This window comes from Phacochoerus africanus, chromosome 12, assembly GCF_016906955.1.
Source record: "Phacochoerus africanus isolate WHEZ1 chromosome 12, ROS_Pafr_v1, whole genome shotgun sequence".
NCBI classification, from domain to species: domain Eukaryota; kingdom Metazoa; phylum Chordata; class Mammalia; order Artiodactyla; family Suidae; genus Phacochoerus; species Phacochoerus africanus.
In genome coordinates, this window is record NC_062555.1 from 35073875 (window position 1) to 35218053 (window position 144179).

General features: G+C 42.4%; 2 non-coding genes across 2 annotated transcripts; both read left to right on the forward strand.

The window, feature by feature from the left end:
- The first annotated feature begins 137058 nt into the window (after window positions 1-137058).
- LOC125113092 (U2 spliceosomal RNA) lies at window positions 137059-137247 on the forward strand. Its single transcript, XR_007131327.1, has one exon. It is a non-coding gene; the product is annotated as a U2 spliceosomal RNA (small nuclear RNA).
- Window positions 137248-140572: 3325 nt separating this feature from the next.
- On the forward strand, window positions 140573-140680 carry LOC125113101 (U6 spliceosomal RNA). Its single transcript, XR_007131332.1, has one exon. It is a non-coding gene; the product is annotated as a U6 spliceosomal RNA (small nuclear RNA).
- The last annotated feature ends 3499 nt before the right edge of the window (window positions 140681-144179 follow it).

Genomic DNA, 144179 nt, shown 5'->3' on the forward strand with positions numbered 1-144179 from the left:
TGCTGAGAACTACTTTAAAAACGATCCTAATGACAGGACCTCAAGTGGTCATTTCAAGCAGTATATTGAGACAGTAGCTTTGGGGTCAATCTTTCCTGACGAGGGGTACATTTTTGCCAAATTTTAATTTTTCATGGGTGATTAATGTGACCTGATTTCCAATGATTCTGAGCTGTTGAGGTGGAGATGCAGAGGGTTTTCCCAGTACCTTTAGGGGCTTGATTATCCTAAGACGTGTCAGCTCCGGGGTACCACTTCCTTCTGGGTAGATGTGACTGCATTTGGGCTCACTTTTCAAGAGTCCTCTTTCTGGTAATGTATGTATTTGTTTATTTGGGGGGATTTTTATTTCTATTTTTCGTATGAAAGAATAGCTGATCTATAATGTTGTGCCAATTTCTGGTATACAGCAAAGTGACCCAGTCACACATATATCTACATTCCCTTTCTTATATTATTTTCCATCACGGTCTATCCCAAGAGACTGGATATAGTTCCCTGTGCTATACAGTAGGACCCCATTACTTATCCATTCTAAATATAATAGTTTGCTTCTACTAACCCTAAACTCCCAGTCCATCCCACTTCCTCCCCCTCCCCTTTGGCAACCAGAAATCTGTTCTCCATGTCTATGAGTCTGTTTCTGTTTTATAGATAGGCTCATTTGTGCCAAATTTTAGATTCCACATATAAGTGATATCGCATGGTATTTGTCTTTCTGACTTAGTTTGAGAATCTCTAGTTGCATCCATGTTGCTGCAAATGTTATTATTTTATTCTAAAAAAGAATAGCTGAGTAGTACTACATTATGAATATGTACCACATCTTCTTAACCCATTCATCTGTCCATAGACTGTCTTGGCTGTTGTGACTAGTGCTGCTATAAACATAGGAGTGCATATACTTTTCTGAATTATAGGTTTGTCTGGATATATACCCAGGAGTGGTATTGTTGGATCACGTGGTGGCTTTATATTTAGTTTTCTGAAGAACCTCCATACTGTTTTCCATGGTGGTTGTACCAACTTACATTCGCACCAACAGTGTAGGAGGGTTCTCTTTTCTCCACATCCTCTCCAGCATTTGGTACTCATAGACTTAACAGACATTCAGACTGGTGTGAGGTTGTTTTAAAATTGATGGTGGGAGAGAAAATAATCTAGTTTGATACTTTCCTGAGAGTCTGATGTTCTGCTGATCCAGAGGCGCGCTTTCCCTGGGCAAGGCCTAGAAGGGTTCACATGGCTGCCCACTGGAACTGTGGGCAGAGAGCCTATTTCTTCAAGAGGTGAAGGGTAGCTTGGGGCTCTGGAAACCAGGTGTGTTTCTGGCACCAGGTGGGGTCACTGTAAGTGAGAACTCAGTAACAACTGCTCTGCGGCTGTTTCCCAGAGAATTCTGATCTGTTGTGGAAATTGATCATTAGAGGCTGACCGTTGCCATGGATACTTATTGATTTAATCCATCCAACAATCTACCTGCTTGTTGGAACTGCCTTTCTCTGTCCTATCCCTGTGGTTCAGCTGGCCCTGCCCACCTGGACACACCTGCCTATTCCAGTATCAGCACCTGACTAAGGCATACCAATGAATTTCTTCCTGGTGTTTCCTGTGAACCAGCAGGAACATCTGGTCACCTTCTCTCTTAGGTTGCTGAAAATGCCCAATGGAAAGCTCAGATGCTTTTGGCGGCCCCATTATCCTCTCCATGGAAAAAACAGGCCATTGGCAAGAAGGATACACCTGCAAAGAGAAAGGGAGCCCACATGGCTTTGCAGGACTGTCTCCTGTCTATGACATAAACTATGATCTTTCCAGTTAGTCCCTGTTTTTGCTCTGACCAGATTGGCTTGAGTTTCTAGCTATTGTCAACCATGGGCTTTGAGGTTGTGGCATCATCTCATGAGTAATTAAGAGGAAAACCATAGAAGAAGTTGTGCTCCTGAGGCTCAGGGTGGGGCCTGAACTCCTCCTTCATGCCTATAATGTGGCTGAGCAGCCAGGAGCATGAGGTATGTTTGTTGGGTAACTTACCACAGATGCCTCCATTAGCTCAGGCCATCCAGAACCTTCCTGGCTTCTTGCAGATGAGCCTATAATTGAGGATGACTCCAAGATGTGTCATCTGGCAAAAAGTGATGTGGAAGCAGAGTCAAAGTATACAAGACATGGTAGGGAGTGCTGGTTTTCCCTAAAAAGCACCTTCCCTGCTTATAGAACCCTGGACTTTAAGCTGGAGATGTGGTGGCCCAGCCTAAAGGCTTGATTTTCCAGCCTCTCTTGTTGGTCATGTGAGCAGAATTATTACATGGAAGCTCCTAAGAAACTTTTTTAAAAGGTAGGCAACTTACACTCTTTGTCTCCCTATTCTTTTTTGTTTGTTTGTTTGTTTGTCTTTATAGGGCCACACCTGTGGCATATGGAAGTTCCCAAGCTAGGGGTCAAATAGGAGGTCTAGCTGGCAGTCTAAACCATAGCCAGAGCAATGCTAGATCTGAGCTCATCTGCAACCTACACCACAGCTCACGGCAATGCTGGCTCCTTAACCCACTGAGCAAGACCAGGGATGGAACCTTTGTCCTCACAGATACTTCAGATTCATTTCCACTGACTGAGCCATGATGGGGACTCGCTGTCTCCCTGTTCTTTGTCTCTTTTCCATCCAGCTCTGTGGAATGTGGTTGTGAGAGTCAGTGCTCTAGCAGCCCCAGTGGACCATGAGGACTGGACCAGGCCATGGAGATGGTAAAGTGGTGAGCTGGCTCCCGGAGGACAGCGTGAGCAAGGCTGCCATATCTGCCATGTGCTGTCTACCTCTGGCGCTTAACTTGAGGGCTAAGTACATTTTAATCTTACTTTAGCCATTTTGTTCATTTGGAATTCTATTACTTGGAATGTTACAAAATCCTGATGGTAGACACTGAGCAGTGCGTACGCTTCTCCTTCCAGAAGCGATGTGTGATCCAGGGGAGTTATATAGATATATTAGTAGGAGAGCAACATAAGAATGATATTTCTTCTCAAATATGTCTCCAGCTTTTAAAGACTATGAATTCATAGGCTGGCTATGGTCTTGAAGGGAATGGGCATTCTCTAGTCTTTTCACTAATTTCCTGCTTTTAGAGCGCAACTGGACGAACTCATTAGAGTTTGAATAGCTTTAGAAAACAGCTCCTGGGAGTTCCCATCGCAGCTCAGTGGTTAACGAATCCGACTAGGAGCCATAAGGTTGCGGGTTCGGTCCCTGGCCTTGCTCAGTAGGTTAGGGATCCGGCGTTGCTGTGAGCTGTGGTGTAGGTTGCAGACGCGGCTCGGATCCTGAGTTGCTGTGGCTCTGGCGTAGGCCGGTGGCTGCAGCTCCGATTGAACCCCTAGTCTGGGAACCTCCATGTGCTGCGGGAGCAGCCCTAGAAACGGCAAAAAGACAAAAAAAAAAAAAAAAAGCTCCTGGTGATTTTATTGACTCAGTGCCCTTAACATACACAGCCATACTTGAGGCTGCTAGGCTTTGGTTTTTATGACCAGTGACCCATTTTAAAACGGGAAAGCCTTTTAGAAAAGAAGCTTCCCAAACTTCCTGGGCCTCCTTATAAATGAATCAACATAGGCAGTGCTCTTTCCATCAAGGCAGCATACAGCTGCAATAAAACATGGTGAAAATACTTTTACACTACAAAATGCTATGCAAATGGAAGGTATTATTATTATTATTATAACAAGGAATCCTCTTAATATCTCTGATAGGTTGATTGAAAAAAATCATTCAACTGGAAGATAGGTGCTTTGATTTATTAAATGAAGGGTGATTTTTCTCCCAAAGCAAGTTTGGGGCCATTTTCCAGAGTCCAGCTGTGTGTGACAAACTTCACAGTTACGCCAAACAAGTTCCTTTCCTCTTCATTATTATTATTATTTTTTAAAAAACTTCCTGACAAGGTTTAATTGCCAAAGAACAGAGGCTCAGAAAGCTTAAACAATGTGCTCAAGTTCAAGTCCCAAGGTTAAGATGGTTGTGATTGCTCTTAGATGCGAAATCTGGGTGTGAGAGGTAGGTGGGAAAGGGAGGGCGGAGGTCCTGCAGGTTTTCCTGGAGTCGGGGGTGGAGGACAAGGGCGGCCCACCCTCAGATAGCAGGTACAGTCAAGCAAACTTGAATGGGCCACTTCAGCTTGAAGCCACATGCCCACCTGATCAGCTCTGACACCCCTCTCTCCTCTGCAGGCATGCTGGGTCCTGCCGGACCCCTGGCATGCTGGGCACATCTGCAGAGCTCTCAGGAAGAGCCTCACCAGGCAGCTGAAACGCAGCCGCCTCTTAGCAGATGGTGGTTAATAACAGGCTTTGTTCTCCAGGTTCTTCTATTTTCAGCCACTGAATACAATTTATAAAGAAAAAAAAAAAAAAAAGCCACACACACCACCATCCCCCTACCCCAGCCCTTATCAGATCTCTTATAATTATAGAACAAGGTGCCTGCGAACTCCCAGGGAGCTGGTTTCCATGGCGACGGCAAGCTATTATATTCTAAAGGCCAAGCTAGAACTCCGCCCCCTCGGTCCTCCAGCGCCGTGCGTCTTGTTATTGCAGTGTTCCAAAATAAACTTGCTGCCTAATCGTAAATCCCATATAATTAGAGATGAGCTAATCGTTGTTACCCCGCTACCTCTGTGCGGCCCACTCACCGTGCCAGCAGTTTCGGGAACAGCGATGCTGACGGACTGTTTGATGTCAGAACAGACCTTCTTCCCCCAGGAAATGGGTGCAGGCTAGATCCATGTATGGCTGGGGACCCTCCAACCGGAAAGGCCTTCTGAGCTTTCTAAGAAGGAGGGGCAGGGAATGCTCCTTGGCGGTGGTGGCAGGGAGCCTTGATCTCGTATACTTTTTGGCCACCTGCTGTGACCAGGGCAGAACATGTGACCGCGTGACCTTCGGCCAGAAGGGAGTTTTCCCCGTGCTCCCTCCAGTTTCTTGCCCTGCTCCCTAGCTCCTTGGCAGACCTGAGTTTGCTTTTAGCACCATTTTTTGGGTCTTGGGCTCCTGTTCTTGTTCCCAAGTGATGATTGTCTAGGTTTCAGCAGGTGGGGACCCCAGGCAGGCATTGCTCTCAGCGCTGGGAGAAGAGTGAGGAACAAGAGAGGTTCTAGGAGAAACCTGACTCTCCTGGGGGCAGATGATGATAAAAACAGGGCAAAGATAACAGGATAATTTCAGATGAGTGCTGCAAGGGAAACCAAACAGGGTTGATGTGTTGGACTGTGGGTTTTGCGGGGCCCATTTGATTTTTGAGCAGAGCCCTGGGGGACAAGAGGACAGATTGCAGTTCACCTGTTCAGGGAGCCCCACCCACTACATTTAGCCTGAATGTCCACCCTGTCCAACCTGAGTTGCTACAGGACTAGAGGCCGGCTTCCCCCGCCCTCTGCTCCTCAGCTGCCATTCTCCATCCAGGTGTCTGCTGCTCATCTTTAGAGCCACTGGCGAGACATGCATGGTCTTAGCCAGTGCTCAGCACAAGACTGAAGCATGGCATCAGGGGACAATGGGTCAGGCTTGGCTTTCCCTGCCTCCTTCCCCATGGGATCTCTTGGGGGGTGGGAGGGAGGAGTAACTTCTATAAAGACCACAGGTGCCGCCAGGTGGACCCATCCAAAGACCTGGGTCCAGGTACTCACTTTCTCCCCTTATCCCTCTAGGGTCAAAGTTTACAGCAGCTCCTCTCTCTTCCTGGTCCAAGAAGACCTTGCCACCCGTCTGGTTTCTTACGCCTGCCATCACCTCGGCAGCAGAGCAGTTATTAAACCTCACTCTCCACCCTTAAGCGGGCTGGCTTTTGCTTTCCTGGCCCCTGATTCTGCCTCCCTTCCATCCCCCGCTAATGCCAGCCTCCCTTCTATTTATCTTTTATTCTTCTTATTATGGCTGTACCCACAGCCTGTGAACATTCCCAGGCTAGGGGATGAATTGGAGCTGCAGCTGCCGGCCTACGCCACAGCCACAGCAACTCGGGATCCAAGCCGAGTTTGTGATCTACACTGCAGCTCACAGCAATGCTGGATCCTTTAACCCCCTGAGCGAGGCCAGGGGGTCAAACTCACATCCTCATGGATACTAGTTGGGTTCTTCACCCACTAAGCCACAGCAGGAACTCCATCTACTTTTTTTTTTTTCCCCTAATTGCTCACCCGCTTCCCCAAATGCTTTCTCCTTCCCTCCTGCCTCTTTTTAATCCTATTCATTCCAAGGACCAGCTCAAGTCCTACCTCCTCCGGAAGGCTCCTCTGGCCCACATTGGCTTTTCCAAACTCCTAGGTTTTCTAAGAATCAGCCCCCAGGAGCTTAGCAGCCACTTCCTGTTCTCTCAATGTTTCCTGTCTGTGGGTTTCCCTTTTCTAGTTAGATGTTCACCTTCTCCCGAGGACAGGACCATGTCAGGATGCTGTTCACCCTGATGGTCAGAGGGCCAGGTGCCTCTTCCTGCTTGGGGGGAATTGTCCTTGGGGACTGTAATATCCTGGGCCCCGTCTCTGTGTCGCAGGTCATCAGCTTGTGAATGTCAGGGCAGGGAAATGGATTCGGCTTCTTCCCCTGATGTCCTGATGAGTGAGATCTTGGCAAAATAGCACTACCTAGGGAGTTCCTGTCGTAGCTCAGTGGTGAACAAATCCGACTAGGAACCAGGAGGTTGTGGGTTCGATCCCTAGCCTTGCTCAGTGGGTTAAAGATCTGGTGTTGCCGTGAGCTGTGGTGTAGGTTGCAGATGTGGCTCGGATCTGGCGATGCTGTGGCTCTGGTGTAGGCTAATGGCTACAGCTCTGATTAGACCCCTAGCCTGGGAACCTCCATACGCCATAGGAGAGGCCCTAGAAAAGGCAAAAAGATGGGGAAAAAAAAATAGCACTACCTGGGGGGGGTCACACTTTTTTGTTTTTTTTTTTAATTTTCTAAAACATAGTAGGTAGTTCCAAAGACTCATCTGGTTTCCTTCTCAAAATAGTAATTGAAACAAAAGCATGAAAACTGTTTAGGAAAATATATTGCAAACTCTGTCTACACAGAAAAGAGCAATTAATAGGGTGAAGAACAGGGGGACTGGAAATCCCAGGGTAAAATTGTACATGGGAACTGGGTGGTAAGTGCAAGGAGGAAGTGAAAATGAAAGAAAATGCTTCCAAGAGATCATAATACTTGGCAGCAGGATCACAGGTAGGACTTGCATTCAACATTTTTAGACTCTTTAGAACCCCAGGAGACCTCAGTGAAATCAACAGATTTTGTTGCTTCTTTTGACTGAGAGAGAGAAAAAAAAGTGAGGCTGATTTTTTAAAAGTGTGGCTAGAGAATAATCTTTTGAAAAAGCAAGACTCAGAGGGTTGCCCAGGATTAAAACCAGGGGAGAAAAAAAACCAAAGGCAAAATCCCCAAATCCATTCAGATCAACAAGGAATATGGCTTCCCAGCATGCTAATACATGGATTAAAAAAAATTAATTGACACAATTGTCTGTTGATTAACTCTGGGGAACACCTGCGCTGCCTTATTATGGTAACGAGCTTTGCAGCCTTCTCTCCCATTCTGATAGCTGCCCTGTACGAGGGTTCCCTAAAGCAAGATGGGGTTAATTTTCTTTGGTTCTGGCAGTCAGGACAATCTCAAGTTTCCCGGCGTGAGTCCGGTCACTCCAGGCTGTGCTATAAACGCAGGCTGCAATATGACTTTGCTCTAGACAACGTATGGCAAAGAGCTTGGATGATTGGTGCAACAAGTTTAAAAATGGTGCTTTGGTATGTGAACTGGAGACGGGCACCTGCCATCTGCCTCTACATGGATTGAATCATGAGCCATTGTAGCTGCTGACCCCAACACCCCCTGAAAGAGCCAAGCATGGGGATGAGGAGGGAGGCGCTCTGTCCTCTGAGAAAACTGGCAGAAGAGGTCTTCAGAGAGTTAGATATTTTCAGGAGGAGATTTTTATGAGCCCAGTTCTTGCATCTCCTTGCATCTAGAAAAGCACTACAAGTCCTTCATGGTGACTCCTACTCCTTGTGACTAGCAACAACCTTCCGTAGACTGTGTGCTTGGATGCCCGGATCTCCCCCTTCATCAAAATTGCATATCTACTGAGCTTCGTCCTCACCTCTTTGGCGTGATTTCTTAGAGCTCTCTGAAATCCTGCCTCCTGGGCTATAGTCCTCATTTTGCCCCAAATAAAGCTTAACTCCCAACTTCTAAGTTGTGCATTTTTTTTTTTTTAAGTTGACAGGTGATACTTCCATCCATTGACAGCTGGCACTTTGTTTGGTCCTTCCAGATAGAAGGTCTTATTCAGCTAATAACCCTGCATTTAATTCTGGATTTCCTTTCATGGGGCGGGGGGGGGAAATAGGGCAAGATTGATTTGGGACTTTCCTAACAGGGTAGCCCACTTCAACATGGATCAGCACAGAACATTGGCCCTCTGGGTCCCCTGTGTGCCAATGTGGGTGGACAGCCACGTTCAGAGGAGCTGTAAGTATCCATCAAGGGCAGAGTGACCGCTGGCAAAGGAGCGATGCCGTGGGAGTGGTGATCGGTAACAAAATGGTACTTATGTGGCAAGGATGAGATATACTGATGAAAGGGGTTGGCGCAGCAGAAGAGAACAATGGCAGTTGCCAGTGACAGTCTCAGATGATCCAAGAACTGATAGGACATAATCTCTGGGATTGCCCAGAAGTACTTGGAGTTAGAGGACTTGATGGGGGCGGAGACCTATGTTAGCAGATGGGAGGGAACCAGAGAAGCATGGCTGACAAGCAGTTAGGAACATGAGGATGGGGAGACCTCTGGCCAGTGGAGCTGCTGAAGGTAGGATAATAATGGGTTGAGACTGTGCTTGTTGATTTTGAAGTGACTTGGACATTCAAGTGAAATATTCTGTTGTCTTCTTCAGCACAGAGGGCAGGATTGAATGTTTGGAGTTTTAAAATTACATATGTCCCTTCAGAAGGGAGACCCTTTAAATACAAGTCAGTCATTTACACATTAGTATAAATGAAGTTTTGCCAGTAGTTTTCGATAGGAAGGTAGAGACAAAGAGAAGTACACAAATACCAGTGGAAAAGGGGTAATCATTGAGCAGAGAAATTCAGTCACAGGGCGAATCTGAAGTAGGCAAATCTATCTTCATGATAAATCCCAGGAGTTCTCTCTCTAGCAGACATACCCTTAATTTTATTTCCAAGCTTAGAGGGAAACAAATCTATCCAAATATATCTCCCTTATATTATTATCATTTGACTTTTTTTTTTTGGTCTTTTGTCTTTTTAGGGCCGCACCCACAGTATATGGAGGTGCCCAGGCTAGGGGTCTAATCGGTGCTGTTGCTGCCAGCCTATGCCAGAGCCACAGCAACACCAGATCCAAGCTGCTTCTGCGACCTACACCACAGCCCACGGCAATGCCGGATCCCAGACCCACTGAGCGAGGCCAGGGATTGAACTCACCACCTCATGGTTCCTAGCTGGAATTGTTTCTGCTGCGCCAAGATGGGAACTCCTCATTTGACTTTTGATTGCAGTACATTATTCCTTTTTACATTATATATGTATTTGCTTTATTGAGATATAGTTCACGTGGCATAAACTTTACCTGTTTTGTGGACAAGTCAATGGTTTTTAGTAAGTTTACTGAGGAGTACAACCATCACCACCATCCAGTATTAGCACAGTTTATTACCCTGCTGAGATAATTCATGCCATTTAATGTTAATCCCCATCCCCCGCATTATTTTTACTGTGGAAAGTGGTATTTCAAGACATGTTCCAAGATCTTCAGAGATGTGAGTTATCAGAGATTATCCTTGAGTTCTGGCGTCTGTGACCTAAATCCTACCTCTTTCACGAAGCACTAGTGAGTTTATTTAACTATTTTGAACATCAGTTGCTCATCTGAAAAGTATGATTAGTATTATCGAACTCGTAGAAGTTTTCAGATGACTAGAGATAATGTATGTGAATGGCCCGACATAGAGCAGAGGTTCAGTCAAATGATGAAATTAATATGAATACGCAGATGCTTGCAAACAATGGAAATTTATTGGGCAGAGGGACTGAACTATGAGGTTCATTATTTTACTATTTGTAATTTAATCAGTGAGTTGGGCTAGGGAGGAGAAAACAGTTTATTTGTCATAGCTGTTGGCTGCTTTTAAAATCTGTTTCTTTTGATGTGTATTGCTCACAATATTTCCTTCTTAAAAGGACACAGATTCTCGAGTCCCCATGACCTCACTGCTGCTCAGCCCTGCATTCTCTGCTGCTTTTGTCTTGCTTTCTTCTGAAATGGATTTGAAAAAATCAAGACCCTGGCATTAGCTTTTCAGAGCCTGTTAGTGATTTTTCTCTCTGGTATGAAGTTGAAGACCCATAAAATGCAGTTGCCATTTCCTGTGGATATTCCTGTTTCTGTGTTCCGATTTCATCGTTATTGCCCTGTGAGTCAAGATCACAATAAGTTCCTCCATTGCTGTGTGTTACTGATATAGTGCCATCCGTTTAGGTTGGGGGTGTTAAGATACTGGCTGGGTGCTGGAAAACTAAACATAGCCACCAGGGGGCACTGTTCTCCCAGCATCTAGTCCAGCGTCTCAATTTTGGAAACGTGAGAGAGGGTCAGGGGAGAGGCTTCTTCAGCCTTCCTCCTGCCCCCCCCCCTCCACAGGTGAGGAACATCCTTCTACCCTCGAGTTCCCCCTTGAGCCATTCCTCGCACAGTTCCCTAAGTCTCTGCCAACTTTGAATTTTGAGGACATCTCAGCCAACTTTGAATTTTGAGGTCTCTCCATGGCTGTTTCTGGGGAAGGGTTTTCCTTTCTGCTTCCCCAGAATCATTAGAAGGTGCTCGCTAAAGTTGGAGGTTCTAGGCTTTCTTTCTCTTGACAAAGTGAATAAAAATCCCTGTGGGCGGGGTCAGATATCTTCATGCCCTGGATGATTTTAGGGGCTTTCTTAGAAAACCCTTTCTAAAAAAATGAGAATTTTTCTCCTCGAAAACCCAAGCCCAGACCTGAAGAGAAGGCTTCAGAGAATATGTTGCCACCCTAGGTCTCTTTTTTATCTAAATCCACTCTGTGGGTGAGAATAATGCTTTATTTCTCCTGTGTTCAAGGGACCCTCTGAACTACTTTGAATTTCTGACATGAGATTAAGAAAAACAGTGTCAATACATTACTGATATTGAATAGGAGATGTAGCTACTTTCTTTCAAAAAGAAATGGATGGAGTTCCCGTCATGGCACAGTGGTTAACGAATCCGACTAGGAACCGTGAGGTTGTGGGTTCGATCCCTGGCCTTGCTCAGTGGGTTAGGGATCTGGCGTTGCTTTGAGCTGTGGTGTAGGTTGAAGACGTGGCTCAGATCCTAAGTTGCTGTGGCTCTGGCGTAGGCCGGGGGCTACAGCTCTGATTACACCCTTAGCCTGGGAACATGCATATGCCATGCGAAGCTGCCCTAGAAAAGGCAAAGAGACAAAAAAAAAAAAAAGAAGAAGAAGAAGTGGACCTAGTGTTTGCATCCTGTGGCAACTGTAATAAATTACCATAAACTGGTGGTTTTAAACAAGAGAAATTTATTCCCTTAGAATTCTGGAGGCTGGAAGTTGAAATCTAAATGTCAGCTGGGTCCAGATTGACCCTACGGCCTTCCTCCCAGGCTCTAGGGGAGAATCTGTTCCATGCCTTTCTCTTAGATGCTGGCAATCTTTGGCTAAGGGTTGCTTTATATTTTTATTTTTACCTTTTTTTTTTTTTTTTTTTTGTCTTTTTAGGGCCACACCTGTGGCATATGGAGGTTCTCAGGCCAGGGGTCCAATCAGAGCCATAGCCATCGGCCTGTGCCAGAGCCACAGCAGCACAGGATCTGAGGCTTGTCTGCAACCTCCACCACAGTTCACAGCAACCCTGGATCCTTAACCCACTGAGCGAGGCCAGGGATCAAACCCACATCCTCATGGTTGCTAGTTGGGTTTGTTAACTGCTGAGCCATGAGGAGAACTCTTATATTTTTAAATATAAGAAACAACCTAAATGTCTATCAACAGAGGAATGGATACAGAGGATGTGGTACATATACACAATGGAATATTACTCAGCCATAAAAAAGAATGAAATAATACTATTTGCAGCAACATGGAGTGACCTAGAGATGATCACATTAAGTGAAGTCAGATAGAGAAAGACAAACTTCATATGAGATCACTTATATGTGGAATCTAAATAAAGGATACAAATAAATCTAATAAAGGATACAAATTGAATTTATTTGCAGAGTAGAAACAGACTCACAGACTTTGAAAGCAAACTTATTATCCTTACCAAAGGGAACAGGCTGGAGGAGGGATGGACTGGGGGTTTGGGATTGGCATATGCACACTGAGGTCTGTGGAATGATTGGGACCTGTATAGCACAAGGAACTCTACCCAATATTCTGTAATAATCTATGTGGGAAAAGAATCAGAAAGAGAATGGATATGTGTTGTACACTTTGTTGTACAGCAGTTATTATCACAACATTGTAAATCAATTATAAAACTAAAAAGTCAATAAAATATTAAAAAATATATTTTACTTTTTTTTTTTTTTGCCATTTCTTGGGCCGCTCCTGCGGCATATGGAGGTTCCCAGGCTAGGGGTCGAATCGGAGCTGTAGCCGCCGGCCTATGCCAGAGCCACAGCAACGTGGGATCCGAGCCGCGTCTGCAACCTACACCACAGCTCACGGTAATGCTGGATCCTTAACCCTCTGAGCAAGGCCAGGGACCAAACCCACAACCTCACGGTTCCTAGTTGGATTCGTTAACCACTGCGCCACAACGGGAACTCCATATTTTACTTTTAAAGTGGTTATAATACCTAAAAAGAATATGTAAGAGAGACAATAAGGTGAGATGTAACACCTAGAATATTTATAATCTGGCCCTTTATGGACAAAGTTTGTCGATTCTGGATTTAAACAATACGTACTTTTTATTGCTCACGAGTCTATGAATTCTTCAGCTCCTGGACAGACTCCTTCCTGCCTCTGAGGTCAGCTCCGGGCTGGTCTTTTTCACTTGGTTGGAAGTTGTCTGGCTGTAGGTTGATCTAGGCAGGCCTTGGTGGGGACAGATGGGCTCTTATCCACGAGATCTTTCATCCTCTAGCTGGCTAGCCTGGCCTTGTGTACGTGGCATCAGTAATGTTCAGAAAGAGACCAGAAATGAGCCAGGTCTCCCGGGGCCTAGACTTGGAATTGACTTGCCATCACTCCTGCCACATTTTATTGGCCAGAAGTCCTGGCCCAGCCCCAAGGTGGAGAAATAGACTCCATCCTGATGGAAGGAGCTGAAAAGTCACATGATCAAGGGTGTGGGTGCAGGAATTGCTGAATAATTGAAGCCATGCTCGTAGGCAACCTACTGCATATGGGAGGAATGTTTTCTAAAGATTCCTCCAGTGGTAAAAAATCACATGTATTTGTCTTTCCAATTATTCCTTGTCATCTTAAGACATAGCTATGCAGAAGCAGGTTAGATTCGATTTAGAACTTGGTAAGAACTTGTTCAGCTTCCTCTCAGAACGTTTATGTTCTAAAACCATAGGATTAGGATTTTTGAAATTTCTTGCTAAGGATATCCTCTTTTGCCTTCTGTGTTGTCTTCTTATTTCCAGATGCCCCCACATGAAGGAGAGGAGAGATTCGTTTAACTCTGTTGGTTTTATAATTAACAATAGTTACTCTAGTTTCCTGTCCCTTCAGTCCATTGCTTCTAAAATTTGAGCTATTTTGGGGAGTCTGAAAGAAATAATTGCCAGAAACCTATTACTTTCATTGTAGGTACCTGGTGATTGCAATGAGGCATCTCTTTCCAAGAGATTTTTAAGGAAACTTCTAAATGGATGCCGAGAAGAACCATCTAGAATTTCATCCTAGCCAACCATAAGACGCATTTACCACCACTCTTCCACAAACCCAATTTTGAAACTCTGTGACTCATCTTCCCCTGTGTTGGGAGCCCCACAATTTTCGCTTGTTGCTCCTTTAAGAAAGAAACGAAAGAAAACCACAAAGATTCAAAGCCTTGACTTTGGAAGCCAGATGCAAGGTCCACCCTTTCTTTGATACACGCACACTCTGCTGCCTTTAAGAAGTGGCTGGCCAGAAGTTCCTGTCATGACTCAGTGGTTAACGAATCCGACTAGGAACCATGAGGTTGTGGGTTCAATCCCTGGCCTTGCTCAGAGGGTTAACGATCTGGCATTGCCGTGAGCTGTGGTGTAGGTTGCAGATTCGGCTTGGATCCCACGCTGCTGTGGCTGTGGTGTAGGCCGGCAGCTGCAGCTCTGATTTGACCCCTAGCCTGGGAACCTCCATATGCCACGGGTGCGGCCCTAGAAAAGAAAAAGAAAAAAAAAAAAGAGAGAAGTGGCTGGCCCGCCTCTTGGCTGTTTCCTGTATCAGGAAGCTCCCTGCCTCCTAAGGCAGCTTTAATTAGGTTGGGGTTCATGTAGACTCTGCCTGACTCCCAGATACCTGAGGAAATATCTAGGTCATGATGGCCACTTTGATATTAAGGCATGACTTAGAGGCCAGCCTCTGGTTGGGAAAACAAAATTAAGCAAACCCAGGAACCTGCCTGAGGGAATGGTGGCCCCACTCAGCCAGAGAAATGCTGTGAACTTGACAACTGTTTCTAAATTCCAGTTGTAAAAATTAAGCCCTTACCGAAGCTCTAAAAATGAGGCCTGGGACATACATTCCTTGGTGGTTTCCCCAAAGGCTGACAGCTAGGGAAGAGAAGGAGGGGGGTGTGGAGGACAGAGGCCTCTGTTTCTTTAGCCCACTGCCCTGGAGGGCAGGAGGAAGAGGCTGGGGCTGGAGGAGGGGGATTTGCTGTCTGGGAAGAGGCCCTTGTGCCTAGAGCTGGCCACCTAAAATCACCTGGGGCCTGATGGGTTGGAAGGCTATTTTCAAGGTGACTGTGTGTGGGAGAAATGGCCAATCCCCTTACCAATTCTCCACTATCCAGTCTTCCCTTCTTCCTTCCTGACAGAATCCCTTTTTGTTTGGGGGGCAGCTCTGTGCCCAGCTACGAACATTCACCTGCTCTTGCTGCTAATGGTGGCGACGTGACAGAGGGAATGAGGGCCAGTGAGGTGTGAGAGGATGTCTGCTGGGAAGGCAGAGGAAAGCCTTTGCTTCCTGTTACAAGCTCCCCTTTTCCTTTCCCCTTCCTTCTTCTTTCTGCCTATCCTGTGGATTGGAGACCAGGAGGTGCAGCTTCTGCAGTTGCCAGCAACTGCAGGCAACAAGCATGGAAGGCAGTCAACACCCTCCGGATTCACTCCTCAGCAGCTGCACTGGCTTAGGATGGCATCCCTGGACCGTATCCCTGGACTGCATCCTTAGACCACATCCGTGAACTGCATCCCTGGACCACATCCATGGACCGCATCCATGAACTGCATCCCTGGACCACATCCATGGACTGCATCCCTGGACCACATCCCTGGACTGCATCCCTGGACTGCATCCCTGCTTTGTGAAACATTAACCCCCGTGTGTTTAAGCCAACATCAGCTGGGCTTCTCTGTTACATTCAGCCCAGTTCTCCCTGATGTAGAACTTACACAACATAACCCTTAGAATGTTCTTATCTTTTAGTATGACACGAGGGTCGAGCATTGGCATGGGGCTTGGGTGACCTCAGGGATAGTCTTCTTCACAATGGTGTTGGGTGGAAACTATAGAGACTAACAAGGATGCTGTGTCTCTGATCTGGGAGACCTCCTTTGGGCTGGGAACAGTGAGTCTGCATGCATATACTGAGCCTGCAGGATGACATGGTGTAAAAAGTCAGTGGGAAAGCAAGGTGCTCTGTGCTGCTGTGTCAAGAGGAGCCCTCACACTTGACTCCCATCCTTGGTGGCCATTCACGTCCCATGTGGGTGGGGAGGTGGAGGAAGCTGTGCCCTTGGGTGGCTGCTGGGCTTCCTGATGAGCTGAAAAGTCATACCTACTGTATTCCCAGTTCTGTTTCCTTCCAGAAAACTGAGTGAGCATGGGTGAAGTCTCTTTGTGTTTTGAGAGTCTGGTTGCCAGCTTGGACCCATAACCTCCTCTGTGCCAGACCGAGACCCAGCTGGTTCTGTTAGGACTAATTAACCATGTCTTTCCCTGCAAATAATAATAATTATTTTATTAACCTTTGAAATACTCTTTTGTATCACCTCCAATATATTTTTTGGATGGGTTGAGGTGTAAATGATTTTAGTAAGTACAACTAAAAAGCTTTCCTAATCCATGGCGATCACCTCCTGCTAGAAATGAAAATGTCAGAGTTCCCATGGTGGCTCAGGGGGTTAAGAACCTGACTAGCATCCATGAGGATGTGGGTTCCATCCCTGGCCTCTCTCAGTGGGTTAAGGATCTGGTGTTGCCTTGAGCTGTGGTGTAGGTTGAAGATGCAGCCTGGATCCTGCATTGCTGTGACTGTGACATGAGCTGGCAGCTGTAGCTCCGGGTCAACCCCTAGTCTGGGAACTTCCATAGGTCGTGGGTGCAGCCCTAAAAAGAAAAAGAAAGAAAGAAGGAAAGAAAGAAAGAAATGAAAATGTCAGCTCTTTAGGAAGAGTTGATATGATGGGAAGAGACGATTCCACCCTGTCTGGGCCAGAAGGAGGCACTGAGAGATGAAATGGACGTGGGCCTGGAGATCAGAGAGACCCTGAATGAAGTCCAGATGCTACCCTTACAGCCTGAGGTTTTGGAGGATTTATTTAGCCTTGCTGAGTCTCAGCTGCTCTATCCGTACACTAGGAAATGTCTCAGTGCAGATTAAATGAAAAAAAGAGATAAAATTGTCAAGCATATAGTCCTGATCCAGGCACAGACACAGACTTTCTACCAATGTTAGTTCCCTGCCTTCTTCTGAGTCTATAATAATAATACCACCACCACCACCACCGTCTCTGTCATACTTTCCTCTTACAGTGGAGTGGGGTTAAGTGCCTGCACTCTGAAGTCAGACTGCTGGGTTGCAATCCTTGGTTCGCTCTTTTTTTTTTTTTTTAGGGCTGCACCTGTAGCACATGGAAGTTTCCAGACTAGGGGTTGAATAGTTGAATAGGGGGTTGAATTGCTGCAGCTGCCTTCCCGCGCCACAGCCACAGCAATGACAGATCTGAGCTGAATCTAAGACCAACACCACAGCTTGGGGCAACATCAGATCCTTTACCCACTGAGTGAGGCCAGAGATCGAACCCGCATCCTCATGGATACTAGTCAGGTTCGTTACGGCTGAGACACAATGGCCACTACCTGGTCTGCTCTTTGTAGCTGAATAACTTTGGTTATTTAATTCTTGGTGGTTCATTTGCATACTTTGTAAAATGGGGATATGAATAATACCTACTGGGAGTTCCCGTCATGGCTCAGTGGTTCACGAATCCGACTAGGACCCATGAGGTTGTGGGTTCGATCCCTGGCCTTGCTCAGTGGATTAAGGATCCGGCATTGGCATGAGCTGTGGTGTAGGTTGTAGATGCGGCTCAGATCTGGCGTTGCTGTGGCTGTGGTGTATGCCGATGGCTACAGCTCTGATTAGACCCCTAGCCTGGGAACCTCCATATGCCGTGGGAGTGGCTCTAGAAAAGGCAAAATGATCAAAAAAAAAAAAAAAAAAGAGAGAGAATAATACCTGCTTTACTGGGTTGTTGAGAAGATTAGAGAAGTTAATAGTGAAGAGCCTGGCATGTATTAAGGGCTCAGTAAATGGTTACCAAAAAGCGAATGTTTACAAGAGCTCAGGTTTGGTCCCTTGGTTGGTTCCACCTGTGTGAAGCTGGCAGAGCTGGGGCTCAAAGCCAGGCCCCCTGACATCGAACTCACTCTGTAGCTGGCACTGGGCTCAACCTTGCAGTAGAATAAAACAATGTCAGCTTCTGTTTTCAAGGAGCTTGGGGTCTAGAGACAGTGATGCTCAGAAAACGAGACCATCACGGTTCCTAGTCCTTTACTGCCTTGAACTCTTCAGATGTCCTTCTCCCTGGGAACAGAGAAGGTGCCCCGGAATCTGAATAGATGGCTGCCTGGGACAAGACGGTGGTGGCTAGAGGCAAATTGATGTGATCTAGCCTGTTGTGTTCCCATCTCTGCTGCATCCGTGCACGCTGGTGAGGTTCTTTCCCTCGCAGATTTATGTAACTTATCATCACAGTCACGTCTGCGTGTTTTGTTGATGCCATTTAAATTCTGTTACTATTTAATACCGAGAACATCTAAAAAGAACATTTTTGAGGGAACTTGAAATATCCAATTGGTCTCTTAGTAATTTGATTTGTAGGAAATTGGAGAAGATAGTATTCTGAATAGAGTGCTTTTAAATGAATCATCATGGCTTTCCTGCACAGGCACTAGATGGGCTCAGATGGGGAGCTGCTGCTAAATCTCTCATTAGGTAGGAAGATGCAGTCTGCGCTGGTTAGGAAAGGCTCAGCTCCACATGGCAGAAAAATCCCAAACAGTAATGGCTTAAACAAGAGGGATGCTATTTGTTTCCTGTGAAAAAGGACGGTAGAGGAGGCAGTTCATGGATGACAGATGTCTTCATGGATCCCCAGGGAGTCAGACTCCTCCCACCTTCCTGACCTGCCAACCTTAGGATGCGCTTCCTCCTGATGACAAGGAAGCCATTTGGACCCCACCTTCACCATTGGTGCCTGCCTTCCAAGCTCAGGAAGGAGGGAAGAAGAAGAAAGAGAGTGCCCTCTTTTCTTTCTTTCTTTTTTTGCCTTTTAGGGCCACACCTGAAGCATATGGAAGTTCCTAGGCTAGGGGTTGAATTGGACCTGCAGCTGCTGGCCTACACCACAGCCATAGCAACACAAGATCAGAGTTGTGTCTGTGACCTACACCACAGCTCACAGCAATGCAGGGTCCTTAACATACTGAGCGAGGCCAGGCATCAAACCTGCATCCTCATGGATACTAATCAGGTTCTTAACCTGCTGACCCACAATGGGAACTCCCTGGATGTGCTATCTTCTTTGAAGTCATTTCCCAAGCATCACAGATTCCTCTTTTGCTCACACACTATGGGTCAGCACTTAGTCATACGACCACATCTACCTGCCAGGAAGGCTTATCTTAGTTCAGGCTGTTATACCAAAACATCAGAGATGGGGTGGCCCATAAACAAGTTTATTTCTCATCGTTCTGGAGGCTGAAAGTCTGAGATGGGGTACCAGCATGGTCTGGTGAGGACCCTCTTGTGAGCTGCCAGCTTCTCGTTGTGTCCTCACATGGAGGAGCAGACAGGGGAAGCAAACTCTCTCATGGATCTTACAAGGGCACTCATTCCATTCATGAAGGCATCACCCTCACGACCTCATTGAACCCTCATTTCTTCCCAAAGATGGCAGAAAGTCCCAAACAGTAATGGCTTAAAAATCCCAATACCATCACATTGATGGGTAGGATTTCAACATATAAACTCCGAGGAGACACAAATGTTCAGTCCATACCAGCTGGGAAATTTATTTTTTGTTCCAAGTACCCAGGTGCCAGGCTAAAATAGGTCCCATCACTAGGGAAGGAGGGGAGAATGGATGCTGGGGCTTGGCCAGCAGGCTTTGCAACATATATCTTTGGAGTCCTGACAACATCCCCTTCTCTGCCAGCCACGGTTGATTTGTTTGAGAGTAAGAGCAGGGACCAGCAGCAGAGAAATCCCTCGTGCAGATGGGACTGCAAATAGGACACACTGGGCTAGAAAAACAAAGAAGCAATTAGAAGTAGGATTCAAGACAGTGGACGAACCCCTGGGAATCATGGAGGGCTCTCGGTCAACTCCCTCATGTAACACGTGAAGGGTGAAGAGGGCCAGAGTAGCAAGGTGGCTGATGTGTCAGGGGTTGCTGTGTTCATTGCTCTGGCTCCACCGTTCATTAGAAGGAGTCACAGGGCTTGGAAAAACTGTTATGCTCACAGTTCCAGTTTATTACCATGAAAGTACACAGATAAAAGTCAGCAACAGAAGGAAAAGGACTCAGGGTGGAGTCCAGGAAAAGCCAGATGTGAGCTTTTATTTATTTATTTATGTATTTATTTATTTATTTATTTATTATTGTTTTAGGTCTGCACCTGCAGCATATGGAGGTTCCCAGGCTAGGGGTCGAACTGGAGCTACAGCTGCCGGGCCGACACCACAACCACAGCAAAGTGGGATCCAAGCCACATCTACAACCTACAGCACAGCTCATGGCAATGCCATATCCTTAACCCACTGACCGAGGCCAGGGATCAAATCCATGTTCTCATGGATACTATTCAGGTTCATTAACCGCTGAGCCACAACAGGAACTCTCCAGATATGAGCTTTTAGTTGTTAGGTCCCTGTGTGGTCCACGGACAAGGTGTGAGAACACAGACAAAGTTTTGCTAACCAGGGAAGCTCACCTGAGCCTTGGTGCTCATGGCTTCTCTTGGGGAGTTAGTCCCACAGGCAGGCAGTGCCCACATGATGCACTAGTTATTCAGTCTCCGGCCCACCCCTCAGGTCAGACTGATTAAGACTGACCCAGGACCCCCGCCAATAAATCACATGGTTAACATAAACTCCCTGGTGTGGTCCAAGACCCCAGGTATACAGAGACCCTCTGATCAGGTAGGATTTTCCCGTGATTCAGAGGGTCCCTCCCAGGAGCTGGTCAGGGCCAGCCCCAAAGACCTTTAGAATGTGTGGGGTTCGGGAAGCCCAGGCCTGCTGTGTTAACCCCCACTTGCACCCTGGCCCACAGTCACACATTAAGGGTGGGGCAGGCCTGGCAATTTCGTCTCTTTGGAAGTCTTCGAGGGCAAGCAGAGGGTGGAGACCCCTGGTGACAGTTCCAGAGTATGCATCTCCCACCCCCCGATGAGCACACCAACAGGGTTGAAAGTGTGATCTGGACAGACTCCATTCAAATTAGCTCTGACAGTTGGTGACGGTTTGACTTTGTCAGGTTGCTCATCTGCACATGTGAAGAGGACAAGGCTGGCATCTCCTCAGAGCTTCTGGGAGGGCTGTGTACCTTCATTAACCTGAGGCTCTCCCAGCAGCTGCCTGGTGTGGACACGCTAAGTGAAAGCCAGGGTTGCCACTGCCATCCACATCATCTTGCTCTTCCTCAGAGCCTCTTCTCAGTCTGCAGCAAGCCCTGTGCCTGGCTCGGAACCTGGCTATGGACACACACCTGTTTGGCTCTGGCAGTATCTCTTCCTGGAAGGTCGGCCACCCAGGAGCAAGCTGCGCAGGACATTCCAGGACCTCTGTGTCACTGAAGATTGACATTTGTACTTGGCACTGCCGTGTTGCAAGGATTCCCTTAACCTTCACTCTACTTGTGTTTTCTTTCTTTCTCTCTTTCTTTTTTTCTTTCTCTCCCTCCCTCCTTTCTTCTTTCTTTCTTCCTTCCTTCCTTCCTTTCCTCCCATCTCTCCTTCCTTCTCTCTTTCTTTCTTTCACTTTTTTAAAGCCAAACTTCCATGGCATATGGAAGTTCCCAGGCTAGGGGTCAAATTGGAACTGCAGCTGCCTGCCTACACCACAGCCAGCAGCAGTGCCAGATCTGAGCTGCATCTGGGACCTACACCACAACTTATGACAATGCCGGATACTTAACCCACTGAGGGAGGCCAGGGATCCAACCTGCATCCTCATGGATACTAGTCAGGTTCTTAACCCACTGAGCCACAACAGGAACTCTGACTAATCCTGTCTTCAGTAAGATAGAGCTGCCATGTATATGTTTTAAAAAATCTGTTTTCAAAGTGGGTGCTCTCTGATCTTTCCTCATCTCCAGAATCATCTCAAATTAAACCTTCTTTTCCCTTTGAGGTGCTGCTTGGCAATGCTTCTCTGTTCTCTGTTTCTCTAGAGAAAGCATTCCTGGTTCGATTTTGTTGTTGGGTCAAACTCAGCTGCCAAAGACAGGAGCAAAGGATTCTGGGATTCCCCTCCTTGCTTGTCACTCTCAGACTATGTCGTTTTGAAAAAGTCACTTCTCTGGGATGTAGTTTGCCCATAAGTTGAGAGGAAAGGGAGAGAGCGATGCTGAGATGCCTTCCTCTTCTGTGCTCAGATGCTATGTGGGAACTATGCTTAATCTGTGTCTTGGGCCGTTTAGTCGTCACAAGTATTCATACATCGTGTGCATGCATGTTTGTGCATGTGTGTGTGTGTGTCTGTGTGTGCTCCTGGAAGACAGGGACACAGCCAGCACTCAGCTAATGCTGTTTATTGCCACTGAGCAATCCTGAATCACGGGCCTGTCATAGGGAGGCTGCTGTGCTGGGGTAAGACAACCGCAGCTCTGCCCCACCTCCTTTATCCACGCTGTAAATGCTGATGCACTTGGGAGGGCTAAAGGAGAGAGTCTCTAATTTTTCAGAAGCTTTAGAATTGCCTTGGGACAAAGACCCTCAAGTTGGTGGGCAACCCCCCCCCCCAACCCCGTGAACCTGACAATGCAAATTTTAACCCACTCTGCTGGATTTCCAAAGAAGTGCGCTGGGCAGTGTTTACGAAGCTCCAGGAAGGAGAAGACAAGACTCCTGTGGGTCCCTTTCCTTTCCTTCCCTCCCTCCATGCCCCCCTCCCTCCCTCCCAGTGATGTTCTTTCCAGAACTCCATCCCCCTTCCTCTGCTAGCTTCCTAAATTCTAGAGGAAGTGCCACCCCCAGCAGGTATAGAGCCTGCCTTCCAGCCTTTGCATCCCTCCCGCCCAAGCAGCAGGCACCTTGCTCAGCATCTTTTTAAAGCATTTTAAAAAAGGAAACAGACGCTCCCCATGAAGCCTGAATAGCAGCATTTCTATCATCGGTTGTCATGACATGGGCTGACATGGGAGCAGCCCCGGCAATGGGACTGACAGTTTGATGGGTTTAATTTCGGTGCAGATTTCTGCAAAGAGGCAGCTGCTAGAAATGCACCCCTGGTGGCTGGGGAGGAGGAAGGGGAAACAGGCAGGTGGTGGAAGTCTAACATTGCAGCCCATTGTGAAGGAGCAGTCCCGGGGTGCTGGTGGTGGCGGCAGGGGTGCCGGAAGGACTTGTCCAGCACCAGCATCACTGATGGACTTAATATCCACCCCACATCCTCTCGGCTCACTACTCCCCCTCTGGAGGGGCCCATCTTTGGTCTCTGTCTGAGAAGTGGAGGGAGACAGCAAATAAACTGCCCTGTGATGAGGTTGGTTGAGGTGGCAGAGAACTCCCCATCTCTATTCTTGGTCCAGGGTGCCGATCACTGTAAAGCAGAGAGAGATGACAAAATAGCATCATTTCCTCTTCCACTCTAAACCCCATCCTGATGTTCTAAATGAGGTCTCAGTGCCTGTGACAGAGGATTTCATGACAAGGAAAACCAAACGAGGCGAGTCCTTCATCCAGCTCTGTGCTTCTGTTCCCTTTCATTTCTCTTTTCATAGCCCGTGAGATCTAACTTGGCAAGAGATGGGATCAACCTAACATCCACTGCCCTTCTGTCTTCCACACTCTGGCAGCCCATTTTGTTCCCTTCTGAGCCTTGAGCATCGGGAAACCCATGAACTATCATCAATGTACTAATTCCACCAACATTAGTTGGTCCTGTGTGCTAGACCCAGCCTGGGGCATGCTGGAGCCACCAAGCTGGATCATGTGCACTTCCTGCCTTTCGGGATCTGAACATCTGATAGGGAGGAACTGACATGCAAAGAGGTTATTTGAGGAGATGCAGATTAAAGACCAGCTTGTGATGCCATTTTGCAAGATTGACAACATCTAGAAAGTCTGAACATATTAAGTGTTGCTGAGGATGGAAAGAAAACTCTCTCATATGCTGCTAGTGAGAGAGTAAATTGATACAAGCACTTGGAAAAATCACTTCATATTATTTAATGAAGAAGAAGATGTATATGTATTGTGCCTGGGCAAGTCTATGATTAAGTATGCACTCAGGAGAAATCCTTGTGCACATACAACAGCGATGTTTGAAACAGGAGAATACCAGAAACAATACAGGAGTCTATTAAGAGTAGAATGAAAAGGGAGCTCCCATTGTGGCTCAGCAGGTTAAGGACCCAACCAATATCCATGAGGATGTAGGATGGATCCCTGGCCTTTCTCGGTGGGTTAAGGATCCTGCAGTGCTGCAAGCTGTGGTGTAGGTTGCAGATATGGCTTGGAAAAGCAATTTTTTTTTTTTTTTGTAAAATGAACAAAACCACTTTGGAATACTATACAGCAGTGAAAAGAATGTACTACTACATACATCAATACGCATGAATATTGCTAACAAACTAGAAAAGCAAGTCACAGAGAAATACATTGAAGGTGATTTTTTTTTATACGAAGGTCAAAAATTGACAGAGTTAAGCTATATATATAGTAAATGTATTTCTAAAAACAGCAGTGAGTGATAACCACAAAACACAGGACAGTGCTTACCTCTGGGATTGGTAGGATTCAGGGAGGCACAGTTATAAATGAACTCATGGCTGAACCTTTGTGCAGGCCTGTGTCTGGAATGTTCCTGATATTCATGTAGTGATTCCCTTCACTAAAAAAAACTGTAGGCATTCCCGTTGTGGTGCAATGGGATTGGTGGCATCTTGGAAGCACTGGGACACAGGTTCGATCCCTGGCCCGGAACAGTGTGTTAAAGGATCTGGCATTACCATAGCTGCAGCTTAGGTGGCAACTACGGCTTGGATTCAATCCCTAGCCCAGGAATGCCGTATGATGTGGGTATAGCCATAAAATTTAAAAAAAATTTTTTTGACACATAATTGAAATAACATAAGTTACACACATTTAAAAAGTACATTTGACATTTTTGAGATATTTTTCTTTCTTTTCTTTTCTTTTAGGGGGGCACACCTGTGGCATATTCAAGTTCCCAGGCTAGGGGTTGAATCAGAGCTGCAGCTGCCGGCCTACACCACAGCCACCGCAATGCCAGTTCTGAGCCACGTCTGCCACATACACACAGCTCACGGCAACTCCAGATCCTTAACCTACTGAGTGAGGCCAGGGATCAAACCTGCATCCTCATGGATCCTAGTCTGATTCTTAAGTTGCTGAGCCACAATGGGAACCCCTTGAGACATTTTTCAAACTTGGTTTTGGCTATTCCAAGTCTTTTGCACTTCTGGACCAATTTTAGTTTTAAATGCTTGAGGACTGAGCAAATGTTAAAATTCCTTTTACACGGGCCTTCCAATTACACTGATTTTGTAGCTGGTGAGAGAGGAGGTGGCGTGAAGGGCAGTGGTGGAAAGAGAGGATTCCAGTGCCAAGGAGGTGTTAAGACCTGCTGCAGCCCGGTGCCATCAATCAGAAGTGGGCCAATTCCTGCCCTCTCGAGCCAGCATGGCCAGTGGTGTCCATCGTCGAAAAAGTGGAAAATTCCCCATTGTTTCCCATAACCTAGGCACTGAATGGCGCCCTTGTCCTGAATAGTGTCCAAAACACTTCTTTCTGCTGGCCTCTTTGGGGATGTGATGGTGACAAGGCACTGAGAGTCAGAGAGAGCCGGAAAAGGGCTCCCCATCCGTATTTCCAGGGTCTTGAATGGCTTCCTCGTGGCCGTGTCTCTTGGGAGAATGTGATGAACAATGAAGTAAAAAGCAATCCATCCCTTTGTGTGAAAGATGCCTTGGGTTCAACTTCTCTCTGCCTAAGTCGGAGTCATTAGCCAACAGGATGAAGGTCATGGCTCCTCTCTTGCCCCCAGAGACATGCCTGCAACTCATACACTGGCACTGTGTGCCAGAGACACTGTGTGTTTGAGGACTCATGGAGGCAGCTGTGGAGGATGTGTGTCATTTCTTGGGTGTCTAACATCCAAATCCCCCTCTTCCTTTAATACCCTGGTTTCCTAGCAAATGCTGAGGAGGGTGTGGAGAAAAGGGAACCCTCCTACACTGTTGGTGAGAATGTGAACGGGTAGCAGCCACTATAGAGAACAGTATGAAGCTTCCTTGAAAACCTGAAAACAGAGTTGCCATATAATCCAGCAATCCCCACTCCTGGGCATCTATCCAGGAAAAACCCTAAATCGAAAAGATGCATGCACCCCAATGTACCTGGCAGCACTAATTACTATATCTAAGACATGGAAGCAGCCTAAGTGTCCATCAGCAGCTGAATGGATAAAAAGATATGGTATGTATATACAATGGAATATTATTCAACCATAAAAAGAATGAAATAATTCCACTTGCCGCAACCTGGATGGATCTAGAGATTATCATACTAAGTGAAATATGTCAGACAGTGAAAGGCAAACATCACATGATATCACTTCTAGGTGGAATCTAAAATATGACACAAATGATCTTATTTGTGAAAGAGAAACAGACTCCCAGACATTGAAAACAAACTTAGGGTTATCAAAGGGGAAAGAGTGGGAGGGATAAATTAAAAGTTTGGGATTAGCAGATATAAATTACTATATATAAAATGGTGCACAATAAGGTCCTGCTGGAGTTCCCATTGTGGCTCAGCTGGTTCAAAACCCTACATAGTGTCTGCGAGGATGTAGGTTCAATCCTTGGCCTCCCTCCGTGGGTTAAGGATCTGGCGTTGCTGTGAGCTCTGGTGTAGGTCACCGATGTGGCTCGGATCCAGCATTGCTATGGCTGTGGTATAGGCTGGAAGCTATAGCTCTGTTTCGACCCATAGCCTGGGAACCTCCATATGCCACAGGCGTGGCCCTCAAAAGCAAAATGAATCAATAAATAAAATAAAAGTAAGATCCGACTGTAATAGCACAGGGAACTATATTCAGTTGTCCTGTAATAAACCAAAAAGAAAAATATAAAAAAGAATATATATATATATATGGATAATTGAATCACTTTGCTGTACACTAGAAACTAACACAACAATGTCAATCAACTATACTTCAAAAAAAAAAAAAGAGGAGTTCCCATTGTGGCTCAGTGGTTAACGAATTTGACTAGGAACCATGAGGTTGCAGGTTCGATCCCTGGCCTTGCTCAGTGGGTTAAGGATCCGGCGTTGCCATGAGCTGTCGTGTGAGCTGTGGTGTAGGTCACAGACGCGGCTCGGATCCCACGTTGCTGTGGCTGTGGCGGAGGCCGGCGGCTACAGCTCCGATTGGATCCCTAGCCTGGGAACCTCCATATGCCTCAGGAGTAGCCCAAGAAATGGCAAAAAGACCGAAAAAAAAAAAAAGAGAGAGAGAGAGAGAGACAGACAGACAGAAATAAAGAAACAAAATACCCTAATTTCTTTTTTTAATTTTTTTAAATTTAACATTTAAGAAATTTTTTTTATTACTCAATGAATTTATTACCTAATTTCTTATTGGAGCAATTCACTGTGGTGTGTCATCTTGGTGGGGGGCAATTCTTGGTGACAGCCATGCCCTGTAGCTCACCTTCAGGAAAGGCAGCCGAAGCTACCTTCTCTCTCTATTTGGTTGGAGTGTCTAGGGACACGTACATGACCTAAGCTCCTGGGGCACTGGCTCTGGAGCCACTGAAGCCAGGATGAAGAGACATGGCAGATGAGAATCTGTGGCAGAGCGCGGGGCAGGCCGATCTGTTCATGCAGGGGAGCATTTGGATCCCTTATACCATGCTTGCTACACAAAGGGATGCTGAATAAGTGTTAAAGGAACCCACGCATAGACAATCACACTGTCCTCAGAGTCCATCTCATCTAAACACAACACCGTCTAGGGGCACAAACATGTTCAACTGAAACAGAGCTTGGTGTGTCACTGTCATCATTCAAAACCTTTGTTTTGTTGATAAATAAACAAAGACCCAGAAAGTCCAAGGGACGTGGCCAAAACTGCAATCCTGACTCCCACTCCCAGCATACAGACAGAAATGGGTTCTGAATATTGAGATTCCCAGTCCATTTTTCTTCCAGCGATTCTATTTCCAAGCTTTTAAAAATATATTTAGGAGTTCCCGTGGTGGCGCAGTGGTTAACGAATCCGACTAGGAACATGAGGTTGTGGGTTCGATCCCTGGCCTTGTTCAGTGGGTTAACGATCCGGCGTTACCGTGAGCTGTGGTGTAGGTTGCAGACGCGGTTGGGATCCCGCATTGCTGTGGCTCTGGCGTAGGCCGGTGGCTACAGCTCTGATTGGACCCCTAACCTGGGAACCTCCATATGCCGAGGGAGTGGCCCTAGAAAAGGCAAAAAGACAAAAAAAAAGAAAAAAAAAGGGTATATATATATATATATATATATATATATATATATATATTTAGATATTTGCCTATTTAACTAGATCTGAGAGCAGGACCATTTAAAATGGTGCCCGTGGAGGGCAGTCTTGATACTAGCTGAGATTCAGGGAGCCGTGATTCAAGAAACTAATTAATGGGACTCTAGCTGGTTATTAGTCTAGGTGGTTTTCGTTTAGCATGTGTTACAGGATCCCATAGCATCCTTTCACTTTCTTTACCTTCAGATCAGAGTTTGCTGTAAGGTGGCTTTCCTGAGTCACTCTAGAGAGGCCTTTTGAAATTGGCCAATGCCCTGACATTTTTGATGAGACCGCTGGGTCTGTGGGTCCAGGATGGGCTTCTAGAATCTAAAACACAGTATGGCTGTTTTCTGAAGGTGTCTGCACTGAACGAAGATGTAACCTGTCTGAAAAAGGCTTTACAGTTAGTTGTTAAACAGCCTAGTGGCCAATGTCCATAAATATTAACAGGCAAATAGGATAGAAGCTTCAGAAATGTCCAAGCCTGTATTTACCCAAAGCCATTGTCACCCGTCTTGAAAAAAAAATTGTATTGTGTGAAATCTCTCTAAAGGTGGTTGGTAACAGTTTCTTTTTGGGCTTGGTGTTGATTAGGGCAGGTCAGATCTGTTGCTAGAAAACAGGCCCTGCAATCCACACTCAGGGATCCTCAGTGTGAATTTCTTTTCTTTTTTTTTTGTCTTTTGTCTTTTTAGGGCAAGTTCCCAGGCTAGGGGTCCAATTGGAGCTGCAGCTCCCGGCCCACGCCACAGCCACAGCAATGCGGGATTCGAGTCTCTTCTGTGACCTACACCACAGCTCTTGGCAACACCAGACGGCTGACTCACCGAGCAAGGCCAGGGATCGAACCCTCGTGGGTGCTAGTGGGGTTCGCCAACCACTGAGCTACCAGAGGCACTCCTCAGTGTGAACTTTCGAATCTGGGTCCTTCCATAGGCAGACCCTGAGACAAGGAGTTGGGCCCCAGTGGTTTATTTGGGAGATGGAAAGAGGGAGAGGGGAGAGTGACACAGGAAGGAAGAGTCAATGACAGGTGTGACCACGAGCATATTACTGTCATGGGCAACTGAGTTTCAGTCCTGCTGGGGATCCTTGGTGAGATGGTCAAGGTTACATCTCAAGTTCATCTCACTCTGCCAGAGGAAGGTACCACATAGTCCCAACTCTTGACCTTCCTTGCTTGAGGGTTGTTCTCGAGGGGTCAGCTTTCCAGCCTTCTGCTTCCAAGTGCCCTCTGAGATGGTCCAAGCCTGTGGGTGTGGAACCATTGGCCTATGTTATGCCAAGAAAATACTATTCCAGCGCCTTGGAGAGCACAGGATCTTTGCAGAGCACTTTAGAGCTCTCCCTTTCTTTAAACATCACCATGACAACCACCACAAAATAGAACACCTAAAGTTAGGAATAATTTAAAATTTCGGGGAATGTGGACTATAGGCGAGATTTGCATTTCCATTCTCGAAGAAAGCTTTACAGGAAAAATTCAATACTCTAAGTTGATTCTGGCTTTTTATTGTCTGTATATGTGCTGTTAGCATTGATTTCTCCCTCTCAACATCTTGCATAATTAGAGTACCATATCAAAACCAGGAAATTGGTATTGATGATATCGACACACTCCAGCAAACTTAGTTGAATTTTGCCAGTTTTTACACACCCTCCTCTCTGTAGAGCTAGCTCAGTGTACTTTTATCAGCTGTGTAGACTCATATGACTGCCACCTCACTGAAGATCCAAGAGAATTGCATTGCAAGGACCCCTTGTGCCACTCTCTAGAGCCATCACCACTCCCTTCTCTCCTTCCCTCCCACAACACCAACCAACACTGGCAACTCGTTATCTGTATAGTTGTCCACCTCTATAGTTTTGTCATGTCAAGAATGTTGCGTAGGAGTTCCTGCTGTGGTGCAACAGAATTGGTGGTGTCTTGGGAGCACTGAGATGCAGGTTCGATCCCTGGCCCGTACAGTGGGTTAAGGATCTGGCATTGCTGGAAGAGTGGCTTCGGTTGCAACTATGATTCGGGAGCTGATCCCTGGCCCCGGGAACTCTATATGCCATGGGGCAGCCAAAAAAAAAAAAAAAAGAGTATTGTGTAAAAATAATCATACAGACCTTGAATGGAAAAGAATCTGAATCACTTTGCTGAATACTTGAAACTAGGGCAATATTGTAAAGGAACTCTAGTTCAATTTAAAAAATTAAAAAAGGAATCCTACAGGTATAACCTTTGAGTTTTTTTTTCCTCACTCTGTGTATCTCCCTTCAGAACCATCCAAATTGCCATGTGCATCAACAGCTTGTTCCTTTTTAATGGCAGAGTAGTATTTCATGCTTTGGATGTATCACAGTCACTTTAACCATTCACCAGGGAAGAACATTTCAGTTGGCTCTTATCTGGGGGCATTGTGGATAAAGCTTCTATAACATCTGTGTACAGGTTTTTGTAGGAACAGAAATTTCCATTTCTCGGACATAAATGCCCAAGAGGGTGCTTGTGAGGCCATGAGGTAAGTGCGGGTTTTGTTTTACGAGGCTTTTTTGCAGAGTGGCTGTGCCAAGGCACCTTCCTACCAGCGAGTTACATAACAAGCACCCTCTCCATCTTGCGGAGTTGGTACCAATCGCTTTTCTTTCAGATCAAGGTGTCGGGAGAGCTTTAATTGAGTTTGAGAACAGTGCTGTGTTTGTGACCTTGTCAGGAAATGAGCCGCATTCTTGGGCCATCTAGGTGCTCTCTCTCATCATTCTTGCTTTTCCGTTTTCTGATTGTTTCTCTTTTTACTTCATGGTAACATCATATATGATAAGTTGTAATAGATCAAAGCATTTCCAATGACTAGCTTCCCTCAGGTTAAAAAAAATAAAGGGCCAGTCCTCAGTCTGCGGAGGTAAAGAAGGGACTCCGATGTATGCAACCTGAATCCATTCGAGAAGATGAATGGAATGGGGAGAAAATGAAGGATGAGGGGCCAGAGGAAAAAGATGGAAGTATCATAAGACATAAGGCATATTGCAATGATTTTGGTGTTGGCTAACTATCTTTGATATACACAGTCCCAAGGAGAAATGTATTTGTGGTGATACTGGGCTGAGAGCTACTTTAGGGGGAATTGGCTGGTTATACAGAGTTAAAAGGATATGTTAGAATAGCACAACTTGGGAGTTCCCATTGTGGCGCAGTGGAAACAAATCCAACTAATAACCATGAAGTGGTGGGTTCGATCCCTCGCCTTGCTCAGTGGGTTAAGGATCAGGCGTTGCCATGATCTGTGGTGTAAGTTGCAGATGCGGTTCAGATCCTGCATTGCTATGGCTGTGGTGTAGGCCGGCAGCTGCAGCTCTGATTCAGTCCCTAGCCTGGGAACTTCCATATGCCTTGGGTGTGGGCCTAAAAAGCAAAAACCAACAAAAGAACAAGCAAACTAAAAAGAATAATACAATTTGGGTTAAAAAGGACATGAAAGTCCATTGGTTTAGATGTCCTCTTAGAAACAATGCCATAATTTTAGAAATGATGTGACTGATGCCCAGAGCCATTACATTATTTGTCCAAAGTCACAAAGGGAGAGACCTGAGGATGGGTGCCGAGCCCTACACAGTGTGCTTGGGTCGAGGTATGCTTCCTACACAATGCTGTGGGTGATGCATTTAAAGAAAGATTTTTACCCTGAGCTGTGTCAGGTATTTTCATGTCCTACCAGGCCAGGGTCTGCTTTCCTCGGCATACCCCTGCCATAGGTTGGAAGCTTCTAAGTTGTTCCATTTCACTTTACACACCTGTTGGACTTCAGAGCATGGGCACAGAACTGAGTGACTAGTTTACAAAGATCCCCTTGTTCTCAGAAATGTTTGAAGGCTCAGAAATGGAAAGAAGAGCAGGCTGTTGGAAACAACAACAACAACAACAACAACAACAACAAAACAGATTAGCCAGAGCAGGTTTTAAAATAGCAAGACTTAAAGTGATTCAATGTTAATTGAATATTGAGTAAGGAAGAGGTAGGGAGTTAATTGAATGAGTGAGCTTGGGGTTTGGGATAATTTTTTTTTGTGATGTGAAGGAAATTATTACAGAATTGGATGCAGATCAGGGGTGTGAGAGAGGTAGCCTGATCTTTGGAAGAAGTAAGTGAAGCCGTTTCATTTAGTGGGAGACGGAGAAGGTTGTAGGACTTCGTTTTTCCTTCAAGCTTATAAAATTCTGTTTTTTAAGAAATACCCTACTTTTTTTTAAGTATCTTGTTTTTTAATTACTCAGTGAATTTTATTACATTTACAGGTGTATAACAATCATCATAACCCAATTTTCTAGCATTTCCATCCCAAACCCTCAGTGCATCCCCTTACCCACAACCTGTCTCCTTTGAAAACCATAAGTTTTTCAAAGTCTGTGGGTCAGTATCTGTTCTGCAAAGTTCATTGTGTGCTTTTTTTAGATTCCACATGTAAGTGATAGCATTTGATGTTGGTGTCTCACTATCTGACTGACTTCACTTAGCATGATAATTTCTGGGTCCATCCATGTTGCTGCAAATGCTGTTATTTCTTTCTTTTTAATGGCTGAGTAATATTCCATTGTGTGTTATGTACCACATCTTCTTTATCCACTCCTCTGTTGATGGACATCTAGGTCGTTTCCATGAAAAAAACCCAACATTTTTTATTATAATATAAAGTTGCATTTTATTTGAAGAAAATGTAGAAACTATGAAAAAGCAAAAGTAACAAAATAAATATCATTTGTGATCTCATTATACTCACCATGGACATTTTAGTTATATCCTTTCAGTCTTTTTCTAGGAACATATATCATTTATATATTTATACATATATTGATTGTTTATAAATATAGGTATTGTTGAGTAACCTACCTTAAAACTTACCAGTCCTGGAGTTCCCATTGTGGCTCAGTGGTAACGAACCTGACTGGTATCCATGAGGACTTGGGTTCGATCCCTGGCCCTGCTCAGTGGGTTAAGGATCTGGCGTTTCCGAGAGCTGCAGCGTAGGTTGCAGACTTGACTCAGATCCTGAATTGCTATGGCTGTGGTGTAGGCCGGCAGCTGCAGCTCTGATTTGACCCCTAGCCTGTGAACTTCCCTATGACTTGGGTGTGGCCTTAAAAAGACAAACAAACAAAAACCTCCAAAACACTTAACAGTCCATATTGGGTTCCCTGGTGGACTAGGGCTTAAGGATTTGGCATTGTCACTGTTGTGGCTTGCTTGGGGTTTTTTTTTGTTTGTTTGGGGGGGCGGCGGCTAGGGTTTGGTACCTGGCCTGGGAACTTCCACATGCCACAAGCATGACCAAAAAACAAAATAAAACAAAAACAAAAACAACAAAAACAAAAACCCCCAAACAAAACAAAACAAAAAAACCCCTTAACAGTCCATAAACATCTTTCCAGAGTAATTTTAAGTCACTATTTTGTATTCTATTCTATTTTGTATTCACCTGTTCTTTGGGTGATGTACCCAACATAATTTCCCTTTTATAAACAACGCTGTGCTTATCCTGTTATTTTTGTGCTTATCCTCTGTTATTCCCTTAGGTTAAGTCTGGAATTCCAAAGTCAAATGAAACATACATTTTAGGAGTTAGAATTTCATTAATATACCCAGGGCCTGAACTACCCTTCAGTTCTAAGCCACAGGTGGTATTATTTCAAAGCCTCCAGGGGAAACAGTTGTCTATACAGACATTTTCTAAGTTGCCAGTGTTCCTTAAATAGGGCTGCCTTATAATTCATTGCCACCGATTCAAGGATGTGCGGGTTACGCTTTTTATCAGCCTGTAAATTGATTGCTCTTAAAGATAACAAGAGATTATCTTTCATTATTATTGGATTTTTTTTTTTTTTTTTTGGTCTTTCAGGGCCACTCCCTTGGCATATGGAGGTTCCTGGGCTAGGGGTCGAATTGGAGCTACAGTTGCTAGCCTACGCCACAGCCCCAGCCTCAGCAACATGGGATCCGAGCCTCGTCTTTGATCTACACCACAGCTCACAGCAGCACTGGATCCTTAGTGAGTGAGGCCAGGGATCCAACCTACCACTTCATGGTTACTAGTCGGATTCCTTTCTGCTGAGCCACATTGACAACTCCCAGAATATTACATTCTGCTTTAAATTTGTAGACAGTCAGGAGGATGGTTACTGACCAATATGCTACATTTCTTTTTTTTTTTTTCTTTTTTGTCTTTTTGCCTTTTCTTGAGCAAGGCGCACTTTGCCCACTGAACAAGGCCAGGGATCAAACCCGCAACCTCAGGGTTCCCAGTCGGATTCGTTAACCACTGAGCCACGACGGGAACTCCTATATGCTACATTTCTATAGTGAATGTGTTTATACACATTATGTCTATACCTGCTAAATCCTATTCTTCATGCATGGGCTTGGGACCCACTGTGGGCATCACCTTTTCATCATGTAAAAGTCAGGAGAGGGAGTTCCCATTGTGGCTCCGTGGGTTAATAACCTGACTAGCATCCATGAGGACAAGAGCTTGATCCTTGGCCCTGCTCAGTGGTTAAGGATCTGGCATTGCTGTGAGCTGTGGTGTAGGTTGAAGATGCCGCTCGGATCTGGTGTGGCTGTGGCTGTGGCAGCTGCAGCTCAGATTCAACCCCTAGCCTGGGAACTTCCATATGTTGCCTAAAGTGCAGCCCTAAAATATAAATAAATAAAAAAAATAAGTTCCCCATAGGTCATGGATTCCACATACACTAAGTAAGAGGGCCACCAAACTCAAAGTCCCCCTTTTCTTGGCTTCTCAAACATTTAAATCTATGGTCAAGTTGAGTTTTCCTTGAGATCTGCCATGATAGCTTATCCATTTCAATCATTGGTTAGAGTCCATGGTAAGTGAGAAAAGCTCTCTCGGAGGATAATGAAGACGAGGGAGTGGCCAGCCCTCTAGGGATAGGACTCCATGATTGAGGGTTCAGCCTCCACACCAAGGCACTTCCAGCTGGGCATACTGCAGGTCCCCAGGCACCTCTGGGCACAAACAGCGCCATTCTACGCTGCCCGTGTCTGAATGCCTCCAGCTGCAGAATAGCTTGTTTTCCTATGTTAGAGGTAGACTTTGTCTCTTGCAGAATTTCAAAGGTGAGACACACTCCATTTGTTGGACCAAAGGGGTCTTGCCACAGCGCAGAAATGCATGCACTCTACCAGCTTTGCAAATACACAAAAGACAGCACATCTTGTGATTTCTGTTTTGGAGATTCCTAAGCTCAGGTCTCATAAAGTGCTGGTTGCCAGCAGACTGGGTCGTTTTGCAAGTAGGTGAGATGGCCGAGCAGAGAAAGGCATGAGGAATTCAGTAGACTCAGGAAATGTTTCCACTTGTATTCTGTATTTGTCTTTTAAATTTGGGAAGTGACTCACAGACACTTAGCAACAGCAATTGATTACATTAACCTTGTTGGTAAGGAGGTCACCTGCCCTCTGTGTTAGCAGACACTCAGCTCATGGGCTGGTTGGTATTTAATGCGGCGGCCTGGTGGCCAGTGAAAACAATGTGGGTTGGTTCCACTTTAGCAAGTGTTATATAGTACATCAACCTTGTCATATTATACCCAGATGTTATTAGAATTAGGAAGTGGTGCACTGAATTGTTTGTTTTCCTTATTCACAGGGAACAGATGTTCAGGACTCACTTGACTTGGACAGAGTAAATTAGGACGGGATGTGTTGGGTGGTGTGGATACTTTGCCTGTTCCAGAGAATAAATGTGGTAGCCATCATCCTGCTCTGGCTGGACTAGAAAACAAGAAGGGATATTCTTTTCTTTTTTTCTTTTTTCTTTTTAGGGCCATACCCACAGCATATGGAAGTCCCAGGCTAGGGGTCGAATCAGAGCTGCAGCTGCTGGCCTTCACCACAGCCACAGCAATGCCAGATCCTTAATCCACTGAGCAGGGCCAGGGATCAAACCTTCGTCCCCATGGATACTAGTTGGGTTCATTATCGCTGAGCCACAGCAGGAACTCCATAAGGGATATTCTGAATCCAATTTGATTGCTTTGATTGCTAATATCTTCAAATGCTTAGTTGGAAGTCAGGGGTATATAATCTTGAGTAGTACAGCATGAAAGTGTCATGGACTGAACTGTGTTCCCCCCAGTTCATATGCTGAAGTCCTAACCCGCTCCACCCAGTGTGATTCTATTTGGAAATACGGCTTCCAGCAGGTAATTCATGTTAAATGAATTGGGTCCTTATCTGATAGAATTGGTGGCCTTGTACGAAGATGGATGACCTCTTTCTCCCTTTCTCTCTCTCCACATGTCCACATCCAGGCAACACCCCAAGAGACGACAACCAGTTGCAACTCAAAGCGAGAGCTCTGACCAGACCCCAATCCTGTTGGAACCTGGGTCTTGGAAGTCTAGCTTCTGGAGCTGGGATTGAATTAATTTCTGTTGATTAAGCCACCGGGTCTATGATATTGTGTTCTGGCTGCTCCAGCAGATGTATTAAATATGGTTTTGAAGGGCACCTGCAGAAGCTGGAGACTGAAAGTAGAATGAGTGTTTCTTTGTCAATAACCCTTTACACCTGTACTTGGTGAACTTAGCCTGGTCCCGTAGGGAGAGGGCCTGTGGGAAACATGGGGCTGAGGGCTGGGTTTACCTCTCAGCATGGCCTCATCCTTCGGCTCAGATTTCCTCACCTGTAGACAGAGGTGATAAGTTAGCTCCTCTTTAGGTCCCTTCTAGTACTTTGGAAAGCCCAAGTCATATGATGAGCAGCTACTGCCTATAAGTAGAATCTATAATTTACTTCTGGGGAGGTCTTCAGGTTTTTCAAGATGCTACTGAACAGGGTCAAGGGCAGACAGCTCCACGAGGGACCTGAGGCAGTGCCATATGAAAGAGGGTGTGGGACAAGAGAGGGGGTATGGCATTTCAGAAAAGCTGGCTGGTCCTCAAGCTGTGGCCCTTGGGAGATTTATCTTCCTCCATCAGGAGTGAGAAAACATATACCTCTGTGGTGTCTAAAGATGGTGAAGAGAGTTTGGGGACCGAGAAATGCACAGAGAGTAGCTAAGGTGAATACAAGCTTTGCAGCTCCTGAAAGGCATTCCCATGGGGGATGTTATTGATTCTCGGCGTGATTCTGTGTAGGGTTCCATCTTTCTTTACCAACTGGATTCCATGTACTATTGGCCAGTGAGAAATTGTGATTCAGAGGGGTCAAAAGGCCACCTCTGTCACCAAGCTCACACATGGCAGATTGGCAGCTTAAATCCATGGCTTCTAACCCCTCAAATTTGGCTCTTGGAAGGAAGAGAATGAGGAGTTTAGTTGGTTTGGGAAGGATTACACGTATTCACTCTTTTTATCCACCTTGATCACCCTTTGTCACTACACAAAGATCCTTTTCCAGATTCCAGGCTGAAAAATGTCCCCACCTCACCAGCACCTGTTTCTTCTCTCACTGCCACAAAATACACTGTCTCTCCCCACCTCTTGCTTCCTTTGGTTGAGGCACATCATTCTGTGTGGGTCATGCTTGAAAATAGCAGAGAATGAGCTTCCTGCTCTTGCATCGACCCAGCCAGCCCCTTGGAGGGTGCATCAATCTGTAGCATTAACTTTTCATAACCTGGTCGCTCTGGGCCATATGATAAACTTTTAACGCACCGATTATAATGACAATCATAACCTTCCTGCTTTACTGGCCAAATCCCCTTCTTCTCCATACACTTTTTTTTTTTTTTTTTCTTGAGAGGAGATAATGAGAGCAAGGGCAGTGTCATTTCATAGGGGATTGTCACCAACGAGGTGACAGTTGAGCAGAGTCCTGAAGAAAGTGAGGGAGGGTGCCATGAGGGCCTGTTGGGAAATGAATTCAGGCAGAAATGGAAGCAGGCCTCAGGGCTTGAGTAGGGTTAAGCCATTTGTGATCACATAGGATGGGTTTGCAAGAGAGGATCCCAGGAAAGAAATGGAATAGTAACATCAGTCTCGGAGTTCCTGTTGTGGTTCAGCAGGTTAAGAACCCTACTAGCATCCATGAGGATGTGGGTTCGGTCCCTGGCTTCACTAAGTGGGTTAAGGATCCAACATGGCCACAAGCTATGCAGATGCAGCCTCCAAGGAGTTCCCATCGTGGTTCGGTGGTTAATGAATCCGACTAGGAACCATGAGGTTGCGGGTTCAATTCCTGGCCTTGCTCAGTGGGTTAAGGATCTGGTGTTGCCGTGAGCTGTGGTGTAAGTTGCAGACGTGGCTTGGATCCCGTGTTGCTGTGGCTCTGGTGTAGGCCGGTGGCTACAGCTCCGATTAGACACCTAGCCTGGGAATCTCTATGTGCCGTGGGTGTGGCCCTAGAAAAGACCAAAAAAAAAAGGCAAAAAAAACCCAAAAAACAGATGCATCCTCCAAAAAAAAAGCAAAAAAAAAGTAAAATTATACTTGTATAATTTTATTGACGTCCATCCTGCCCAGTACTTTATATAAGTAACTACTCTCTCACAGGTGTTTGGCCAGTGTCATGTGGAAGATGAGAATGGCTTTGTCTATGCCACAACGTTAGGGCCAGTAGTTATCATCATGACTTAGTTTATATGTTGATACAACTTTTCCAGTCCGGCAGATAAGTCAAATAACAAAGTCCTTAGGACAGATAACCTGTGAAACAAAGTCCTTGGGGAGCACAACCTGTGAAACTTACACCACACCAAGGAAATGAAGACAGGGCAAACCCACATTAATCCGATTACTGTGGTCAGCCCAGGGAAAAAACTCAGTACTCCAAATCCCAGAACCATCATCACATTTTACACCCAGAGATTTCCTTATGTCTCCTTTGAATCCAAATGAAAAGCAGTATAGCCATTTTTAACGTCTATCTGGAGCCTCATCTGTTTTTATAAATGTGGAATAATTCATTGAGGATATAAGTAATGTTGAAGAGGCATCCTGGAAAAAACCTTGCTTTTGATGTAATCTGGTCGAATGGATTCTTTTTTGTCCCTCCCGCTTCTCCCCCTCCACCTTCCCGAGTTCATTTTTGCCAAAGTGAGCTTCCATATGTTTCATCTAAATGAGTCACATTCAGAGAAATCATTCAAATTATCTGTGGGCACAGATACTCTTCTTTCATTTGTGGCTTGGAGGTGGGTGGTTATAAGGAGTGGAAATCATGGCGGGCTCTTCTCCAAGCCCCAAATCTTTGGCTTGCTCTCATTCTCTGAGCTCTCTGCATCTCCAACTTTATTCTATAGCAGAAGGAAATGGCCGTAGTAAATTGCAAAGATTATTCAATTTCAGTCCACTTTAAGTGCCCTTAAAGTGAGACTGCACTCAGGACTTCTCAGGGGATAGGCAATGCATTTGGCCATGGGTAAAGTGCTGTTTGAGAGGTTTTAAATCACATTTGTAGCTTGGGAGACTAATACTGGAGGCAGTCCTCTTCCTAAAAAGTAATACCATCTGTGTGCCTGACTGTACAGAGCACAAAGGGATTGGGGGCAGAGAGACCAGAATTAACTTGTTTAAAGACACATAGAACCATTCGAAGGGTGTCTTTGAAGGGATGGAAACGTCTTACCCAGGTTAATAAAGATTGTCATTGTAGGAAGTTCCCGTCGTGGCTCAGTGGTTAACGAATCCGACTAGGAACCATGAGGTTATGTGTTCGATCCCTGGCCTTGCTCAGTGGGTTAAGGATCTGGCATTGCTGAGGGCTATAGTGTAGGTTGCAGATGTGGCTCAGATCCTGAGTTGCTGTGACTGTGGTGTAGGTCGACGGCTACAGCTGCAATTTGACCCCTAGTCTGGGAACCTCCATGTGCCACGGGTGCGGCCCTAAAAAGACAAAAAGACCAAAAAAAAAAAAAAAAAAAGGATTGTCATTGCATTTCACATTTTTAGCCTGAGGCATGCAATTATTCTCTGGGTCTCCCTAAGTCACCTTATATTGTTTAACCTGAAACAGACTCCAGTCTGAATCAAAATGAAGCAAAGCATTTGATCTATGCTGGAAAAAGAGATCTCCGTTGATTGTATTTAATACTCTGTTTGGATCTTCACCCTTCTAATCAAAAGTCATCTTGAATGATGGAGCATTCATGTCTGAATGACCTAGACATGGAATTGTTCTCGACTTTTCCCTCCCATGTGGTTGACGTTTTCAAATGAATGGGTACCTCGCATGTTTTGTAGACGTCATTGCTCCTTGGGGTCCCTAAGCTCTGTGGTCTCTTGGAAAGGACTCGATTCAATTCCACACACCTGTACTGAGCACAGACTGTGCCTGACGCTGGGGTTATAAGCCCGCCAGCTTGTCTGGAATTCGGCACAGCTGCCAGCCTCCCCTATAGAGAACCCACAGCGGAGTCTCACAGAGACTTGGCCCTGTTCCAGGAAAGACACAGAAAGAGCAGGGAAGGAAGGAAGGGGAAAAGAAGGAAAGAAAGAAGGGAGGAAGGAAGGGATCAGGGCTCTAAAGGTTTCAGATTGTTCTGAGCAGAGATCATCGTGTGTGCGTGTGTGTGTGTGTGTGTGTGTGTGTGTGTGTGAGAGAGAGAGAGAGATAGGATTGTGGTCGAGATGGATGGAGGCAAACATCTTGTCTTTCCCTTTTGCATCTGGGAGCGTAGCTCTGCTGGACACATTCCATGCTGTGGGCTGTGTGATACCCCCGGACTCCTGCAACATCAGCTCTTTCAATGTCTAAAGTCGGTGAATCTGAAATCCTTCCGTGCAGATGAGGTGGCTCCTGTCCAACCTGGCTGTTCCCTTCCTGCTTCAACAGCCACCTTGGCTTGGGTGGAAATCGGCGTCCTTCTCCTTTCCTTCTCGCTCACGCCTCTTGCTGGCGGGGTGGGATTCTGGCGGCAACCACCCAGCTAGCCCTGTGAGGGTGACGTATTTCATGGGCCAGAGGTGTGTGGAGGTTGATGGTGACCTGGGCAAACAAGGGAGTTTGGAAATGCGCTGGGGTTAATGGGCCTCTTAGATTGTCCTTATTAATTTTTACTCTCTTTTTGACTAGACCTTACCTCTTTCTAAAGCACTTTAGAGATGACTGACAGTAAAAGAAAGAACAGTAATTAGATTCATATAACAAGTATAAAAATGAAAACTTATATATGATATGATAAGTCGAGGCAAAAAATAGCTGTTATTAGGATAACGCTAATTTTAGTAGTGGGTTCCTAGGCAATCAAAATTTTTAAAATGTAGGAGGGACTAAATTTGAATTACCTGGTGATAGAAAGAATTAGTAATTCACTAGGAGGTGAGTTTTCTCCTTAGATCACTAAATCATTTTTTTAAAAATAAATTTTATTGGAGGAAGTTCCTGCCATGGTGCAGCAGAAATGAATCTGACTAGTATCTATGAGGATGTGGGTTCCATCCCTGGCCTTGCTCAGTGGGTCATGGATCCAGCATTTGCCGTGAGCTGTGGTGTAGGTCGCAGATGCAGCTTGGATCTGGCTTTGCTGTGGCTCTGGTGTAGACTGGCAGCTGTAGCTCTGATTCGACCCCTAGCCTGGGAACTTCCATATGCCTCTTAAAAAGCTCCCTGTGGCGTTCCCGTCGTGGCTCAGTGGAAAGGAATCCGACTAGGATCCATGAGAACGCAGGTTCGATCCCTGGCCTTGCTCAGTGGGTTAAGGATCTGGCATTACCGTGAGCTGCGGTTGTGGTGCAGGCCAGCAGCTACAGCTCTGGTTCGGTCCCTAGCAGGTGTGGCCCTAAAAAGAAAAAAAAAATATATTATTATTGGAGTATAGTTGACTTACAAAGTTGTGTTTGTTTCAGGTGTACAGCAAAGTAAATCAGTGACACATATACATATATCTGTTCCTTTTCAGATTCTTTCTCCATATAGGTTAGTACACTGTATTGAGTAGATTTCCCTGTGCTATACAGTAGGTCCTAGTTACCCATCTATTTTATATACAGTAGTTGCATAGGAGGTCACTAACCCTGAACTGAAATTTATCACATGGATCCTTGCAGACAGGCAGAGACCAAAGAACATTTTTAATGGTGATAATTTTTCAAGTTGTAGAACTATTCTTCATGTGTTTGTTTCTCATGGAGTGAAGAAAGTGGACTGGCTGTTATCGGAGGAGGAGGATACTTTTTAGCTTTTCAGGTTTACTTCCTCTGAACTGTATCCTATCCCTGCCAGAAACACGGACATGAGCTTTTTGGTAGGAAGCACTGCCCCCTTTGTTTTGTGCCAGGGTGGTTTACACTGAAGCCTCTTAAAAAGCTCCCTGCGGCGTTCCCGTCGTGGCTCAGTGGAAAGGAATCGGACTAGGATCCATGAGGATGCAGGTTCGATCCCTGGCCTCGATCAGTAGGTTAAGGATCTGGCATTGCCGTGAGCTGTGGTGTAGGTCACAGACACAGCTCAGATCTGGCATGGCTGTGGTTGTGGTGCAGGCCAGCAGCTACAGCTCTGGTTCGATCCCTAGCCTGGGAATCTCCATGTGCCGCAGGTGCACTGCAGGCTTTTTCTGCAAGGGTATCTTGCCCTGGTTACATAGTTACTTGGTGATACAATACAGCCTTCATTAGGAATTCTTTTTACCAAAAGAACTTCTCCTTTATTTTTGTCCTTTCATTCCCCCCCCCACTTTATTGAGATATAATTGACATATTACATTGTATGCAGTTAAGGTATAGAAAGTGATGATTTGATACGCTTACATACTGTAAAATGATTACCCCAATAAGGTTAGTTAACGCTTCCATCATCTCATATTCACATGGCTTTAGTATTACTATTACTATTATTTTGGTGGTAAGGACATTTCAGATCTACTCTCTCAGCAACTTCGCCGTATACAGTACAGCATCATTAACTCAGTCCCCAGGCTGGACCTGCTTATCTTTTAACTTTGAACTTTGTACCTTTTGACATCTTCCCATTTCCCTCAACCCCCAGACCTTGGCCACCACTATTCTAGTATCTGTTTCTATGGGTTTGGGATCTTTAGATTCCACATAGAGTTGAAATCTTATAGTATTTGTCTTTCTCTTTCTGGCTTATTCTCTCAGCATAATGCCCTCAGGTCCACCCAGGTTGTCGCAAATGGCAAGTTTTCCTCTCTCTCTCTTTTTTTTTGGCTGACTAATATTCCTTTGAACATATATGCTGCATTTTTTTTTTTTTATTCAGCTTTTGATGGACCTGGGTTGTTCCATGTCTTGGGTACTGGGAATATCACTGCAATGAACATGAGAGTGGGGATCTGTCTTTGAGGTAGGGATTTCAATTAGAAATTCTTTGACATTGCCTCTCTTGATTCACCCTCAGAGGTCCTGGAAGTAAGAATTGCTGGCCCCTTTAGTGGTTAATTCCTGTAAGTCTCTGATTATTTTCAAGGATAACTCCAGGCCCACTTATCATCCTTGGCATTCTGCTAAGAGCATGGTACTCTGTTACCCCCGGGGTCACTTCTGATGAGTGTCAATGCTAAGCGCTGGTGCTCCAATCACTTGGGAGATGAGAAGCAAGATTTTGGACAGATGCTGAGAATTAGGCATTATTTCATTTCAGCAGTCAGTGCCACAACTAATTTTGGTAATCTTTAGTATTTGACGAAAATGTTCTTCATTGTGAATATTTAGCATCTTCCGCTTCTAAAATTCTTCCTAGAGAAATGACATCACGGATGAGTAATGCTATACGTCCCAACTTCAAAGGCTGACAAATAGTTTGAAGAAAGCAGCAAATCGAGTCTGGCTCAGAGCCATTTATGCAGCAGACATAGACCCCAGATGTCAAATGTCAAATATCATTTAAGAGCAGGAGAGCACTAAAGCAAAAGAACATCTTACCTGGGTAGGCGATACTGTCCCAGGCGGCAGAGAGCACATGAAGGAAACGATATTAGGGATAAAAAACACATGAGAAACATTTAATAACCCTCAGAACATATGGAAATTAATGATATTCAGAACTTGCAGAATACCAAGATTTTTTTCAGCTAAAAATAATCTTCCTGCTGATGCACAGTTACTGGAGGGCTCCCAAAACACCACAGAGAAAATTAGATGCAAGCAAAAAAAGCAAATCTTTGAGATTCAGGGAAGGGGGTAGCAATAAAGCAGAATTATTTTTAATGCACTGAAAAGACAGTGATACGGAGACAGCACCAGATTGAGACTTGGGTCGACACGCCAGTGTTCTCTCTCCCCATTCTAATTGGTCTTGGACAAGATTCTTGCCCTTCATTTCTTTATGTGTAAGGTGGCCATTTTATTTTTATTAACTTTTTAAGGTACTTTACATCTTTAAAACGGTGTCATCTATGCCTGTGATAAAGACGTCACAAAGCCAGAAAGACGTCTACCAAAAGAATCTGTACTGAAGTGGATGGAGTTTCCCCACGACCACCCAGTGCTTGAAAATATAGTAAGAATTCCTAGCAAAAGGACAGGCTGCTCCACTTGCAAGCTCAACGACCATTCTATCATGTTGCCCTATGACTAGAGCAAGGTATGGGGAAAAGATGTGTGAACAAAACAGAGCTAATCCCCTGCATGGATGCATGGATGTATCCATATTACCCATCCATTCTCACCCATTTCTGCTTGAAATGGGGATGAAATTGAGTCAAAGGGTTTGTGCAACCCTAAATCCTAGGAGTGAGGTTTCTCCAATGACAGAGTTCTCCAGCTTAAAAAAAAAAAAAGATTCCCCGGGGGCTGAGTGAATACATTCAACAGTGACATATCTGAATCTCTTATACTCATTTACTATAATTGAATCAGAGCTTCAAAATCCTTGAACTCTGTCCTGCATTTAACCCCAGGACCTTCTTGGCAGGGAGGATGACTTCTAGAGAGTGGACCAAACCAGAAAGCTTTTAGCTGATTCTGGATTCAAGAGCGACTTGCAAAGAGCCCTGTGGCCTGCAAAAATCACGGGAGTGCTGAGAGGTCACCAGAAGATTTTTGAATTATTCACACGTGTTTAACAATTAAAGAAAGACATATTGATAGGCTATCAAGGCAATTAATTATTTAGTTGTACAAAGTAAAGAGTGGAAAGAAAGATTAAGTAGAGTGGCTATGACTCTTAGGCTCTGAAGGCAGGTATGCATGAAATGCCTGTCATAAAACTTGACTTATTTGAAATCAAATCACATCTGACACCAACCTCTGATTCCACAGGGCTGGGGCAAAGTTTTTATTTTTTTATTATTTTTTTTTATTTTTATATTTTTGTCTTTTTTTTTTTTTTTTTTTGGCTAATCCTTTGGGCCGCTTCCACAGCGTATGGAGGTTCCCAGGCTAGGGGTCTAATTGGAGCTGTAGCCACCGGCCTACGCCAGAGCCATAGCAACGCTGGATCCGAGCCGCGTCTGCAACCTACACCACAGCTCACGGCAACGCCGGATCGTTAACCCACTGAGCAAGGGCAGGGACCGAACCCGCAACCTCATGGTTCCTAGTCGGATTTGTTAACCACTGCGCCACGACGGGAACTCCCTGGGGCAAAGTTTAATATCATGCAAGATGCTTAGCGTTCTTTCCCCACCTACGTCCAGAGTCATGCAAAAGTCCTCATTGAGGAAGGGTAGGTCTTACCTGGTGCTGATGATGATTGAAGTCCAAGCCACGTAGCTTTCAGGGACTATGCGAGTGTTAGGGGACCATTGTCTGGAACCTTGGCCAGCCGCAATAATAGCTGCTTGCCTGAGCTGTCTCAAAATGGGAGGCCCTGATAAGGAACCTGGTGCTGGGGAAGACTAACCAAGAATTTGGGAGGGACCAATAGGAGGGAGGAGAGGACCAACTTCCCAGGGTCCTTGGCACTGGAATCCATCTTGGCTGAGAGATGCATGCACCACCGGGTCAGACCAAGTATGGCTCAGGCAAGACAATCGGCCAGAGACACCCCAGAAACAAACCTCATTCCCATAAAACCAGAGACTGCAAACCATGTGGGTGGCAGAGCAGTTCTCTTGGGTTCCCTTACCCTGCAGCTCTCCACCCAGCCGCTCCTTCCCAATAAAATCTTTTTCTTTTGTCAGCACGGGTGTCTCCTCAGACAATGCATTTCAGTGTTAGACAACTGGGCACTCTCGGCCCCTGGAAGGTGTCCCCACTTCCTGCAACATCCCTATGCTTAGGGATGGGACAAATCTTGCCTAGGGCTTAGACTTCTTAGGTGCACCTCCCTCCTGACTTCAGTTGCCTCTCAAAGAAAGAGAGGGAGCCAGCTGTGGCTGGAAACTCAGCGGCCCTCCACCACTTTAGCCAACTCAGGGCCATCTCATGCCTTTGTTGCACGTCTTTTCCTGCAGAAGCATTCATTTCTCGTTTCTCCCCAATTCCCTTTGGAAGACCTGCCACCTCAGTCTGAACTGCCTACCTCTGTCTCCTCACTCAGGCTTGCCTAAGGAATGAAAGAGACTCATTCTTCCAGAAGATTTTTTTTTTTTTTTTTTTGCCAAGGAGGGATACATATTTCTCTAGATTCAGGAAGCACAAAAGCCCAGCTTCTTGCATAGAATTGAAGGTGGGGGATGGGAGCGAAAGAAAAGGCACTGTAAAGACAAGCCTAAATTAGCACATGATCAGGATCCCATACCCTCCCCCACCCCCACTCCTTTAGCGCAGAGGTCCAGGGCTCTGACCTCAGCACCTCTCCCTTTCAAAGCTGGGGGTGGGTGGGTGGTACTTGCCCCGACTTTTCAAGGGCCAAGTTTGTGAGTGCAGGTACAAGGCGGGATTTTCGCCTTTTGAGATGAAGAGGCAGCTCTCTGCACCAGCTAAGAGCAGATGTACTGATCGGGTATCAGGACAACCAGGGATTCATAAGTCCTGAGGCAGAGTATGAACTCAGGTAGTCTGTGTAGGTGGGCTCTGATGCAGTCTTTGATAGGGCCATTGATTAACATTTGTGGCTTAAGGGCTCCCGGGAGTGACATCCCCACAGGCCTTGTTTACTCTAGGAAATGCACCTTCCCCCACGTGGACCTTAATCTTTAGCCCATCCCTCAACTGATAGACAAGGAATGAGAGGAATGGGGACTTAGTCTAAGGAAAGAGAAGGGCAAAGAAACCATAAAACTTATGGGACATTTCCAACCCTAAAACCCCTTTTGGACAAGGACTAATGGCCAATGGGAGAAAACCACATCTTTCCGGACCCCATGTTGGTAGTACCCCCCCCAAAATCTTTAAGAGATAAAAATCCCTTTAGGACAATAGAGAAGGGGCTCGTCTCCTCTCTCCCATCGGGCCCTGGAGCTATTCATTTTCCTTTAAGACTTTGCTTGCTTGCTTCCTGCCTGTGTGTTCATTCTTCGACTGCTGTGAACAAGAACCCGGATTCCGGGATCATCTTTTCCGTATCAGTACGATGGCATGAGAAGAAGGAAGACGACAGTTCCAACCCTCCGTGGGAAGGAGGACTCTTCATAAAAGGGTTTGTGAAGAGCCCTGAGGGGGAATTGAAGCAACATGTTGCAGTGCCTTGGAGACCGTCTTGGAAGTGACAAACAGGCTCCCTCGCTATTGTGTAACAGGTGTCCTAGGAGAGTGTCATACGTCTCTGTGGTTGTAACAATTCAGGTACAAGAGAAAACTGCCTCACTGAATCCCTAAGCGGGAACCAATCTCTCTTTTCACTCCTCTAGTGAAACTCCCTCTGACTTCAGGGGTGTATTTCTCTCCCCTTTATTTTGAGCCCTTTGTCAAATAGCAATAAAAAAATTCTTATATGAGTTTCCATTGTGGCTCAGCAGTAGCTAACCTGACTAGTAATCATGTGGATGCGGGTTCAATCCCTGGCCTCACTCTGTGGGTTAAGGATCTAGTGTTGCTGTGGCTGTGGCGTAGTCCAGCAGCTGCAGCTCAGATTCAGCCCCTAGCCTGGGAACTTCCATATGCCGAGGTTGCAGCCCTAAAAAGACAAAATGAACAAACACATTATTTATTTAAGGTTTGTCTTCCTTGCTAGCTCCATGGGCACAAGGACCAATATTTGACTTGTTCTTCCCCATATTCCCAGCACCTAGCATAGAGCTTAGGGCACAGGAGGTACTCAATAAATAGTTTTGTTGAATGAGTGAATGAGCCAGATAAAGGACACTTTTATTCTATAGATGTCACTAGACAGTTAGCCCAGAGAGCAACTTCTTTCTTCCTTTGAGTACCCAGAGCACTAGTTACTCAGGCAACTGAGTTCTCACTCAACATAAGATGCCTTGTATCACCCATTTGCCCAGCACAAGTATCTGCAAACCTCCATTGGCACTTTGTAAGATTCTATGTTTTAATTGAAAAAAAATTTTTTTGGTCTTTTTGGGGCCACAACCTTGGCATATGAGGTTCCCAATCTAGGTGTCGAATTGTAAGATTCTAGAGCTCAGAGTCAGTGACCTGCGATGCTTTGATTCTCTCCAGCAGTGGCATTGAGCTTTGAGCTTAGGGGGAACCTGATACACCGTATTTACAGATAACTGTTCTATTTACAAATAAATGTTTGGTGCTCAGCCTTTCTTGCAAATAGTGCTGTTCATATAATGAAAATCTTTTTGCTGGAGATCAGTTGTAAATACTTTTGCTACAAAACAGTATCTGCATTTCTGGAGAAAAATACATTTTGCAAAACGGTGCATAAAACATCAGAGGGCTTATGGAGAAGTTAGGATTGGGAACAGGTACCTCAAAACAGGGGCAACTCTGTAGCCACAGGCTTTATGAAAACAAGAACTGCTGCCTTGAGAGAGCATTCAGCAGGGGTGGTGGCAGCTGGAGAAGGCTACATGGATACTAAAATGCACGAAGCCAGTGGAGCACAGACGGCTGGCCTGTGGGCCCTGACATGATGCATTTGGAAGTGAGCCCGGAGCGCACCTGTCACCAGCAGAGGGCGCTGTGAGGCCGGGGGGTGGTGGGAGAGAAGGGCTTGGCTGCAGGCACTCACCTTGAGGTTTCTTAAGGTTGAGCTGAAAGGGCTCCGTTTAAGCAGCAGCCAAACTTCAGGCTCTTTCCTTTGATGCTGGATGTTCTTTCTGTTCTGCCTCCCTTTTCTAGGAACTCACTGGCGAACCCACAGAACTTGCTCATTATACAGACATTATTTCCTCACTCATCAGCCGTGTGTGAACTACTATAGATTGTACTTGTGTCTGAACTTGATCTGCTTCCAAAGTTCTAGAATGTAGTTTCACTTAGAACTATTGCTTTCAATATTTTTTTTCACTCCCTTTCCTAAAAATAATAACGATGACAAGAGCAACAATAATGATGACAATAGCAACAACAAAGGTTCCTTTCCATACCTACAGCCTTTGGGATAGGACTTCATGGCCCAGAGTGTGATTGATCCTGGTGAATGCACCCTGTGAGTTTGAGAAGAATGTGTATTCTGCTGCTGTTGGATGAAGCAGTCTACAGATGTCAATTACATCTAATTGAATGATGGAGGTATTGAGTTAGACTGTGTCCTTACAGATTTTCTGGCTACTGGATTTGTCCATTTCTGAGCAGGGTGTTGAAATTTCCAGCTACAATAGTGGATCCATCTAATTTTCCTTGACGTTCTATTAATTTCCCTCTCTTGTATTTTGCCACTGTTGTCAGGTGCATACTCCTTAGGCATTGTGATGCCTTTTTGGAGAATTGACCCTTTTATTGTGATGTAAAGGCCTTCTTTATCCCTTTAACTTTTTTTGCTCTGAAGTCTGATCTGGCTGAAATTATACATAGCTACTCACGTGTTCCATTTATTTATTTATTTAGCTTTTTAGGGCTGCAACCACGGTCTATGGAGGTTCCCAGTCTAGGGGTTGAAATGGAGCTGCAGCTGCCAGCCCATGCCACAACCACGGCAATGCCAGATCCGAGCCGCATCTGCTACTTACACTACAGCTCACGGCAACACCGGATCCATGACCCACTGTGCCAGGTCAGGGATCGAACCCACGACCTCATGGATACTAGTCATTTGTTTCTGCGGCACCACAATGGGAACTCCCTACTCATGCTTTCTTTAGATTACTGTCAACACAGTATATCTTTCTTCATCCCTTGACTTTTAAACTATGAGTGTTTTTTCTATTTAAAAGGAAATTCCTGGTCTGATAATTCCGATATCCCTGGCCTGTCTGGTTCTGATGCTTGTTCTGCCTCTTCGAATTATGTTTTTTGCCTTTTTGTATGCCTTGTAATTTTTGCTTGATAGCTGGACATGATATTCTGGGTTAAAGGAACTGCTATAAATAGGACTTCAGCCGTGTGGTGGTAAAGCATGCAGGGGTATTCTCTGTATGTATGTATGTGGTGATCATAGTCCTATGCTTAGTCTCAGTTCTTTTTTTTTTTTTTTAAGGGCTGCACCCACAGCATATGGAGGTTCCCAGGCTACAGGTCGAATATGAGCTGCAGTGGCCGGCCTACACCACAGCCACAGCAACAGGGATCTGAGACATGTCTGTGACCTACACCAAAGCTCACTGCAACACCAGATCCTTAACCCCCTGAGCGTGGCCAGGGATCAAACGTGCATCCTCATAGATACCCACTAGATAGATAGTCAGCTTTGTAACCCACTGAGCCACAGTGGAAACTGCTAGTCTCATTACTTTAGTGAGCCTATGCCTCTGGACTGTGAACGACACAAGGGCCTATCAGTCTTTTTTTCTACCCCTTAGATAGACTGGTTAGAGTTTGATGGATTTGGATTTTTCTTTCCCTCAGGTCATTTAGGCTCTGATAAAATCCTAGCAGGTGAAGCTCTGGTTAAGTAGTTTCTCTGGCTAAGAAGAACAGAGTCGCAAAAGTGACTAGGTTTTTATCTCTACCACTTGTCCACATTGAGCCTTACGCAATTCATCATTACAGTTCTAATTTTCTTACCAGGATTCCCAAAGAATGTTTTAGCTCCCGAGTTTTTGCTCCAGCCATTATGATTCTCTGTATTTTCTTGTTCATCCCTTCACTGTGGAGGCTAGCAGGTTGCCTTGTAACCTCTCTTTATAAACCTAAGAAGAATGGTGGAGGTTTCAGTCGGTTTGGCTTTTTGCCTTGTTAGTATGGAGTGGTGATGTCTACATTCCTTACATGCAGAGCCAGAAACCAGAACTACCTGATAAGCATTTTACAGCTTTTGCCTCTGTGATCCTCAAAAAAGCAGCTTTACAATGAAGATATTGGTGAGCTCTTGTTATTGATGAGTGGAATTCCTTTTGGAGCAGACCATGGTCTCACAGGGCAGGGGTCAGTGGTGATGCCTGGATACTAAACTGGTCCACTGTCCCTTAAGCCAAGCTGGTGGGGGTGAGGAAGGTCTGGAGATCATCCTATGAGCTCGGCCCTTTCTCCTCTCCTGGCCTCAATGAGGGGACACTAACTTTCAAAGGGAAGAGTGGCTGGTCATTTCTCTTTTGTTCACTACGCCTAGGTGACAGATGTAGCACAGGGTCTCACTTTTTTTTTTTGTCTTTTTTGCCACTTCTTGGGCTGCTCCTACGGCACATGGAGGTTCCCAGGCTACAGGTCAAATTGGAGCCATAGCCGCCAGCCTACACCAGAGCCACAACAACTCGGGATCCAAGCCGAGTCTGCAACCTACACCACAGCTCACGGCAACGCCAGATTCCCAACCCACTGGGCAAGGCCAGGGATCGAACCCTGCAACCTCATGGTTCCTAGTCAGATTCGTTAACCACTGAACCACGACGGAAACTCTGCACAGGGTCTCACTTAGCAGGCAAAAGTCTTTTTAGAGTGGCAAGGTGAATCGTTTGTTTCCAGGCTGAAATTTTCTCTCCTTGAAGCTTCTCAAGCCCTTGCTTTATAGTCAGGCAATTCTGTTGAGAATTTTCAAGAAAGATTTCTTCCTTTATTATTGTAGAAATACTGTACCCGTCTCTTCCCCTAAGCACTTCTGAACGCACCAGGGGCTGACAAAAATTAAACTTCTTGAAGGCAAAAGGTAATTAAATTTCTCCTCTAATGCCCAAAACGTAATTGAAGATTTTAGACAAGGACTTAACTTTTTTTTTTTTCAGTCTACCTACAACGTCTATAGGCACATGGTTTATTTTTAATTAGATTATCACACCATGCCAACCACTTCTAATACTTTAATGGGAAAACATTGAAGATGAATATACTGAAGATTGTCGGCTATTCTGGTATCTACCGAAGGGAGAATCGATAGACTAAATGTGTGAAGTCAATAGCATCAACCAGAAGTACGAAACAACAATTTGTAAAAATCTAAAGGTGTTACTATAAATTGATCAGGTATTGGAGCAGGAGTCTCTATAAAAGAGCTCTCAAACTTACTTAAAGTAAGTCTTGTGCCTATAAACTAAAGCAAAATATTGTGCAGAAAGAAAAAGTTGAGCTCAAGTGTCAAGCGACTGCTTTATAAAACCCTAAACCTGGGAAAGGAGATACTTTGAGTTTCTCACAGTATAAAAAAGGGAAATTGGGGACACAGCAGAGATGAGCAATGGGACCTTTGTAAAACAATGAGGTGAGAGACCAGGAGCAGAGATGCGGCATGAAGCTTCCCGAATTAGTCAGCTAACTTGGGAACAAGCTAGTGATACACATCAGGATGCCTGCAGTGCATCATGGGACGGCATGAGACTAGATTGGGGATCGGTGTCTGAGTTCCAACAAAGATGCTAATGCAAGCTATTTAGTTGGTTTAAACTAGAAGCTTTCATCTCCCTCTGTCTTATTGTAAAATAAACCTTAAGGGCAAAAAGAAGCGCATGGGTAACCGTGCAAAAGCTCACTCTTCATTTCACCCATTTTTGTTCCAGATCAAATTTGACCACTACTGCTTTTTCTATGGGCTCATTTGGTATTTATGATGACAAGCAGAGCTTGCTTGCTTTCTGGGCTATCACACTGGAGTTGGGTTGTAGATTGCACTCCAGGCAGGAAGATAACATATATTTTATGATGGCAATATGGCGTCCTTTTGGTCTGGCTATTGGGACAAGTCAAGGGACACCCATGTGGCTTAACTTCTGAAAGACATCTTACATTTGTTATACGGATTGATAAATTGTTATTTAACTTCCAACATGAACCGACTACTATCAATTTTTATGGCTACGTGCGGTGCTCTGGAGTGACATATGTCTCAAGTTGGAAAAACTCGAAGTCATTAACTGGCAACCTGAAAACGGTAAAGATATGTTCTCAGCCCCAAGAGAGCCGGAACTTTCTGAAGGGGCGTCTTTACTTGGTTCTCCTCAATATTCAGTGTGGCAGAGAAAAATGATGCACATAATTCATATGGTACTGTAAAAAATCCCCACCTTATTTTGTTTTATTGTATTGTTTAAGAAGGCACGTTTCAAGGCTGTTTTCTCAGGGATTGAAAAAAATTGGTCAGCATACCATTTCTCCTTTACAACTGAATGAAATATCTTAAGATTTGTTCCACTGCTTGAGAGACAGGGGAGCATACTGGGTAAAAACGTGGATTCAGGAGTCACCCAACGGGGGTTCAGATACCACCTCCACCAGTCACTAGCTTTGTAACTTTGGGCAAGTTACTTTACCTCTCTGTGTCTCAGATGGAGTAAGTGTGTGTGTGTGCATGTGTGTGTGTGTGTGTGTGTATGTGTGTGGTTCCAGCACGTGGCAAATAATATATATTTGCTTTGCTATGTATTTGTTTACTATATATTTCATAAACTGAAGTAAAGTTTTGCACGTTTAGTTAAGAAATTTCAGAGACTGACTTAAGCACTGTAAATAAGTTTCTGAGCAGCGTCAATGACCATAAATGAGACTCAAATGACTCTACCTGGAAGCTAAACAAGCATCAAAGAAAGAATTTCAATGCCCTGCTTTTGTTGCCAGTTCACTTCTGATCCCTGGGAGAGATTTGCTCATTTCTGATATATTTATCCTCTAGAGGAGCTAAATCTTTTCTAAGTATAGATTCAGGGAAGTCAATTATAAAATAAAAACTTTGCTATAATAAACAAGTTTATCTTCTCTTCCAAATGCTACTCATATTTCTTCTCCCGTGTCAGATGCTAACGTTTCATCCTGTTTCTCTAACTTTGCAAATGGAGAATCACACACACACACACAAAAAAAACCACCAGCACAAAACAAAACCAACCAAAAGACACTTTCTCCTAGTGCTCTCCATTCACAAAACTCTGTATGTTTTTCTTTGTCCATTCACTCCCTTTGGTGTGTACAATGCCTAGCGTATTGCAGATGTTGCGCAAGAAGTTATTACAAAAATTTCCCATGAGGATTCTTAGCTTTCAAGCTATGAGATTATGTCAGGAAGAGAAATAGGGGATTTGATTTCCTCAAAAAGCCACTATTCCTGGAACACACGGTAAGACACCAAACACGCAACCAAACAGAAAGCACCTGGAGAGGCCAAGGAATGTCCAGGAATGTTGAGTCTCCTGTTTCATCTTAAAACATAACACACAAATGATCCGACAATCCCACTCCTGGGTGTGTATCCATAGAAAATTCTTATTTGAAAAGATACATTGCATCCCAATATTCATAGCAACACAAGTTACAATAGCCGAGACATGGAAGCAACCTAAGTATCCATTGACAGATGAATCCATAAAGAAGGTGGTACGTATATGCAATGGGATATTATTCAGTCATCGAAAAGAATGAAATAATGTCATTTTCTGCAACATGGGTGGACCTAGAAATGATCATACTAAGTAAAGTAAGTCAGTCAGAGAAAGACAAATATATGATATTTACACGTGGAATCTTAAAAAAATGCAAATGAACTTATATACACAAAATAGATGCAGACACACAGACCTAGAAAATAAACTTATGGTTACCAAAGATGAAAGGAAGGAAGGGATAAATTAGAAGTTTAGGATTAACATATACACAACAAGTTCTTACTGTACAGCATGGGGAGCTATGCTCTGTATCTTATAATAAACTGCAATGGGAAAGAATGTGAGAAAGAGTATATATACAAAACTCAATCACTTTACTGTATACCTGAAACTAACATAACATTGTAAACGAACTATACTTAAAGATGTGTATATACACACAATCCAGTGCTTTTAGTACAATAGGAATTCAGGACTGACGAAAGTCCTATAAAAACTGGAGATAAGAATATATTAAAAATAGTTTTTAGTATTACTCTCATACATAGGATGGAACCAGCATATGGGGTATTGACAATCTGGTGGGATTCTACAGAGGATCACCAGCAAAGACTGAAGTTTAGAATTTTGTCACCTGAAAGGTTGGTGGGGGAGGTAGGGATGTTAAGCCTGGTGAAGAGGAGGGGAAACAAAGCTGTCTTGTTGTATTGGAGGTGATGATTTGGAAAAGAGGAAGTACATTTGTTCTATATTTCTTTCTTTCTTTCTTTCTTTCTTTCTTTCTTTCTTTCTTTCTGTCTGTCTGTCTGTCTGTCTGTCTTTCTTTCTTCCTTTCTTTCTTTCTTTCTTTCTTTCTTTCTTTCTTTCTTTCTTTCTTTCCTTCTTCCTTTCTTTCTTTCTTTCTTTTCTTTCTAGGGCTGCACCCGCAGCCTATGGAAGTTCCTGAGCTAGGGGTGGAATTAGATCTGTAGTTTCCAGCCTACACCACAAGCACAGCAATGCCAGATCTGAGCCGCATCTATAAAATACACCGCAGCTTGTGGCCACACTGGATCCTAACCCCCTGAGGGGGGCCAGGGATCGAACCCACGTCCTCATGGATACGAGTTGGGTTCTTAACCCCCTGAGCCACAATAGGAACTCTCATTTCTCTGTTCCTTTAGAGAGCATAATTAGCATATAGGTGGAAGTTAACAGCAAATTAAATTTCAACTCAGTATAAGAAAGAACCAAGGAACAATTAGAAGTATCCAGATAATAGACTGGATTGCTCTGGGACATAGTGAATGTTCGGGTTTGTTACCGCTGGGCCACAGTGGGAACTCCTGCCCTTCGTTATTTCTAACCACTGGCTCTCCCTGGTAAGGGCAGTCTCTTCTGGCCAGCAAAGTTTTTTCAAAATATCAGAAGGCACAGAAGATTAAAAAAAAAAAAAAAGATTCATATGAGCCCCTTGTCCAATATCAGACTTGAGGCTGGGCTGGATAAGGGAAGAAGGACCCGCCTCAAGTCTGTAGTGTGACGCCTCCTCCTAGACGCCACTGAATTCTACATTTCAGGGCAAATGGATTGTGGAAATGAAAATACCCAAACGCTCTGGGAGTTATTAGTCATAGGACAAATCTAACACTAATTTTGGGAGATCCAGAAAGCCATCGTCAGAACAGGGCTTGGAACCCCCCACTTGGGAAGTTTGTTAAAAAGTAGACCTTTTTTTTTGGTGGGGGGCGTGCTGCATATGTGGCATATGGAAGTTCCCAGGCTAGGGGTCAAATCGGAGCTGTAGCTGCCGGCCTTCACCACAGCCACAGCAGTGTGGGATCCGAGCCACATGTGCAACCTACACCACAGCTCTTGGCAATGCTGGATCCCCAACCCATGGATCGGGGACAGGAATTGAACCTGAATCTTCACAGATACCAGTTGGGTTCGTTACCACTGAGCTGCAATGGGAACTCCTGGAAAATAATAGAGATTTTAACTTCATTCTTCCCTATTGTAGACACGTTGAGGCCTTAAACAAACTTTGCAGCTCTGTCCCCAGTTATCCCTGTAAAGCACATGTCCCTTGACAGATTCCTATAATGGCCTCTTCTCTTGCAGCAGTGGCTACTGTGGTAGAACAAGCTGAATGGAAATCCTTAGAGTTCCCTCTTCTGCCCAAATAGCAAACCAATACACTATCACTGGAGGAAATCAGAGTTAAAGGCCACCATCAACAACCTGAAATGTACAGGGATGGTAATCCTATTACATACCCACCTAAGCAACTAATTTTGGCTTCTGCCAAAGATGGTTTGCTTGATTAAGAATAGTCATTTGCAGCCTCTATTCCAGAGGAGCTCTCCTAATACAACCAATCCACGTGTCTTTTTTTTTTTTTTTTTGTCTTTTTGCCATTTCTTGGGCCGCTCCCGCAACATATGGAGGTTCCCAGGCTAGGGGTCTAATTGGAGCTGTAGCTGCTGGCCTATGCCAGAGCCACAGCAACTCAGAATCCGAGCTGTGTCTATGACCTAAACCACAGCTCACGGTAACGCCGGATCTCAACCCACTGAGCAAGGGCAGGGATCAAACCCGCAACTTCATGGTTCCTAGTCGGATTCGTTAACCACTGCGCCACAACGGGAACTCCTCCACGTGTCTTCTAATGACATGTATGCAACTATTAATACTGTGTGATCTTTTTTCTCATAGGGCATGGCAAACTTTTTCTTAAAGAACCGGATAGCAAATACTTAAAGCATGTGGTGCCATGTGCTCTTGATGGCAAGCCCTCAACTCTTGACAGTGTCATGCAAAAGCCACCTGAAATGGGTCATAAGTGAGTGGCTCTGGCTGTGTTCTAATGAAACTTTACAAAAACTGACAGCCAGCCACTCAGCACAGTTTGCCAACCATTGCTCTATCTCAATAACCAGAAAACACCAAAATTATTTTGCTCTAATCAGGATAGGCCAGTGATACATGATTACTAGTGAGACTGGGACAAGGGGTGTTCCAGAAACAGGTGCACTGAAACCAGCATAGGTCTCCTCCAAGGTAAATTTGGCCCTCAGTGTCCATGACTCTTATGCAACTATTTCTACCCTCTTGTCATCTTATTCCAAGGGTGAAGAAAGAGACCACAAGACCTCATGTGATTATTAAGAGTTTCAAGCTTCCATTACCAGCTTAAAAAAAAAAATCCAACTATAGACTTATCTCAGACTATTAGGTGGAACTTATATTGCATCGATATAATTAAAAGATTCCATTTCAGTGACTTTCCCAAACCAAAAAAAAAAAGAAAAAATTAATCTGATATAAGTTGACTCAGCATATTCCGCCTTAGAAACAAACCTCCAACAACTCAGGGTCCTGAAAGATAAATAATAAAGTTAGCACTTTTCCACAGCCACACTTCTTTTTCTGTGCTTCCCAACAGTGTAAAGATAGATCACAGCCATTCTGGTGTTTCCTTGGGGGGGACATCAGATATGTTTCCTTATGAGCAGGCCTAATACCATGGAGGGCACGGGAACCATGGGGGAAAGTGGAGTTTTTATTTATTAATGTGTTTCTAAATTTCAGGTATGAGAGCTTTGCTATGTAAATGAGTGCCCAAGCTATCACCCCCTTCCTAATAACTTTTGTCTATTGAAATCTGATCTCTGCCTCCCGCTGCCCCCCATATAGAGACATGCCATGGGTTCTGAATTACTGTGTGGCGATCCTATTAGTTCCTGTAAAACTGCTAATGTGCCCCCTTGAAACAGGCACAGTGGATTTCAAAGCAGCACAGTGATAGAAATCAGAGCTCACAGCTGTGCCATCCATCATTTTTCTAGTCTGTGCCCTGCAGCTGGTTAGCGTTATCGCTTATTTACTGTTTAAAACAGACACTTTATAACAATAATGCAAAAGCCACAAAGGGGAGAGAACTGGCCCTTGAGATCTGGGGAAACTTTGTGGTCAGATGTATATTTAAGCTCATGCTGTTTGAGTCCATCTCATTATTCAGTCTGAGTGACCCTTAGTCAGCCACATTAAAGTGATCAAGCTCACCGCAGAGTGACTAAATGGAAATATACAGTCACTCTGCCTTCAAACCCTTCGCATGAAACCAAAGTGCTTAAATACCTAAGAGAGATTTCCTGGATTCCAGACCTCAATGGCTATAGCTTAACGGGCTTAGCTTTGGGGCTTGGTCTTTATATCCTAATTAAGTTTGTTGAACGCAGGATCCTTCCACAAGAAGTGTTGTGTCAACCCAGCAAATAGTTCTCTTAAGCCACTTTGTGGCAAAATGCAGCAAGTAAAATATAACAGAGAGAGAGAGAGTCAGGGAGAGCCCTGAAAATGACAATAATTTCGGCTTGGTTTATGTAGAAACTGGCTTAGGAAATTTGAGCCTTTCAGTCATTGTCATGACTGTTCTAAGTCAACACGAAGGAATAAGCTGTGGTGAGATCCATTTTGGTCATTAAAATGACTGTGCCCTCGTCTAGGGTTTTCTGACTATAACCCGGATCTCAGCTATACATTGCTTTTGAAGGTGGACTCCTTGATGATGTAAGCTGCAAGGAGGCTATGGAACCCCACGTTAAGATATTCTAAAGATAGCTTCCCATTCATTGACCAAGGTAGGGCCGAGGGAAATGAAATGGGAGAAAAAATATAGAGAAAAGCTTCTCTTAATCTGCTCCAGAGCCAAAGTGCTTTTGCTGGTTGCTTTCAGCATCAGGACTAGAAGTGAAAAAAAATTAAAGGAAATTCCACTGGCATTATCAAGCAGTCATTCTTGCTCAAACTATATAGGATGCTTTATTCTAAAAGAATAAAATAAGGATTTGGGGATTTTATGCCTAAGAGTCAGCTGTTTGTTATCTGAAAAATTATTCGTGAATGGGTCAGACAGGGATTTATGGTATCTATTATCTGTGAAATATGGTCTAAATTGCCTTATGTTTGTATTTGAATGAAATATGTGTTTTGTTTTTCTCAGTGGATTTAGTTGCCATCAGATGTGTTATGTTTTACTCTGTGAAACATGCATTTAACAAATTTAAAGATGCTCAAGAAATCCCTTGAAAGTTGGATATTTTATAAATTCTATATTTGTGTTGAGACTTTCATCATTATATTTTATCATGACTTTTAGGTAAATGGATTTCATTTGCATTTACCTAATGGCTAATGATGCTGAACATTTTTATGTTTATTAGGCATTTGTAAATCTTCTTTTTGAAGTGTCCAATTCACTAAGTACCAACATTAAAAATATGCTATAGTCTTGAAACCTATTTTGGGATTAAAAAAATTTTTCTTGGAGTTCCTGTTGTGGCTCAGTGGTAACAAACCCAACTAGTATCCATGAGGACGTAGGTTTGATCCCTGGCCTTGCTCAGTGGGTTAAGGATCCAGCGTTAGCATGAGCTGCAGTGTAGATCATAGATGCAGCTTGAATCTAGCATTGCTGTGGCTGTGGTGGGTGTAGGCCAGCACCTGCAGCTCCAATTCCACCCCTGGCCTGGGAACTTCCGTATGCTGCAGGTGCAACCCTAAATAGACCAAAACCAACCAACCAACCAACCCTCAAAACCCCAAAAATGAACAAAAAAAATTTTTTTTTCTTAATATAATAGGAATTAAAAAAAAAAATTGACAGGCCTATATCTTGACCACCGAGAGAAGTGATGTGGGATGATGGTTTGAATGGTAGGAACTGGCCACCTGGTTAGGTTTTAAATGGTGAGTGGCAAGAATCCCCTTGCATCTCTGCTGTATCAGTACTTGGTATCCTGCGTTGTCATTCAAAAGCCATTTGGGAAAATAAAATCTAGGCAAAACATCCTTCTAGTCCCTAGAAAAATGAAGTCTTCGTGCTTTGTTGTTTTAACACTGTTGCATTCATTCCTTTGCCCTAACATCCTGGACTCATTTTCTAGCAACTGCGTTAGTAAACAAGGAAGACCATTAGTTTACCACCCTTAAAAGAGAGAAGAGATGCTGTGTGTAGCCAAAGAAATGGTAGCTACAGAGAACTGTGTTGCTGGGGACTTGATTTCTGCAACTCTTGCTTCCAGGGATTTTCTTCGTATACAATTTTATAGTCTGAGAATAAACATATCTTTACTTCTTTTCCAAGCTTTATTCTTCTTATTACCATTTATTTACTTAAGACCTTTATTTACTCATTCAGACCTTTGATGTAAAATTGAATAGGAATGGTGAAGGCAGATATTCTTTCCTTTGTTCCTATACTTAAGGGGAGATGGGTTTCCATTCTTTCAAAGCATGATGTTTACCATAAGTTTTTGTAGATGGACTTTATCAGATGAAGAAAAGTCGTCTTTCCTTCTTTCCTAATGTGCAGAGGACTCTTTATTTTTTATTATTTTTTTTTGCTTTTTATGGCCACATCTGCAGCATGTAAAAATTACCGGACTAGGGGTCAAATCGATACAGCAACTGCTAGCTTATGCCAGAGCTGCAGCAATGCAGGATCCAAGCATTGTCTGAGACCTACGCTGCAGCTCAGGGCAACGCTGGATCCTTAACCCACTGAGCGAGACCAGGGATTGAACCCTCATCCTCATGGATCCTGGTAGGGTTCATTTCCGGTGAGCCACAACAGGAACTCCCTTGTTTGTTTGTTTTGATCATAAATAGGATTTGAATTTTTGTATCTCTTAAAATGGTCATATACTTTGCTATTATTCTCTTATATAATAGGTTATATTAACTGATTTTGAGATGTTGAACCAATCTTGCATTCTTGGAATAAACCCTGCTCGGTTATAATAGTTTTTGATATGTTGCTGGATTCTAAGTGCTAATTCTGCATTTTAGGTCTTGGTATATTGGCCACATAAATAGTTGGAAAGTGTCTGTTTTTCCTTTGTTTTTGGAAAAAGTTTGTACAGTGTGAGTTGGTATTATTACTCCCTTAAGAATTTGTTGGTATTTGCCAAGGAAGCCATCTGGTCTTGGGGTTCTCTGATTGGAAATTTATTATTGTTATCTTTTAGAATTACAAGCTCAATAATTTAACAGATGTAGAGCTATTCAGTTTTCGCATTTTCTTATTTAATTTTAGTAAATTCTGTCTTTCAAAGAGTTTTTTTTTCATTTATTTAATTTGTCAAATTTATTGGCATACAGGTGTTCAGAATTGCTTTTTATTATTTTAAAAACATCTCTGGAATCTGGAACGATATCTTCTCTTTCAGGAGTGAAACTGGTAATTTGTATTTTCTCTCTCTTTTTATTGATAAATCCAGATAAGGCTTATATTTGATTAATAATTTCAAGAGACCTATTCTCAGTTTTGCTGATTTTCTTTCACATGTGTATATTTTCTATGTCGTTGATTTCTCTTTTGCTTCTATTTTGTTTGTTTTGCTCCTTTTTCTTTAATTTCCTCTTCTTCTACTAGCTTCTTAAGATGAAAGTTTAGATCGTTGCTTTGAAGCCTTTATTTTGTCTTTTCTAGGTATTTCCCTTTAAGCTTTGCTTTAGCTGCCTTCCAGAAAATTTTGATATGTTTTGCTTCCATTATTCAGTTCAAAATATTTTCTAATTTCCTTTTGCGATTTCTTTTTTTTGATCTGTGGGTTATTTAGAACTTTGCTGCTTAGCTATCAAATGTGTAGAGATTTTCCTGGTATCTTTGTGTTATTGACTTGTGTCAAAGATCATACTTGTATTGTTTTATTATTTTTAGAAAATATGCTTTGTATGAATTCAGTCCTTTGAAATGGATTGAGACTTTTCATGACCCATCTGATCTATCTCATGAATATTCCACACATACATGGAAAATAAGTGAATTCTACAGTTGCTGGGTGTCCTGTTCTATAAATGTCAATTAGGTCAAACTGCCTAGTAGTGTTCAAGTGTTCTATAGATTTATTAATTTTTAATATGCTTGTTCTATAAATTACTGGGGAAAATGTTAAAATCTCCAATTTTAATTGACATTTGTTTCTTTCTCCCTTAGTTCTGTCAGGTTTTTGCATTGAGTGTTTTGAAGTTATATTAGATGCATACACTTTTAGGACTGTTATGTTTTCTTAATAAATTAATTGCATGACTATAAAATGCCTCCCATTATCTCTGGTAATACTCCTTATCATGAATTCTACATCTTGTGATATTAATCTAGCCCCTCCAGCTTTCTTCCGATTAGTGTTTGCATGGCATGATTTTCCCAACCCTTTATTTTTTTAACCTGTGTCCATATCTAAAGTTCATTTCTTCAAAGCAACATATAATGTGTATTTCGTACTTGTCTAGTTTGACAATCTTTACCTTTTAATTGTGGTTTTAGTCTGCTCATAATTGAAGTAATTATCAGTATGGTTGAATTTAGGAACACAGCTGCCTTATCTATTCTTTATTCCTCTTTTCATCATTGCCTTCTTTATTTTTTCTTTTTAGGAGTGTGCTTATGGCATATGGAAATTCCCAGGCTGGGGGTCAAATCCAAGCTGCAGCTGTCACCTACGACTCAGCCACAGCAACGCAGGATCTGCGACTTATACCACAGCTTAACGCAATGTTGGATCCTTAACCCACTGAGCGAGGCCAGAGATTGAACCCACATCCTCACAGACACTATGTTAAGTTCTTAACCCACTAAGCCACAACAGGAACCCCTCGTTTCCTTCTTTGTTGATTAATCAAGTATTTAAGAAAAATTATTCCATCTTAACTCATCCATTGGTTTTTAGCTATTTTAAGGATAGCCACAGGGATTTTATATATATATTATATATTATTATACTATATATTATATAGCATATATTATATACATGTCCTTGTATTACCAATCTTCCTTGCATTAATATTTACATCTTTACATACAATGTGAAAATTTACTATAGCATATTTTAAATGGTCTCTCCCATCTTTGGTGGTATTATTTTCTTTCATTTTACCTCTGCATGTTCATAATCCCCACAGTACATTTTTATGTACTTTGAGTAGTAAATTGTCTTTCGAAAAAGAAATAAGAAAAATACCTCCTATTTACCTGTGTAGACATTATCCCTGACATGCTGCATTACTTCATTTAGGTCTGTGTTTCTAGCTGATAATCATTTCCCTTTGGTGCAAAGAGTTTTCTCATATTTCTTTCTGCTGGGGAAAAATTCTCTGGCAATTGTTTTTTGAAGGGTATTTTCACTTAACATAGAATTCTAGGTCAAAAGCCCCCCCCCACCCCAACTTTGAAGATGTTTTGTCATTATCTTCTGGCTTGCTGCTTCTGACTAGAGATCTGCTGGCATGCTTGTCACTTTTCCTCCTTTTTTTTTTTTTTTCCTTGTCTTTTGTCTTTTTACAGCCACACCCACGGCATATGGAGGTTCCCAGGCTAGGGGGCAAATTGGAGCTGTAGCCACCCACCTACACCACAGCTCACGGCAACACCAGATCCTTAACCCACTGAGCAAGGCCAGGGATTGAACCCATGTCCTCATGGATACTAGTCGGGTTTGTTAACCACTGAGTCATGATGGGAACTCCGTTGTTTTTCCTCTTTAGAGAACACATCTTTATTTTCTGGTTACGTTTGAGATTTTCTCTCTATTGTTGGTTTTTAGCAAATTAAATATGATATGCTTAGGATGTGGTAAGCTTGGGTCTGTCAGTTGGTATTTTTCATCAGATTTGGAAAAATTTTAGTCATTATTACTTCAAAATTATTTTTAACCCCATGTTTTCTCTCATTTTGTATCTTCTGTCATACTTATGTTAAGCCACTTGATATAGTCTCACGATCATTGACATTCTTAATTTTTTTTCTTTTTCTTTCTCTTTTTTTTTTTTTTTTTTTTTAGGGCTGCACCCAAGGCATATGGAGGTTTCCAGGCTGGGGGTTGAACTGGAGCTACAGCTGCTGGCCTACACCACAGACACAGCAACATCAGATCTGAGCTGCGTCTGTGACCCATGCCACAGCTCATGGAAATGCCGGATCCCCAAACCACTGAGCGAAGCCAGGGATGGAACCTGCAACTTCATGGTTCCTAATCAGATTCATTTCCACTGTGACAGGACGGGAACTCCAATTTTTTTCTTTTTGGTATTTTAAAATTTATCTCTACTCTCCAGGTTTTCTTTTAGACAAGGTTTTGACTTGTCTTCAAGTTCACTGACATTTTCTTTTGCAGCATGTAATCTTTCGTTAAGTTTACCCAGTAAAATTTTCTTTTGCATTATTGTATTTTGCAGTTCTAGAGTTTCCCTTGAATTATTTTATAGTTTCTTTTTCTCTTCTGAGTTTTCTTCATCTGTTTGACCATTATGTCCATCTTTTCCTTTGAGTCAATGAACATATATTGAATATCTTTCATAAAGTCTTTGTATGACAATTTTAACATCTGAGCTCTTTCTTTTTTCTTTTTTTTTTTTTTTACTATTTAAAAACTTTTTTTAATGTTTTTCCACAATATGATTTTTTTCTACTGTACAGCATGGTGACCCAGTTACACATACATGTATACATTCTTTTTTCTCCCATTATCATGCTCCATCATAAGTGACTAGACATAGTTCTCAGTGCTACACAGCAGGATCTCATTGCTAATCCATTCCAAAAGCAATAGTTTGCATCTATTAACCCCAAGTTCCCAATCCATCCCACTCCCTCCCCCTCCCCGTTGGCAACCACAAGTCTATTCACATCTGAGTCATTTCTTGGTCTGTTTCTATTAAATTTTTTTCCCTTGATTATGGCATACCTAGGTTTCTTTTCATGTCTAATAATTTTTATTATATGCTGGATATTTATTATACATATAGACTCCACATTGTTGAGAATCTTGCTTTGGTTATCGTCTTCTGAAGAGTATCAGTTTTTACTTTGCAGGCAGTTAATTTGCTGGCACACCAGTTTGATTTTACCGAGATTTATTGTAACTTTTGCTAGGGTAATCTAATGTTGTTCTTTATCTAAGGTTAATAGAGCCTTCCTCCTGAAGCATTGCTTTTCTCAGATATCAACTGAACATTGAGGGTGGTTTGTGAGGTTTTTCCTCTCTTCCTGGGACAGAGATCCATTTATCAGCCCTATTTGATACAGAATCACTATTTAGTTCCAGCCACCTCTTCCCCATTGTTGCTGTTTTCTACCAGGATACACCAAGTCTTGCCTGAACTTGTGTAATTTAATATTTAGCCAAAGGCTCAAGACGACTGCTACAAACTTAGGGAGCCTCTTCTTTTATCAACTCCCTCCTCTTAGGCACTCAGACCCCACAAGTCTCAGCTACCTAGGCAGCTGTGAGATTTTGTTTCCTGTGCCTTGTGCAATTTCTGTTCTTTATTTGGTCTTGTCTTCTGTGTGCTATGATTTGGAAAGTGCCTGCAAATGGAGAGCTAAGGAGAACATGGAACTTACCTCGTGCATGTCACCTCTATGAAGCTGTCTGACATCTAAAGTGCAAAAGAATTGGGAGTTGCTCGCTGTTGTTATTCTATGAGGGTTAATCTAATACCTGTAATTCTGTCATGGTTAGAAATGGAAGTCAGTCTTTTCCTTTTATTTTTAAGACAGCTTCCCACCTATGACTTTATATAAAATCCATTTAATTTTGACACTTTAACTGTTATACTTGTATTTTGGGATTTTTTTAATTAAAATATAGTTGATTTACAAGCTTCTGTCAATTTCTGCTGTTCAGCAAAGTGACCCGGTCATACTTAGATAAACATTCTTTTTCTCATATTATCTTCCATCATGTTCTGTCCCAAGAGACCGAATATAGTTCCCTGCCAAATAGCAGGATTTCATTGCTTATATTTTTGTAAGGATCTTCATGGTTTCCCTTCTCATGACAGAGAGACAGAGACAGTTGTACACAGGAATAGAAGGGCTCATTAGTACATATACACCAAAAAAAAAAACCTCGCCACACACTTCATCTTGGTCATACTTTTCCTTCATAGTGCCAGAGCAATTGCCAGAACCTGGATTTCCATTAGAATTCTAGATGAAGAGTATAAAGGACTGGCAAAGAAGGGCAGCCTGGCAAATAGCATATCACCTGTGGGGTTTGACATCATTTGTCAACCTTCTTTGCCCCTATTACTTCCAGTTGACCATATTATTGTGGAACCATAGAGTCATCACTCTTCCAGCCAACAACTCTCACCTTAGTATCCTCACCCAATGACGGAGGCTTGAAATACTCTGCACTGGCTGCAGAAGCGTTCTCAGTTAGAGTCAGGACCTAAAACATTGGAACAAAGAACACATTGAATTGGAGTCTCATTGACGCAGAAGTAATCCCAGATGTTGTGATGAAGGCAAGTTGCTGTGGAGAAGGGTGGCGATGAGCTGAAGGTATTTTAGGGAGGTGGGAGAAAGAAAACAGGCAGGCAGTAAAGGGAAAGATGCTGTGATTAGCAAACATCCTTTATATTGTGCACCCATTTCTGGTGAGTAAATTCAAAGAGGCAACTGAGCAAGGTTTAAGAGAGAATGTATATTCTCCACCTCCAATGCTATTACTTGGTTAACATAGGTCAGAAAAAGAAAGTATTACCAGAGGAACTGATGCCCTGACTTATTGCATCAGATGGGGACAGTTCTGGGTCTCCTAAGATTCACATCTCTGTCAAGTCCCCTGCCTGGAGTCTCTTCAAAAATCTGTGAATGGGAGTTCCTGTTGTGGCTCAGTGGTATCGAACCTGACTAATATCCATGAGGATGTGAGTCCTTAACCCCTGGCCCTGCTCAGTGGGTTAAGGATCTGGCATTGCTGTGAGCTGCAGTGTAGGTTGTAGATGCAGCTTGGATCCCGCATTTCTGTGGCTGTGGTGTAGGCCTGCAGTTCCAGCTCCAGTTGGACCCCTAGCCTGGGAACCTCCATATGCCGAGGGTGTGGCCCCAAAAAGACAATAAAAAAAAAAAATGTCTGAACGACCTCCAGTAAGTTAGGTAGCAATGACTGTTAAAGCTAAACAATGTGTAGCTTATTTACTTTCTATTGTTAGGGGTAAATCAGAGCAAGGAACACCACCAACTGATCATCAATTAAATTAATTAAGTTAATCAATTGAAGTTAAATTGGAACATAATTACCATTTTCTCCTTGGGAGGGAAGTACTAATAAGAAAAAAAAGTTGAGAAATGCTGCCCAAGAGCCTCAGATGATGCCTAAGGGGGCTTGTTGGGTGATGCTCCACAATTAATTTGAAAGGACACCCAACTATGTTTTGTCTTATTTTCAAGTTGTGGGTAATTTTTTATTAAACGAAGAGAGCCATATAAATGGATGTCTAGTGCATCTAGACAGAGAAGTCCAAAGGCACTTAGCGTCAGATGCCCTGGAAAGGGGGAAAGAGAAGCCAGCCTATCTGCTCTGGAATCCTCCGGATTCAGCTGCATGGTAGTCAGATCTGGGATGCACCAGAAGCTGGAAGTGAGAGGTGTAGTGGCAGCAGCCCTACTCAGCGCATCACACACCAGAGTAGGTAGACCACGTCACCTCCAGCCATGCAGGGTACCCCAGCATTCTCACATCCTTTGGGGCTGTACCTGCACCCATAGGGGAAGGGACATAACTGGCAGTCCCAGTGCGGACCGCAAACAGAAATTAAGCTTGGATAAAGAAAATATAACATATCGCATTTCTTACACCCCTGCACTTTTGGCCTGGGATTTTGCCTACTATATGTACTTAATGAAGAAAAGCAGGAAAAGAGTTCCCGTCGTGGCTCAGTGGTTAACAAATCTGACTAGGAACCATGAGGTTGAGGGTTCTATCCCTGGCCTCACTCAGTGCGTTAAAGATCTGGTGTTGCCGGGAGCTGTGGTGTAGTTCACAGATGTGGCTTGGATCTTGTGTTGCTGTGGCTCTGGTGCAGGCTGGTGGCTACAGCTCCAATTAGACCCCTAGCCTGAGAACCTCCATGTGCCTTGGGTGCGGCCCTAGAAAAGACAAAAAGACAAAAAAAAAAAAAAAAGAAAGAAATGAAAAGAAAAAGCAGGAGAGAAACATCCAGTAATGTGATAGGGACAAAATGCTGGAATCCCTATACTTCTTAAGACTCTAAAACAGCTGTGAGCAGAGCTGCAGAAAAGTGTGCTCTGGATCTAGGGAAGCTTTTCTGGGGGAATATTTTTTTTTTTTTTTCTGGACTGCTCTCACGGCGTGTGGAAATTCCGAGGCCAGAGATCAAACCAACACCACAGCAGCGACCCAAGCCACAGTAGTGACAATGTGGGATCCTTAACCCGATGAGCCACAAGAAATTCTCCCATGGAAATTCTTACGTGTGATGTGGTTGCATAAGGATTGTTAACTTCTTCAAGCAGAAGCTGGACACACCAGTATCGAATTGGCAGTGATAGCAGTCTTTCTCCAGAAAATTCTCTTGGCTGCCTCTTCTCTTTTGCCCAACTTGTCATCTTTCCAGGTGGTAAAATCCTGTCTGAATTTTAATGCTTAGCATTTTCCTTCCTGAGCTGCTTGAATCCCAGTAAAAGAGCCCTGAGCACTGAAGAGAAGCACCCATGAATAATTCCAGCAAAATCCTTCTTCCAGATAAGACAGTCAGTTCTGTGGGCTGCATTAAGCAGCTCTGCATGGATGAGAATCATGGCCCACAGCCTGTGTCAGGCCCTGCTGCCCTCAGCTTCTTACCCCTAGGAAGTTCCATCGGGTTGTTTGCAGTGTTAAAGCTCAATTTTCAGCAAGTGGAAAACCTAACTCTCCTAGAGATACAGAGGGAGCTCGTGTCAGGAGTGTTTTTCGCCATTCTTAGAGAGAATTTACATGCAAAGAGTTCCCGTCGTGGCTCAGTGGTTAATGAATCCGACTAGGAACCATGAGGTTGTGGGTTCGATCCCTGGCCTTGCTCAGTGGGTTAAGGATCCAGCATTGCCGTGAGCTATGGTGTAGGTCGCAGATGCAGCTCGGATCCTGCGTTGCTGTGGCTCTGGTGTAGGCCGGCGGCTACAGCTCCGATTCGACCCCTAGCCTGGAAATCTCCATATGCCATGGGAGTGGCCCAAGAAATGGCAAAAAGACAAAAAAAAAAAAAAATTTACAGGCTAGATCCAAAATGTGTCCATACCCTATAGGACAAATAAAACAAATCTTTGCGGTTATTTTTATGTACCAGGCAGAAATCATTAAAGATTTTCCTGAACAGGAATCTAGAAGTTATGAAACGTCGCAGAATCTAAAAGCTAGGTAACACAATCAAACGCAGGTACATTCTCCTGGATAACTGATGAATCTTTTGGCAAGCCTCTTAAGCCATGCCCTGTATGATATTGGAAAGACAAGATTCCCTCCCTTTTGTCTTCTTTCTATGTTTTAGATAATATATCTTTTTTTTTTTTGTCTTTTTAGGGCCCCTCCTGCAGCATATGAAAGTTCCCAGGCTAGGGATTGAATCGGAGCTGTAGCTGCCGGCCTACGCCAGAGCCACAGCAACGCAGGATCCGAGCTGCATCTGCGACCTACACCACAGCTCACGGCAATGCCAGATCCTTAACCCACTGATCGAGGCCAGGGATTGAACCTGTGTCCTCATTCCTCATGGATACTAGTTGGGTTCATTAACCACAGATCTATGATGGGAACTCCTAGACAATATATCTTAACAGTAGCTCTTTGAAATACTGGTGACAGTGTCTAGAATTTATCTCTGAGCTATGAGCCCTGCTAAATCAATATTTTGGGCATGAATATACATTCCATAATTGCAGAAAACAAGCATGTGGCAAGTGGGCTCTGGCTTTGGAAAGGAGGAGGCGACCAACTGGGTGGTGTGGGGAATTTTTTTTTTTAAATTTTTGTTGTCTTTGCTTTTAAAAAATTTGTGTGTCAGTGAGCTTCACATGATCATTCCTTTGGGTTCAAAAAAAAAAAAAAACCCATTTTGACTCTGTTTGGGTTAAAGAGGAAAACGAGAGCGAAGAAAACAGATGGCTTGCATTCTGGTTCAGCCCCTGACTAAATGCGTGACTCAAGCAAGTCACACAAGACAGCTGTATGTAACCGCTGGTCTCCAAAGATGCCCTTCAGTCACTCTGCCTCTACTCTGACCACCCCCCACCCCCGTGCTGTCCCCTTCTGGGGTAACTTGGACTGGCCCTGAGTCTCCCTTTTAGCCAATAGAACATGGGCGCAGTGACACTGCCCAAGCCTCAGGAAGGTCTGACAGCCTCTGCTTTTGTGGGCTTAAAAGTCAGTCTGTACATGAGAAGTCTGATTGTCCTGCCAGAGAGAGAAGCCATGGATGGGGCCCCAGAGGATGAGGGGGCTCCTGGAGATCGAGCTCTCACGGGGGAGCTCTGAGGTTCTGGACACCCCATCCTGGATACACCAGCCCAGTCAACCCTCAGAAGACATCAGACCCATCCATCCTCTGACAGGAACCACGTGAAAGACCCTGAGTGAGAGCAGCAGACGTGCCCAGCTGACCCCCTCTACTCACAGAATGGTGAGAGATTTTAAATGGCTGTAGGAATCCGTTCAGTTTTCTGTTGTTTTGCTGCAGAGTGATAGGTAAGCGAGGCACTGTTCTTAGGGGCAGACTTCTAAGCTTTCCTACCAGCTTGACGCTTCCTTGTTTCTTCTTCTTTTTCTGTTTGTGTTTTTCTTTTTTTAATTTTCTTTTTAAAAAATTTTAACATTATAGTTGATTTACAATGTTCTGTCAATTTCTGTTGTACAGCAAAGTGACCCAGTCATACATACATATAGACTTTCTTTTTCTCCTCCATCATGTTCCATCACAAGTGACTAGATATAGCTCCCTGTGCTATACGGCAGGATCTCATTGCTTATCCACTCCAAATGCAATAGTTTGCATCTACTAACCCCAAACTCCCAGGCCATCCCACTCCCGCCCCCTCCCTCTTGGCAGCCAGAAGTTTGTTTCTTTACCATGAGCTTGTTTCTTTTCTGTGGAAAGGTTCATTGGTGCTGAATATTAGATTCCAGATATAAGTGATATCACATGGTGCTTGTCTTTCTCTTTCTGACTCATTTCACTTAGTAGGAGAGTCTCTAGTTCCATCCATGTTGCTGCAGATCCATGGTGTAATAGTTAGCACTCTGAACTCTGCTTTTTCTTCTGATGGACAAGGGCGTAGGGGGCCTGACCCCTATGAGAACAGACCCTCAACATCCATTTGTTAAATCTGAGAAAAGTGGTAACACTAGGCTGTGGAAGTAAATTCTTGGCAGACAAAATTCGGAAGTTTAGTAAGTTTCTCTTTATGCAAATGAAAAATTGCAGGCTAATTGTAAAGGACCCCAAGTCTGCTAAATCCCATAGTATATTTTCCTCATGTCTCTTGGTTTGAATTCTTTATGTCGCATGGGTCTTTGTTGAACATCACCTCCTCTCTCTGAAGACATGACCCTGCTGCTTTACAGCCCCATACCATGCTTTATTTTGCATCGTAGCTATTCTCTACCTGACATTATTATAACTCTCTCGTTGTTGTTGTTTGCCTCTCCCTAGAGTGTTAGTTTCTTGAGGGCCAGGACTTGGTCTTTCCTGCTCATGCAATAGCTCCAGTTCCTAGAACATCACTTGGGACATATTTGCCAGTCAAGGAATGGTTGTTGAATTGACTGGAGTGAATTACTACTATTTCCCAACTTGGAAAAGAAAGACTGGAAATAGGAAGAATCTTGAGTGGTTGCAAGAGGAAAACCCATCAATGTCCTGAAGGAAAGAGCCTTGGGCTTATATTTTTATTTTTTATTTGATTGAATTAATTAATTAATTGTTTTTCAGGGCCACACCCTTGGCACATGGAAGTTCCCAGGCTAGGGGTCGAATTGAAGCTGCAGCTGCCGACCTACACCAAACCACAGCAATGCCAGATCCAAGCCACATCTTCGACCTACACCATGGCTCACAGCAATGCTGGATCCCTGACCCAATGAGAGAGGCCAGGGATCAAACCCATATCCTCATGGGTATTAGTTGGGTTTATTTCCACTGTGCCACAAGGGGGAACTCCCTTGTGCTTATATTTGATTGTACTCACTGAGGTCCTGAGAAGGAAAAATCTTTTTTTTTTTTTCTGCCCAGCACAAATACAACAGAGAAGAAATGCCAGGATGCTACAGAGGAGTTTAAGGATTAGCCTCTATGATGGTGAAAGCACTGGAGTTAAATGCCTTAAGAACAAGTAAACAAAAAACCATTTAAAGGAAAGCTAAAGATGACATTGCCAAAGACAGACTCTACTCAGGGCTTCCTGGAGGGAGGTGAATCTAATGAGAAAGGAGGAGTTGAGGGAGGAAATTAAGCTTAATTGCAATGATCAAATGCTGTGGCATATTCTTTTAAGAGAAACCAAGGATGTGCCATTTCTTGAGTTTCTGTGAAGTTGTACAAATCACTGGAGAAAACGCCTTGGGGAAGAATCCTGAGTGGTACATAGTGAGAGAAAGGGAGGCCCTAGATGTCCAAATAGGTCTTTTCCACCCCATGTAGATGGTTTTATAGCTGCATAGCTGAGAGCTTGGAGCAAAATAAAAGAATTACTTAAGATGAGATTTACTATAGCAACAGAATATTTGTCTTCTTTGGAAACCTAGTTGAAAAACAAGGTTTACAAGATTTTAAACAGAAACATACTTTGTTTAAAAAAATACAATAGTCTCATGACTGTTTTAAAATGCTTGAGCTTACCCTAAAATAAACCACACCCTTCATGAATCTTGTCTGTGAAGTAATTTTTGAATTCAGAAGAGCAAACCTTTGGAAATGTGTAATTCAATGCAAAGGAGAACTTGGCTTTTTTTTCCTTTGAATTATTTAGAATGGTGAATTGTAGTATTCAGTGACTTTGCAAATATGGAGGGCTTTCAAAACTCCTCAGAATATCAATAAAGAAACATCAGTATCTACATCCCAAATGTTCACTGAAGTACTATTAACAGCAGGCAAGGCATGGAAGCAACCTAATGTCCATTGATAAAGGGTAGGATAAAAAAGATGTGGAACATATATACAATGGAATATTAATCAGCCATAAAAAAGAATGAAATAATGCCATTTGCAGCAACATGGATGGACCTAGAGCTTGTCATACTAGGTGAAGTGAGTCAGAGAAAGACAAATACCATATGATATCATTTATATGTGGAATCTCAAAAAAGATACAAATGAACTTATTTACAAAATAGACTCAGTGGTCAAAAACAAACTTACTGTTAGCAAAGGGGAAAGGTTGGGGGGAGGGAGGGATAAATTAGGAGTTTAGAATGAACATATACACACTACTATATATAAAATAATCAATAATGACCTACTGTATAGCATAGGAGAACTACTCAATATTTTCTAATAACCTATATAGGAAAAGAATTTGAAAAATAATGGATATATGTATATGTATAACTGAGTCACTTTGCTGTACACCTGAAACTAACATGACATGGTTAATAAACTCTATTTCAATATAAAATAAAAATTAAATTAAAAAAGAAATATCACTATCAAATGCAGCCTTAGATATGGTTCTTTTTTATCATCAAAAATTTGAAAAATCCAACCTTGAGTGGTTTCTTTATGTCCTCCCAGTCTCCCAAGTTGACTTTGTGAGAGAAAAGAAGAAATCTGAGTTTAGTAGGTGATAGGTTTCATGCATTTGGTCCTGGGGCAGGTTGATTTTTCTCCCAAAGAGTCTTTGAATCCAGCTGGTGAGGGTGAGGGAGAACTCTAGCTACAAAGAGAAATTTCTCCAACAGAGGAGAGAAAAATTCTGTTTAATTTCTCCAATAGAGGAGAGAAAAATTCTGTTTATGTTGTCTTGCACCTTCAGCACTGGAAAGCCTATGATGGGCTACGATATCACTAATGTAACTGGAAGAATGAAAATAACATCTACTCCGAGGAAGATGGCCTTTGCTTCAGAAAGTGATTGCACTCCTCAAAAGAGTAATTTTGAAGTTTTGGCAGCTTCTTTGGTCAGCTAAGGGAATGACTACCGTGAAATGTCTCTCGTGGAGACAGACTATTTTCAGCACAAGCTGGTCTGGAGGTGTGTGTGTGTGTGTGTGTGTGGGCCAAAACAACCCAAAGTCTTAGGCATAGTAAAATGAAGAGGAAACTCTTATTGTGACAGAGGTGGCATTGCAAATCATGGCATGGGTAGAACGATGTGTTCTTTCTGGCGCTTTTCGTCTTGACTGTTTCTGAAAATTAATATTGTTTTTGGAATAGGCTGTGTATATATGAGTGTACATGTTTTGGTCTGTTTGATTGACTTAACAGCTACTTCTTGGGCAATCAGAAGAACAGAGAAGCAAAGCTGCAGCAAAGCCTTCGAAGAGCTTGAGACTCTGGGTACTTCTCACCAAAGACTGACTACGCATTTGATCTCTGTTATGCTGCAACCCTCATAGTTTATGTTAACATAAATATTTGAGCATTGAGGAAATGCAGCACTGTGAGGACCCTGGAAAAATCGATTGCTTTAGGTAGGGGTGAGGTATTCTGCAGTGTTGGAGGAAATTCACATGGGGATCAGACAAAGGTACTTCTAAAAAAGGTAAGGAACAGCAAAGTTAGGAACTGAGAGTATTCATGGAGGTTCTTTGTGAAGTCTTGACTTCTTGGATGCTGTTTTCTTTTGACCAATAGAGAAGCCTTCACTAGGATACAGATCTGTCCCTCTTTTGTTCTGTAATTCCTTTGTTAGTTTAATTCTTCAGTAAAGCCCCCTGTGTGATGTGGTGGAGAAAAGAGGGTGAGGATAGGGAAGGTAGGTGTGTCTTTCCCCCAACACAGACTTTTGGTGGAGTCTGTGCTGAAGCAGGAGACATTCTTGGAACTGACTAGCCACACGGTTGGAGGTAGCATGGTGAAGGACAGAAAGGACTGATTGCCAAGTAAGTAACCCAGAAAAGAGTCCCATAAATCTCCTTTCTTTTCTTTGTGACACTGTGTTATAGGAAGATGAAGGGAAGAGATGAGAAAAGAGAAAAAAGAGGACAGGAGAGAAAGGAGGGAGAAGAGAGGAGAAGACAATAAAAAAAAAAATGGAGTTAATACTGAGCTGTAGCTTCCTCTCAAAAAGCCAGAGTTAGGCAAGCATCCTTTTGTGGATTTGTTAATGTCAATATCTGCAAAATCAATCAATGTGATACACTAATTAACAAATTAAGCAATAAAAACTACATGATCATCTGAAAAGACATAGGAAAAGATTTTGATAGAATTCAACATCCAGTTATGATAAAAACTCTCCAGAAAGTGGGCATAGAGGGAACCTACCTCAACATAATAAAGGCCATATATGACAAACCCACAGCTAACATTATTCTCAATGGTGAAAGCCAATTTCCTCTAAGATCAGGAACAAGACAAGGGTCATCACTTTTATTCAACACAGTTTTGGAAGTCCTAGCCACTGTGATCAGAAAAGAAAAACAAGTAAAAGGGATCCAGGTTGGAAAGGAAGAAATAAAACTATCACTGTTCGCAGACGACATGATATAGAAAATCTTAAAAGATGCCACCAGAAAACTAGACCTCATCAATGAATTTTCCAAAATTCTATGACAAAGGAGGCAAGCATATTTAATGGAGAAAAGACTAGTGGTGGTGAGAAAACTGGACAGCTACATGCACAAGAATGAAATTACTACATTTTCTAACACATATGCAAAAATGCACTCAAAATGGATTAAAAACCTAAATGTAAGACTGAAAACCATGAGACAGAGGAAAACAGAGGCAGAACATACTTTGACATAAATCATAGCCATATATTTTTTTTGATCAATCTCCTAAAGCAAAAGAAATAAAAGCAAAAATAAACACATGGGCGTAATTAAACTTAAAAGTTTTGTACAGAAAAGGAAACCATCAACAAACGAAAAGAAAACCTACTGAATGGGAGAACATATTTGCAATTGAAATGACAGATAAGGGGCTAATGTCCAAAATATATAAGCAGCTCTCACAACTCAACAAAGCAAAGCAAAACAAAACAAAAACTAGTAACCTGATTTAAAAATGAGCAGAAGACCTAACTAGATTTTTTTTTTCCAAAGAGGAAATGCAGATGGACAACAGGCACCTGATAAACATGCTCACTATTGCTAATCACCAGGGAAATGCAAATTAAAATCTCAATGAGATACTAGCTCACACTGGTCAGAATGGCTATCATCAGGAAAACAAACAAACAAACAAAACACCCACAAATAACACATGGTGGAGTTATTCAGTTTGTGGGGTGTATTTGGTGAGGATTTGCAGAAAAAGGATCCCTCCTACACTGTTGATGGGTACACTATTGATGGGAATGTAAATTCAGGCAGACTCTGTAGGAAGCAGTATGGAAGTTTCTCAAAAAACTCAAAAAACTAAACTACCATGTAACCCAGAAATTCCATTCCTCAGTATATATCTGAAAAAAACAAAAAGCACCACTTTGAAAGATGTTCAATAGCAACATTATTTTTTTAATTAAAATATAGTTGATTTACAATGTTGTGCCAGTTTCTGCTATACAGCAAAGTGACTCAGTCCTACATTCTTTTCCGTCCTTGTCTTTTCCAGTAGATTGGATACAATTCCCTGTGCTATACAGTAAGGACCTTACTGTTTATCCATTCTAAATGTAATAGTTTGCATCTACTTGCCCCAAACTCCTAATCCCTCCCACTCCCTACCCCCTTCCCCATGTTCTCTATGTCTGTGAGTCTGTTTCTGTTTTGTAGGTAGGTTCATTTGTGCCATATTTTAGATTCAACATATAAATTATATTATATGGTATTTGTCTTTCTCTTTCTGACTTGACTTAGTATGACAGTCTCTAGCTGCACCCATGTTGCTGCAAATGGCATTATTTTATCCTCTTTATAGCTCAGAAGTATTCCACTGTCTATACCACATCTTCTTAATCCATTCATCTGTCAATGGACATTTAATTGCACAGCAGCATTATTTACATTTGCCAAGATATGGAATCACCCTAAGTGTCCATCAACAGATGAGTGAATAAGGAAGATGTCTACACACACACACACACACACACACACACACACACACACACACATGATATAAAGAATACTACTCAGCCATGAAAAAACAATGAAGTTTTGCCATTTGAAGCAACCTGGATTACTTGGAGGGCATTGTGGTAAATGAAATAAATCAGAGAAAGACAAATACACTACGATAACTCCTATGTGGAATCTAAAAAATACAATAAAATAGTGAATATAACAAAAAAGAAGCAGACTCACAGGTGTAGAGAATAAACTACCAGTTCCCAGTGGGGAGAGGGACGTGGAGAGAAGCCATATATGAGTGGGTGATTAAGAGGTACAATCTGCTATGTATAAAATAAGCTACAAGGAAATATTGTACAACGCAAGGAATATAGCCAATATTTTATAATAACTATAAAGGAGTATAACCGTTAAAATTTGTGGATCACGTATTGTACACCTGTAACATAATACTATAACTGTAATTCAATAACAAATAAATGCGTTAAAAGGCATTACCCCCTTTAGAAAAGAAGGCATGTTTCCTCTTGGTCTTGGATCAGCCTTCATATTGCTTCCTGATAGTGCTGACTTGAGGTAGCAAATCTCCCCTTCATGTCACCATCAGCTCCATGGTTTCTATTCTGGTCGACGGGAGAGGGTGGGCTTTCTTAAGACACATTTGATCTTCATTTCCCCATTGACCCTCATGGGCACAGATTGGCGGCCCTGCATGCACAGCTCTGAAAGGGTCCATTTAGGCGCGAGTACGTTCCACTTGGGCCCTTGCTACTCTCCAGGAGAGTATTTCCCATAAGAATTCAAGTATCTCCATTTTTATCTTACCTGTTACTGATGTCATGCCCACTCCTTTTGTCTCCTTGATCATCTTTGATGTTTTTATAGACTCTGTGAGTAAAAAAACAAAAAATGAAAACAAAAAAACTAATGCTAGACTCTTCCTGTCTTTCATGTTATCCTGAACATTGTTTGTGTTTTCCTCATGGATGACTCGTATCTGTTGAGTTACAGGGAATAAAGAATTCCTCCTGATTTAGTTGAAAGAGTTTGGTGGGTATAGAATGGAGTAGAAAGATAGATTAATATTTAGAAGGATTACCCCAGTGCCCAGACATTATACAGACAGGGTCTTTGCCCCATCACTTCTTTACATGTGGGTACCATATACAATTCTCGATAGTCATTGTGCTGAGAGAAGGTGATGGCATCACCTTGATAGAACCGAAAATAGATTTAGAAAAACAAAGCCAAAAATATGTAGTAAGAAGGCACATCTGGGGAAATTCCCCATATATGTGCAATACTCTTGCTCAGTGTGCAGAGGACATCCAAATTTATGATGTTGCCAGAATCCACATCTTGACCTCGGAGGCTAACCTGTTTGGGTTACTACAGAGTGTGCAGATCTAAGTCACTCTAAGTTGGTACACTCTGGCTGCTGGCCAGCCTAAGGTCTGAAGTCCAGACCTCCCAGGGACTGAGGACAGAAAACTGTTAATGCCTTGGATGTGTTTCAAATCTTTCAGGCCATTAGGAGACTCTTTGGTGTTCTAGGAAGGCTAATTCACTAAAACAAATCATGATAGGACGAAATAGCTGTTGCAGCTCTCCAGGGCACTTTTTAAAAATTTCTTATTCCCCAGCAGGCTCAGGGCACCCCAGGTGGCATTCAGCGTTTCCCACCAGTTCTCACGTTGTCCTTTGAGTGTTAGTGTGTTGTCACACTTGGACAAATCTGCCTTGTGTTAAAGTTGTTTGGTACTAAAGTAAAGCAAGACAGTGTCATAAAAGCATCATATGAGTCAGGCTGCACTGGAGGGGGATGTGGGCCCAAGACCCATGGAGGAGCCAGTGGGACAGGAAAGGGCTCCCTGGCTGGAAGAACAATTTTAGATGGTAACTGCTACCTAAGGTATTTCTGCTCCTCTCTCTATCTCTCTCTCTCATACTCTCTCTCTCTCTTTCACTGTCTCTCTTTTTAGGGCTGGATCCTTAACCCACTGAGCGGGGTCAGGGATCAAACCCGAATCCTCACGGATATTAATTGGGTTCCTTACTGCTGAGCCACAATGGGAGCTCCTCTCTTTTCGTTTAGAACAAGTTCCTCCCCTGAAGCCCCTCATCCTTTCTGTATATAGGTCGCTGGGTGGGCCACCCTAGAGGCTCATCAGACCTGGTAGACAGATCTGAAATCTGCATTGGACACCAGCTGCTCTCTCCACTCATAGGTTAAAATGTGAGCATTGACGTTCCCCTGTGGTACAGCAGGTTAAGGATCCAGGGTGTCGCTGCAGCAGCTTGGGTTGCTGCTGTGGCGTGGGTTTGATCTCTGACCTGGGAACTTCTGCATGCTTCAGGCGCAGCCAAAAAATAAAAATAAAAATAAAAATGGGAGAACTGGCACATTTAGTGTAGCCTGGGATGCCACCAGGTCCTGAGTGCCCACAGGGCCACTGAACTAGACCATACCAGAAGCTGTGTCCATCATCCCCTCGTCCACTGAGTATTCCTGGCCCCTGGCACAATGCCTAACTACTATTAGTAGCTACTCAGTAAATATTAATTGAATGCATAAACTAATGTTGAGAAAGAGGGCAGAAAACACGGAACAAGCAATTTAGTTTAAATTGGGATTTAGAAATGGGGGCAGGATGGGAGTTCCCATTGTGGCTCAGTGGGTTAAGTATCCAACTGTATCCATAAGGATGTGGTTCAATCCCTGGCCTTGCTCAGTGGCTTAAGGATCCAATGCTGCTGCAAGCTGCATTGTGGGTTGCAGATGTGGCTTGGATCCCTGTTGTTGTGGCTGTAGTGTAGGATACTGTTTCCTTCCTTCCTTCCTTCCTTCCTTCCTTCCTTCCTTCCTTCCTCCTCCTCCCTCCCTCCTCCCTCCCTCCCTCTCTCTCGTCTTGTTCTTCTTTCTTTCTTGCTTTATCCTCTTTTCTCTTTCTTTCTTTCTTCTTTTCTTTCTTTTCTTTCTTTCTTCTTTCTTTCTTTCTCATCTTTTCGATTGTATTTGGTTTTTCTTTTTTTTTTTTCTTCTTCTTTTTTTTTTCTGTACTTCTTTCTTTTTCTTTTTTTTGTTTTGTATGTTTTCTTTCCGTTTTCTTTCTTTCTTTCTTTCTCTTTCTCTTTCTTTCTTATCTTGTCTTTCCTTTCTTGTCTTCCTGTCTCTTTTTTTTTTTCTTTTTTTCTTTGTTTTTTTTCTTCTTTTCTGTTCTCCTTTTTCTTTTCTAGTCGTATCTTTTTCTTTCTTTTCTTTCTTTCTATTATTTATTCTTTTTCTTTCTTTCTTTTCGTCTTTCTTTCTTTCTTTCTTTTTCTTGCTTTCCCTTTTCTTTCTTTCTTCTTTCTTTTTTTCTTCTTTCCTTTTTCTTCTTTTTTCCTTTGTCGTATTTCTTTCTTTCTTTCTTCTTTCTTTCTTTGTCTTATTTTCGTTGCTTTCTTGTTCTTCTTTCTTTTCTTTCTTTCTTTTCTTTCTTCATCTTTTCTTCTTTTGTCTTTCTTTTTCTCTTTTTTCTTTTCTATCTTTCTTTTCGTCTTCTTTCTTTTTCTTTTTTTCTTTTCTTTCTTTTCTTTCCTTCCTTTTTTTGTTTCTTTCTTTCTTTCTTTCTTTCCTTTCTTTCTTTTCGTTTTCGTTTTCCTTCTTTCCTTGCTTTTCTTCTTCTTTTCATTTCTTTTTCTGTTCTTGCTTTCTCTTTCTTTCCTTTTCTTTTTCTTTCCTTTTTTTTTTTTTTTTCGTTTTTTTTTTTTCTTTCTTTCTTTTCTTTCGTTTTCTTTTCTTTCTTTCTTTTCCTTTTTTCTCTTTCCTTTTCTTCTTTTGTGTTTTTTTTTTTTTTTTCTTTTTCTTTTCTGTCTTTCTTTCTTCTTCTTTTTTTCTTCTTTTCTTTCTTTTTTCTTCTTTCTTTCTTTCTTTTTCTTTTTTTCTTTCTTCTTCTTTCTTTCTTTCTTTTTTTCTTTTCTTTCTGTTCTTTCTTTCTTTCCTTTTGTTTTTTTTTTTGGTTTCTTTCTTTTTCTTTTCTTCCTTTCTTTTTCTTTTGTTTCGTTCTTCTTCCTTTCGTGTCTTTTCTCTTTCTTTCTTTCTTTCTTTCTTTTCCTTCTTTTCTTCTTTCTTTCTTTCTGGCTTATCTTCGTTTTCTATTCTTTTCTTCTTCGTTTTTCTTTTCTTTTCTTTCGTTCTCCCCCCCCCTCGTTTCTTTTTTCTGTTCTTTCTTCTTTCTTTCTTCTTTTCTTTTCTTTCCCCTTATCGTTTCTTTGTTTTCTTTCTCTTCTTGCTTTTTTCTTTCTTTCTTTCCCTCTTTTTTCTTTCGCTTTCTTTGTTTTCTTTTTCTTCTTCTTTCTTTCTTTCTTCTTTTTTTCTTTCTTTCTGTCCCTTTCTTTCTTTCTTCTTTCTTTTCTTGTTGCCCTTTCTTTTTCTGTTTCTTTCGGTCTGCTTCGTTTTTTTCTGTTCTTCTTTCCTTTCTTTCGTTCTTTTCTTTTCTTCTTTCTTGCTTTTCTGTTTTTCTTCTTTGCTCTTTCTTATTTCTTCTTTCTTTCTTTTTCGTATCTTTCTCTTTTTTCTTTCTTTTCTTTTGTTTTTTCTTTTTCCTCGTTTCTTTCTCTTTTCTTTCTTCTTCTTTCTTCTTTCTTTTCCTTTCTTTCTTGGTCTTTCTTTTCTTTTTTTTTTCTTTTTCTTTTCCTTTCTTTTTCTTTCTGTTGCTTTCTTTCGTTTATTTTCTTTCTTCTTTGTTTCTCTTTCTTTCTTTTTTTCTTTCGTTTTTCTTCTTCTTTCTTTCTTTCTTTCGTTCTGTTCTCTTCTTCTTTCTTTTTCTTTTTTCTTTTCTTTGGCCCTTTCTTCTTTTTTCTTTCTTTCTTTCTTCTTGTTCTTTCTTTTCTTCTATTCTTAAGTCTTTTTCATCTATTTTTGGGGGTTCTTGTTCTTGGAGGGCAGTTCGTTTACTTGAGTTAGAAAAATAATCTTGTGGTTTTTTTATTGGTTAAGATGGGGGTAGTGTTGTTATGTGCTTGATGTGTTGGTTATTAGTTGGTTCCGTGTTTCTGGGAGAGGGGGTTCGGGTGTGTCTGGGTTCTTTGCTTTGCGGGCGGGAGAAAGAAAATTTTTTCTACTTTTCTTTTCTTTCTTTCTGTCTTTAATTTCGGTTGCATAGTAGTTCTAATAAATGATCTTCTATTCGTTTGCATTAAAAAAAATGTGCGCTTGGTCTTTTGCTTATTCCTTTCTTAAACTTTCCTAATTTCTTAGGAGGATCTAGAAGGGTTCTTTCTTTCTTTCATTTTCGGGTTCTTGTGCGCCGAAAATCTTTTAAAATTCGAAAATAGGGAGTGAAGTGAGATCTGAAGAAAGATCAATTATTCAGATGTCTAGAAATTCAAATTGGTGCTTAAATGAGATATTGTCGAGTGCGTAAGAGAAAGCATAATAGAAAGAAAGAAAGAATCAGGCTTAAATTCGTCTTTCTATATCATTTCATTATCTTACGTTCATCTTATCTTTTCTCTGTTCGCCTATATCGATTTCGTAAAGAAATTGCAACAGACATAAGAAAGAAAATGAACTAAGAAAAAGTACAACATGAAAAAAATTGCATTTGTACATGTAAAGAAAATGAACGATTATCTAAATTACAGTAAATCTGATAATTATCTTGTAAAGAAGCATTTCTTAGATAACGTATAAGTCAATTTCATAGAATCTGTATAACTGAGATAGTCAGATTTGCTGAGTGCTCTATTCGTGTATCTGATTGGCTGTTGCGATTGTGCTGTAGGTCTTATTCTCAGGTGAATAACTGGAATACGTAACATCGAAGAAGGTACCATGCAAGTCATCAGGTTTACGGAGTTGCTGTCTTTCGTCAGTCTTTGAAACGGATGCTCGTAAGGTAATACTGTCCATTGCCGTTCCATGCTACTTGCTCAACTAGAGCAATTGCAGGACTCCAAGCGATCACAAAAAAAAAAAAAAAATAGAAAAGAAAAGAAAAGAAAGAAAGAAAAGAGCTTTTAATTTTTGTGTTTCAACCTGGAAGAACTCCAGTCTTCATCCAAAAGGGAAAAAAAATGAATCCTTCAGCTTCTAGGATTAGTCATCTGTTGAGGGATCCAGAAGTAACTTCAGGTTTCTATTTCCATTTCCATTTCTATTTCTCCCTCTGAAAAGCTGATTGCTTTACCAGATCCTTTCAACTGAAAGATCACATTTCCCTTTAGAAATTGCCCTAGGTCTTTATATTTATTATCAAGCTTAATTGAAAAATAGTACCCCAGGCTTCTGAAGCATTCTGGTTCCTATGCATATGATGTTTATGCAAAATATTTAGTTTTTCTCTCTGTAATTTGCCTGCTTAGGGAAGAAGCCTGGGTCAGCCATGCACTGGGTTCAGACAAGATTCCTTTCAAAGCGTGTTGATTCTAGGTCTGGAAAGAAAAGTTAGTTTATTTACACCATGAAATATTATCTGCCTAATTGTTCAGACTTTTTGAGGCAATTCTGTACCAACTCTTTAACAATCATGATTTTCACCACTTCTGTTACCGTCAAAAGTAGTTTAGTTGGCATTCCTACTACTGCCACGTTATTTTCAAGTTGAAAGTAAATTTTTAAGTCAAGGACAGGTTTGAGATAATCTATTTAGAGATGCTCTCTGTCTGTGGAGCGTTTCCGTTATAGTATTTGCATACGTGATATTTTGGGTATATTCTGTCCAGAATGGGGATAATAACACCTCCTTCAGGGGGCTGTGATATTTGGGTATAGAAGTTCATTTCTTGATATTCTCTTGCCAATGGGCCCAATAAATCAAATTGCTGTCCTTTAAGCTCTTTGTCCTCTGTGGTCATTGGCCTTCCTCCGTGCATTTTCAGCCAGCATTGCACCATTCTACACTTGTCAGATTCTGTCTTGTATTGCTTGTGCATATTTTTAGTTTGTTCATCTTATTTTTTGCAACGCGGTTGTGAAGTTTTAGGCTTCTGTATTTCCAGGATGGCTAGGACAGTGATGAACAATGTCAGGCCTTGATAAATACTTGCTGTTTTGTTCTCTCTTTTTTCTTTTCCAATGTGTGGGCTTGAAATCAAAAGATATTCCTGCATTAACCGACGACTGCCTTATTCAGACCTTCCTTTATTTTGGTCAGCCTGGGGGAGGGGCTGCCTTGTTCTCCTAGCTCGGAGGCCCATAATAAAGAGTGGCATTAATGATAGGCTTCACAAACCAGAATTTTCACTGGGAGGGCATTTATTAAATGAACATGACCCTACATTTAAAGAAAGCTGGGGAGACATGCGAGTTCACTCTCATCCTTAGTAACAAAACCTCTGACCCCGGCAGGGAAGAGCCAGAGACTTCAGCCTGCCAAGAAGTGCTGAAAGTCAGCTCCAGAGCAAGGAGCTGGAAGGGAAATGTGTGTGACCAGTCCGTGGGGACAGATCCATCTCCAGGTGACGAGACTTCTGAGGAAAATGAGTGTGGTGAATTTAAGCACATCTTCAAATAATGGGTTTCTTTCCTTTTCTCTTCCTTCCTCCCTTCCTTCCCTCCCTTCTTTTTTCCTTTCTTTCTTCCTTTTCTCTTTCTCTCTTTCCTTCCTTCCTTCTTTCCCTTTCTTTGCTTTTCTTTTTTCTTTCTTTCTCTCTTTCCTTCCTTCTTTCCCTTTCTTTGCTTTCCCTTCCTTCCTTCCTTCCTTCCTTCCTTCCTTCCTTCCTTCCTTCCTTCTCTTCCTTCTTCTTTCTTTCTTTCTTTCTTCTTTCTTTCTTTCTTTCTTTCTTCTCTCTTTCTTTTCTTTCTTTCTTTCTTTCTCTTTCTCTTTCCTTCCTTCCTTCTTTCTTTTTTTTAGGGACACACCTGCAGCATATGGAGGGTCCCAGGCTAGGGGTTGAACCGGAGCTGTAGCCGCCAGCCTACACCACAGCACATCAGAGCCGAGTCTTCAACCTACACCACAGCTCATGGCAATGTCAGATTCTTAACCCACTGAGCAAGGCCAGGAATCGAACCTGTGTCCTCATGGATACTAGTCAGACTGGTTTTCCCTGAGCCACAATGGGAACTCCTGAATACTGGGTTTCAAGGGATGGACCTTCCCCTTGGTGTCTGATGGCGGGCACTGACTCCTAAGGATGGCCTTGGGGACGTGGTGGCAGCAGTGAGTACTGAGTGCAGTGCCGATGGGGGGTCCCAGGCATAGAGTTTGGAGTCAAGCCAGACGTTTTACATCCCTACGTCCTACCCGTGTGACTCCAAGGACTTTGTGTCATCACCTCTGCACCTCAGCTAGCTCATTGATCAAAGCGAGTCCATCATAGAGGATTGTTGGGATGATGAATTAGGGTGATGTGTGTCAGACCGTTTCCGGTGGTTCCTGGCAGTACATGGTAGTATCGGGTTTCTGATGTCAGCTTTGAGACCTGCTCCCACGGCCTTACTGGGTTTTCTCCCTGTGTCTTCCAGACAGAAAGCCCCCTGTGCAGAAACTGGAAAAGCCACCAGCCCAGATGCTAGGCTGGGCTGGCTATGGTATACAAAGGGGACCCTGCGAAGGGAGATTTTAGAGACCCATGGAAACGAATTATTTCTTCGAGGAACTGAGAGATTTTTCTCCCTTTGTAGCCAAAGGTAGCTCTCTGGACCCCCCCCCCCCCCCAAAGAGTATAGAGAGGCTTCAGACCAACAGATGTCATTCAGCTCCCATTTTCCTTGCTTTTCCTTGGGGGGTGGGAAATGCTTTCATGGGAGGTATAGAAAGAGTTCTGTTTACAACAGGAAATCTGCTTATAGATCACGCTTTCGTTTCAATTTCTGATTCAGACTTTGTTACCCAGAACACCTGCAAGAAATAAGCATTTGGGTTTTAAACCATGAGAGCATTTAGTCATTGAAGCATTTGGCCCCTCCCACCCAGGATCTGTGGAACCAGAGATGTGACTCCTTGGGGGGAAATCCTAGCTCTTCTTCCTCCCAAGGCAGTTTAGCAAGACAAGCTGGTGCCATCCTTAGCTTTGAGGTTCAAACACAAGCTCTCTGTTATCGTTTTCCCAAGACTACAGAGAACTGTGGGAAAGCGGGGTGCTGCCGCACTCTCCAGGGGGATGCTGGAGGTCTTGGTGATGGGCAGACTAAACGCTGAGTCTCTAGGCGTTTATGTAGGACGCTGGGAGGCAAAAAAACAAAAAAAAAACAAAAACCAAAAAAACCCAGAGCCCTTCTATGTGGACTTGCTGTCTTTGGTAGGTATACCCTATGGCGTTTCAGGCAGGGTGAAACCACATTAACTGCTTTAGAAAATGAGAAGGAGGCCATTAGAACAGGATGACTTCAGGGTGAGAAGACGTGGGGAGAGAAATGGGGCCAGTGGAGGCCATGGGTCATTCTGTGCTGTGCTCTGGAGGCCCTCCTAAGGCATTCTGGAAAACATTTGATCATGCTCCATGAAAGCATCATCAGTTATTGATTGCTACTTTCTCTGGAGGGGAGGGAAAACAACCCTTCTTGGCTCATATGATGTTGTTTTCAGCCTTTGCTTTAAGCACAAAAAGCACTGGATGTCTCTTTGCGCTTCCATCTCTTTCTTACTAACTCCAGAAGCCTGCGAGTCTCCTTATGCTTCTCTGCCCCACGTATTCAGGGGTCTGCGAGAGCCTCTGATGGGGGTGGAGAGTGGTCACCTCAGAAGGCATTTATGAAGGAAACAAAACCTCCCTAGGACAAGGTAGGAGGAACCTGGAACTTCTATGAATGGGACACAGATTGTAGAGCAGGTTGGGTCCTCTGACCTGGTCCAAGCTGATTTTCGAGCTAAAATGTAGTCACTGACCTATTGATTGTTGAGATAAGTTTTTAAAAAGCATCTGGAATCGGGCAATTAGTTCCTGCTTAATGGAGAATATTAAATCAGTGCCTCTGATTCTCTAATTGATCAATTGATGAATTATTTTCCTTGCATGGTTGTATGTGGATTCAAGCCAATGGGAAAAATAAAGTAGTAGAAGAAGTTGGGAACGTGGATCCAAAGATTAATTAGCCCCTCCCTACAAAGAAATCCAGTTGTTTATCCATTCATTTCCCCGTAATTGCTTGTTTATTAAAGTGACCACTCAAAGAGAAAGCCAATAGCAGAGATTGTCAATAATAAAGAGGGGTTATGTGTTTACTGTAAGTAGCTGGTGTTGTATTTCAGTTATTAGAGCTCCTGAATCATAAAAAAAGCACAGTGAGAGTGCTTATGCTATAAAACTAAATACGGGCTATAGTCCATTATGAAAGAGAATTTCACTAGAGTCTATGGGCTTTCAGAAAAAGCTGCTCTGGGCAAGGGGAGTTACCAGTTAGTTATTCTTTGGAGCTCGAGAACTACTGTGTTGCATTGCAAAGAGTGTAGGCTTTTAGGTCAGTTAACTGAGGTTTCAGACATAGATATGTCACCTATGAATTGCATCAATAACAGTGTAACCTTAGGCTTGTTTCTTTTTTTTTTTTTCTGTCTTTTTGCCATTTCTTGGGCCACTCCTGTGGCATATGGAGGTTCCCAGGCTAGGGGTTGAATCGGAGCTGCAGCCGCTGGTCTACGCCACAGCCACAGCAACACAGGATCCGAGTCCATGTCTTCAACCTACACCACAGCTCACGGCAACGCTGGATCCTTAACTCACTGAGCAAGGCCAGGGATCAAACCCACAACCTCATGGTTCCTAGTCGGATTCGTTAACCACTGAGCCACGACGGGAACTCCTTGGGCTTGTTTCTTAGCATCTCTGATCATCCCCATCTGAGAGGTATCATAGCATCCATGGTAAGAATGTGGATTTCGCAGCTGGGATACTGGGAATCCTAGCTTCTAGCTGCAAAAAGCTCTAAAATCCTAGAATGCCCTGACACTTTCTAGCTATGAGATCTTGAGTAAATTATTTTACTTCTCTATGTTTCCGTCTCTTCCTCTGGTCAAATAAGGGTGATGGCATGTCACAGAATTGATGCCCAGACCCAGGCTGCCCTGGCCCACCTAAATTTACCTGCAGGTGAGCTTCCTGTGCACAATTTCCTATCTCAAGCACCTGGGTTTTCTTCTCTAGAAGCCTGAGGGCTTTCTCTTGGTACCAGTCGCCTGTTCTACTCCACATGCAAGGTCAGGTCTTGCCAGAGCTGAAGCTCCTGGGGCAACCTTCAAGTCATGGGAATGGGAGTCCTGGATAAACATCCATCTGCCTCACTCTCTGGTGGAACAATTTCAAGAGCATCTTAGGAGGTTCTCCCAAGGGTCCCCAGGAAGAATAAGCCCATTTTCCCACAGTAGTGACAATACCTTTATTAATCAGTGTCCCTTTCCATGTCTCACATTGACTGTGCCTTCATCTATTTGTTCATTTATTCGTTTACCTCCTAAACCAACTCCCTGCACCCATGCCCTTGTCTCTTGTACCATTTTCCAAGGTAGCTGTATCAGTTTGTGTTCCTACCCACAGAGTGCGAGCTTTTCCTTTTCTCTACAAACTTGCCCACGTTTACCTCTTTTCCTACAAGTGTGCAGTGATATCTCATTGTGGTTTTGACTTGCATTTCCCTGAAAATAGGTTATGTTAAGCACTGTTTTCATAGCCCTACTGGCCAATTTATGTCCTCTTTGGAAAAATGTCTATCCTGGTCCTTTTCCTGTTTAGAAAATTGGGTTATTTTTCATGTCTTCTGCCAAAAGCCAAAGACAATTTTATTTTGGTTTCCAATTTGGAAAGAAAGGACTTTGCTGTTTACAGCATGTCTCAATTCATAGTAGCTGCATTTCATGCAATCAGTAGCTCCATGTGGCTGGTGACTGTTATACTGCATTGTCGTATGGCCGGTCTCTACCTTTGTATGCGTTGTTCCCTCTTCCAGTAACACCTGTATACTCCATGTCTGTTAAATGAACTGCTTTTGCCCTGCAAGCAAAAGTTCAAAAGTTTCTTTTCTGATTTATTCATAATTGACTCGACAAACAGAATCGAGGCTGTGTTCTTTGGTACCAGACCATCAGATTCCAAAACCCTAGGAGAGATGCATTAGTGTCGCTGTGTTTTATCTGAGAAATGTGGATTGCCGTAGCATCTACTTAAATGAGTGAGTTATGGAGGAACAGCCCAAGCTAAGTGTCAGCAGTTATTCCCATCGTTGTTGTTATTTGCAAGACTGCATGGTGGACTCTAGACTGATAGAGACTACTAAAGACCCATGACCTTCGCTCAATGAACTTTGAGCCAATTAAAGGCAACATGATTTAGGAAGAAATATGAGGACATTTGTAAGTGCTTTTTAGTTCTTTCCCCACCCCCACCTTACCCAGCATTGGGTCCTTATGTATTCTTATAGTGAATCTACAATATATATTTGAGGAATTAGTGGTTCCACTAAACAAAACATTTTCACTATGAAAAATAGGATTTCTTTGTCACTTGTTCCCTCTTCTTTCTAGGAAGAATAAACAAATTCAGATCTCAGGAAGCGTGTTTGACTTCAATTTTGTGATCTTGCCTGAAACATCTCTGCTTTTTGGTTTTTACATACACAGGTAAAGGTCCCATACTTCATAGGCATTTTTATAATAAAGGGCAGTGATGCATTGACAAATAGAAAGCATTGTCTCCAAAAGCTAATAGTTAGAGAGTTCCTCCTATTCCAAGAATAAACTTCTAACAAATAAAAAGGAACATCTCCAGTTAATTATTGCAGGCCTGTTTGTTCCTAGACTAAGTAATTGCCCAGTAACTCATATTCATTTCTGATTAAAACACATTTTAATAGCAGCAGCTTGTGGCTGACGAGAGACCAAATGGCTCTGCTGCACGTAAGTAGCTAACAGGTGACTCTCAGAGAATAAATAGGCAGAGTGTGTGTTTGGAGGGAGGGGGTGGAGGACAAGAGGAACTGGCTTAAGCCAGCTGTAGAGAAAACATTTTGCTGCTTCAGAGACACATCTGCCTGTGGCTGTTTTTGAGTCGTCTGTTGTGGCCCTGCTTAGCTTTGGGTGAGACTTCTGCCTCAGGGTCCTCCCTTCCTGCAGAGCCCGTGTGAACCTGGGAAGGAGATTAGGAACAAAGATTGTACACAATCATGAAAATATTTCTGGAGCCCACACCTGCTCTATTGCAGTGCTCACTAGTCTTGCAACACAGGCATGGGTTCCTGGCTGTTGTCAGCGATGACTAACACGTGGTTTTTAGTAGCCCTCCCTCTGGTCTTTTGTATCACATTCCTTAGAAGGAAGCTATTTAACATAAGGAAATACTTTCCCCTTTGACACTCTGTAGGGTTATTGAGTTCAGTTATCTTGAAAGTGAATAACTCATTTATGGGGTAAAAAAAACTCATAAGACCCATCATATCTCATGAAGTAGCATTATGCGATATTTAATTCTTTAATGGTGTGGACTTTTTGGTAGCATACTATACTCGCAAATATTCCCACATTTTTTAGTTAACTATAGATGATTATGGAGATACTATCCTTTTTTTTTTTTTTTGGAAATACTCTTCTTAAAGTCAAGAGATAGTACAGTAGATAATAAATTATAATTATTAAAGAGAGAAAAGACCTCTTTTTTTCCTAGGTACCTGTCTATAATGTATTGCATTTAGGCTGACATAATCAATGATTTAGACTAAGTTTACATCTTTACCATGAGTTCCACTGAGTTATAGCCCTTTCAATATTTACAAGAAAACTATATGCTTCAGGGCAGTGTTTCTCAGATAAGTCTATGGTGGGCCGTGAAAGTCTGCCAATGGACCATAAACTGAAGCAAAGTATGATTATGTTTCCCGTGTTATGTCTTGCACGTGTACACATACGATTCCATGGATGTTTTTTCTTTTTGATGGCAATTTGGCACAAATAAGTAAAGCAAGCCATCAAGGTCTTTTTTCCTTTATTATTTTGGCTCTGTTGATATGTGTTACCATCAATATTCGCTTGCAAATTACCAGTCCACGGGTAGCATTTCCAAAGCAAAACCACATATAAGTCTGAGAATGTTGCCTCTTATGTGTTTTCTTGGACGTGGACGATGCATTCGAGTACAGTAAAGACTCCAAATGGTTGAGGCAAAGGTTTAGCATTGTTTATTTATTCATTTTGTCTTTTTAGGGCCACAGCCAAGGCATATGGAAGTTCCCAGGTCAGGGGTCAAATCGGAGCTGTAGCTGCTGGCGTACACCACAGCCACAGCAATGTGGGATCTGAGCCACATCTGCGACCTACACCACAGCTCATGGCAACATGGGATCCTTAACCCACTGAACGAGGCCAGGGATTGAAACTGCATCCTCATGGATGCTAGTCAGATTCATTTCCTCTGAGCCACGATGGGAACTCGTAGCATTGTGTAATTCATTTTTTCCTCCTAACTACTTTGAAGCAAAACCACTTTGTTTTCTGGTCATAAAACATCTAGTAATATCATAAAGATGACTGAGGTTCCGAGGAAAACAGTCGGGGCTTTCTAAAACTGGGGGTTTTAGGGGGATTGAAGAAAACACCATCTATATCTGTGTACAATCACAGCCCAGCAGTAACAGGCCCACAAGTGTGGCTACATCGACTGTAACATGTCACCGGGTGACTGCTCTCTTTTGAGTTTATTGTTTGGTGATATTAAACTATGATTATTTCGACTGTGGCTATTAAGGAATGTGTAATGAAACCCCAGTGCTGTAATTTAAGACTTAAAAATGGCTACATGTGGTAATATATACACACAAGCAGATACACACAAATATAAACACACATGATTTCCCAGGGGGACCATTCACATTGCCTTCTATACAAAAGGCACTCCCTCGAGTAAGTCAGATCTATGCAGGTGTACACCAGTTCTCACATGTGCACGTGCACACACACACACACACACACACACACACACACACACGGAATTAGGAAATGAACATGTTTGACCAGAGCAGGGGTGGTAACAAAAGTACAACTTCATCTTAACACAACAGGTGAGGGCTGAGGGAAAACTATTTCTCTCTGCTTCCTCCCACTTCAAAACTCTTTTCCAAATGAAAACTCTCCTTCTCATTCTTGTGTGCGCGGTGCTATTTCAAATAGTTTAAGAGATGTTTTCTCATATCTTTGGGAAACATACCTTTAAGATCCCCTTGATTGCCAGGAGGCCTCTGATGGTGATAATCACGGATTTAAGACAGTCTTTGTCAAAGATTCCTTGAAAAAGGGTTTTAGAACTTGGGGTGCTCTAAAGTAGTCTTTTCCTGGAGATGACCAATGTCCTGACTTCATGTCATTTCCTTTACCTATTTATGCATCCCTAAGAAAATAGAGTAGTTTTGCTTGACTTTGACCTCAGTCTAATTGTAATAATTCTATATGATTTCTTTGTGTCTTGCTTATTGCGTTCAGTGTTGTTTGTAAGATTCATCAGGCTATTGCATGTAGTTCTAATTTGTTCATTTTCACTGCTATGTAGTATTCCCAAGTATGAATATATGGATGATTTATTTATCCATTCTACTATGGATGCATCTTTTGGTTTTTCTACTTTTTGAATGAAGCCTGCATCACTGAGTGGCAGCTTGGGCGAAGGCCACCAAGAAGATCTGCCCAACCTGTGCTGCCCAACCTCATGGCATGAGGGAGAAATAAGCCTTTGCTCTCCTCCACCAGTGAGACTTTGCTAGTGCTTGTTAACTACAGAATAACTTATCTTATCATGGATAATAATATAACTAGTGGAGTTCTTGTTGTGGTTCAGCGGGTTCAGGACACAATGTTGTCTCTCTGAGGACGTGGGTTCAATCCCTGGCCTCTCTCAGTGGGCTAAGGATCCAGCATTGCCATAAGCTGTGGCGTAGGTCACAGACATGGCTTAGAGCTGGCGTTGCTGTGGCTGTGGTGTAGGTCAGCAGCTGTAGCTCCAGTTCGACCCCTAGCCTGGGAACATCCATGTGCTGCCAGTGTGGCTGTAAAAAGAAAAATACATATACATAACTGGTAAATAAAAAAATATTTTCACTTAGAAAATTCTAGACTCCTGTGGATTTGCTGGAAGTTTTATCAAACATTCAAGAAAGTTAAAAGAAACTCTTTAATTTAACATTAATAGCTTGAGAGGCTAGATGAAGATAGTAAACTCCTGTGTTTACTGGCTATAGTAGGCAGAATACTGGCTCTCCTAGGACATCTGTGGCCTAACCCTGAGAATCTAGGGATATACCTGGCAAAAGGGACTTTACAGATGTGTTTAGGTCCTTGAGAAAGGAAATTATCCTCCATTATCCAAGTGGGCCCAATCTAACCACATGATTCTTATTATTTATTTATTTATTTATTTGCTTTTTTGGGGGCCACACCCATGGCATATGGAGGTTCCCAGGCTAGGGGTAAAATTGGAGCTGCAGCTGCTGGCCTACAGCCATAGCAATGTGGGATCCGAGACACGTCTGCAACCTATACGCACAGCTCATGGCAATGCCTGATCCTTAACCCACCGAATGTAGCCAGGGAACCTGTGTCTTCATGGATACTAGTCAGGTATGCTGCTGCTAAACTGAAATGGGAACTCCTAATCACATGACTTTTAAGTGAGAATAAGCTTTCCTGGCTGCTCACAGAGCAAGATGTGACCAGGAAGAAGGGTCAGAGAGATATGACAAAAGAGGACTCTGGCTGTTGCTGGCTTTGAAGTTGGAAAATGAGGGTTTCCAGGCAAACTATGTACGAAAGTTTCTTGAAGCTGGGAATGTCTTTTTATTTACAGCCAGCAAGAAAATAGGAATCTTTGTCCTACAGTTTCAAAGAAGCATTCTCCCAACAACCTGAATGAATAGGAACCAGACTCTTCCTTAGAACCCTCAAAAAAGAGTAACTCGGAGTTCCCATTGTGGCGCAGAGGAAATGAATCCAACTAGGAACCATGAGGCTGTAGGTTTGATCCCTGGCCTCGCTCAGTGGGTTAAGGATCCGGCATTGCCTTGAGTTGTGGTGTAGGTTGCAGATGTGGCTCGGATCCTGAGTTGCTGTGGCTGTGGCGTAGGCTGGCAGCTGCAGCTCCAGTTGGACCCCTGGCCTGGGAACTTCCATATGCAGTGGGTGCAACCCCCGCCACAGAAAGGGAGAAATTCAGCCCTGACACCTTAATTTGACTTAAGCCCAGTGAGATCTGTGTCAGATTTTTGGGCTCAGAACTGTAAAATGATAGATTTGTGTTGTTTAAGCCACTAGACTTGTGGTAATTTCTTATGGGAGCAACAGAAAACTAATGCACTTGTATAACCTTGATATCAAAACCTGACCAGAACATTGAAAGAAAGGAAAATATCAGGCAATTTCATTTATGAACATAAACGCTACACTAAAAATCTTTGCAACCTAAATAATCTGTAAAAAGGGAAAAGTATTATGACCAAGTTGTGCTTCTGCCTGAAAATCAATCAATATAACTCACCACATTGACAAATTTAGGGAATATATCATATGGTATCCTTAGTGGATGTGAAACAGCTTCTGATATAATGTCACATCCATTTATAATTAACTTCTAAGATCTCAGTGATGCATTCTCCTCCTGGAATGGCCACAATGAAGAAATGAAGAAATTCTAAAAAATGGAATTTCAAGGGGAAGAAAGATGTGATTTGGAAAAGGTGAGAAATTCTTACTGGGGATACCCTTGAAACCTTACACATCAGAGACTCAGACCTGTCCCTAAAGTTTGAGAATCAGTACACACGTCTGTATTCTCCTCCTTTCTAACACCATTGTGCACCTTGGAACAGACCAGAATCCTTTTTATCAAGGAACTCTGTTGTCAACACCTGCAGCAGCCTGGATTCTATACTTCTTGTGATTTTAATCTTTCCAGAAGTCTGCAAAGTTCATTTCCAACTGAACTTTGTCATTCTTGAGCTAACAGTTACAGTTAGGAGTAGTGCTAGACTATACCCCCAGCCCCTCAAAATTCCATGTCACCCCCCTTTCCTTGCTTAAAAAATGAAAAGACAAAAAAGACACTCCCTTTCTTTTGTCTTGTCCAGTCCTCCTTTTGACCTGTTTGCATGAGACACTGTTGCATTGATCTTCCCTCTTTAATGGGCATCACTGTTTCTTCAAGGGTGGATATGCAAACCCTTGGCCTACTGACTTTCTTTCCAATTACACACCGTAGGGCATTATGTGTCATTCCAGGGTGAACAAGGCTGCCACTCTGCCTGCAACTTAGTTTTTATACTTTATTTTCAATGGAATGTAAAACTTCCAATTTCTAATTCCTTTCTTTTCCCCTTATGAATGAAATAATTGTTTAATCAAGTTGGTTTCTTGGTCAAAACCTTAACTAATAAATTCTGATGAAATTCAGGAGTAATTCCTCCGTTTATATTGAAACACCACAGAATTTTGTAAAGGATTTTGCCTCTAGGTGTTTCTAATTTTTCTTGTTGTAAAATTCTGAAGTCATTTGTTTCTTGTGCTCTTTACTTTTTATTTTAATTAATTAATTAATTGATTGTTCTTTTTTTTTTTTTTTGCTTTTTAGGGCTGCACCCATGGCACATGGAGGTTCCCAGGCTAGGGGTCCAATCGGAGCTACAGCTGCTGGGCTACACCACAGCCACAGCAATGCAGGATCCGAGCCAATCGGTGACCTGCACTACAGCTCATGGCAACACCGGATCTTTAACCCACTGAGCAAGGCCAGGGATCGAACCTGCAACCTCATGGTTCCTAGTTGGATTTGTTTCCAATGGGCCACGACGGGAACTCTCTCTTTGCTTTTTAGATAAAAATATATGGTGCTGCTAAAAAGGGGGAATGGGGAATGGCTAATACGTCTAGCTTTACCTTGATTTGGCTCTGACAGTTCCTTTGGTCTTTGGAATCCTAATTGCTTCCTTGTGGATGGACAGGCAGCATGTCCGTGTCTGCAGGGCTGGTTTTGGAGCTGGTTTTTTGGGGGAGGTCAGTCTAGATTTGATCCCAGATCTTCATCTTCTTACCATGACACCTGTTGCAGCAATCTCAGCTGCCTCTGTACACTGATGCCAAATAGAAACTCGGGGAGGCAGAGTTGGAGGAAACAGAAAAGGTAGCTTTCATGGTCAGGCAAAGAGGGGAACACAGCAGGCTAGAGCCTCAAGGGCTGTGCCGCCCTCTCCCCGCTACCACCCTTGGAGCAGGTAGTGAGGAATGTTATGGTGTTTGAGGTGCAGGGTGTGATCAGCTTGTGGACATTTTCCTGACTGGTGGGTGATGAGCTAACTGGGAGTCAGCATCATCAACCTTCTGGTTCCAACCAGTCTGGGGTCTATGTGCTTGTTGCCTTCTTCCACCAGTGGGTGCCTAACACCTGCAAAACAGCTCCAAGGACATGGTTCGGAATATTATCTACAGTCTTTAAAGAACTAACTAAATGTCCTTGACTTTATTGAATGGATAAACTATTATGATTCTGTCTTGTTTGACTGTTTTCCTTTTTCTCTGTGTTTTCTTGCTTCTCTAATTAAATCGATTATTTTTTTGTAGGGGGAGCACATCTGTGGCAAATGGAAGTTCCCAGGCTAGGGGTCGAATTGGACCTGTAGCTGCCAGCCTACACCATGGCCACAGCAATGCCAGATGTGAGCCACATCTACGACCTACAGCACAGCTCATGGCGACGCCGGATTCCTAACCCACTGAGTGAGGCCAGGAATTGAACACACATCCTCATGGATACGAGTCAGGTTTGTAACCATCTGAGCCACAGTGGGAACTCCTAAACTGATTCTATGACTAAAGTTTTTCTACAGATAAAAAGGTAGGTGGTGGAGTTCCCTTTGTGGCTCAGCAGGTTGAGAATCCAACTAGTATTCATGAGGATGCAGGTTCAGTCCCTGGCCTCGCTCAGTGGGTTAAGGATCTAGCAGTACTGTGTGCTGTAGCGTAGGTTGCAGATGCAGCTTGGATCTCTCATTGCTGTGGCTGTGGTGTAGGCCAGCCGCTGTAGCTCTGATTCAACCCCTAGCCTGGGAACCTCCATATGCCACAGATATGACCCTAGAAAAAAGAAAAGAACAAAGGCAGGTGAATGACATGAGTGGGGGGCTCCACTCTGGGGAAGCCTCCCAGAGCTCTGCTCAGTTACATACCTTGAGCAAGCAATTTAATTCTCTGATCCCCAGTTGCATAATCACAAAGAAAAGTCCACATCCTTCCAAGGACTACTGTGAGGTGTGTGTGTGTGTAGTGCCTTTGGTACAGCATCCAGCAAAGTCTGATGTCCGTGAATTCCCCCCCCACGCCCCATTCCCACCCACCCCCAGTCCTAACACCCCCCCCCCCCCCGCCCCGCCCTCCAGCTCCTGTCTCGGGATTTGAAGTGAGGACACCTGAATTTCAGTCCTGGCAAACTCACCTTTAGCCAGGGCTCTGGCAGCTCATTTTCTTGCTCTGAACTTGTGTTTCTTCCTTGAGAAGACGGAGGGGAGGGTTACACTCTCAGGAAGCCACTTGAGCTTTCACAGCCCAGGACCCCAGGCCACACTTCATTTCCTGCCTGCCTTTCTGCATCTGTGCCCCGTGACTCCTTCCTTTGCACCTGGCATCACTACTTGTTCATCTCTCCTGCAACCTCCCTCCAGCCAGGTCAGCCTTCTTCCTCCTCCTCACCACCCCCCCCCACCACCCGGAAAGTGTTCTTTCTCCCTCTTTTTTATTGTCTTCTTGGTTGAGCCTCATGTACCAGGCAGATTGGATGGGACTGGAAAATCTGATTTTCCCACCATAAGGCATCATGGTTTCCCCGGCAGCTGGGACCAACAGCACGCTTTTCACAGGAGGACACTGAACGGAAGTGCTCTCTCCTCACCAGCCCCTTACCTGGAAGTTCGCTCAGGCATGCACTCACCCTTGGCTCCTGTGGTCCAAATAGCAGGGATCAGCCTCTAATTGTCACTCCTGATAGTACAGGATCTGGCAATGAAGCAAACATCTTCCTTGGAGTCTCTATTAAAGTTCTGATAAAAAAGTTCTTATTTTGGCTTCTCTCTGAATTTTAAGACAAGCTCTCTAAATACTTTTCCCCATATGTAGTGCATTTTGGCATCTCTCCTCCCATCTGTCAGACAATTTTAGTCCCTTCCCCTCTCTAAGGTGTGCAGGAAGAGGCCTCCTGTCTCCCCCACCAACCATCTTTTTGCTTATTCTTCTTTTTTTTTTTTTCACTTGCTTGGCTTTATAGTAGTTGTCTTCATTTATGTGTTTGATTTTTTTTTTTCCTTTTTCTGCTGCACCTAGAGCCTATGGAAGTTAGCTGACCAGGGAAAGAATCTGAGCCACATCTGAGCCACAGCTGCAGTAATGTGGATCCTTAACCTACTGGGCGGGGCTGGGGATTGAACTGGCAATGCCATAGAGACAAGCCAGATCATGAACCTACTGCGCCAGAGTAGGAACTCTTAGGTGTTTGATTTTTAAAATCACAGCTTTTCAGTTCGGTCAAAGACAGATGGGTAGGTCTTTGTCAAGTAAACAAAAGAGACAGTATTCTAGAAGAAGAAATCATAATTAGAATTGGAGATCCATTTCTGCTGTTACTTAAATATGGTTTCTACTATGTATAAAATAGATAACCAACAAGGACCTACTGTATAGCACTGTGAAGTATACACAATATGTTCTAATAACCTATAAGGGAAAAGAATCTGAAAAAAAATATGTGTATATATATATGTATGTGTATATATATATATATATGTGTGTGTGTGTGTGTGTATGTGTTTATATATCTGATTCACTTTCTATACATATGAAACTAGCACAACATTGTGAATCAACTGTACTTCAATAAAAAATAAAATAAAACAAATGTGGTTTCATTATATACAAGTTACATGACCCTTGGAGCTTCCATATCCTCACCTGTAAAATCTTTCCAGGTCTAACTTGGGAAGAATAAATGAGATATAACACAAAAATATAACTTGGTAAACTTGACTATGAATTCGAATGTAGGCAGTTAGAATTGTCACAAATGAAACTGGGCATAGGCTGTATCTGTAGTTAAGTAGATCCTGAGGATTTTCACTTCTTTTTATGGCCGCGCCTGTGGCATATGGAAGTTACCGGGCTAGGTGTCGAATTGGCCATAGTCGCACCAACTCTGGTTCTGAGCTGCATCTGCCACGTACACTGCATCCTTAACCCACTGAGTGAGGCCAGGGATGGAACTCCCATCCTCATGGATAAGTCGAGTTTCTTAACCCACTGAGCCACAAGGAGAACTCTGGATTTCACTTCTAAACACTAAAGTCTGATTACTGCAAAACCTCCTTGCCTGGTGAACAAAGCAGACTGAAAACATCAGGGTAAACCTAGCCCAGATCAGCAGAACCACCTAGGCAACCTGCAGAATCATGAGCTAAATTGTTGCTCTTTTAAGACACTAAATTCTAAACCATTAAATATTACGCAGCAACAGATGATACAATACCATATCTCTAGTCTCTGGCTGTCTCAGTCAGTAACAACACTAAGAGCTATGATCTGGGAATCCCACGACTGTGTATTTTCTCTTCTGGAGGTCCACAAAGTATGTTTTCTCTTCTGAAGGTCCACAAAGCACCCTGCCACCCCCACCACACCCCCCGAGCTGATTTTAGTTGTGTGCATTAGGGAATGAAGTGATAAGCAAAATGTTTGTAGAAGGTACTTTTCCTTTTGGAGTAAGCTCAGACAGAAAATTATAAAGCATCTGAAGGGTAAGGGCTAATAAAAATATTATAATCTACCAGACATGGTATAAATTTGCTTTCCATCACTCCAAAATGGTTTTGTTTGTGTGTGTGTTTTTTTGGTTTTTTTTAGGGCCCCATCTGTGGAATATGGAAGTTCCCAGACTAGGAATGGAATCAGAGATGCAGTTGCTTGCCTACACCACAGCCACAGCAATGCAAGATCTGAGCTGCGTCTGCGACCTACATACACTCCAGCTCACAGCAATGCCCAATCCTTAACCCACTGAGGGAGGCCAGGGATTGAACACACGTCTTCATGGATACTAGTCGGGTTTGTTGCCCCGGAGCCACAGTAGGAAGTCCCCAAAATGTTTTAAATAGGAAAATTTGGAAAGGAAGTGAATTTTGGAGCCCAATAACTCAAACAGATCTGATGGAAATTTAACTTTGGGGTCCAATTAGAAACAGATAATGAATAGTTATATTTGAGCATAGTTTGCAAACTCATCACCAGTTGCAAAAATCATAACCAGAATGGGTTTGTTGTGAATGGAATCTATCATTTTGAGATCCTGTAGGGAGGTTCTAGCGGAGGAGCACAGCTACTCGAATATCCTTGACCAAAGAGCTGTCCTCCTCTCTCAGGAAAGGTCATCCTCTTTGACAGAGAGCACGCCTCTGAGGGAAGGACACACGTGGAGTGGTGATCGAGGAAGGGGACACCCGCCTAGCTGTCAGACCAGCCGAATCAACCCTGGTGATTGATGGGGTGACAGCTGTTACAGCCAGGTCACCCTCACGTCCTGTCATTTTTGAAGCCTTGGTCATGTCTGAGTGTGTTGGTCACTTCCTTCCTTCCTATATGACAAAGTTGGGAGTGGAGGCAGCAAAATTCAAATGACCTCTAAGGACAACAGGTGCATCAGAGAAAAATGGACATGGTTTTTGAGGCAGGCCTTCACCCAAGAATGATTTGTTTCTCCTTCCTTCTGGTAAGCTATCCACTTTAGGGCATAAACCAGGCTGTAATTGGTTAGTAGGAAAGATGTGTATTTTCTAGGGGCAAACCAGTTACTTGGCATTCAATGTTATTGTCTCCAAGGATGAGGAAGGGCATCTGCTTGTTGCTCTATCAAGTTCTGTCATGGCCTCTAATTTTACAACAGGAAATTTTGTGTCAGGTTTTTCCTCCCTGTCCACAGGCATGTCAAACACTCTCTCAAAGAGAAGGAGACATCTTCCTCTAGTGTATCTAATCAAATATGTGGTTCAATTAGAGGTTAATACTTTCATAAACCTTATGATTCTTCTATTAGTGGGATCTAATCTGTAGATCATCTAATGTCTGAACATGTGAGTACATTTGGTATTTCCAATATGGTTTTCTGAAAGCAATAGGAAAAATAAGACTGGACAGGGCATTTAAAAAAATTTCCAGGCAAAGGCTGGAATAGCTCTTGACGGGTGGGCAATAAACAACTCCTACTCCTCAGATTCCTCAGTTATCATTTGTTAATCCTTTGTAGTTATTCCAAAATATTTGGGAGAGAGCGGATAAAGCAAAAACCTCATCTTATTTTTTATACTTGTCTACATTGACATTTAGTTTTCATTTGCAGGCAAATGTTCATGATAATTATTGAATCATTTATGCTCAGTACTGGCAGAGAAATAAAAGATTATATAGATCAACCACCTAGTGTTTAAATCCCTTCTGTAACATCCAACTAAATGGTCATTCAATTTGTGCTTGCATGCCTGCCAAGATGGGGAGCACAACACCCAGCATGAATCCCATTATCTCTTCGGACATCCCTGACCATTTTGCAAAGCCTTTTATATATGAAACTGAAATAAGTTCCTAGAAACTGCCAGTGACCAATTACCATTCACAGAATTATCAAAGATCAGGCTTGTAAAGGACTTTCTAGATGTCATAGTCCAGTGTTTTCCAAACTACAGAAACCACTAGTGCATTACAGAAACCAATTTAGTAGGGTAAAATGAGCATTTTACAAAAACGAAGTAGAATAAAATATAATATCAGAGCACGTCATCTATAGCAAGGACACATTTTGTTTTGTTAAATTTTGTTAAATTATGGATTTGTGTGTGTGTGTGTGTGTGTGCATGTGTATATGCTCATGTGTGTGTGTTTGTCTGTTGGGTTTCAGTGCTTGATAATTTTAAAGACTTTAAAAGATCCTTACCTAGTTTACACTCATTTTGTAGATGGAAAAAAAATTAGGCTAAGAAAAATAAAATGACTTGCCCAAGATCCTACGACTGGCCAGGGGAAGAGTCCATCTAGAATTCTCTTGACCTTTGTCTAGTACTGTTTCTGCTACCATCAAATGTTTGCAGTCTGGATGAGTAAATCTAATTCCTTTCTCCATGTAGTGATCCTTCAGGGGCAAGTATCAGATAGCACTCTTTTCTCCCCACTCAAGTTTTCTTTTCTTCTTGAGCTATATTACAGCTAAAAATAATGATGCCTCAAGTGAAATGGTTTTGAAGCCCTTAAACATCTTCATTGCCTTTTCTACAAATGCTTCAAGTGGTTTCTACCCACTTTTAAGTATTATGCTTAGAACTAAAAAAAATAAAATCAGATATATTAGTGTGGGCATCATTTCTGTTATTCCAGACATGCTGCTTCTAGAAGGGCAATCTGAGTTTGCATTATTATTTTGGGAAGCCTTATATTATTGAGTTTTAATCATGTTTAATTACTTTTTTGTTTTTTTTAGGGCCCCATCCTTGGCATATGGAGGTTCCCAGGCTAGAGGCTGAAACTGAGCTATAGCCACCGGCCACAGCCATGGCAACGTGGGATCCACAAAAGAAGAACCTACAGAAGAAGAATTAGTTTGGGATTTCCACCATGCTCAGAGGGCAACAGTGACAATGACCAAAGTGCTAATCAAGGAAGAACTCCTACCCCCCATTCATCTTTTTATTCCACCTGCTCCATTCCTAGAGAGACTAGAAAGTAGAAGGACCATAATAAGTGGGAGTTAAGCTAGAAAATAGTGAAGAAGCTGACCCACTCACTCCTTATTCTGCTTTCTAAACCTGAAAAATCAGACTTGAGCTGGGTGGAGAGAGGGAAAATCTTTAACTGGATAAAATTTTGATAGATACCTTGGACTAGATTGGTAATTGTGTGGTTATTATACTGGGCTGGACATGTCGGTGTCCTATTCCTAACAAACTGCAATATTTAAAAATGGAAGTTCCATTACCAAGGGGTAAAATTTTTTAAGGCATGATCCTAAGAAATTACAAAGATCAGAGTTCCCATTGTGGCTCAGCAGAAACAATCCTGACTAGGATGAGGATGCGTGTTCGATCCCTGGCCTTGCTCAATGGGTTAAGGATCCAGAGTTGCCAAGAACTGTAGTGTAGGCTGCAGACATGGCTCAGAACTGGCATTGCTGTGGCTGTGGTGTAGGCTAGCAGCTGCAGCTCCAATTCAGTCCCTAGCCTGGGAATTTCCATATGCCACAGGTGGGGCCCTAAAAAAAAAAGAAAAAAGAAATTATGAAGGTAACTGGAAAGTTTAATAGAAGCTTAATTTGATATATATAAAAATTGTGTTAAAATTTTTTAAAATTATAGTTGATTTACAGTGTTTCTTCAATTTCTCTCGTATAGCAAAGTGATCCAATCAGACAGATGAATGGATTAAGAAGATGTGGTACATATACCATGGAATACTACTCAGCCATAAAAAGGACAAAATCATGCCATTTGCAGCAACATAGATGGAACTAGATATTCTCCTACTAAGTGAAGTAAGTCAGAAAGAGAAAGACAAATACTGTATAATATCACTTATATGTGAAAGCTAATATGTGGCACAAATGATTCTATCTATGACCCAGAAACAGATCACAGTCAAGGAGAGAAAAAAATTTATTTGTCTTTTTTTTTTTTTTTTTTTGCCATTTCTAGGGCCACTCCCGTGACATACGGCGACTCCCAGGCTAGGGGTCTAATCGGAGCTGTAGCCGCCGGTCTACGCCAGAGCCACAGCAACACGGGATCTGAGCCGTGTCTGCAACCTACACCGTAGCTCACAGCAACGCCGGATCCTTAACCCACTGAGCAAGGCCAGGGAGCGAACCTGCAATCTCATGGTTCCTAGTCGGATTCGTTAACCACTGCGCCACAACAGGAACTCCAAAAAATTCATTTTTATATCTCATTTATAGTCTCATTTGTTGTCTCAGTTGGGTTCTCTCAAAAGCAAGGACAAAGACAAGGAAGGACTCAGTTGTAAATAGTTTATTTGAAAGTTAGGTCCCAGGAGACATCAGAAGGGGCATGAAAAAAAAAAAAAGAAGAAGAAGAAGAAGGAGTTCCCGTCGTGGCACAGTGGTTAACGAATCCGACTAGGAACCATGAGGTTGCAGGTTCGGTCCCTGCCCTTGCTCAGTGGGTTAACGATCCGGCGTTGCCGTGAGGTGTGGTGTAGGTTGCAGACGCGGCTCGGATCCCGCGTTGCTGTGGCTCTGGCGTAGGCCGGTGGCTACAGCTCCGATTCAACCCCTAGCCTGGGAACCTCCATATGCCACGGGAGCGGCCCAAGAAATAGCAACAACAACAAAAAAAAGACAAAAAAAAAAGAAGGGGCATGAGGGACCAGGCAGAGATGGCAACCAAATAAGACTGTGTGATTGAGCGCAAGTCCTCGGGGAGCCTAGGGAGTCTGTAAAGCACACCTCAGCATGACCTCCACAAGGCTGGGGACAGCTCTGGGGCCCTAACCCTCTGGCAGTTCTGATTTGCTCTGGGTCAGTTCAGGGGACTCCCATAGTCATTGTAAAGTGAGCCCTGAGTCAGGGCTTTACTTTAAGCAGACCTCATATCTTAGAAGGAAAAGGAGCAGGGGAACACAGGCCAGACACTGAAGGCATCTGCTACAGTTGGTTTAATGTGAAAAGAAAAGTCACTGTGGAAGCTGAGGGTGGTGCCTGCGCTGAATCACCAGACCATGTTAATTTCATGTACTTATCACCTCCCTTGAGGTGATGGACTAGGCAAAGGTTATGTTTAGAAACCAATACATTTAGAATAATGGAAGTCATTGAGGTCAGGAGATGCTTTGTGAGGGACATTAAATCTGGGCATCGAGTCATCTTGTGACCCTAAATTAAGAGAATAGAGGGGGAGGGGCAAGCCAGAACTAGGGGTAAGGTCTGTGAGTGCCTTCTGAGATGGTCTGTCTGTTGACCCTGCACTCAAAAGGGTTTGAAAAATTAAGATCTTATGTCCTATTGTGAAGAACTTGGTGAGGATATTTTTATTTTAAATATATATTTATGAATACAACAGATGATAAATATATTAGATTTTTCTCTATGATGACCTGTGAATTTGATTCTTGGCTACCTTTACAAACAGATATCCACAAGTAATTGCTCTATTCATTGCCAAGGTAACATCTAGAAATCTCTGTTCTGTCCTCTGAAAAACTGTAGAATCTAATTTGGTCCCTCATAAATGACTGCATTCCATCTCCTGATATTTATTTTTAAATTCTACGAAAACACTAGCTCACAGGATGTTGTTGTTGTGTTTTTTTTTTACCCCAGTATTTCTGCTGTTCCCCAGCTGTTTGAAACATGTTGTGGCTTTGACTTCTTCCAACCACCTCCTGTGATGAAGATTACCTTAATTGCTTGTTTGTGGAACATTCAGTCAGAGACAGAATATGCTGTAACAATTACCAATAGATGAAGGCTGACATTTTACATTCCTTGTTATTCTATTAGCAGGTTCTTATGTCTTCTTGTTTGGCTTTTTTTTTTTTTAATTTAAATTTTTTTTTTTTTTTGGTATTGAAGCCAGAAAATTCTTTGAAGTCTTGTGATCACAGTGCATCATTCCCCTACAGGGTCACGTCATGGTCAGAAAAAAAGGCTTGTTTCCTTTCAAATGACATTCAATGAGCATTTATTGAACACCTATTGTGTGCCAGACATTTGTTGTAGAGGATATAGATATGAACTTATCAGATTGGGTCTTGCTCCTCTGATGCCTACATTCTAGAGGAGGAAAGGGAAAATAAACATGGAAACAAATCAGTCTGTGAGGTAATGTCATGTAATGACACTGTCATGAAGAAAATAAAGGAATGACAAATATTATCCTTTTTTTGGGGGGGGGGTTTCTCTCCCCTCCGCTGTTTCATGAACACATAAAAAGCACAAATATATGTTTTACTTTCTATCCTTTAATGCAAAATGGAAGCATACCACTCTGAGAGTGTCCTGACTTATGGAATCAAGGCTGAATTCAGGAGTCAAGTTTTGGGTGGAATATTGATAAGAATATGAGGATATGTCAGGGTAGCAACCAGGAGCATGGATGATCTAGAGACCAAGTCATAGGAGGAAAGACCAAAGAAGCTGGATTCATTATTCAATATAGAATAATGGTGTTCCTGAAATATGCTAGGGACTGAACAATACTCTGGGGATATAGGAGTAAGCAAGGCAGTAGAACGCCCTTCTTCATGGAGTTACATTTTAGTGGTAGATACAGACAAGTGAGTAGATGATTTTAATGCAGCGCATTAATATTTAGAGTATGGATTAAGAGCAGAGTGCCATAGAAGGGCTGCCTGATTCAGCTTTATGAGGGGGATGGTGGAAGATGAGCCTGAAAAGATGAGCATGAATGGTCCAGTTGATTGGGAAAGAGGGCATTTTAGGCAGAGGGTATGTATTTAGGTCCATGTGGGAGAGCAAGATGGATTTGGGAACTCAAAGCCATTCAGAGTTTGATAGACACTGTGTGAAAGGGAAGGAATGATGAGTGATGAGCCTGGAGAATGAAGCAAGGAACAGATGATAAAGGGCTAAGAGGGTTTAGAAGTAGAGCTTTATTTTCAAGACAGTAAGAAGCTACCTGAGGGTTTTTCTTAAAGAAGATGTGTATATTGGAAACATTTTTCAGGTTAATGTATTATGAATGGATTGCAGAAAGCAAGACTGGAGGCAGGAAGTTCTTCTAGGACACTAGGAGTAATTCATGGGAGAGGATATAATGGAAATGAGAATGGAGAGGAAGGGGCAGCTACCACATGTATTAAGGAGGTGGACTTGACACAACTTGATGTTTGATAAGATGAGAGGCAGATGTCTTCATGTATTTGAAAGACTGTCATTGGAAGTTCTTCTGACTCCATGACAGAAGTGAGACTGTGGGGTGAATTGAGTTTCAAAAAGCAGAGAGAACGTTCATAAATGAGCATGGTTCAACAATGGATGGGCTGATGAGGAAGCCATGGAATCCTGGTAATTACAGGACGCCATGGAAGTTTTAAGTAGAAGTTGGGATAAATGCTTGTTATGAATGTCATGGAGCATATTCCCATAAGACACTTGGTCTAAATGACTTTGAACATCTACTCGAATTTTGATATTCAGTAGATGGGTTGACATGACCCCATGTGGCCTTCCCCAAGACTGTCTCCAGGCAAGTGATGATGTCCTGAAAGTCACCTATCACTCTTGACTTGTTAGCTCTGCACTTCTTCTGAAATGGAGGTGTTTAAGGAAACACAGAGGGGAACAAAGAGAGGATTAAGGTCTTAAAACTTGTTTTTCTCTACCAAAACCACTTCAAACTTAAATGATCTAGGTCTGCCCGCCATGGTGCTGTGATGGAGTGATGAGGTCAGGAATGACTTCTAAGTTTCTAATCTACGATGCTCTTCCCTCTGGAGTTATTGATTCCAAATGTTAAGACATGGTTGGAAGAGGCATTAATAGCATGTGATCCATGAAGGTTCTTAATTCTGGTGTCCTGCAGCTGTTGCTGAAACAACATACCGTAAAGCAGATAAAACACTGAGGGAAGCCCACAACTATCAAACCACAGTGTAGATACATCAGTTTAGGCAATGAATCCTGACCTGAGGAATAGAAAGTGCCTTCACCCCTGCATTTAACTCAAATGATCACCCCCCCTCCCCAGGATGCTCAAATCTCCAACTCATCAACTCATGTTGGCACTGCTTCATTATTAGAAAAATTGGTTCATATTCTTTCTCAACCACTTCGCCCCTACCCCAACAAATGTATAATAGTTGCCTTGCCCAGTGCAAGCTATTGGAAAGTATGGCCTTCTAGGACATGTATATTGATTTGCTTATAAATATACACAGACTTTTTTGGGTATATCAACAAACTCACCAAAATGGAAATATTCCATGGCAGAAAAGCTAAACTGCAGGATATTATAATATTTAACAATTTTTAAGAAAGTGTCACCATGTTTACTTCATGAGTCTTCATTGGAGGCAGAATTTGCCTTCCAGGTCCGTCATGATGTTCTCCGTCACATTTGCTGCTACTGTGCAAGCACAGGATTAAGTCCACCAGTAGAAGGTGCCCCCAGCTTTGAACTGGGAGCTAGTGGAGACCAGGAAACCCCTTTCTGGCAGCAGTGGAAGAACAGCAAGACTGAATTTCCAGGGAAGTGGTGGCGGTGAGGGTCACAGTGGTCTCCAGTACCCCTACCTGGCGGGTGGCATTAACTACAGCATCTAGGCTTAAAGGCATGGACTATGGTGGTTCCTTGGCTTGGTGTTAGGTGTTGTTTCTGCCCATATTGTTTGAGCCTGATTGTCATTCTCTATTGGTGATTAGGTGAACTACTCCCTGTACTGATAATAAATTCAATTTCTGCTTCAAATCATCTGGAGTTGATTTCTGTTGCTGCAACTAATACTCCTAAACAAAAGAGGACAAAGGGAAGTGATATGTGTGTTCTAGTGATCCAATTCTAGACTCGTAAGTGTGAAAAAAGTCACACAGACAAGTGCTTTCTCTGTTCACTGTGAAATTTGAACACAATAATTATTCATGGGCTCTATAGGAAACAGAATAAGAAGTGTTGAGTATTACTGAGTGGCTTACTATTCTGTTATTCTAAGTGGGCAAAGGATTCAGGAAATATGCATGGTATAGAAACAAGTTCATACTAAATTATCCGTTACTCTATGATTAACTATATTTGAAAATAGCAACTTAAATTGCAATCAAATCTTTAAAAAAACTTTTTTTTCTTTTTTAGGGTGCCCCTGCAGCATATGGAAGTTCCCAGTCTGGGGGCCTAATCAGAGCTGCAGCTGCCAGCCTAGCCACAGCCACAGCAACGCAGGATCCAGCCGTGTCTGCGACCTACCCTACAACTCACGGCAGTGCTGGAGCCTTAACCCAGAGTGAGGCCAGGGATTGAACCTGCACCCTCATGGATGCTAGTTGGGTTTGTTGCTGCTGAGGAACTCCGCAACCAAATCTCTTGTTTTTTGTTTTTTTTTTTGTTTTTTTTAGGGCCATGCCTGTGGCATAAGGAGGTCCCCAGGCTAGGGGTCAAATGGGAGTTGCAGCTGCCTGCCTATACAACAGCCACAGCAATGCCAGATCTTAGCAGTGTCTGCAACCTACACCACAGCTCATGGCAGTGCCGGATCCTTAACCCACTGAGCGAGGCCAGGGATCGAACCTACATCCTCATGGATACTAGTCAGGTTTGTTTCTGCTGAGCCACCATGGGAACTCCTGCAACCAAATCTTTAATTAAGGCCCAGTGAAAAGATTTTTAACAAGTTAATGGACAAGTTAGCAAGTTATTTCATCATGCTTCCAAATCCTAGCCCCCAGCATAGAATTCTATATAGGAACAGATATGAAGAGGGAGAAAGTGACGTAGAGAGGGATGATCTCATTTCCCCCAGAATTTTCTGTCAGAGTTTCTTCCAGAGAATAGACTCTTTAGTCTACTTTGGTCTTGGGATCAGACTGAAGTTAAATATTTAAATATCCCGGGGTAAATTCCTGAAATCTCTACGGCCACAGCAGGACACTGGGAGCTGTATGCAATTTATACCTGCACTGCTTAGTGTGAACAGTGTAGTTAAGGATATAGTATGCTTACTATTCTTTTAATGGTTTTTAGTTTTTAAGTTTTTTTGGCCATGCCCATAGCACATGGGAATTTCCAGGCCATGGACTGAACTTGCACCACAGCAGTGGCCCAAGCCACGGCAGTGGCAATGACAGATCCTTAACCTGCTGAGCCTCCAGGAACTCCTCACCTAAGGTATTGTTTTCTATTGGTTTTCTTTTCTTGCTTAATTAGCATGATCAGCCTTTGCTGAAAAAATATTGTAAGAATTATTGTCACATGTTCCTAGTCTTCTGTTGAAGGGTCCATCACCTGTTTACATAAAGTTTTTGTCTTATTTTTTTTCTTTTGCCATTTCTTGGGCTGCTCCTGCAGCACATGGAAGTTCCCAGGCTAGGGGTCGAATCGGAGCTGCAGCCACCGGCCAACACCACAGCCACAGCAACTCCAGATCTGAGCTGCGTCTGTGACCTAAACCACAGCTCACGGCAACGCCGGATCTTTAGCCCACTGAGCAAGGCCAGGGATCGAACCCACAACCTCATTGTTCCTAGTTGGATCCGTTAACCATTGAGCCACGACAGGAACTCCAATAAAGATTTTTGCCTTGATCAGGGTTGCTAATGTGTGAAAAGATACTGGCAGAATGGGCTTCCTGGACTGAGCCAAACCCATTTTCAGAGTTTAATGGTTCAGCAGAAACCCTTAAGCAAGGATTTAGTTTTGAATAGAGTGAGGCACCCATTTGGTAATTATATTTCTCTCATAGGGGATCATTGGCCAAAATTTGGTCTTTGGTTTCTCGTATGTGAAATAATTAAAAAGGAAAGCTTTGGTTTCCTTCCTTCATTCATTCATTCAACAAAAAACATGTCCCAAACCCTGGCAATGTGCCAGGTTCTGCACCAGGCTTTGAGAACTCAAAGATGGGATGAGATTCAATTCCATATCCCCAGGAACTCCAGGTCCAATTCTGGAAGGATGTTTGGGCTACAGAGTAGTTGGTATTTTTTTAATTACATGCTCTAGAATAGCATTATGTTGTTGCCACTACTTTGAAAGTATCTTCAGGGGTTGTGTTCATTGTGGAGGAATTACTCATGTAATTCTCATTAGTGCAAACCCGAAAGAGGTGTGAATCCACAGCCATCTAGCTGAGAAAACAAACACTCCTTCTTTGACTTCTGTTGTTTGTTTCTATTTGTTCTGGGTTGAGTCAGGGAAATAATCGTGAAAATTATATGTGTTCAATTGCCCGGTCGCTCCAGAACCCTTGAAGTAGCTAATCACAGTTAGTAATTAAACAAACACAAGGAGACTCAAGCGCTGGATTTAAGTACTATCCAGAGGAAGAGAAACCATTTGAAGGGGAAAGGATGAGGAGTGCTTTGTGGTAGATAGATTTTTACAGGCAGAAAAGTGAAGCTATCAGGGGAGAATGTGCTTTTAAAACAGATGTGGATGAGGGCGGATCAATCCATACAAAAATACCAAGGTCCTACTGTGTCCCTAGTCCTGTGGGAGACCACATGGGGGGACCAGAGATAAGGTTCACATTTCATCAGGGAAGACTGATGAAATGTATGTAATTACCCAACTGTATGTAATCTCTACAGAGAAACTGGGGCTTGTGGTTTAAAAGAGGGAGGGGATATTTGAAGGAAGAGCGTTGACAGAAAGGGCAGGACATGGGAGTTCCTTCATGGCTCAGCAGTTAATGAACCTGATAAGGATCCATGAGGATGCAAGTTCAATCCCTGGCCTCAATCAGTGGGCTAAGGATTTGGCATTGCTGTGGCTGTGGAGTAGGCCAGCATCTATAGACCTAATTTGACCTCCAGCATGGGAACGTCCATATGCTGTGGGTGAAGCCCTAAAAAGAAATTTAAAAAAAAAAAAAAGAAAGTGAAGAAAGAAAAGAAATGGAGGGACATGGGTCATAATTTCAGATAACATCAGTTATCCTGAGATCAGCTGTTCAGGTAATACAAGCTATACTGCTGCCACAAATAACTACCAAATTTTAGTGGTTTATAGCAACACAGGTTGGAGGCATTTTTTTGTTTCTTGGCTCCAAGATCAGCTGATGGAGCAGCCACTCTCTTGAACACAACTTTTTTTTTTTTTTTTTCATTGGCTGCACCTGCAGCTATGGACGTTCCCAGGCTAGGGGACGAATTGGAACTGCGGCTGCTGGTTTACGCCACAGCCACAGCAACACCAGGTCTGAGCCTCATCTTCCACCTACACCGCAGCTCATGGCAACACCGGATTCTTAACCCACTGATCGAGGCCAGGGATCGAACCCACATCCTCACAGACACTATGTCGGGTTCTTAACGTGCTGAACCACAACGGGAACTCCTTGAACATCACCGTGAAGGAAAAGAGTGAGCTCTGCAGAGTTACAAATGGAAAAGGAAATGCCCCCTTTTACAGCTAATTGGCAAGTTTGGGGTCCCGTTCAACCCCAAGGGGCCAAGAAACATAAGCCTGCTCTGTGCCCAGAAAGCTGCAAATACTCTGCGAACAGCATAATGACCATGCCTCTGACCTCACCACGCAGTGACCAAATGAGGACACACTCGACTTGACCGTCTATGTGATGTCCCTCGCCTGGGTGAGATTTTACCGTAGATCGACTGGACATCCTACTTGGTTGGAAGCACCTAGATGCCTTGGAAAACCACAGATTGCTCAGCGCCCCCTTCAGGGTTCTGGGTTCAGAAATGGGAGACGGACTCAAACATCTGCATTCCCAGGGGAAGCCGATGATGCTCACTTTGAGAACCTGTGGTCTAAGAAAATCCAGCGCAAGCTGCCTCTCAAGCCTTCAGTGACATTGTATTAAATGTGAGAGCCCGGAGTTTCCATCGTGGTGCAGCGGAAACAAATCCAACTAGGAACCATGAGGTTGTGGGTTCCATCCCTGGCCTCACTCAGTGGGTTAAAGATCTGGCTTTGCCATGAGTGGGATAGGTTGCAGACGCGGCTTGGATCCTGCGTTGCTGTGGCTGTGGCGTAGGCTGGCAGCTACAGCTCTAATTAGACCCCTAGCGTGGGAACCTCCATATGCCGCGGGTGCCACCCTAAAAAGATAAAAGACAAAAAAAAAAAAAGCGAGAGCCTGACTTTTGTTCTGGCAAATGGGCAGGAGGTTTGACTACCCCAGCTGGAGGCACAGCAGTTTTCAGAACCCACAGGTTCTGAAGCAGCCTCATCAGGTGACTTTAGGGGCTCCCTCCTTCCTTTTTCTCTTGGATGCCTCTTATGGCAGAGGCCATCTCCCTCTCACTGGCTGGAAGATTCCAGAAACATGCCTTCAGATTCCACAACCCAGAAAATGAAAGCTCAAAGAGAAAAATTTATTCCTCTTCTCCTAAGGTCAGGTTAAGTCTGACTATTCTTCTTTGAATCCCCCTTTGTCCTGAGATGGTTGAAAATTTTAAAATATTCGTGTCCCTATTGGGACACCCTCATCCAAACTCCCAAACGTGTGGTCCCCACACTCATGCCTCATCCTTAACTAAGATAAACACAAAGTCAGCATGGAAGGGCTGGGAAGCTATTTCCACTGCATCGCTCTGAATGTATGATAAAGACAGCATGATTCTTTTCATTTAAAATATTTTCCTGAACCTGGGTTGTTTAGAGTGAAGTTAAACCATATGTGGGTCATTAGCCCTTCAGCTCATGTTGAGCTCTCCCAAGCCCACCTAAGCTGTTTTTTTTTGGGGGGGGGGTCCCCCTCCAAGTCACCCTCTTTGTCCTTCCTGCACTCTTCTGATTCTCAAACCCCTGCCTTCCTGTGAGCATCAGTTAAAATGAGAATGTTACTGATGGAACCCAAGGAAGGGTAAGGCCCAGCACCATCTAAAAGAGACTTCAGGGAGTTCTCATTGTGGCTCAGTGGGTTAAGAACCTGATTAGTATCCATGAGGATATGCGTTCCATCCATGGCCTCACTCAGTGGGTTAAGGATCTGGCGTTGCCATGAGCTCTGGTCTAGGCTTAAAACTTGGCTTGGATCCTGCATTGCTGTGGATGCAGCTCGGATTCGACCCCTAGCCTGGGAACTTCCACATACTGCAGGTGCAGCCCTAAAAAGAATAAAAAATAAAGAAATAAAAGAGACGTCAGCGAGCCCGTAGCAATGGAACTGCCTACAGCACACATGCTCTTTGTGATCACTCCCTGTGTGACTGACCTTTGCTTGGTATTTGAGTTGACTTCCAGAAAAAGGAATACCTACCCTGGAGGTGACTTCTAAGCTCTGCCTCCTGCAATTGGGAGACCGTAAGTTAGAAAGGGCAATTTTCCCAACTTCTGTCATTCTCACTAAAATTTCAAAATCTTAAGGCTGTTTCGAGGCAGAGCTCAGGCTCAAGGCACCAGGTGCCCCCTTTCTTAATAATCCTTTCAAATATAATATAATACAATAAAAACAAAACAATTTTGTTCTGACCATGACTTAGAAAGAGTAGCTCATTCCTGTGATGTCAACAGGGAAAGGAATACTTATGCTTTCTCTAAGTGTAAGGATTAATTCTTTCTCCCAGGGTTCCCACCAGAGTGGTATGTTTGTTAGAATTGATGAACCTAGGGGGTTCCTATCGTGGCTCAGTGGAAGCAAATTTGACTAGCATCCATGAGGATGCAGGTTCAATCCCTGGTCTCGCTCAGTGGGTTAAAGATCCGGCGTTGCTGTGAGCTGTGGTGTAGGTTGCAGATGCGGCTTGGATCCCCCGCTGCTGTGGCTCTGGAGTAGGTCGGCAGCTACAGCTCCGATTGGACCCCTAGCCTGGGGACCTCCATATGCTGTGAGGGCAGCCCTAAAAAGACAAAAAAAAAAAAAAAGAATTAATGAACCTGCAATGACACATCATTATTACCCAGAGTCCACAGTTTACGTTAGAGTTCTCTCGGTGTTGTACATTCTGTGGGTTTGGTCAAATACATAATGACAGGTATTGAACACAATACAGAGTATCATATAGAGCAGTTTCAATTGCTCCAAAAATCTTACATCCAACTCTCCATTCCTTCCTCCCCACCAGTCCCTGGCTACCTCTGATCTTTCTACTGTCTACAGAGTTTTGCCTTTCCTGGGATGTCACGTAGTTGGGATCAATCACACAGTGCATTGCCTTCTCAGATTGGTTTATTTCCCTTACTAATATGCATTTCCATTTCTTTCAAGTCTTTTTGTGGCTTGATAGCTCATTTCTGTGAAGAACAATAATAGTCCATTGTCTGGATGGACCACATTTATGCATTCACCTACTGAGATACATCTCGTTGGTTCCAAGTTTTGGTACTTAGGAATAAAACTGCTATAAGCACCAGTGTGCATGTTTTTGTGTGGACACAGTTTCCATCTCCTTTGAGCAAATGCCAAGGAGCATGATTGCTGGATCATATGGTTAGAGTATGTTTAGCTTTGTAAGAAACTGCCAAAATCTCTCCTAAAATGGCTGTGCCATTTTGCATTCCCAGCAGTAGTGAATGAAAGTGCCTATTGCCCCACATGCTTGCCAGCATTTGCTATTGTCAGTATTTTGGATTTTTGCCATTCTGATAGGTGTGTAGAACATTATTCTAACATTTTTATTTTCATTGTTTTAATTTGCATTTCTCTGATGACATGTGATATGGAGTGTGTTTTTATATGCTTATTTGTCATCTGTGTATCTTCTATGGTGGGATGTCTGTTAAGATCTTTGGTACTATTCTCATTTTTCAAATTAGATATTCTAATTTTTTTGTTGTTGATATATAGAAATGCAATTGTCTTTTGTGTATTGAACTTACATCCAGAAACCAAGTTAAATTCTCTAGTTAATCCTAATATATTTCTCTGTAGACTTCTTTGATTTTTCTCTGTAGACAATTACATGTAAATAGTGACAGTTTTGTTTGTTCCTTTCCAATTAGTATATGTTTATATTTTTTCTTTTTTCCTGCTGTGCTGGTGAGAGCCTCCAAGAAAATATTGAAGAGAAGTAGTCATCCTTTTCTTATTTCTGATGGAAAAGAGGATGGTTTTAATATTTCACTATTGCATGTGATATTTATGGCAGATACACTTTACCGGACTGGGGAAAGTTCCCTCTCTTCTCACTTTAATATTTCTTTCATGAATTAATGTGAACATTTGAATGTTTTTTGTCTATTGAGGTCTTACTTTTTTTTTCAGCCTTTTAATGTGGCACATTACAATAATGACTTGTATAATGTCAAATCAAACCTAATTTTCTGGAATAAGATAATTCATTCATTGTGTGTTATTTATAAATTATGGGATTCAGCTTGATAATATTTTTATTTAGAATTTTGTGTCGCTGTTCTTGAGTGAGATTGGCTTAGAGTTGTTCTTCCCTGTACTATCTAGGTCTTGTTTTGATACAAAGAGTATTAAGATTCAGGACTGTGTGCACTTATGAAAGATGTATGCTGACTATTAACAGTGATTATGACTGATTAATTGAATTAAAGATGATTTTGTTTTCATCATAATTTTCAACCTTTTCTACTTTTCCACGGTGAGAAAAGAATCATTCAGGCAAACACAGACATAATCACAGACATACACATAGAACCTAACATAGGGTTTAACCATTGATGCCAAGACCCTGGATTGTCTGAACTTTGCCCTGAATTTTACGATGCTCTCTGGTGTGGAGAATAAAGGGTGGAAGGCGAAATTCTCTGAGATCCTCAAAATCAGCATGGAACATTAAGATATACTACAGTGAAATGCAGGAGTCTTGGAGGCCCAGGTTTGACAATAGAGTGATAAGCTTTAATTTTCTTTCTTATAGAATAGGGAAAATAATTCATACTCATGATTACCTCATAAAGTTGGCATTTTGTAAGTATAGTGAATGCGAAATTGCTTTATAATTTTAATTTGTCTTCTCACCCATCATATGTATATGAATATGTATATCTACACACTGTGTGTGTAGATACATAGAGTCAAAAGAAAATGATTTAAGGGACTCAGTTTGGTAAGACTTTATCCAGCTGATTCCTTGATTCAGGAAGCATCTGAGGACAGGTGACTCCCCAAGGAACAGAGTTTCACAGGGTGGGAGAAGTTGAGGCCCTGTCCTTGCTGTTTTGCCTTAGGCAGCAGTTTGCAGCTACAACTTAAATTCATAGGGAGTCATTCATATTTTATGCTGCTTGCTCGGTAACTATCAGAACAGTATGCTCCACAAACTATGCAGGTCTTGCAGTTTATTGACTAGACAAATTTCATGAGGTAGAAGAGGTACTTGGCAAAAGGAAAGAAAAGAGGTTGAAGATAGAAGTCGAGAAGCACCTAGGAGCCCTCTATTATGTTTGTTTTAGTCCTTTTCTGGTAGGCAGATAGATATAGATACAGACCGATAAGACATCAAACCAATATTCACTACCTTCCTCGCTTCATATGTACACCCTCCCGCACTCACATATCTCACTATGGCTCCTTGAGGGAAGAATAGATGCTTTGGGATAGAATTTGTTGCAGAGATTATATGCAATGGAAAAAAGAGCAATAATTAAAAAAAGAAGATGATAAAGATCTGACCAATTTTAGTTGATCTGACCCAAAGAAAAGGTGGGTGGTCAGGGTGGGAGAAATACAAGTTAGGAGGATTGAAATTGGGAGAATTTTGAGGCATGGGAAATGAAAAGTGGGGGAAAAAAAGTTTGGGGGGAATAGCTATCATTCCTGAGAGTGATAGGAGAAGGCAGAGATGGGGAGAGAAATGATGAAAATGGTTTTCTTAGCCTAAAGAACAGACTAAGTCAAGATTTGAAGTGTTTAAGTTCCTTTTTGTTTACTAATAAGAACTATTTCTTTAAATATGACACTGTCCCAAGACTGGACCACATGGGGCCCCAGTTAAATTTAGGTCACTCATAAAAAATTTTCATTTAGAAATAATAGGCTTAAAAAAAGCATAGTATGTAAATGTACTGATTTTTTTCCCCCTTATCTGGGACATTAGGCAGGTATTGGTCTATAAGGAGACAAGAAGAAACAATTCTCATTGAATTATTCCCATTGGTCATTATTGCTAATCAAAGTTGAGTTATTTAGTACAAATACAAGACAAGAATTTTCCCCTGAACTCCCACCGTTTCTTCAGGAACCCTTCCCCTGTGGTCTGAACCTCATCAAAATCATTGTTATTCAAATTTTTTTCCACTTTTTATTATTATTTTTAATAGTTATTTCCCCAATACAATTTTTTTTCTACTGTACATCATGGTGACCCAGTTACACATACATGTATACATTCTTTTTTCTCAGATTATCATGCTCCATCATAAGTGACTAGACATAGTTCCCAGGGATACAGAGCAGGATCTCATTGCTAATCCATTCCAAAGGCAATGGTTTGTATCTATTAACCCCAAGCTCCCCAAACACCTCACTCCCTCCGTGTCCCCCTTGGCAACCACAAGTCTATTCTCCAAGTCTGTGATTTTCTTTTCTGTGGAAAGGTTCATTTGTGCCGTATATTAGATTCCAGAGATAAGTGATATCATATGGTATTTGCCTTTCTCTTTCTGACTTAATTCACTCAGTATGAGAGTCTCTAGTTTAACATCGCTCCATGCTCAAGGGTTCTCTTTTTACTCAACATTTCCCTTCCATACTCTCTTCCCCCTGCACTATAAAAGATAACTAATTTTAAAATACTTGGAGAAAGAGAGAGAGGCATGCAGAGAACATGGTTTGGGAATGCTGAGCAAATTCAAGATGGGATGGTGCAGCCAGACTCTGTTCATACCCTGTCCACATAACCATGACATACATCATTCTAGTGCATACCCTCCACCCCCTATTACAAACCTGCAACTCCACATGACGGCTTTCTCTTGGCCTCCTCTGGAAAGTGCCAGAAGAATTGGGTAGTTAATGCCTCTAGGAAGAGCCCAGACAATGATGGATGTGATAGATGAGGGTTGGTGGATGAATAGCTTCCTTGTTTCTTACTTGCGGGGGTGAGGGTTCTGCTTCTGGGGGCAACTATCCTGAGGCAGGTGGAAGGGAAGTAGGGTTTTCAAAGACCAATGGCTCCTATTCTTCATCATGCCTCCTTTCAGATCTTCTCTTTCTCCCATATTCGTTTTTCCACAGTGAGGTTTTGCAAGCACAGCACTGTTGTCCCGTATAAGCAGGTTGAAATAAAAAGACAGAATAATTGCATGATGAACATCTAATGGATGAGATGTCACGTTTAAAAAGACAAAGGCTTGGAGGGAAGTTTGTGCTTTCTACAGCACTCTGAGAATAAAAATCCATTTCTGATTGATTCCTTCCTTAACGTTCCACACTCCTTCTCTCCCCCCTCCATGCCAACACTCCACACCCCAGTTGAATTATCTGGATGGTTATCTACCCCATGTTTTGGACAATGTGCCTTTGACCTGGGTCGTCTTCCAGAAAACCTCAACAAGAGATGCATTTTTAGATTTTGTACCACTTCAGCATTATATTTAGTGTTCAGAAGTCTGTCAGAGATTCTTTTACTAGGGTATTAAAGAGTTCAGTCAGAGTATGAACAGTTAGGAGACTGACCATGACGGTCAATGTCCAAGCTTTGAGACCCAAGAGATAGTAAAGAACGATTCCTAATGATTGCTGGAAATTATGATGCTAGTGGAATATCTTTATATGGGTAATGAAAAATAATATCCTTTCGAACCTCAGTGATTTTGGGGTGTGTAATTTTTTAGAGCTACCTTACATTGGGCCTAAATTTGCCTTCTTTGCATTTTTTAAAAAAGTGAAAAAAAGAGGGAATATTCACATTCAGATTTCAGGGTGCAAAATCCACCATTAACTCTGAGTCCAGGTAGAATTTAAAAGTGGTGTGATAACAGCCCCTATATAGAACAATATAGAGGTTCCTTAAAAATGAAAAGTAGAGCTACCATATGATCCAGCAATTGCACTCCTGGGCATCTATCCTGAGAAAATTTTGAAAAGATACATGTACCCCAATGCTCACTGCAGCACTATTTACAATAGCCAAGACATTAAAGCAATCTAAATGTCTATCGACAGAGGAATGGATAAAAAGCATGTGGTAGGAATTCCCATTGTGGCACAGTGGAAACAAATCCAACTAGGAACCATCAGGTTGTGGGTTCGATCCCTGACCTCACTCAGTGGGTTAAGGATCTGGCATTGCCATGAGCTGTGGTGTAGGTCACAGATGCGGCTCAGATCTGGCATTGCTGTGGCTGTGGCATAAGCCGGTAGCTGTAGCTCCAATGGGACCCCTAGCCTGGGAACCTCCATATGCTGTGGGTGTGGCCCTAAAAAAAAAGGGATGTGGTATATTTTTGCAATGGACTATTATTCGGCCATAAAAAGGAATGAAATAATGCCATGTGCAGCAAAATGGGTGGATTTAGAGATTATCACACTAAGTGAAGTGAGCCAGACAAAGATGAATATCATAACGATATCACTTATATGTGGAATCTAAAAAAATGATACAAATTGAACTTATAGATAAAACAGAGATAGACCCACAGACACAGAAGACAAACTTATGGCTACCAGAGGGGAAACAGGAGAGGAATAAATTAAGAGTTTGAGATTAACATATATACATTACTGTATATAAAAGAGAAAACCAAGAAGGACTGACTATATAGCACAGGTAACTATACTCAATATAACCTATAAGGGGAAAGAATCTGATAATAAAAAGATATGTGTGTGTGTGTGTGTGTGTGTGTGTGTTTAATGGAATCACTTTGCTGCATACCTGAAACTAAGATAACCTTGTAAATCAGTTATACTTCAATAAAAAATTTAAGAGCAATGTTAAAAAATCAATTAATTTGAAAAAGTGGTACCATAATAATCATTTTCTGAGGATATCCACAAGTGCCCTAGCACTGCCCTATCTCTGCCAGTACCACCATCATTACCTGTACTCCTCATATTTGCATCTTTCTCCTCCTCTAAGTGGGCTTTTCTAAAGACATGGTTTACATCTTCTTTTTCCCCCCATTTTTGGCTGCTCCGCGCTGTGTGAAGCTCCCAGGCCAGGGATCAGATCCGAGTCGCAGACTCAAATTAAACCACAACTGCAGCAACGCCAGATCTTTAACACACTGTGCCAGGCTATTGAGCTCACCTTCCAGAGCTCCAAAGATGTTGCTGATCCTGCTGTGCCACAGTGGGAGCTCCCGTGGCTTATATCTTCATCATTTTCAGATTTCAGACAATAATGGATAAGTAGCCTGTCCTCAATACACGGTTGTTGAGTTGAATTTTCAAGAATTTCATGTGTTCATCTGGAAGCAAATAATGAATATGCTGATTTCAACTGATTTTGACCTTTTCACAAAAGCAACTGGCTGTAGATCTTGGCTCTTCCAAACTGTGTTACTTTTTAGTTTGTGCAGTTGGTTTAAAAAAAACCTGTAGTTCCTCAGTTCTTGGGAATTATTCTGAAATTTGGACTTGTTACTATTTCATATTGTCCCTCCTCTCTTTTCATATTTAACATTTTACTGTACTTCTAAGGAAAGAAATAGTTGGAAGACCAAAAGGAACTAAAATGGATAAGCTGATCATTAAAATTACAAGAAGAAGAGAACTTCAAGGGCAACATAACATATATTTGTGAAAGTTGGCATAAATTCAGTACCATTTAGTCAACACTAATTTAGCACTTACTTTTATAAAGAACAATTATTCTGAGGGATTAATAGATTGATAATAGTTTTCAGGATGCAACGAAAACCTTTAAAAATTGATCATCTTTACATAGCACAATGATTCATGGGGGTGAATAGGGCAGGGTTTGGAAAATACATTTGTTGCTCAGTTTTCATGGGAAGTTGATTACAGGATTCCTTGTAGACCCCAAAATCCTTAGATGCTCAAGTCCCTTTTATAAAGTTATATAGTATTTATATATAGCCTATGTGCATCCTTTTGTATACAAATGTATATAAATCATCTTTATATTACTTATAATGCCTAATACAATGTAAATGCTATGTAAATTATAAATAAAATGTAAATGCTATGTAAATGGCTGCTTATGCATGGCAAAATTAGTGTTGCTTTTTGGAACTTTCTGTGAATTTTTTAAAAAATATTTTTCTATCTGAGGTTGATTAAATTTGCAGATGTAAAGCCACAAATATGGAAGGCCAATTATGTTTGAAAAATAACATTTGGAAAAATAGAGTTTATGTGTATTTATATGATGTAAAAAGGAGGTAGGCAAAGAAAAGCTTCAGAAGATCCTGGCAGTGGGAGGTGGGATTGAGAAGGAAATTTACTTTGTGTTTTAGACCCTTCCCTTTGATACAGTTAGAATGCATTTATTCTGTGTATGCATTATTTTTACAATAAACATGTTCTGTAAAATGGGGAATGAATGATTCCTAGGCCTCAGATTACTTAAAATGACTTCACAGGACATGTGAATAATAGCATGATGCATACTATTGAAGATCACTTCCAAATATGACTGCCATGAATTTCTCCTATTCATATATGTCCATGCCATCAAGCAATGTATCCAAGGAGTCCATCTTAAAATTTCTCAGCATGAGAAAAAAAAAAAGTAACTATATGTAGTGATGGATGTTAACTAGATTTGTTGTAGTGATCATTTCACAATATTGAGTTATTATGTTGTACACCTAAAACATAGGTTATACATCAATTATATCTCAAAAAGAGAGAGAGAGATGGAACTGATTTCCCTTACACTTGGGACTTGTAATGAATGTGATGCTGTGCCTGATGTACATAGTAGGGTCTTAGTAAATATTAATTCTCAGTCCTTCTCCACTCATTGTATTATGGGAACAGAATAACCTTCCTACTCATGACAAGAAACAGAATGACAGGAAAAAAGGAAGAGAATTAGCTGGAAAGAGAGGAGCTCAGAGGGACTTGAAAAAAGTCTCAAACCAGAGAACAGACCAGTGACGCCTGGGCCTGTTTAAAACATAGACGTGATGGTCTGGGGCCATTCCTGGTTAGATTTGGGGCATACTCCCCCAAACTTCTGCCCAGAATCTTATTTTTCTGAAACTACAAATACTTTAACTATCCCCCTCACTCACTTCCTCTCTCTCATATCTCTTCCTTCCTCTTTGATCCTTTTCTTATCTATTCCCAGCTACCCGAGATGGGAAAGGAAAGAGAAGCAGCCCACTGCATGCATGTAAGCTGGCGCTGGCATTCCAAATGCTGCCTGCAACGCTACAAAATCATTGCAAGAGGGAAGAACAGACCTGACTCCATATTAGATCTCTCTCTTTTACTTTAACCTTGTATTCTCTTGCTTTTGCTACACATTTACAATGTTGCCTATAGTCTAAAACACAGGAGAGCTCATTCTCAGGGTTCTGACCTTTACAAGTACAACAATTTTCCATTCATATAGAGATACATAGTTTCAAAACAAAAAGCAACATTTGTCTTGTTGGAGGTTTACAGGATCTTTGGTGACCTGACCTACATGGACAGCTGAAAGAACAAAGGATTTTGATGCCAAGAAGTTTGCAACAACCAATCATACCTCCTCCCCTTTTAGTATAAAAAGAAGCCTGAATTCTGACTTGGGTAAGACAGTTATTTGGGACACTAGCTCATCATCTTCTCTGGTTGCTGGCTTTCAAAATAAAGTCACTATTCCCTGCCCCAACAACTCCTATATTGACCTGTGAGCAGTATAGTTGGGACTCCATAACATCATGTGCAAAATAAAGCACATATGATAAACCACCAACTTTTGGGGTCAGTGTGTCACTCAGCAATAGATGTCACCAGAAGACGGAGGTACCTGGACCCTTGTTGTGGGGGAGAGTGCGCCTTGTCTAAAGAGGCAGTCGCAGCTCAGCTGGTGTAAGCATTGTGCTGGGGGATTCAGGTCTTGGATCGCCAGCTGTGATCTAACAACGAGATATTAGATACTGAATTTTGTGGAATCTCCAAATGTTTTAGAGATCAGTTTCTAATTAAAATTTTTGGAAAATAGCGTGGGCATCCCACAAAGCTATCTATGTGCCCGTAAAGCCTGTGAGCTGCCAGTTTGCCACCTCTGTTTTCTTTAGAAGTCAAGAGAGACTGCTTGTCCTCCTCTAGCCAATGCCCTCTCATAAACTGGGGCTATCAGCTGCAGCTAGTGGCCTCCAGCCCAGCAGGAGTGCTTCCCTATAAGGTATTAGCATATGAAAACCAGCCTTTAAGCTGGGTTTGTACATTCCCACATCTAAACCAAACAAACTGCCTCCTGTTTCCCCAGTGATTGAAGCTCTGACCCATTTAAGCCTGACAGCAAAATAGGGATTAGCAGGGGGTGTTGCTAGTGGTGTTTTGATTGGGAGGGGATGAAAGAAGTTGGAGGGAGAAGGGTGGGAGGAGGGATGATGAAGGAAAACTTCCTGGAGGACAAAGGTTCACCAGTTTTCCCTTGACATTAATTTAAGGGCAATGACATCAACAAAAATCGCTGTGAATTGTGAAGCGTTTTTGAAAAAAACAGCCCTGCGTGTTGTTTTTGGCCTTTGCTGTGAATATTTCCTCTGGGCCCTGAAGGAATTCGCCTTTACTTGAGGAGGATAGAATTGCATGCCATTCTTTATCAATTTCTTGTGTACTTTCTTCAGGATGTGGGTGAGGCAGCAGACTGTGCCGATGAGCTGACCCAGAGGTGCCCAATCCCAAGGACCAGAAGGCCTTTGTGGCCTGAGGCTGGGGATCCAAGAGGTGGGAACGTGTGACCATTGCAAAGTCAAAGTCTGTGCAGTCACAGAGGGAGAAGAGCAGCACCAGGCTGAGGACAGCTTTACAAAGAAGAGCAGAAGCATCACTGACCACTGGGGTGTCGGGGGCCTCAGCCTTCATTAACAGAATGAATGAGTATATGAATAGTCCCTGAACCTCTCCGATAACAAAAAAGTGTTCTATGGCTTATTCGAAAACTCTTTATGTTTCATCTTTTATATTGAACTTATTTTGAAATGGTCCCAAAGGTAAATAGTGAAATGTGTCTCTCCCATCTCAGTACCCTCGTGTTATTTTAGTCCCTCATGTAATCCATATAAACATTTGTGTATTTTTCCAGAGGTGCTAATACATTCACATAACGTAAAAACCCTTTTTTTTCACTCAAGAAAAAGAACATAAGCATAAACCTAAAGAATATCCCATGTTTCCATAGCTGCTCGTGTCTGTACACTCATTCTTTCTTACAGCAGCACAGCATTTTGTTTTTCTGTCTATCATAAATTATTTAACTAGTCTTCTATTGATGTATATTGTCTCCATAGTAATTTCCTTATGAAATAATTTAGAGTATAAACTCTGTGATACGTGTATAAGTGAAATCTGATCTGTGATGAGGGCATGATTAGTCAACATTCGAAGTAGACTAAGAGTCCTTCAATGATAAATACTTAGAACTTCAAATATCCTTATGGAAATCCACATGCAAGGGTTACCTAATTAGCCCAAGTGATGAGATGAGTGGAGGTCAAAATAGTTGGTTAGGAAGGTGATATACATTTCATGATCTGACTGACTGACTAAAAGTCTGAATATCTAACTTAACGATGGGCTGGTTGACTGTCGGGGTAACCACAGAAGGAACATGTGACAGAGGGATATGGGGAGTCTCCTTTCCAGTTCCTAGGCTATGCATCTATTGGAAGCTCCTTTTCTTCAGTAAGAAGCCAACCAGCCCTCAGAAAAATAAACAAACACCATGAAGGGAAAATTGGTTCCTAAATGATTGTGAAATTATTTATGGTGTTGGCAGAATCCTGACCAAATAAAACCAAAACAAACAATTTTAACTGCCCCCCCCCCCAAGTTCCTAAACCAAATCCCAGAGCTCAGTCAGTCTTGGTTGTCCCCTCTCAGCTACCAACATGTACTACTCTCTGAGGCAAATCTGTGACATAAGACACTTTCTGTCCCACGAGCTTTCCCTCTGGTGGAAACCCTTTATCTTCTGTCCACTGACCAGAGGACTTGCCCCCTTTACCTCCTTCTCTCTTTCTCAAAATAGAGAAAGATCTGAGAACCAGCCATGGACGTTTGTTCACTGATGGATTATGTTTTGACTAGAACTTATATTCATCAACACCTTGTCTGAAATGAGCTTGTGAAATTGAAGACTTTTAGATGTAATTATGGGATGAAAAGTGTTCCATTCAAGTTCAAAGACTTTCAGGCCTCAGCCAACAGAATGGGAGAAGGGAAGGTCTACTCACCTGCCTCTGAATGTGATCTTGATTTGTCTTCTTTTGGGTGGTGGGGGGTTACCTCCAAGAAACCTCTGGCACCACTGTGGAGAATACTGCAGGGGCTTGCAGACAGAAAGCTGTTACTTGGCTGAGCCCAAAGATTGTTGGGTTAGAACCTTCAGTGGCTTCTTCTAGAAGTTTCTAGACCTTGCTCCCACCATCCCTACTTGGCCACAAGCAGACTTGCTTCTTACTACCTCAACCAAAGTCCTGGTCTCTCTGTTCCAAGTCTCTAAGACACAAAATGGACCCATTCTGGAGCATTTTGATAGTTTAATAATTCTTTTTATTTTTTTTGTCTTTTTTGGGCCATACCCATGGCATATGGAGGTTCCCAGGCTACGGGTCTAATTGGAGCTGTTGCTGCCAGCCTACGCCAGAGCCACAGCAATGCCAGATCTGAGCTGCCTTTGTGACCTACTCCACAGCTCATGGCAATGCCAGATCCTTAACCCACTGAGCAAGGCCAGGGATCAAACCTGAAACCTCATGGTTCCTAGTCAGATTCATTTCTGCTGGGCCATGACAGGAACTCCAATAATTCTTTATTTTTCTCTACCTTAAATCCTATATCTGCTAACCTGAAAGCATTTGGCCAATCGTATCTCCACCTCAGATTAGAAGCTTCTAGTAACAACAGAAGGTGTGCCATTAATATATAGTTTATTCATCTTTTAAAATTTTTTGTATTTTTACGGCTGTAGCTATAGTATATGGAAGTTCCCAGGCTAGGGGTCAAATCTGAGCTACAGCTGCCAGCCTACACCACGGCTCAGAGCAATGCAAGATCTTTAATCCACTAAGCAAGGCCAGGGATCGAACCCACACCCTCATGGATACTAGTCAGTCTTGTTAAAGTATCCAAGTTCTCATTTTAGTCAGCTAAAATGAGAACTTACTAGTTTATTTATTCATGGGAATTCGAGGGCATGATTAACATGGAACGTGAGCCCTCTGGGTTTCAGTGTCCATTTGGGATCTGTACGTTTGAAGGAAGGGGTATTCTTTGAGTCTAATAACAAAAGTGGGAATTATCCTTATTTTACCTGTGAGGAAGTTCATACTCAGCTCTGTTTAGTCAGTTCCCCAAGAATATTTAGATGGTACGTTGTGGAGCCCTGTTCTGCCTGACTTCCATGTTGTGCTCATTCCATTAGAGCACAGCAGAAGAAGGGGTTTTTATTTCCCAGGACATTTATTTATTTATTTATTTATTTATTATTATTTTTTGTCTTTTTAGGGTCTCACCTGTGGCATATGGAGGTTCCTAGGCTAGGGGTCTGATTGGAGCCGCAGCCACTGGCCTATGCCACAGCCATAGCAGCATGGGATCCAAGCTGCATCTGTGACCTACACTACAGCTCACAGTGACGCCAGATCCTTAACCCTCTGAATGAGCCCAGGGATCAAATCTGCAACCTCACGGTTCCTGGTGGGATTCGTTTCCACTGTGCCACGACGGGAACTCCTATTTCCCAGGACTTTTATATCTGTAGCTACATAGATAGCTAACAGTTCTAACACTGGACTGAAATGTATAGGACTGGTTTGAAGATAGGCAACACATTTCACTACTTTTATTTTATTTTATTTCATTTTTTGTCTTTTTTCTGGGGCCGCACCCGCGGCATATTGAGGTTCCCAGGCTAGGGGTCTAGTCAGAGCTGTAGCCACCAGCCTACACCAGAGCCATAGCAACGCAGGATCCGAGCCGTGTCTGTGACTTACACCATAGCTCAGGGCAACGCCGGATCCTTAACCCACTGAATGAGGCTAGGGATCGAACCCGAAACCTCATAGCTCCTAGTTGGATTCATTAACCCCTGAGCCATGATGGGAACTCCCAGTTTCACTACTTTTCATATCTTATTATTGTCTTCCAATTTCTACATTGTCTGGAATTTTCTAAGAGAAGGATTTTTAATAATATCCTGATTATAATGGTTACTATTCTTGCCAGAGGATGGAAAAAATAAATGCACAGTGCATAGTGTAGGTTGTATTACTTCTAAAGCAGTAATTATTAATGTAAAGACAAATGAGAGAGAGGTCTTTTAAGAAACCAAAAAACATGAACTTTTGTCCCTGCCTCGGTGGACATACGTCCTAGGGAGTAGGTTAAAAGTTTACCATAATACACTTTGGTTATCTGCTCAATTTCAAATCCAGGATCGATAAGGCTTATCAGAGCATTTTTATGTCTTCAGGGAGGTTATCACTCTCTTAATATAGTGATGAAGACAAAAGCCAGACCTCAGGAGAGGTCAGGACTGAGCAATCAAATTAACATCTGTCAGGAATGACTTGGTCCAATCTTCAAGGTCAACATATTCACAGATGTCAAAGTGTCTAAATGGAGAGATGGTAATCATTGACCCTGAAACCTTCTGGGGCTTTGCAGGCAGCTGTGCAGGAGATAAGGAGCTTTCTGTTGCATAGCAAATATGTGTTTGAATGTAACTTCCTTATTTTCCTTTTGTGAACTTAGAGGAAATGCCAGAACCACGTCTTAGTTAACCATGATCCTGCTGGATGGAGATAAAGCACATGACTGAGGTCCTCCTTCCCCAAAACCACTTTCTCCAGAATTATAATTGAGTCTTTGACAGATATGAGTTCCATGGTCTCTTTTACTGATTAACCCCAAAGAGGCAGGGGAAAGAGGTGGGCAGCTGGACAAAAGAAAAAGAGAACGTAGGTAAAGCTACACAATATAGGACTAGGTGAGATGTGCAAGGAAATCTTCACATTTCATCTAGTTTTAGTGGGTCATCATTAACTAGTGAATCTCTTAACAAGACCTTTATAAACTGAAATGGTTTTTCACTTCAGATCAGAAATTGAATTCCTAATTTTAATATAGACCTGGACTTGAATTCATTAAAAACAAACAATAAACAAACAAGCGAGACTAAGTAGAACTGACAACTCTATCTTTAACTGTGTACCACTTTGTGGCCTAAGTGAATATTGTCTACTCATAGCACAAACTCCTGAGGAAAGGAACATTATCTGTTTTGTTCCTCGATATATTTCAAATGCCTAGAGAAGTAGAAAGGTATGTTATCTCCGTCTCTATCTTAAAGTCTCCTGGTGCATTTTCTCTCATAAAGTGAAGGCAATGAGAATGTGATAAAACTGGAATGTGATAAACTTTCTTGATGGTAAGCATACTTTGACAAGCAGATAAATTAGCCAGAAGGCTCTGGTCCTCGTGGTGACCATTTTAAAGCAGTTCTGATGTATTGAGTGTGAAAGTCAGGGCTCTATGCAACTGTTTTTTGTAAAAGAACCAACCAATATTTTACTCATTTGTGAAATGTTGGTGCCAACCAAGCCTGGCTTGTAACTTGATATCGTTGCCAGTTAAGACTGACTTGACTTGGAGTTTCAGTGCATGACTCCAGGTCATGCAGTGATGGCCCCGTCTACATGCTGGCCACAAAACAATGAGGATTATGGGATGCAGTTAGACAAGACACTATTCGTTCAGCATGGCTGCTAATAAAAAAGTTGTGCTGCCTAGATATCAAAATGACCTGCAGCAAAGCAGAAAAAAAGAATAATTGTAATTGGCTGTGTCCATGAGACTTGGCCAAAGTCTTGCTGGTCTCCCCGGGAGAGACCATGGAGTGGTGGAAAGAGCGCTAGAATTGGATAGGATGGGAGACCTGGATGCAGATGCCACCTCTGTCACTTACCACATGTCTTATTTTGGGGAATTTAGTTAAACCATCTCATTCTTGGTTATTTATCTCCACAGCATTATGATTAGGGATTGTAGGGTTCTTCCAAAGGGAGATATTGTCATTTAAAACAAGACTCTCAAGGAAAAGATACTTGGGTCATCTCTCAGTTATTAGTCTATAAATTATCCATAAGGCAGACTTCCTCCTATGCTTTTCAATCTGATGTTGGCTTCCCCGTTGCTACTGGGACAGTTCCAAGCAAGCTCCCTCTGCCAAACAGCCAGTACATTGATGGGAATAAATAGTTAGCTCAATTCTCATGCTCTAACACGTCAAGGAGAAAAAGCGCACCTTCCAAATTGTGTGGGGAGAAGCCCTCCCCCTGGCCTTTCTTATTTTATCCTGAAGCGAAGCATTCCTGGTCCTACAAAAATCCATTAAAGGTCTCCTCCTGCCAATGCATATCACCGCAGCCTCTAATAATAATGTGGATCATGATAACACGGTTCATAATAACAACATAATTAGCTCTTTGGTCCTCTAGCAAACTCAGGCTTTTGATTTCATAGGGAGATACTGGCTTCCTTTAACCTTGTTTTTTTAAGATTGCTTAAAGGACATTAGCTATGATTTGATAGGATGGATATGTGTTTCACAATGGGGTTAGGAGCCAACCTAAGATTTGATAAAAATTAATAAAGTTTTGGTAAATGTCCTTATTAGAAAAAATCTCTGTAAACTTTCACGTACCCAAAATACTACAATTCTGAGGGTAAATTTCTTGTGTTCATTAAAAACCTAAGATTTTTCTTTAGGTGTTGAATTAAAAATGGGCATTGGATAAAAAATCAAATTGATCCCACACTCAAGAAACAGAAGCGTTGGGTAATTATTTTCCTCTCTGCTTTTCCTATCATGCATTTCCCCACTTGCCTTCCCCACTTGCCTATCAGTAGTCATTTGCACAGGTTTCTTCTTAGAACATCCGCTTTGCTCCTTGAAACAGCAGAGTAAGGAGGAGAGACTGATCTATCGAACATTAACCATAAGCCAGATTCTTTGGGGTCCAGATCAATTTCCTCGCTTATTAAGTGTCTCAGGATAATAACAGTTCAGGCATTTTTGAGTCAGTGTGAACATTAACTAAGATCAGACACATGAATCTAGGAAGTCAAGTTTATCCTGAGGGTGGACCCTCCCGACCCAAACCATGCCCAGTGTTCTGAGTTACCCAGTCTCCTTAGGATCTCCTGATCCTTTCATCAAAGATCAAAGTCCACTAGTGAGTCTCCTTCTCACTAACTGGTAAGTGACTCATAAGTTCTGAAAGTGAATCATTTTAGGAAGATTCGTATTTGGTTGGGATGGAAGCCTTACCAATGATGCTTCCTTGTGCTGATTTTGGAAGTGAGATACCTGATAGGGGTAGGTTCTTTCTTGGGGGGAATTGAAAAGGGGAGACAGAGTCAGCTTCTTCTGACTGCCCACCGTGATCTTTCCCCTTAATGGAGAAGGACGCTTTGAGTGTTGTGCTCCCTCTGTCCCTGTGCAGGTTCCCTTGGAGATGCTTCACAGTTCATCCATGAGAGGGCGCTGGTGCTCTAGGTAGCCACTCTCATGCGTCTCTGAAGACAAACATTCATCCCATAGCTTCAGGAGTGATTAGCCTCTCATGTCGCATCTGTGGTTGCATTTGATGGAAGTTATGTACAGAGATATATGTGAATGTTCTGCCTTTTTGTCCAGCTTAGTATATCTGTGTCTTCTGACGCTGGCTGCTAACTGTTAAACTCCTCCTGCCCACGGATGGAAGAGCTGATCACTGGGTGGAAAAAATATTTTAGGAATTAGGGCAAGTCTGTAATTCAGGATCAGAGGTAGAAAGGGGCACCAGGACCCCTTGGGAAGCTCTCCAAAGAAAGGGAAAAGGTCTTCTCCCAGTGGAAGGAAAGGCAGTGTGGGAAGAAAAAGAAAAAGGAGCAAAAGTTCCTCTTGTAGCTCAGCGGTAATGACCCCGACTAGTATCCGTGAAGATGCAGGTTCCATCCCTGGTCTCGCTCAGTGGCCTGGGGATCCGGGGTGGCTGTGAGCTGTGGTGTGGGTCGCAGACGTGGTTTAGATCCCGCGTTGCTGTGGCTGTGGTGTAGGCTGGTGGCTACAGCTCCGATTTGACCCCTAGGCTTGGAACTTCCATATGCTGCGGGTGTGGCCCTAAAAAGCAATAAATAAATAAATAAATAAATAAATAAATAAATAAATAAATAAAGGAGGAAGCAGGTAGTTTCTGGTGCACTGGTTAATGTCCTGAACACTTTGCCCTGAGGTGAGAAAGGTCTTTGGATATGGGTTCAAAGAAACGACAGCTAAGGGCCCTCGCATACACAGATTTTCACACGGGCCCATGCAGCATATCCTAGTTCAAAATCAGCCTTGTAGAGAAACTCCTCCCATTTCTCAGAGTCACTCCTTTTCCTATCATCCTGCTGTATTTTCTTTCTAGTGGTTGACACTATCCCAAATAACCATTTGTTTGTTTATTGTCTGCCTGTCATCTTTAGCAGAGTATAAACTTTGTGAGAGTTGCAGTTTTGACTATCCTTGGTCACCATGATAACTTCAGCTCCTGGAAGCCCGACACAGTAGACACCACTAAACATCGCATGAGTGAACAATAAGGCCCGAAGCTGTCAACATTTCACAAGTAGGGTCAAAGTGATCATGTTTGGAGAAGGTCTATGGCTTCAGAGGGACTGAAAAATGATTCCTAAAGCAGCATGCCCCAGTGGGTTTTGAATGTGGGCCAAATGAATGGATTGATTTTCTTTTTCTTTTTTGTCTTTTTTGGGCTGCACCCACGGCCTGTGGAGGTTCTCAGGCTAAGGGTTGAATCGGAGCTGTAGCCATTGGTCTGCGCTGCTGCCACAGCCATACAAGATCCGAGCCACGTCTGCAACCTACACCACAGCTCAGGGCAATGCCGGATCCTTAACCCACTGAGCAAGGCCAGGGATCGAACCTGCAACCCCATGGTTCCTAGTCGGATTCATTAACCACTGAGCCACAGGAACTCCCTGGGTTGATTTTCTGAACAAGGCGATAATGCGGTCATCTCAGTGGCCATATACCATCTACACACACAGGCATTTTCTATATTTTTGTTAACTTCTTAACATATAACTCTGGAAATAGTGTCTACCCGTTGACTGATCCAGTCTTTGGAGCCAAAGTATTGTTCTACAGGGCAACACTCTGTGAGACAAATTACCTGGGAAGTTTATCTCGATTTGTTTATATAACCAACCCACCTGTCTAAAGACATGACCATCTGGACAGAATTTCATAGGCAATCCCCATATACCTTTATTTTGGGGTTTGAAAGATTTAGCCACTGATAAAGAAATATTAAATGACTTTAACATAGAAATACATTATTTTGTTTAAGTGTGTCTGAATTTGGACTGTGAGTTCTGAAAAACCAGGTAATGAGGAGGTAAGGGTGACCAGCTTTAGGTAGAGTGTTAAACCTTCAGAACCAGCCTGACCTGGGGAGCACCAGACTTATTGGAGCCACCAAGGCGGCATCAGTAACGTATGCCTACTTTCTAATTTTAGTATCACATAGAATGGAAAATCAATGAAGTAAGGTGTTTTTGAGTGACTATCACAGTTGTTCTAGGCTAAATCTACGGGAAACACTCAGTAAGGGTCTCCTCTATTTTTGTTTTTGTTTTTGTATATATACCTATTTTGGCCACCCTGTGGTAAATGGAGTTCCTGGGCCAGGGATCAAATCAGAGTGGACGCTTTGACCTAGGCTGTAGCTGGCATCAACGCCAGATCCTTAACCCACTGTGCTGGGCCAGGGATCGAACCTGCATCCCAGTACTCCCAAGATGCCACCCATCCCGATGTGCCACAGCCAGAACTCCAGTACGATTCTCCTCTTGAGGAGGTTAAATTATGCTAAGGAAATATGACACACTTCTATCAGTCAGAATCTTTTCCCTTCCTCATTCATCAGGGTTCTCCAGAGAAACAGAACAACAGGATATGCCTGTATCCAACTATGTGGTCTCTATGTCTCTATTTATATCTATACATACACACACAAACACATATATTATAAGTGATTTGTTATAGGAAGTGGCTCCCATGATTATGGAAGCCAGGAAGTCCCATGATCTGCCTTCTGCAGGGTGCCAAACCAGGGAAGCTGGCACTGTAATTCAGTCTGAGTCTGCAGGACTGTGAACCAGGGGAGCTGATGGTACAATTCTGTGTCCAAAGGCTGGTGAATTGGGGGGGGTGATGGTTTATGTCCTGGTGTGACCTGAAGGCCTGAGAACCAGGAACCCTGACATCTGAAGGATGAAGACGGACATCCCAGATCAAGCAAAAAGAGGAAATTCTGAAGTTCCCTTCGTGGCTCAGTGGTTAACGAGCCCAACTAGTATCCCTGAGGATGCGGGTTTGATCCCTGGCCTCGCTCAGTGGGTTAAGGATCCGGTGTTGCCGTGAATGGTGTTGTAGGCTGGCAGCTGTAGCTCTGATTGGACTCCTATTCTGGGAACCTCCATATGCTGAGAGAAAGGCCCTAAAAAGACAGAAGACAAAAAAAAAAAAAGAGAGGAGAGAGAGCAAATTCCACCTTCCTTCACCTTTCTGTTCTATTCAGGGCCTCTGTGGGATGGATGATGCCCACCTGCATTGGTGAGGCCCATCTTACTTGCTCAGCCTACTCATGCAAATGCCAATCTCTTCTGGAAACTCCATCACAGACACACCTGGACAAAATATTTTTACTCACTATCTGGGGATCCCTTAGCCCAGTCAAGCTGACACCTAAAATTAACCATTATGAGTTCTGAGTAAAGAAAACAACTCCAATTGGTTTAGGTTAAAAATAGGAATTTACTGTCTTATATGACTGGAAGATTCAAGTTTCAGGTTGACTTGGAGTGTTACTAGATTTAAGATGCAAACTAAAACCACAGGGTCCCTGTTCTTCTGTCTCTAAGCTGGTTCTGCTGTTAGGCTTCATTCTCAGGCTCCCTGTGAGCGATTCCTCCAGGGATCAAGCCTTGTCCAATAAATCAACTCCTCTTTCCCATCTTTCAAGTCAAAGCCCTGAGATGAACTCTGATTAGGCTGATCAGCAGGACTTGCCCAATGGAGAACTGGGGACCCCTACTTGGGGGCTGTGAATGGATGTGGGTGACCAGAAAACCACTAATGATCACAATGAATGTCATGCAAACAATTCAGGTTGGAAATGATTTGAGGTTTCAGGGGAGAGAGAGTTTAAGGTGGTTGGTGTCATGAAGGTTAACGATAAGCTTGGTAAGAGGCCTGCAGAATAATTTTGGGCCATCTCAGCCCAGACACTTTCTGGAGGATTTAGGGCATGAGTGAATCATGCATTCAACATGAATTCACAGACAACAAGCCAAAGATATAGCCATGGTCCAACATAGAACTTGCCCCTTGAAAGTGCAATAGGGAAGTTTGCCTCTGATAAATGCTTCGAGGTGCTATGCCATTTACGGAGCCCTAAAGTGCCTGGTTGAGAAGGTTTTTCTTTTTCTTAGGGGGCAGCTTGCATTTCAGATCTTGGTCTACTATAATATGTTTCAAGCCTTGCCTAAGCACGTGATCTGGGATCCCACCAAGCACATTCTCCAAACTGGTCTTGAAACTGCAGGTACAGGAAGCTTTCTGTCACCACAGGAGTCAGCACCTCTGCCAGATGGAAATTGCTCATTCAGTGTCAGGGAGAGCCCAGTGATCCAGCCCAGGTCTGGGTGGTAGACATTCAACCTTTTGTGGACCAGTATTTCTGAAGGGAAGACCGGGTATCCTCAGCTGATTTATTTTTATGCTGCCTTTTTTATTGACCCAGTACATGATAAAACATAGATAAAAGCATTCATAAGTTAACAGGGCTCTGAGTGCATCATGGTGGTTCTTATTTTATGAATTGCCACTAGGAAAACATATGTGTTTGTTGTGTTGTCAGACTCGGATATAAACTGTCTTTATCTTTTCTGTGGAGCTCAGTTAATAGCAAGTGTCAATATTGATCTAGGATCTAGGGCTCCATGTTGAATAATCTGGAGGCTGTGAAATTTGCATTCTCATAGAACTTTTCAATACACCGAAATGGCATTTCTGCATGAAGTTTAAAAGAAGCACAATCAGAAAATATGTGAGATATGTATACATATATATATTATATATATATATATATTTCTACAGGCTGAAAGGATTAATTGGACTTCTTGAAATAGTGTAAGTTTCTACAGATATGTTCACTGCAGATTCTTCACATTTCAGTATTAACAGAGTGGAATCAAATCCACTGGTCTATCTTACTTTATATTGGTAAAAGCAACTACTTTCTGCTTTTTCTTCCTGCATATGCTGTGATTTTTTAAACCTCAGAGTAGTTCTCAAGGCTATCTAAACATCTTTTTTTTTTTTTCTAGAAATATTTCTCTCCTTCCAGTGTTTTAGGACATAAGTTTTCTAATACATAGTAAAGCTTTAGAATAGTTTACCCCATCGCTTCTCGGCCTTCTGGCTAAGATCAAGTGTAGAATAGTTTACCCATGATTAATATATTATCAATCACAACTAAAAGTCCAGTGGCTAAATGGAAGTTAATATTTTACATATTAGCATTCTATTTTTTGTTTCTTTTGGTCACATCTGAAGCATGCTGAAGGGCCCAGGCCAGGGACTGAACCTGTGTCACAGCTGTAACCAGAGCTACAGCAGCGACAATGCCAGGTCTTTAACCCACTGAGCCATGAGGGAACTCCTAGAGTTCTATTTTATATCAGAGGGGACAATCAACAGATAATTTGTTCATTCAACAAGTACTTATTGGGAATATGCACAGGTCAAACACTTTGATTAAACATTATTTCTGTGATTATTAGGGTTTAGACATTTTGGTGTCTGAATTTAACAGCATTTATGTTTGAGAGTATTGACTATTTCTTTATTCTATGTGTAAAAATAGATATCTGCATATAGTTCTATATACATATATAAATGCATGATACATATACATAAACACAAATTTATAGATAGAAAAAAATCAAGTCTCTTACCACTTGCTGGAAAAAACCCTGCTGATTTTAACAAAAGAGGACAATCTTAGATAATTAACTTGTCATGATAAAGGAAAAATGTCAAAAATGGGTGACTTTGTGAAACATTAATAGCTAAAGAAAGCAAATAGATGATAATTTTTATTTTTTAGTTGAGTTTGGATTATCCAGTAGTCACATCTTGATTGGTGCTGATTTCTGCTTATACCACACTCTAGCTGACTTTTTTCAATCCCTAGATCTTTTTCACTTAAGTGAAATCAAGTGAGAGTTTGTTCAGGGGTGAAGGGGCAAGATTCCTGAGATAAGAGTCCTGAATTGAGTTACACTCTCCTGACCATGAGCTGCTTATCCTTAGCTGGTGAAAACTACTTGTAAAAAGAAGATTACCTTGTCCTAAGGATCCTTCTGACTTCTGGCCGGTTTAAAGATCTACAAAACCAAAATGCATTTGGCTACAGAGGAAAGAAAGAATCTGGCTTGACTTGCAGGTTCTACCCCTTCCTAACTCTGCAACCTCAGGCAAGTGACTTAACTGCACCAAGCTGATGTGGGATTAAGGACAGGGCCCATGCATGCTAACTCTGTAACCTGGGGCATGTTATTTCATCTTCTTGATTCTTGGTTTTCTCCAAGGAACATGGTGGTAGTCATAGAACTACTTAGCTCATGGGGTTAGGAGTGGGGGTGGCTTAGGTAAGCGCAGGGAGTTGCTTAGCTCCATGTGAGTGGGTGGGAGAGCATCACCTGGTGAGAACAACCGATGATAGTTGGGTGATGGATGGGCAACTGATGGAAGGATGATGGCATTAATTTTTTCTCTGCTCTCCTATTAAGGAGAACTGAATAAATAAGAATAAAAGAGACTCAGGCAAACGGACAAGGTTGTGACACAAGACAGACCGGACCTGTGCCTCCTGTCTCAGTGTACCTCGGTGCAGCTGAGAATCGCCCTGGGGGGCCTCGCTTGCTATTTATGGCCGTCAAGAGGTCTGGGTGCCCAGAAGGGATATTGCCTGTCCAGCCTAGACAACTTAAAAAGCACTTAGAGGAATGCAGTTCCATTAGACCCGGCATAATGGACCCACTCAGGGCCAGGCTTTGTAAATACACAGCTAATGTCATTCCGACATGTTTACAGGCTGGGACACGCTTCACATGGGTCAGGACCTTTGAGTGAATCTGCTGGTGCTCAGGCTCAGGAGCCAGGTCCTTTCCCTCTCACATCCAGGACTCTTTGACTTGCACACAAAAAATTTAAAAAAACTGGCAGTAACCCAATTACTGCTTCAAAAGACTGTGGGATGACCTTGGAGGTGCCCAAGTCAGACCAGCACGAGGCAATTGCCCAGAGGTGAAGAAAAGCCATTATCATACTTTGTAGCTGGTTAATTAAAGGCTATTTTTGTCATCTTCAATTCTGAGAAAGTCAAGAGAGCTATAGTCAAGCTTTTACAAGAGAAATTCCTGAAACAGTAGGGTAGAAGGGGCAAGACAATCATAGGCTTTCTCTCTTCCAAATAAGAGTTAAGCATTTGTCCTTCTTACACCCTCCAAATTTTGCTTGGTGCAGTGTAAACCAAGATTCCAGCGCTTTTTTTGAAGCTTCCTGGAGTCTAAATTACTTGGAGATGATCCTACAGGAGGAACTCACTGTTGTGGTTTATCTGATGCCTTTTTCTGTTTTGGAAGGTCATTGGCGTTTGCTGATGACAGAATGTAAAAGTCTTAGTATTTTGTGTTAAAAGCTCATGAAAGCATTTCTTCGAATTTCTCCCTTTATATTCTCCATTTCAAATACGGGTTAAAAGCTCATGGAAATGTTTCTTACATTTTTTTCCTTTAAATTCTAGAGTCCAACTTATTTCATTTTTCAAAATATGGCAGTATTTCCTAACTCAGAGCAATTTTGAATTGATGCCTAATATTTTAAAGCTAGCAGACTTCTAAAAAGTCATTTTATGGGCTGGTGCATTTTTGGCACTCATTTGCAAGGTCAAAATCATCTGACTACAGTCAAAATTTATATAATTCAAAATTCTATGGCAGGAGAAAAAAATCATCTCAAGTCAATGACTTCCAATGTCTAGAGAGTACTTCTAATTTCGTGGCGCCTGAGTCCCTACTTGCCTCATCTCATTCCACTCTTCAATCCCCCCACAAGAACATGGAATCTCCTTGTATCGTCAGTAAGAGGGGTGGCACCTTATTCTTTGCTTTTATTTTCAGACAGAAAATTAGGATTACGCATTTCCAAGTAAATAGTCAACTTGGAATTTTCAAGTCAAGTGATACTAATTCCACATATCAGACATTTACACTGAGTTTCCAAGTTGTCAATATTTAGCAACCTAGCCTATTGCAAACTTGACCGTGGAAATGACTCATGACCTTCAAGTCTAAGATTCCAGGAATGAAGCAAAACCCCTACCAGTCAAAGTGTTTTGGAGTTCGCCGCTGGTGTGTGTCAAAGGCAAGGGAGCAGGCTTAGGAAGAAGAAGACTGGCAGGGAACCAAGAAAATAACAAAGGACTTCTTTGGATTTCTGACCCGTAGCTCTGCCCACAGTACTCTATAACCTTATTACTCCAAGTTCATTACTGATCTTGTTCCTAGACTCAGTGAAGGAATTTCCAACGGGAATATGGTGACCTTCCACACCTTAGAAGAAACTGGCATATATAATGCTGCTGATGATCCTAGGGCCAACGTAGAGAGAGCACACTTGTGTACTTCTGGATTTTGTATATGCTGCACTTACTCTGACTGTTAAATTCCTGTTCATCCTTTTGGCACCAACTCTAACGGCATTTCTTCTCTCTTAGCCTACAGCCTAGGATTATTTGATCATCCCTTTCTCTTTTTGCCATTGCACATTGAAGCAATCTGTATTGCACCCTATTGCAGTTATTCATGTTTTTTCTAATCATCTGGAAGTTGAGCCTAAAGAGCAGGAATCGTGCTCACTTAGGCAGCACACATACTAAAATTGTAATGATGCAGAGAAGATTTAGCATGGCCCCTGCACAAGAATGACATGCAAATTTGTGAAGCCTTCCACATTTTTCCATGAAGTGGGATTGCTGACGAAGAGATTGAAAAAAAAGGCAAAGAGCAGGAATCACATTATGTTCACTAATTTATCCTCAGGATCGTATGCAGAGCTAGGCAGGTTCCAAGATCACAACAGAAAATCTTCAAAGGCTGGACAAAGAAGCCCGGATTCTCAGCTCTCTGCTCTCCCCTCCATCTCCCTGCCTGACCGACCTTCCATCCTTCACCTTTCACCCCACTCCAGCTCCTTGCTCGGGCCCTGAGCTTCCACAGTAGTACTGTGATACCCTCTGAGACGCAGCACAGGAGATTGGGTTTCCCATTAGGAGCACACCATCAATTCTAACAAAATCAGGTGATTGGGTGTCCCTTGGCTATCCATGGCTCCACATCGATGTCCAGCACACAGCAAGGATCTTTGCACATAAAAATGATCAATCCAGATATTAACATTTCATGGGAAAATGGAAGTTAGTGGTGACTAAGACGTGCCACCACTTCTGCTGCTTCTGCATGTGGCTTCAGAGAAGCCTTCTCGTTGAATGATGAGCAGATTCTGTTTGATTCCTCCCTTGATCCCTGAGCATCTCTCCAGTCTTTTAGCATGAAGATAGTGTCTAGCTGTCCACATTTCAAGTAATTCACAACTTGCTTTTAAATCTAGACCTGTCCAGGAGGTCAAAATAATTAAAGACCGAGACTGGGCCCTTGAAATGGATCACCAGGGTTCTTTCCTGTGTTGGGGCACACACATCGCCAGCATAAGGCTACAGACAATTCATTCATGGTGTCATCCTTTTTAGCTGACAGAAAAATAACCCGTTGTTCTTTAGGGAAACTAATGGATGGATAATGATGACAAGATTAGAATGGGCAAACCAAGAGATATTTTAAAGTCCCTTTGCTTGGCTTTGAAAAGGACTAGAATTAACTGTTAAAATGCTAGCTGGCCTTGATCCATTTTGGATCAAATTTCTAGACACTCCTGTCCCAGCCTCTGCCACAAGTAGAATGAATTGCTCTCTACTCCATCCTCATAGCTCAGGTTTATTGGGTTGCGTGTAGCTATGTGTTTCCTTGTCTATCTTCCCTTGTGTGTGAGCTACTTGCAGCGAGCCTCATGGTTTACCCACTTCTTTCCAAATAACAATGTTGGAGTTGATGAAGGTAGCTAAGACTTCTTCTTTTTTTTTTTTAATTTTATTGGGATATAGTTGATTTACGATGCTGTATTAGCCTCGGGTTTACAACAGAGTGAATCAGTCACACATATATGTATATATTCTTTTTTCCCATGTAGGTTATTATAGAACATTGAGTAGACCTCCCTGTGCTATACAGTAGGTCCTTATTAGTTACCTATTTTATATATAGTGGTGTGGATGCGTTAATCCCATCCTCTGAATTTATCCCTCCCCCTACCCAGGTTTCCCCTTCGCTAACCCTAAATTCTTAAGAATATCCTATGCGCCAAATGCTTTGGTTAGAAGTTTATCTGCATGAAATCATGTTATGCCCACAGCGAGGCTGAAGGTTAGGGGCTACTGTCAACCTTATTGTATCATCTCAGAGAGGAGACTAACTAATTGGCTTAAAGTCTTACACCCTGTGGGGGGTGGGGTGGGAGGGTGTCAGGATTTGAATCCGGTTGTTTTGGTTTCCCATCCCAGGCTCTTTTTCACCATTGCCTCTCCATGGAGGATGGCAGACTGTGTCTGGGCCAACGTGGGGAAAGGAAGACCCCAACTGTCAGGGGGACAAAATCCACTTAGAAGACCTTGAGGGTGGAATAATGACAATTCTCCCTGCATAGCTTATAGACATCTCACAGAAAGGATGGAGAAGTTGGATTTGGACAGGTCCTGGGATGTCCAAAAACTTCCACACCATTGTTACAGCTCTAATCGTAGACACCCACTCACTTCTCCCCATTTATGTGTTCTCACACACATTTTCACATATCTGTGCTTTCCCAACCAGCTTATTAACCTCTTTCATTCAAAATGTCTTGCATGTTCCATAATCTTAGCAAAATCTCTTGCGTTCACTAAGGCATTCACTAAGGGAGTGGATTTTTTTTTGAAGTGTAGTTAATTAATGGTATTCTATAAATTTTAGGTGTATAACACTATGATTCAGTATTTTTAGAGACTATACTCCCTTTAACATTATTACAAAACAATGGCTATATTCCCTGTGTTGTACAATAGATCCTTGTTGCTTATCTATTTTATACATATCAGGCTGTGTCTCTTAATCACATGCAACTATCTTGCACCTCCCTCCATCCTGCTCCCCACTGGTAACCACTAGTTGGTTCTCTATATCTGTGAGTCTATTTCTGTTTTATTATATACTTTCATTTGTTTTATTTTTTAGGTTCCACACATAACTGATAACATAAAATATTTGTCTTTGGTTTATTTCACTAAGCATAGTACTCTCTAGGTCCACCTACATTGTTGCAAATAGCAGAATTTCATTCCTTTTTATGGTTGAGTAATATTCCATTGTATGTGTGTTGATATATGTAATATATCATATATTTTACATATATATATATATTCTTTATTCATCTGCTGATGGACACTTATGTTGCCTCCATATCTTGGCTATTATAAACACAGCTGCTATGAATATTAAGGTGCATGCATCTTTTCAAATTAGCGTTTTTATTTTCTTTGGAGGTATAACCAGGAGTGAAATTCATGGATCATATCATAGTTCTATTTTTAGTTTTTCAAGAAACCTCCATACATTTTCCTTTCTTATAGTAACCTTATCAGGTTATGAGACCAACTTTATGCTGACTTCTATTTCCATTTAGCAATTTTTTCTCATTTATTAAATTTTGAGTTATATGTCCTTTTACTGTTATTTAGTAGTTACCTTAGAGATTGCAAAATATGTCCTTGATTTATTATCATGTTACCTTTTCCCAAATAATGTTTGAATCTTCTAACCCTTTAACTTCATTTCCTTCCTTCTTTTGTATTATTGTCATAATAATATGAAAATATTTAAATTATGTATAATTATTATATTTATTAACAATATATTATTTGTGTACATTTATTTATATAAATGCAATTATCAATGTTTATAATATATGGTATCCATATGATATATACAATTATATGTAAGTTTTATACATATTGTACCATATATATCATAAATATTACATAAGTGTAAATAACACATTTAAAATATTATAAATAGTATTTATATTATGTGTAAATTATGCTTTATATATATTTAAACTCCATCACACATTATTAGTGTTGATGGTACTGCCAATATTCACTTTGCTTTCCTAAATTTTTACCTTTTCTCATGTTCTTTATTCCTGCCTGCATGATGTCCTTTTCCCATCTGGTTCACTTTTTCCTTCTGCCTAAGAATTCCTTTAATGCATGTCTGTTGGTGATTAATGCTCTCAATTTTTGTTTGTGTGCAAAATATTTTTTGTCTTCATTTTTTTAATGTCTATGAATGTCTAGATTGGCAGTTAT